Source organism: Numenius arquata, chromosome Z (assembly GCF_964106895.1).
Source record: "Numenius arquata chromosome Z, bNumArq3.hap1.1, whole genome shotgun sequence".
Classification (NCBI taxonomy): Eukaryota; Metazoa; Chordata; class Aves; order Charadriiformes; family Scolopacidae; genus Numenius; species Numenius arquata.
Genome location: NC_133616.1, coordinates 64656031 through 64759736, shown reverse-complemented (window position 1 = coordinate 64759736; position 103706 = coordinate 64656031). Strand labels below are relative to the sequence as shown.

The following is a 103706-nucleotide window of genomic DNA, read 5'->3' as shown; positions in this document are numbered from 1 at the left end:
GAAGTACTGAAAAGGAGGATGCTGAGACTCAGTGCATCACAGTGGTATTCCCAGGGAAGAACTGCCAGTACAGTTCATGAAAACTTAGAAGAGTTAAGAGTTATGGAGGAGCTTCAGAAAGAATCAGGGTGGCATTTCGCACTGATTAACACGTTAGTCGTCTGTTCGGTCTTTTGGATGATGGGCAGTTTTGATGTCTCTTGGCTTTGCTCTCATTATGTCAGAAGTGAACATGATGTACAATGTACTGCTGAAAATACGAACGGTACAAGTGTGCGGCCTCAGCAGTAGCAGTTTTCAAAAATGTGACTGCAGCTGTCTGGTAGCAAGTCAGCAATTTGGCAGCACCTCACAAACATGACTTAACAAGCTTGTCAGCTGAAAAAAAAAAGGTTGTGTAAATAAGGTGTGTCAAGTTATGAAGGAAGCTTTTGATGCAATAATTGTCCAGTGCTAAAGACAGATTTTTGGGGGGTTATCTCCCGATTACTATCAAGCTGGCCAATCGAGAGCGAAGTTTACCTCTCTAAGAGGTAATCTATTTCAAATTACTTAGACATTTTTCACTTAACAACAAAATGTTCTCATCTTGTTAACACTAGCTTGGTAATGGATTTCCTATGTTGTTCTTCCTTTGCACCGTGTTTTTCTTTTAAATCTCTATTGCATACACACTTGTCTGTCTATTAAATGACTTTCCATTGAGATCCTCGCTGCTTACAAAGTGTTAGAGCTGCCATTAACTTGGGAGTTGTTGTCCTGTTGTCCGGGTTGTCAGTGCTTGTATCTGTGCATCAACCAGGGTGGCAGAAGCTTGTTCCGTCAACTGTTGTCACCTGCGTTCAGCAAGACAGAGGTAGGTTGCAGGGGAGGGAAGGAGGGAGGCGAGCAGGTCAGCAGCCTTTGTAGCCTTGGCCTACAAGTGTTTCACCTGCATGCCCCCTACACGGCAATCGGATCCCACAGCAGTGGCATTGTGCTTTCCAAACACTGGGCTGTGGTCCCTGTCCCTGTGACTGGGGAGAAGGAGATCTTAAAGCTTAAAAAGGCTTCAAGAACCGTTTACGCCATTTAATTCTCCGTATAGTGTGAGCTGTGGACAGACTAGATTTCATTATATTCATTGTGTTGGCATGCAGTATGCAGGGCATACTTACGATCTGACCACTGTATAAAACGTGGTCATCACTAAACCGTGTTACAAAGCAAGCTTGTTGCTGTTTGGTTAAGTCAAATAATATGCATAGCCCTTTCCTTCTGGGATGTGTAAGTTTGCAGCCACCAAAAGGGTAAAAACATAAATCTCCTTATGAAGAACACTGTTCTAGCAGAGTTTAAATTGAATAGCAATCTAATGCTTTTAGGAGAAAATGCAAAGAAATATTTATTTGGTATTACCGTAGCTTCAAATACAATTAAATAAAAATGAAGCTAAAACTTAATGAACACTGTTTTGTTTTGTTTTTCTCCTTAGATTGCTGCAATATTTTTAGTCTCTCAGTTACTCAGTAAAGCAGTTTCTGGTGCATAAAGGGCTACCACTGGACACCACCTTGAGAAATGCTGCTCTGACATTATGTTAAAGAAGGAGTTGAACACAGCTGCAGTTTGTGAGTGGCAGAGTACCATTGTTGCACATTAAAATTGCTCTCAGTCACCCCACTTAATTCGGGACACTGAGAAAGAGTTTGTGTATTTGCTTAATGTTGTTATATTTGACAATTACATGTTATCTTTTTCCTTTGAATTCATACAGCTTTTTAATACCAACATATTAGATTAATGGCTTCTCTTTTTAGAATAGAACAATATTTAAACTCGCTGTGACAGAACAAAAGCTACATAGCCTGTATCAGTATTTGTGGTGATGACAAAAATTATTTTTCACATCTTTTTCAGATGGAAAAATAATTTTAAAATTGTTGGAAATGGAGTTTGTGGACTTATAGATTGGATTATATGGCATACATGACTGACCGCAACAGGGGAAACGTCTTCTTTTCTGCAGATGCTATTATTACACACCAATCTCCTTTATTGGTGCTAGGATTCACAATATCTTGAAACTAGCATGCCTAAAATGAAGCACCGGGTACAGTGTACATGTCAATTTAATCCCCATCATCACTGTGGAATGACTTCATTGAGTATGTGGCATCCAGTTACTGTATTTGTTCTAGTGCCATAAGAAATACATTTCAAACTTGAGTTCTGCATATTTCTAGCCTGAGGAATTCAGAGACAGAAGTAGGTCACAAAGCACACTAGCTCAGGCACGTTGTAGCTGCATGCGCTTCCTGAATATCTGCTGTCCCCGACCTCAGAGAATGAATGATGAAGCAATCGAAACCTGACAGCTTTTAAACACTTTAAAGCAGCATGAAGAGAAGGTATAATTCCTGGTGAGGCTAGGACTCATATACATCTGCAGCAAAATTTGAAGATTGCAAATACTGTTTGTGATTAATAGCAGGGATACTGGTCTCTGAAAGCTGTGTATAGCTTGGTGAGGATACTCCGCTTGCTGTAACTGCAGTGGAAGGGGAAGTGGCAGGGAATGAGCACCACGCTACAAGCATCTCAAGCAGAGAATTCCCTCACTGCGTACACTGTCAGCAGCAAGTCAGCTGTCCTTAGTCAGACTCTATTTTTACTGTTAAGGGTGTGTGGGGAAGAAAAATAGCAAAAAAAACCCCAAACAAAATAATCCAGCAACAAGAGCCCTGTACGTGTGAAACAGAAATTCAAAGCAGTTGTGTTACAGGCTGGTGCTTTTCACCTGAGATAAATGCAGATGCCCTGACTAGAAGTGGAAGCCTGAGAAAACATAGATGGTTTGAGGCGACACAGTTCCTCTCTGTTTTACTGGAAGTGTCATGTACAGATGCCAGTTTATTCAGACCTAGCTTATGTGTTCACTTTTCTCTAATCTGATATTACACTGTGTAGTCTAAACATGCTAGAAATACCTATATAATAATTGGACTAGTGAAGTCATTTGGGAGGAGGTGTATTTTCAGCTAGATTGGTGGAACAGCTTCATAGTGGACTGCAGATAAAACGCAGAACAAAGAAAAGGGGACATAGAGTGAAATCTTGGTTGGTTCGACAGACATTGGGGGGAAGGAGGTAATCCAAGAAGGATTTTCTCTGCAATCCTTATAAGCAAGGATTCAAAACATATCTTTTTAAAATAAAATATAGGGGTTGGGGAAAAAAAAGAAAAAAAGAAACTGTTCAAAATGGAAACATACTTCATGAAATATGACTCGTAAGGTGGAAGTAAGAGGCAGATGTAAACTAGGTTGGTCCAACAGAGCACTTTCAACAGTATAGAGAAGAGATAAAATAATGCTGTCCTATATTTAGGTTCATAAAACTGGTATTTACTTACTGTGAAACTTCAACACGCGGAATTAACCATACCATGTCGGGCACCACATTGCCAAGACTCTATCCAAATCCCTATTTAGCTGGCAAAGTAGAAATAGAAAAATAGGGGTTTCTACCCATCTCTCATTCCTTCATATTTGCAAGACTATGTCTCTTAAGTATAGACCTCAGTTTTACACCCAGTCATTCTCTGGCCTTCTGTAGAGCAACTGACAGCTACGTAAAGTCAGTTGTGTACAGTCAGTTTGTAAGATCAAAAGGAACCATTAATCACCTTGTGACACAGTAATACAGTATTTGCACTGAATTCATAGCTTTCACTTAAGCTAAGGGATTTCTATTTGTAAGAATTCCAAATGACTTAAAACACTCAAAAGTGTCAAATAATCTATCACGGTTGTTCAGCTGCTCAATTATAGTAAGAAAAAAAGATGCCAACTCCCTTTCATCACGCAATGAAATAATAATAATAAAAGATTTTAAAAAGGGAGTTTTCTTGGCATTCATACTATGGCTTAATTTTTCCATCTACCTTCCGGCTCTTCCACAGCTACTTCCACTCTAAATGTGTGCCATCACAGACCTTATCAATAATCTCGGTAAGATGCACAGGCAAATCTGAATTCCATGCTAAGGTGTATCCAAACTGCCCCAAACAATGTGCTGTTTGTACAGAGGATTGTTAGAAGAAGGAACAGAATTAGGCATAAACTACCTTGATTTGTTTTAAATGTAAGCACTCAAAATCTTGTTTTCATGATCCCTATTGACTTTAAACTTTTAAACTGCAAGTGATAGTAATAATGATTTTTCTTTATTCTGAATAAACATTTAAATTACTAGCAAGGGAATTTCATTTTTTGCATATAAATCAAGACTTAAGTGCATCTTTCTCTAGAGTACTTAAATAGTAAGGTACCAGCTAATCAGTCCTGAAATTAGAATGCATCTTCTCAACTATGAAACAGAGCACTACAAATACTAGAAAACAAAGTAAATCAGCAACAGTGCCTTTTTTGTTGTTGTTGTTTAAATGCTTCTACCTATGTCAAAGCCTAATGTGAAGGTAAGAGTGCAAAATAGGCACATATTTATAAATACATATTTGTGTGTGTGTTGGGAATTAATCAATCCAGGTCCCTTAACAGTCTCTAATCAGGGACTAAAGAATATGTTCATTATGGAACAGAAAGACTTTGGAATTAACCGAGCCTCTGCTATGCCTCTGAGTCATGATGAAATAAGCCTTCTTGCGAACCTCTTGTGAGTCACAGAGAGCTTATGGAATTACGCTGTGTTGGAACTAGATTTTGTTTTGTGCAGGTTGTTCTAAAATGAAACACGGAAGAGAACAGGGAGGTGTACTGGTGACCTGCGTGTCTCTGAGCTTCTTTTTTCCAGTTCTTATTTGTCTGAAATGTGACCACCACCAAAACAAAAACGCATGCTTTTTTAGAGCATTTGTTCTGATATCTGAATCATTGCTTAAGTGTCTTAACGGCAACTTCCCTTTTAAATGAAATCATACTGTTAATACAGCAAACAGACACCTAACTTTCAGTAGTAGCCAAGAAAACAATTCCACTCTGACAAGGTGCAATCAGGAGGAAATTTTATATAACACTGCAAGTAATAAATAAATTATGCATAGCAAGACTAAATTCAGAATAAGTATACTGTTAAACAAAATACATTAGAATAGTTGAAGAAAGAATTAATTACAGAGTTAGGATATAAACAGTAATGCATTTCAGGCAGAAGCAAACAACAAAACTGAAGCAAAGATAATTGTGGGCAGAGTTTGTTCAAGAGAAACAGCATTTACAGGTGGGAAAATGCATCTGATCTCAGTGGATGACAATTTAATTACTTGCAGAGAACCAGCACAAGCTTTATGCATGAATCCCACCAAAAAGTAGGGCATTAGAGATACTGTTTGTATGTATGGCTTGAGGTCTGGACAGAAGTGCATTTTACTGAGTGAACAAGCTCCCTCTACATCTTCTTGATATCCTAATTGCAATTCCACCGCCACTCAAGCAAAGGATGCTGTCACAAACAGCAAAATTACTCTGATTTCCTGAAATCTTGAAGTGGCAGAAATTCATAAGCACGTAAGGCTGTAACTATGTGGAAATTTCCAAAGAAAGGCAATTTGCAAAACTATGCTAGGGAGCCATTACCCAGTCTTAGAGTAAGTAAACAGCACATCTGGTAGGCTGAAAGTTGACAGCAGAAAACCTATGCATTAAGTCCATACCTTATATTCATTTTGGCATCACTAATTAATTGACACCTACATAATTACTGTTGTGAACTCTTAAGCTCTTCTGCACCACATCAAATCCCCTTGCACTTCCAATATGTAAACAAACACAACACGTAACCAGTTAGCTTACCATTCTGACTAAAAATTCAACCTCAACTACATAACATTCTCTATAAACACATTTACAGATACAATCTGTTATTCTGCATATAGGAGACTATGAAGCAGGAATCATATTTCTACAAGTGATTTGAAATGAAAAAAAAAAAAAAGTGTGAGCAATCTCTTCTGGCTAAACATAAAAGTGCAAAGATGGCGGCTGTGGAACCAGAGAATGAATATGTTTGAGTAATTTGGTATTAAGTAGGTCTTCAAAGTTTTAAGCATGTGAAGGAAGTCATGCTTCATATTAACTGAGACTTCACTTGTATTTGCAGCTTCATCCAAATCACACATCTCATCAAGAACAAAGCTGTCTGGTGGATGCAAGGCAATACAGTAGACACATGAAGTTATCTTTAGGTGGAAGTCTACATGCAATTGCAAGTGATGCTCTTATGGCTGTTCACACTATTCAATGAAAGCTAAATGAGAAAAAGACAGTTTAAGAGGCATCTAGTAACAAAGAGAATAGAAGAGCTTGTAAGAGTCCACCTAAACATTTTCCAGATCATCGCTGCAAGTAGCACTGCCTTCATTAGGAAGGGAGATGTTCTCTCCCTCTTCAAGCCTCTTCCAGAAAACAACTAGTTGCAAAAAATCTTTTTACTGGAAGCAGTTACTGCATCGCATTTAATATTGCAAATTTAAAAATTGTCACCTAGGAGTTTACATATGGTAGAACAATTTGTACTTTGGGTATTTTTGATGAAGAAATACTTCTTTTCCACAAGCACAAACTATAGACTGATGCAATACTTCTGAAGGTAGTTGTCAGGATTTCCAGGATAAAGGACATACCCAAACATAATACATTTAAATGCAAAATGCAGGGGCCATTAGGCAGAAGTTCAGAGTGAACAATAATTTAGAGTAGAAAAATCCCAATTTGCTTTTGATGTCTCAAAAAGGGTGAAAAACAGGTCTGAAACTTGGCATATCAACTTAAAATTGCCTACAATGGCTTGATCCAACTCACTCACCACCGATAAAGGAAACTATCCCAACCTCTTTCTACAAGCCCTAGCTGTTTTGATTTTTTGTGGTTTTTTTTTCTTTTTTTTTTTTTTTTTCTCAGGTGGCACTTGTCCAACTCTGCACTAAGCAAATTCAGTACTACATGCAGCACGAATCCTACTCCCCTATCAGTTCTGCTAGGAAAGAGGCGAGCTAGCGCACTGAGAGGTCAGATGAGAGCCAGGATTCACAGCCAGGAGCATGGAAGGGAGAAGAAAACTTCTTCTAACAGTGTGTGCCATTTCTTCGATTCTAGAAATAATATGGATCTTTATCCTTAAGAATGAAGAAGCTAATACGCTGTTACCTTCTTGGTAACCCCATCTTCTCATTTCTCCAAAATGGTCCCTTTTCTTTCCTTCCCCCTTTACCCATGACACAGCAACTAACTTCCCAAAGCCATCAAAGATACCAGTCTATGTTGAAGAATACTGTTGCTTACACTGAAGTTTATAGCATAAAGTATACTTGTCTCCTGCAGCCAAATCCTGCTTGAAACAATATTCCAATCTCACCAGGAAATTCTGGCAAGGCTTTCATTTTTTAAGATGTGAACTCTTAACAGTTTTGAAAATCTTTTAAGTTTTCAGGGGAAAATACTCAGATAGAGAACTGCATATAAAAACCAGAAATAGATTAGTTCCCCTTTAAAGTTTGCAATATTTAGTCAGATGAGCTTTCACAGAAATTAAACAATAACTGTAACTGTGGCACACTGCAAGAAATTAAAATGAAAGTACATTTTAAAAAGTGAACTGATTACTATTTGTGGGGACATCATGTTTGTGCTTTTCACATCAAGCTGTAAGTCAGTCTGAAGTGAGCTTTATGAGTGTATTTTCAGTATAAACTGATTTTTAAGTACAAATTTGATATGTTCTGGATATGGTAAGCTAATTCAAGGACAACTAGAGGTCTGAACACAAGTCATAAAAATCCTACCAAAATCTGTAGAAAGAAAGGCAGTGCATCCCAGAATAACAGTAAAATAAGTCTTGGTTTCCTTAGCTCCTTGTTTTTTCTTTGTTTTGCCTTGACATAAATAATGTCCTCTTACCTGCTGTGGCAACTTCATAAAATCAAGGAACAAGAGTAAATCTTTAGGAGCAGAAATGAAATCTGACTGTCATGAATCTAGACATCTTTAACAAAATCCAAGACCAAATATACTTATTACAGCCATTTTTCATTTTTTTTTTGATTTTATACTTCTGGGATCTGTTTTTATAGTTAAGCTTAGAATATAACTTTGTATCCTCATCACTAACATAGATCAAACATTATGGATGTCCTTAAATATTCTAAAAGGCTCTTAGTGGATATTAAGTATTTTCAATAAAGAATCAGATCTGGAAGGGATTCCAAAAGATCACCTGAGCCCCTCTCTGCATACAGGCAATATGAAATATACTATATAGTCCATCCCTATGAGATGTTTCGTAAACCTCTTCTTAAAACTTCTATAATGGAAATTTAACAACTCCCATGGGAAGCATATTTCAGTGTATCACTACCCTTATAGTTGGAAAGTTTCTCTCATCTGTCTTTGCTACAAATATAGGGTACTTAGAAGGATATTAAGAGAAACTTCCCAATTATAATGATCATGACGTACCTCCAAGACTATCTAGAGAAGCCACTAAAATTTTCAAAGACATTCTGGTGTTTGATATGCATACAATTATGTATTGTTTTGCCTCATCGTCTTCCGATTCCTTCAGTTATAAAAATGAAATCAGCATTTCTTTACTGAAATTGAGTTCAAATTGACAGGACACAGATGCAAAGTCAGTGTTAAACAACTACCCTGGATTACGTGGTCTTAATATGTCTTCATATTAGTAGTTAAAAGCTCAGCACAAAAAAAAAAGTATCACAATTTATAAGAAAAGTGGTTTTGCATTTTAAACTCAAGGAGAGTTCTGTATTCTATTCCACCAGGAAGTCCTGACTTTGAACACATCACATAATCTCTGTCTCTGGTTCATCTTTAAAAGGACACTAATATTCAATTTAAAAGTTTTGTGAAGATACTATATGCAAAATATTTGAAGTCCTAATAATGAGGAGTGCTGCTTGTTAACAGATTCACCAGACGATACAGAAACATGGCATGACATAAACCTGACAGGAAGCAAGGAACGAAAGAGCAAATTAGATGCCACTTCTGCCAAACAGGTATTTTTTGGTATTGGCTTTTAACTTTACCTAAATTGACTTCTGTCTGCTGATAGCATCTCAATTCTGTTCATAAGCAGTGCATGTCTTACAGTGAATTCAAGATAAGAATTGCTTCGTTTCGGTATCAGATGAAGTACAAAAGCCACAGATGTGATACACTCTGCAACTGTGTTAAAGCTACCATAAAGGTAAATTGCTCTATTTCAGGGCTTCCTGAAAGCAGGGCATTTTGAATCCTGAATATCAAATATTTAGAATGCTAATTTTAGAATAGTCCAGTTGAGATACAACAAAACTGACATATCTTCATGGTTGGTTCAATCATGCACAGAATGGTTAATGTTCTGTTCTCTCACGTTTCTATTTTAAACAAATTCTCACCTAAATTCAGACTATATTTATATTCTTAAAGCACAAATCTGTCTTTTCGGCATTGTTCTAGCACAAACCATATTCGCATCAAAAAGGCTTAAGGCAGCAAATGTCCTGGTTTGTGTATAAAAATTTTTTTCTACTATGATAACTAATTTCTTGCTGCCATGGGATTCTTGTGATATTTTTCCCTTCATAATTTTTAAAAAATAAATTAAAAAAATGCATGAAGATTTCAAATAGAATTAAAATTTTGCCTTAGAGTCACTATCTCACATTCTATATTATTTCCCCCAATTAAAAAAAAAAATGTTTTACAAACACTATTTTTATAGATACAATATTGTTTCAGGCTTGCAGTTATGAAAGCAATTATACTGCTTGGCTACTGGAAACACCCTGCCTTTAGCCTTGTTATGCACCTGAGATGTGTGAAACCGTCTCAATTACAAATATATTACAGAAGACCTAGGGCCTGATCCTTCAACTGTTATAAGCATCCTACAACAGCCATTTGTCTGTGATAAGGAAGAACAAATATTGGAGGTGCAAGATTCTGCTGGATCAGGCCTTAAGTGTAAGTGCATTATACAACACATTATATGGTGACATCTCAAAATAAAATACTGTATTTTTATGTAATGCAGAAGTAACACACACAATTTACATATAGTAATAATTTATTCTGAAATGTTCATTTTAGTCTCTGTTGAGACATCCCCCATGTCTCATTAATAAAGAGCAGCCATCTCACCTCAAATACCAGAATATACAACAAGTTACAGCATAGCAAAAAAGTTCTACCTACTTTAAGATAAAATCTAATTCAGGTAAAATAATTTTGTTCAAGGTTTTACAGTTACACAGTTTTCCTTTTTTTTTTTTCTGCAGAGCACAAAGAAAGTGTAAATTGCTACACCATAACTATCTATGCACGTTATGTGACCACAGAAATGTTAATCTTTACTTCAGAAAATGAACCATCAGTTCCATTCATGCAGAAAAGCAGGCTGGGAAAGCTTGTTCAGCGGAAACCATATTACTGTGAATTTCACAGCCACATGATTAATTACTGGGTTAGATGGGCTCACAAATACTAAAACTGAGTATACTTTTTTGCATAAATAATACCAATTCTTCCCTGATGTAGTTTAGTCAGTCTGTAATCTAGAAATGATTGATAAAGCAGTATGACCGTGTCATCTCTACCTGTAATGTTCCGTGATTTCAACGACAAGCAATATTTAAAGGATTATGGGATGGGATGCTAATTAAATACATGTTAAACATACTGTACAAATATATTTGCGTTAGCAATTTTATTCCAAACTGTCAATCAGGTATTCCTCCAAAATATTACCAGTGAAGACAAAGTATACTATCAAATATGGCTTCCAGAACAAGGACCCTCTAACAAGAATCAAACCTATTTACAACAAATAGAAACAACAAAAAAATCGATCCCCAATGTTTTAGTTTCATTTGAAACTGAAAATTTCTAAATAGCTGCTGTATATAATACATCAGTTTTATCTACTTTTTGTTGCACTTAAACAGAAGTTACCAGGTAAGAGCCAGAGTGACGTTTAGGACTCTGAGTTCCACTGGAGTCTGGATTTTCAGACTTGGAGTCACGTTTCTTCGTGGTGTTATTTACCGGTGTTGGTATTTGTGATGGCCGAGCAGAGCTATTGTCCACGCTACTCTTTCTGCGGCTTGGATTGTAGTTGAAAGGAGTCACTCTTGCTGCAACAGCACCGATGGGGGAGCTATGTTTGCTTGAGCTACTGGAACTGAACGGTGTACGCTCACTTACAGTACTTTCATTATTTTCTGGTGCAGGAACAGGATTATTCTGCAGAGGCTTTGTTTCGGTGCCTTTCTTGTCTGGACTGTCCATCTGAAAGAAAGAGTTCAGACGGTTTTCTAAACCAATGGTACGAACAGGAGCACCTCCATTCCCGGGGGTTTGTTTTTCTTGAATCTCTTTAGAATCTTTACCATTCACACCCCCTTTCTCTGAAACGCTGTCAATAACAGGGGGAGTATTTCCAGTGGGGGACCTTCCAGATCGAGGATTGTTAATTGGGCAGTCCTCTATCCTCACCCACACGTCCTCTGTCTTAGAGACAGCTGGTGCCATCTGATAGATGAGAGTTTTGGAATCAGAGCCATTTGTGGCACCTGAGGAAGAATGCTGAGGATCATTCATTATCTGAGGAATTTCATTTTCTTTTATTTTTCTCCAAGTACCTTTTGCTGGTGCTTGGCTTTCTTTACTTTGCTTGTGTCCAGAAAGAGAACTTCCATGTTGCTTTTCATCTTCACTTTTTGCCTTTTCGCTGGATTCTGAGGAAGCTGACAGAATTGAGGAGGAACTTCCAGTTCTTCGCCAAGTGCTTACACGAGGAAGTGACGATGAATGCTTACTATGCTCACGCTTCCACGTTCCTGATCTATTGATCAGCAATCTAGATGGACTCTCGGAATGAGAACGAGCTATGTCATGACGTTTTGCTGGTCTCCCATCATATTCTACAGAAGGGCTCAGATTAGGGGGTAATTTTCGCCAACCACTAGTCGGGGCAGTTGAATGAGTGGACAGAGACATATCAGGAAGAGAAGGACTTAAAACAGGGGTCTGTAGTTGGGACCTGGTGGGAGAATCCGGCCTGGAAGGAGACAGAGATTCAAATGAAGCTGACTCTTCTAATTTCCGTCTTAAAGTTGGACTCGGAGCTTCTTTAATAAAAGTTGACTGACGAACGAGAACTGGTCTCTCGGATCTGTCAGATTCACTTCCGCTAGATTTTGTGGATGACATTCTGGATAGTTCAGTCTTTTTGTTTGATCCACCACTGCCGAGAGCTTGGTTTAACCCTTTTGAAGCAGACTCACTTCGTGGAATGCTACTGGTACTCTTAGGTAAGGCAGTTTGCTTTGTAAGGTTTTGCTGGCTCATCTGCCTGCCTGGTGATGTGTATGACATTCTACCTGAACTTGAAGATTTAGTTGAAGCTGTGCTGGGAGATGATGTCCGTGGCAACTGAGAGAGTTTGTTGGGAGGACTTATACCATTTCTTCCTGGGGAAATTGAGTTTCGGCCGGGAGATTGCAGAGGCCTACTTAATGGCTGCTGTTGAGGTCTAGAAGGAGTGGAGTCTCTAGATCCTGATCTAGAAGGTCCTTTACTTGATCCACTCTGGTTCAACCCTGATGGTTGCCTAGTTATAGGAGCTGGCTCAGGTTTCACTGATGACTTGACTCCTCTTGGAGAACTAGTCAAACTTTGGCCTTCGCTGGGACTTTTGGAGTTCGTGTTTTTGAGTGGGGGACCTTTTTTGGAAACAGGACTAGTACTTGAAGAACTATTTCGAACTCCTGGAATATGGATCATTGTCCTACCACGTGAAATTGAAGGCACGCTTGTCTGTTGTGGTTGCTTCAACTGACTTGAAACTTCTGAATTGGAGCGAGCTTTCCCTGTAATTACACTTTTATACACTTTCTTGCCTCCTTTGATTCCCTTGCTTTCCGATTCTACTTTTTTAGACTCCAGTGTACTCTTCTCTCCTGGCTTAAGAATTCTTGGACCTTTATTACTAGTGAAAGGCTTTTCTTCTTGGTCTGGGGTAAGATGAAATGGTGACCCTAGAGAAATACCAGATTTTAATGAAAGGATAGAATCAGAGTCTGATGAAGCTTGTCTAGAGAGCGATGCAGCAGCCGCAGCTTGATGCAAGCTACTAACTATAGAATTTGCACCTTCTTGTATAGCTTTCCAATCAAAGTTCTCCGAATCAGGTGAGAAACCATGTTCTGAATCTGGCCTCTGTATCTCTCTCAAATCCAGTGTTAAATCTTCTGCCAATATACCACCTGTATTTCTGGAATTATTTTTTTCACTTTCACTCTTTATTCTCGAGGGTTTTTTCTTTTTAGGCATAGCAGAACTAATGCATTCCTGCAAAAGATCATCTTCTGAATCAATACTAAGAGAACTCAGAGAGCTGTTTCTAGAGAAACATACAGGAGTATCTTCAACATGAAATGATTTAGGTGCATAACCAGAAGTCTGTGGTCTGTTTGATTCCATCTGTGAATCAGGAGCCTCAGTGCATTTTTCAGGTTCCCCTTCTTTGTTGTTATTGTTTTCTTGATCAATATCACTGAGGGAACTAAGAGATGAATTGCGAGAAAAGCAAACAGGTGTGTTTTCAATAGCAAAATTCTGCATTTTCTCATCTGTAGCTGCTCCTCTGTCTGGAATATCTTTAGCTGACTGAGAGAAAGTTTTAGGCTGGCTTCTGCCTGTTGGGTGTTTTTGACAAACTTGTGTCCTGTTACTTGGTTGCTGATTTGAAGACTGTTCTGGATTAGCGCAGTCTTTAGCTTCTGTTTCTTTTGCTTCTTTTCCTTTTCTTAATTCTGCCTTCTCCCTTGAAAGGTCAACATCATCATCATCAAAATCTAAAGAACTTAAGGAATCATTCCGTGAAAAACAGTATGGAGTTCCCTCAATAGGTGTGTAATGATGAGGGGAATCAAATGCAAAGCTTCCTCTTACACGCTCTTCATTATTTGGCAATTTGTCATTAAAATCTCTTGAATTATTTTTAAGATTCTGTTTCTTTGCATCTCTGTTCTCTGGATAGCTTCTTTCATTGTTAATATTGCTTTTAGGCTCTGTGGGTTTTCTTATACGTGCTCTGTACTCATTATTTTGGGGAACAGGCTTTACTGGTGATGTTGGCTTCTTTTTCTCACCTTCTGCTTGGTTTTTATTACTTGAAGATGCTTGTTGAATTTGATCCATTATCTTCTTCACTCTGAAAGGTTTGTGACTTTTTCCTTTTGGCATAGCTGAGTTAATGCACTCAGCCAGAATATCACCCTCTTCTGTTTTGTCATCATCCAGGCTGAGGGGAGTTACAGTTGAGCTTTTTGTTCTCTGAGAGTCATCAGTGCTTCTACCTTCTGTAGGAATGGTGTCTCGCTTCTCAAATTCCCCTGACTCTGCTCCCGTACCCACAGTATCTACGTTGGCCAACTCACTCGGGGGTGACTCTATGGTGAGATCACTCAGAGATGTAGCTGTTGAAAAGTTTATTGGTGTACCCTCAACACAATACACCCGTGGCATGTCATCTCCCGGTGTAAAGCTCACATGCTTTTGCGATTGCAATCTGCTTTGTGAAGGCAAAAGCTTGTAAACTGGCAACTGGCTGGGCTTTCTGGCTACAGGAGGAGGTATTTTTGGAGCAGATGCTTGAGAAGGCTTTTTGGCTTTACGTGAAGACTTTGTTGGCATTGCAGAAATAATACATGCTTCCAGTATTTCAATATCATCATCATCATCAGAATCATCCAGAATGTCTTTTTCTGCTTCAGTAGGCTTGTCTGCTTTCTTCTCTTGGCTATCCTTTGTATCATCTGACTGTTCAGGTTCTGCTTCGTTTCCATGTTCATTTTCATGAACCGGAGGCATTATTCTTAACTCTACATCTTTCTGTATAAACGGCTCATCAAGACTCAGAGCACTCAGGCTAGAAGAGCAAGAAAACCCATCCGGTGTACTTTCTGTGGCAAAATGTAATAGTGTATCAGCATCGGGCAGGACCTGAACTCTTTGAACAGCTGCATTTACAGCTGCCTGTCTAGGACCAGGCTCTCTCTTCTCTGCACTGGGTACTTTACCTTTGGCTACATCTCTTTTTACTTGAACTCCTTGAGCAGGAGGTGGTGTTTTACTTCGGCTTGGAGGCATTGTTTGTCCAGGGCTGTCTGGAAGGTCACTGGGACTTATAATACCACTCACCATTCCACTGCAAGGCTCACTTTGAACTGAGCTAGCAATTGAACGGCTTTCAAAACTATCCAGGGAACTTACAGAAGTACATCTGCTGAACATGAGTGGTGTTTCCTGCACATAGTGTTCTGGTGGGCTTTTAGGAGTCTGGGCACCACTCTTTGAGGGAGATTTGGCACCTGAAGAAAATTCAACAGCTTTATGTCTAGAGGAATCAGAAGGAGACAAACTAGAAGTCTGAAGTCTGCTGGATTTTGTTCTGATGTGCTGTGATGCTGATGTGATTTCACTTACTGCACCTTCTGCAGATAGAGCCCCACCGTTATCCTTTAGTTCTGCTATCTGTAGTGTGTTATTAGCATCTGTCACACGTGTGGATTGATCACGTCCTATTTCATCTTCAGCTGATGATAAAGATGACAGAGAGCTACACCTTGAAAAACATATTGGGGTATCTTCCACACAGTAAGTTTGTATAGTTTCCTGATTGATAGAGGGAGTTTTACAGGATGCAGTCTTTTGCGCATGGCCACCTCTGCCCTGTGCAGAATTTGGGTGAAGCTGATTCTGTCTCTTTGAACCAGCTGAGGGGGCTGATGTGCTCCCACTGCTTGAGGAAATATGGTCAGTTTTAGTGCTTTGTACCGAAGAAGTCTTTGGAAAAGTAAAAGATGGCTTCTGAGAAGAAGGAGGAACTTCTGTTGAGTATTTTAAACTATAATCAATAGGCTGATCGACATGATGTTCCTCTTCATTGTACTTTATGCTATAATTAGTTGGTCTGTCTTCCTCCTCATGCTGTTCCTCCTCAGAATAACGTTCACTATAGTTGGTTGGCTTATCATCGTCATAATCATCAACCTGGCACAAGGACTGGTTTACTTTCTGATTCATTCCAAGAGTTGAGCCTACTCTGTTCTGATCTGAACTATTGGATCCTCTTGATCTAAAGGAAGAAACGCACTCTTGCTGTCCAAAAGGTGACTGATATTTCACGTGTTTATCATCTCCGCTTTCAGCGTACATGGGGTAGGTTGCATTTTGGCCCCTTGACTGCCTTTGTTCATTTTGTTTCATTTCATCGTCTATTATATGCTTAGGCCTTGCCCATCTTTCATTCTGAGAAGGACTTTGTCTTCCAGAATTCAACTGTTCATCTGAGTATTTAAGACTATAATTAATAGGAGTGTCCAGCTCTCCATCATTGTCGTCCATATGATTTGCACTATGAATCTTATGTGCCAAGTCAGCTGGGTATTGACCGTAACTACAAAATTTACTTTCATCATCTTCGGAGTAAGATTCAATGGAAGGTTTCATTTGGCCTCTTTTACCATAGCCATCGCTGCTGCTGACACTATTTAAACTATCATTTGAAGCTCTCTTGTATTCCATTTTTGTATAAGGCACAGGACACGTCCTGTTTGAATTCTCGGATTTAGGAAAGTATGCATTTGAGTGAGTATGGGCAGTGGCTGATCTCCTTGGGGCATTTCTGTCTTCTGTCAAACAGTGCATTTCAGAAGCAGAACCAGAATTTCTGTCTTCTTGTGGAATATGCATGCTTGTTACTTCTTCCATAACTTTGGCGATCTGAGCCGCAGCAGTAGAAATCTGCATTCCTATTCTCTTAGAGGAGTTCCCAGTATTCTCTGCAGTGGGATGATAGGTATTTAAACCTACTGCTCGATCCCTATCAAGACTTCTGTCTTTCTCAGATCGAGAATTTTCTATGTTTCCTCTATTGGAAGAGGAGGAGCCAGGCAATACTGTAGTATTTAAATATGGTGAAAGCACAGTCATATTACCAGCATTAAAACTCTCTGTTCTGCATATACTATCATCATGCCGACTGGAGTCCAAGACATACTCACTGTACAGATTTTGCTTATGTCTCTGCTTATTACGGTGAGATGCTTTCGGGCTTAAATTATCTATGTTGTCAAAAGTCTCTGATAAATGCTGAGCATCTAATTCTGCTTCCAGTGCCTTCTGTTTTCTGACATGAAGAGATGGTAAGCTTGATCCTGGAGACATAATGTTGGCATCCTTATATTTTGCTGGCCTGTTTGCCATGAGGTTTCTTAGAGCTGCAGCACTACCCATGGCTATCATTTTGTGTTTTGAGTGAATAAGATTTTTCAGCATGCTGACTGCTCCCATGTCCCACAGCGCCTCCTGATCCTTCGCATTTCGTGCAGAAAGATTCCACAGGGTCCCACATGCATTACTGACTATTGTCAAACTGTGTGACTTCAAGTGTTGCAGCAAGGTTTGTAAGCAGCTGTTCTCTCGCAAGATTTGCCTGGTGTTGAGTAATTGAAAACAAACATCAGTAAGTGGTGTTTCAAAAGGATAAAAGACAAAGCAAAACAAAAACCTATTATGTTAGAGGCAAGTTTTGCCCCTAGAAAGGATAATCATGTATTCTGCAGTGCAAATTTATCTCCTGTTTCCTCTAGCTTTCATCTGAATGCTAATCAAATCCTATTACAAATATAAATAGTTAGCTTTTAATACAGTTCATCATTAACAAGCAGCAGGTATTAATCTGTTCGCATATTCCTGTTACATAACTGAAACACTTGCCTTACAAAATGCATTACAAATTCACTGTTCTTAATTACTAAATACATGCAGCCATATTTAGACTCAGCCATAGAAACTGTCTACTAAATATACATGTGGAACTGCTAAAGGTTCTCAGAAAAAGTATACGCACCTATGGTCCTCATTAGTAGCAATTAAGCTAGAAACATTTCTTAATATTCCTCCTCCACTCTCTATGATGGCTAAAGTGTTTGTTTGGCTCCGGTACGTCAGTGTGCCGACTAGAAATGCGAGAGCACCATCAACAGCGCATATATCAGCTTTGTTCTCAGTACAGTGTGCTGACAAATTCCATAAGGCACTCAGAACACTTTTTAGGGTGGATTCCTAGGAAAATAACGAAATGACAGAATTAGAGAAGTTTTCAACTACTGATCACAAGCTGTCAGAAATACACATTAGCTCCAAGGAGTTATGTATTTTCCAATCTCTGCTTTCTGGGCTGGTAAGCCAGATGCAAGCAGCAGTTCCCACATAAATACTTCTGTTTGCCTCTCTCCTTCCTTCAGCTGTGGATTTGGTGTTGCTTGCCCCAAAGTTTTCAGAAATATGTGCCACAATACTTGTTAGCTGCCATAATGGCAAAAATGGCCTCGAAGACTATCTGGCAGGAGACTCTGGGATGGAATATAATCCTGTCTGGATACCAAAAATCTATCTAGAAAATTACAGAAGTGGTAGTTACCCATTCACTAACTCAGAAGAGGTTTTATTAAATTGCAAAACTATAAAAAAAGGCTATTTCAACAGCACAGCTCATGAAACTGAAGAGCAAAAGCTGTCAACCCTTATAAATAAAATCACAGAAATACTAATAGTTTTGAGACATCATCGCTACATTGTGGTCTGCTGCTACGTTAATTCAACTCAACTCTCCTCCTCAAAGCAAGATACCTAAACCAACCCAAGTATTTGACCAACTACTTTTATCAAAAAAGGACAACAGTATTTGTGCTTGCTGTAAAATAAATGCAACCTCTCCAAAATTTATCTCAATCATTTATACAGGATACCTTCTTAACTTCTAAAGCACATTCCATCAATGCTTTCACACTTCCAACTTCTCTTAGAGTCTTTTTACTGTTTACATCCGCTCGCCAGGACAAGTTCCTCAACACACTCGCAATGACCTGCAAAACATGAAAGAAAAATAATCTATCTCTATATACCTACTTCTTTAGCAGGTTACCAGACTTTCCTCCTGGATTTCTGGCATGCTATGCATTCATTAACAGTGGTCCTGTTCAGCTTCTGAACTAAAATTTGCTGAAATCTCCTTTTTGTTGTGTTGCCTGCTGGGCTGTTCTAACATTTCAATGTGAAGTTTGATCAAACGTACTGGCTTTTTGTCTGGCCACCTAAAATGAATATTTGAAATCAGGTTCCCTGCTTTCCACACTGGTTGAAAAACGGGTCCCAAATTTCAGATTTGTGCCCTACTCTGATATCTGCACTAGACTTGCGTAATCTCAGGAGAGATATACATCATCTTTTTCTCAGCTCTTCTGTTTGTAAAACAGAACAGTAAACGCTTGCCTGTCTCGCAGATAGTATGATTACTTGGATTAATGTTTATAAAGCCTTTTGAAGTCTTTTAAAAATACACTGTGCCTTTTACAATCAGAACAGCTACCTACAGAAGATGAGTAGCCATTCAGCCTACGTCCTTGTCCTTGGCAGCAGCGAGATAGAGACAGACTGTCACTCGAGTGCACAGTCATTACATACTAAACTCCATCCATTTATGGGCTGCAGTACGCATGTATATCCCTCATGAAACACATTTGATAGAAAACTATTACCTATGGATGTTCTCGTTGACACAGAAGTGCGTCAGGCTGTTAGATTATGTGATGAATGCTCGCCAGCTCACAGCCACAAGGGAGCTCAGGGAGGCGGTGTCAGATGGAAGAGCCCAGTAGTACCCTGCCCTGGCTGCTCCCAGGCCCACCGCAGGAGCCATCAGCCCATCACAGGCCCATCTCAACACCCCCAGAGGAGTGCAGGGGACCAAAACCAGGCAGGAATCCAAACTAAGGGCTCAGAGGAGGGGTCACGCTGGCCAGGCTCCTTCAAGGGCTCTCCCAGGCGAGCCGCAGCCCCATGGCCCAGGCCTGACACCCATTCAGGGAAGTCAGTGGGAGCAACTCTCTGCACCTTTTGGACCGAGGCAGGTCAGTCCAGATGTCCTGGTGTAGGGATGTGGGACGTTTTATGGGATCCAGGGGAAGAGCATTCTGCATCTTTAGAAGACTTATTATGGGTTGGAAGGACCCCAAGGTTCCAAAAGCAGGAAAAAGGATGGATCTAGGCAATTTGGGGGGTACAAGCATGGGAAAATACAGGGATGAAAGGGACAGAAAGGCACAATTGCATCTAAACGGTTGGCTGGCTGCTTTGCTTGTGTAGCCATGCCCTTTGGCTGATGAGCAGTCTGTCCCATGTTCTTATTGAATCTCATTTTTAACTTTTCCTAAGTCAGAGCCTTCCTGCTGTCTGTGCATGTATGTGTATGGGGGTTCTACGTGCCAGTGGCTGGAGACATGCCACAGGTCAGAGAGCCCGTGTATTTGTGACTTCCTTTTCAAGAATACTAAATATCCTTAATATCTGCCCTAATATGAAATCAGACAATTTACCTGATAATCTCAATTGCAGTTCTAGTTTGCTAACAGTATATATTCATTAAAATGGTTATAAATTAATATTTAATAATTTTAAAGAAGTTCCATAGCAGTGAAGAATAGCTCTGTGCTCTCAACTGTGAGGATCACCCTAAGCACTTCCTAAAGATTTCTTTGTCAGGCTGTTTTCTTTACACAGCAGGAGCCACTGGAAGAGTGGTGTGACACTCGGGTGTCACACCAAACACTTTGCTTATATTTAGAAAGCTTCTTTGGGAGGTGCTGGTATCAAGAGTAGTTATGTCTGACTTGTCAAATGCAGATTCTCTTTTGAAATACACCTTTGTCTACTACTATTCCTCTATTATTTACTTCCTGCAACTGTAGGAGGAGCCACAATAGTGTATTAACCATCCGGGTAACCCCAGTACATTAGCACCATCACTAGTAAACTAAATTAGAGAATCTAAGAGCACTCAAACTTATCTTTAAAACTGAACTCCCACTAACAGATTAGGGTTATAAAAGTGAGTTTTATACCCCATGTGTTATATGTGCGTTCGTGGAAAAAAAAACCCAAACAGAATATGACCCACAAATAAGCATTTTTACAAGAAGAAAGTTGTACTGCATAATTTGTGGAGTGAGTACAGCAACCAACTTTGCATCAAAGTTGAGGCAGACAAGACAACATAAGAACAACTCTCCCCTCCTCTCCGCTTCAAATCAGGCTGGGATGAATGAAACGTATTTCAAAGACAAAGACTAATTAAAAAAATAGAGGGCTGGCTGGGGACAGCACACTGGAAACTTCATGCAGATGACAGAATTCAAGTATAGAAGTAACTGGTGGTGAGGCCAAATGAGTAGAAGGAAGGTAAGTATTAGGAAAGTAGAGCAGAAATACAGTATTTTAATACAATGCAATGAAATTCATGGGATGCAAAGTTATGGAAATGTCCAAGCTAAAGAAACATTTCATCTCAAAAGGACGTTACCTGCTGTAAGTCTTCGCTCTCAGATTTCAGTTGGGCTACAAGAGCTCTCATGCAGCCCTTCATAGAACACAGTGTAGCCTGTAAGGAATCAGAAGAAAAAAGATTAAGTGAGAGGTTAGGTGGTTTGCTTCTGCACAGTGTTTTGCTATTTTAAGCTAGTCATATCTGAAGTTATAAAGTTGTCATAGTAAAATATGTTGGTAACAACAAATATTTGGTCTACAACTACTATATTGTTAAGCATACCTATCAGTTTCTATTCTGGGTAATACATAAGCAGTAAAATTGTGCTAAATTTTGTGGTTTTTACAATAGGTCTAGGACTGGATCTGGAACTTTACTATCTCAGAAGCCTTCTTTACTATGCATCAGATAAAAATCACCTGTACGCTATTAAGTCTCACAATTGTATTTTTTTGTTTCAAGTACACATAGTATGAAAAATAATCTGAATATTTAAAACTGACACAAATATAACAACATTTCTGACATTTGAAGAACAACTTTCCGTAAATACAATAGGAACCGAGAAACTGTAAGGCTTACGTTGGAAATCAGTTGTGATAAAGCACAATTAAAAATTATTCAAAAACAAAGTATGTGTTAGAACTGTTCTACAGGTCAGCTGGACAGAATGTATGTTTACATCTCTGAGTAGTTTAGTTTATGCTATAAACCCAGTAACTGCAGCCCTGTAGCAGTTACTATCTGGATGATGTAAGGAGCCAATATTTTGTAAAGCAATTAATTTGCAGCAAGGATTTAAGCTTTACTGTTGTCTAAAACTTTGAACAAAAAGTGACTTATATGAAGCCTGTTATTTCGATTCACTCCTGAAACGTCCCTCTAGAGTAGAAAAGTCTTCTCAGTATGAAGTTATTTTAAGGTCCTTATCTCGACAAACTCTGGGACAAGAAATTCTTTAAACTTTTATCCTTTGAAAGCAAGGTCTGTGTCAGAAATCAGAGAAGCTGTTTTCTTTTATAATAATTTGAAGTAGTGTCCAGTATGAACCAGATATTCTCCAAATATTTCAAAGCAAACTCCAGTCTGAAAAGGCCTGCCAAATTTAATGAGACAGTAAGAGTATCATTAAATAACTGGCAACTTCACAAAATTTGACTCAATTAGCAGTTTCAGTTTAACTTCCTCAGAAAAATCTCACTATCCATAATCATTGGTCTATAATCATTATGTCCTATGCTAATCTAATGTTCACGAAAAATTAAGCCAGTAGATAAAATCCTTACTTTCAGTGACAAATTAAAAGTGATTTAATTTACTATGAGAGTTGATATTATACTTGCATGATACAACATTCAGTTTGTGGTCCTCTCTGTCAGGAACAGGATGGAATGACAGAGGTATTTTGAACTCCTGTCTTGACCTCAAACTCAATATCCTGCCCTGGAGATTTATCACCTGTCTCAAGACCTACAATTCAAACAAAGCTATGAACTAAAATTACTGTATGTTTAAAATTCCACTCTTACCTTGTTTGCCACATCTCCAAAAGTCAAGTTTGTCAGAGCCATTCCTGCATACCTCCTTAATGTAACACTATAGTGATCATTTGTAAGTCCATACATTTCACAATCCACTTGCAACAGTTCAGCAATGGCCTGCAAACCACCTTTAAAAACAAATAAGAAAATACGTAATATCTGTACAGTAATATCACGAGTACAGTACATATATACCAAGGAGAAAATTACATTTATATGTACAGAACAAATCTCAAACATCTGAAAACCAGAAGGCTCAGAAAGGTAAATAAATTGTTAAATACTGACTCTGGCTCCTGAATCCTGTGCTTAGTAGCAGCTGAAAGGTATGACAGCATGACATTTAGATTTCAGGGGAAAATGGAGGAATTATGAGGAAGTAAGAAGCACACTCATCTTTTAATTCCACCCAGCGAAAATCATGTTTGACTGATGAACTCGCACCAGTTACATAAAAGACTATTTAGCAAATCTGAAAATTACTGATTTAATTATTATCACTGAATATTATTTTCTGAGAAAAATATGCAGAATATTTTCTTTGATAACGAAAAGTGGCTAATTAAGGAAAATTGTATGCACAGAATTTACCAAGCACGGACTAAAAAATTTAGGCTGTTAAACAGGAACCAACTCAGGGCAAAAAGAATAAAAAACAGAACACCAACAAAAAACCTCCCATCTTGGAAAGCAGTCTCCATTGTAAGTCCAATGCTTCTAAAATTGCAATTTTTTCCACAATAATAATAATCTTCCAAAATTCACACCAGAAAAAAGAGTAACTGACATAATAATTTATCCACTGGGAAATGGTCTAGTTAATTTAAACCGCATTCATCACTTAGAGGGCAACAACTGACACAAAAGAATGGATGATTTATTTAAACTAGTGTTAAAAAAAGCCACACATCCAGTGGACTACACAAGAAGCATCAGCATTTCCAGCAAGCTTCTCAAAGGAAGTCAGAGAAATACATGTAGTCTTACCAAGCTCATTCATTGCATGCCTGTGTTCTTCATCAAATGAAAGTTTCATCAAAACACACACTGCGGGACAGATCTGATGATCCACTGGAGCAGGCACTGATCCAGAAATAAGGAACAATTACTATTTCCTAGGTGATTTTTGTCTAGATCTAGTTTTCCGAAGCTAATCTAATCTTAAAATAAATTAACAGTAGTTTTGTTCAGGTTTACTATCTTCCCACTAATCCACAGGCAATTAGTTAAGAAGGTTACTAACAAATACGTGTACCAGCTGTGTCTATACTCTAAATGTGTATGCACACACTAAATGTGTGTATATTTGATACTGAAAAAGAAATTGGGGAGACTCCTGAATGTATGTATTAAGAAAGAATATGACTCCCAGTACAAAAACATTATTACTTTTAAAAATTAATAACCTTAATGAAACAAATCAATAGGCTTAGATATTCTGGCATTAAATAATAAACCACCTAATGTGTTTCTTTGGGTGTTATGTCCTGATGAATGGTTAATTAAATCCTTTATTAAATTAAATTAAATTAAACCGAGAAGTTTTTAAGTTTGTATTTTTGTGAGCCAGATTCTGGCTGCTGCACAAACGGTATTGGTACATCTTGTTCAGAGCCCTGCTCCCGCTGAGCGGTTCTTGTGGTGAACCCCAACACCCGTGACGCAGCCCAAGGGTTTCAGTAGTTCCTCTGTCATAGACACCCACAGCCTGTATTTACAAAATGCCCGCAATTCAGAAAAGCAGCTAAGCAATCCAGAAGGTTAAATCTTTTTTCTAACTGGGAAAACTGCTGTTCACTGACATTGTCACTTCTTTCATATTTTAATACTGAAGTATTTCTTAGATACAACATTATAAGTAACAGTTCATATTATATTGGATAGATTGAGAGTATTTAATTTGTGCTCTCTGTCCCTCTCCTAAACAAAATGTGCTATCTCCTGAATACATCTGCATGAAAAGTAATGTGGGATGATTTATGCAGGTATGTTCCATTATCCATTAAAATACAAAACAGAATAAGTAAATATTCAGTATTAATTTACAGGTTATAAATATAAAAAACTAGAATTACTATCTGGAAAGCACACCGAGGTCGATGATCTAAATAACAGGTTCATAAATAGGGTATCATATTTGTAATAGATACTATTTCCTAACACTACCTCAACTAAAAAAAATAAATATACACACACACACACTCACAGATATATGTAAGAAAACTTACATACATTCAATAAGAAGTGAGATTAAAGTTGTACTTTCTGTAAATTCACTGTTTTCAATAAATCCTTGAAATATTTTGATACAGCTTGCAGAACCTACTTGGGTTTTTGTCTTGATCCATGCCTTGTTCATGCGCTTCCTGCCATTCCCAACAGGTCTCACAGTAAGCACGGATCTGCTCCAAGAGATGGAGCACGCGGATTTCCCGTCTGCCTCGCTTATCATCAGGCTGGGAGTGAATGATGTTATGCAGCGCTGCGCTGGCTCTGGCACGGGCCTCCTTACTACCACGAGAGTTTCCTAACAAGACAGAGTCTTTATCGTTGCCATGTAAAAGCTGGATGAGGAGAGGGAGACACCCAGACTGACGCATGGCTATGCAGCTGTCTTGGGAGCTAGACATGGCTAGCAATGTTCTTGACATGTCATCTTTATCATGAGTACCAAGCATTGATAACAATGAATACACCATTTCCACCTGCAGGTCAAATGATTTTAAAAACACAGTTACATTTAAAGAATATACATTAAATTCAATTATAACGAACAAAATTATAACATGAACAAAACCCCCATACTTAATGGAGAAAAAAACCTGTGCTATTTAGAAATAATTAAGTATTATTACTACTTCAGCATTCATAATCTTAATAAATCTCACTTAGTGGTTCAATGGCTGGAAGTGGTGGATGGTAGCTGTATGTAACTGTGTTAATCTACAAGATCAATGGCAAAGACTTCTAAATTTCCATTGTACAAGAAGATTAAATAAACATACTAATGAAAGTGTTTCAGACTGAGAAATGAAAAATATAGTGAAAATTAATTGTCTCACAAAAAAAAAGTTCTGCATGAATCACACTTTCATGTAAAGATGCTCTTCAATGAAAAACTATTTGTTGTGTGATATTAAATACAATTATTCTAGAAAAAGGATACGAATGATTACATGAAATTTTAGTTTACATTGTGCTAAAAAAACTGACATCCATGTATTTTAAGGTTGTCCTTCAAAATTGTTTCAAATTAACTATTTTTTGTTATGACGACTGACTTGCATATGGACCAAATTATTTACATCAAATGCAAAACTCAAGAGTTAAATTAACGCTTTTTCAAGTTTACAGGGATAAAACCAGCAAAGGAAAGAAATGCTCATTTAACATATAAAATACTGAGCATTTGACAAATTATATGAAGCCATGAAAACCCAGCAATACACATTTAACTAGTAACTAAATTTCTCATTATAAAATAGCAATTTTCGAGGGATTCCCTTGGCTGATGGGTAATATAATGGTCATGCACTATTTGGTTTGTCTTTCCCATTCTGTTTTCTTCAATAATAGCTTTAGATCAAGAAATGCATTTGGTTCTCCTAGTGAACTTTTAATAGAATAAGAGGATGTAGAGGATGATTTTAGAGACTACATAGAAACTCCAAACTCCTAAAGCAAAGATAAACAGGAACATTCAAAATGAAAGCCCAACATAAAAAAAACTATTAAAGGGAATTGTAAAGTAGCAGCGTGTGTGTTTCTTTAGAACATACCAACTAAGGAAGAAATGAGACTTTGGACTGTTAGACAAACTACTAATAGCTAGATATTTGCAGCTGCTACCAGACCGATGAATGATTTTATTTGGTTTCTTCAGAGACAATTCAAATGTGCCTGAAGATGAGTAGAAATAGCCAGTTACAAAAAAAAATGGAGGTCTGTTAACATCTACTTCTCTCAATGCTATAGGATTGCTGAAGCAATAGAAATCTTAGAATCTGTGAAACTGTATGATCACATGCAAAATCCACTGAAATAGTCTTGGAGCCAATTTATGACAGCCTAGCATCCCAGTTTGGAGATCCTGTCTTCTTGGTCTGTGAAAAATCAAATACAGTATTAAAACAAACGACTTGGATTCTTAAAGGAGAGTGAATTTAATCTGCCTTATGCATGCCTCTTGACAGATATTTCAAGTGGCAGCTTTAATCCAGTCTGATTTGGATTTGGAAGGTAAAGCTTTTGTCAGAGAATAATGCTGAAGCAGCCACCAAAATCCGGCCTTCAGGTTGTGGCAAATACAGTATAGGAAAAAATAATAGTAAGAAATATTTGTCTGTCTGCGTCTGTATACACACATTGCCCACAGACACATCTCTTGCTGCATCTGTAAATGTATTCCTCTACTTATAATCTTTACTACTTTCCTTCTGACAGCACAACGGATAATGGCTTCAAACTGAAAAGGGTGGATTTAGATTACATATTAGGACAAAATTCTTTACTGTGAGGGTGGTGAGGCACTGGAACAGGTTGCCCAAGGAAGCTGTGGATGCCCCATCCCTGGAAGTGTTCAAGGCCAGGCTGGATGGGGCTCTGAGCAACCTGCTCTAGTGGGAGGTGTCCCTGCCCATGGCAGGGGGGTTGGAACTCGATGATCTTTAAGGTCCTTTCCAACTGTAATCATTCTATGATTATACAATTCTTCTTGGGCATTAAGCTTTTCCTACCCCACAGCACACTCAATTCAACCTTTTCCTTTGCCTGTTGTTCTTCCACACCCAGTCCCTTTCCCTGCCTTCAGGGCTCTCCCATTGTTTGCAGCTTTTGGGAATTCTACAATTTGAAATGAAAATTCAGGCAGACAGACAGGCTAGCTGATATCGCCTCCCTTTGGTACATGCATACAGTGAGGGACTGAAATTACCAGATTATAACCCTGTTTTAAGGACTAAAGTAATTAATACTGTGTCAAGCTAATAGGGCCTGCTTCCCAGAAGACGGTGCTCAGCACACCACCGATAGTATCTATACTGCTGCTGATTCCAGAGGCAGTATGAACTCCAGTGGTTCACAAACTCAATTTTGTGCTACAGATTTGCCCTTTCCTTCCCCTCTCTTTCCACGGTGCACATGTACTTTGAGCACAGTCTTCTGTGAACAGACATTTATCACCCTTAGGTGATAGGGCTTACATAATTTTTTCATCCATTTCGTTTCTAAGCAATTGCATCTGTTTTGTGGATTTTACTCTGGAAAAGTATTCAAAGAACTGCTCTTAAAAGGGTTAGTTTTCATCATGGATTACAAATCAACATCACAGGTTTTTTAGATATTCTAATAATTTCTAGCAATCATTGTTTCCTTACTGTAACAACTCTTAACTGATCATCAACAAGTAAAAATAGGATTTCTGTCCATATATTTTGAAAGTTGAAAAAATATTCCAGAACTTTTAACTCTGTAAAATTGCTATGTGTGGATAGATCGTTCAGCTAATATTAGTACTATTGGCAGAAACAATGAGGTTATTGTATTAGTAAAAATGTAGCATTAGCGACCTGTGGTTTGTAATCTTCGGTTACCTTGGTACCCAGATGACTTGTCAGTCTGCGAGGAACAGAATAGTTACTACTAGAGCTCATAACACTGGCTGTCTCGTGGTCCATTCGAGCAGCAGAACCCTAAAAATTTAAACAACAATTCAGTATAAAACAAAGTCTGAGTGAAAACACAACTATTGCCTCATTCAGTTTCAGCACTGGATCACGAAATCGTGTTGACAGTAACGAACTGTCAACTTATTTTTGTTAAGTTAGGTCCTCCCTACCCCTGGCACAACTTGAGAGGTCACTGTTAAGCTGGGTTTTATTAACCACTTTTCCTAAAATCAAGTCTCAGTAGGGTTGTACTTTCAATGGAATTATTTTATAATTACTACTTTCACCAAGAAGGATGAGAAGTGGACTTTGCAACAAACCAAACTGTAATTTTTACAGAGAGAAAAGACCAGCCTCAATTTTTATGTTAGATTATGTAGTGTGTTGGAGTAAGTACTTCTTCAGAACACAACCACAAATGCAAGAAAGGACAAGTAAAAGGAGATTCATCTGGACACAGAGTAACCCTACTTGAATTTGAGTCGATATATCCATGTCATCTTTTTCAACGAAAAGCTACAAAATAATGCTGACACTATTTGCTGTAATTTTCCTAGAGATTATTGTAAATAGCATGCTCCTACATGTATCAGCAAGACTCAGTTCTTTGTCCTCTTTTAATCCATTTTATGTATTTATATTTTGCTTTTTTTACCATCTTTTATCCACTCACTCTCTTTGCCTTTTTTTTCCTTTGTTATTGTTTTTCTTTCTTTATTCTCTGCTTCCTATGTGTGAAGTTTCCCTTACTATGTCCCTCCCTTCCTATTCACTTTGGGGAACTTAAAAATACATTTGACAAGTAAACACTTTTAGTATCACAACACCGTTTTACATCAGTCTTTTGCTGATCCTCTACAAAAGCTAAAATCTGTTCATGAAATTATTAGCTTGAAAATGTTGTTTTGCAAATTAAGCTATCAATAAGTTCATTTTTTTCAATAAAAATATATAACACACTGAAGAAAACTGTATGAAAGACACTTTGAGATAATGTCTATGTTTTTTCTAGGTGCACCACAAAGAAAGAAGAATATTCCTCTCTGAGTATTACACACAGTTTAACATTTTAAATTTAAAGTTGAAAGTGACTGTAAGTAAGAGGTAGGAATAACTTCATGCAGTTTGTCTGGAGAGAAAAAAAATCTAGTTATACTAGTATATTTAAACAACACATTTTTATACTCATTTCACTCTCCAATTTGAATGCAGAACATTTAATGCATGCTCCAGAGTAAGAATTATGCTGAAAGAGTATAACCAGAATGATTTAAGTCAACATTTATTCCAATATGTATTTCCTATGTAAACAAGCCCTTATTTTCTCTGTTGACTATAGGAAAAAATCAAAATCTTTAATCTTATAATGACAATTAGATTGGATTTTTTCAATTATTCACTTAAATAATCTGCAGTGCTAGAAATATGGGAATGAATTGCCAGATTTTTACACCGAGCAATCCCTTCATGTCGTCTTGACCTCAAACTACATCCAGAGGATTACAGGTTCAGCATAATACATGCCAGAATTCTCCATTATTAAGTTCAGCGTGATTGTTTTATCCAAAAGTTAAAAAAGACATAAGTTTGGAGCATTACCTATTAAAATTCACCACTGTGTAGATAGAAATAGCATAATTTTCCTATCATTCCCCCAAAACTGTACCAATTTTGATTCAGATAACTATGTCCTTCAGAGCCATTGTGTTGCCTTGCTTCTTTAAAGACACCAGGATGCCCAAATGAAGTGTAACTACATTTCTTACCAGCTCCTAAACACTGACATGAAAGAAGAAGTGTAAGGTGTGTAGCCATTCATCTCAGAAAATGGGAGATGACAAGGAGATGCTACGCAGTCCCTTCTTGTGTAGAACCTTCTCTTTCAAAATCCTCTCCTATCCGTCTACTTCATCTGTTTTCTCTTTTTATGCTTTACTGTCTTTCACTCATTGTTTTACTAGGCTTGCTATTTAACTCTGTCAATTCTGTATTTTTCCCTATTTTGTGGCACATTTTCTTAACAAAATAGACAATCTCACTGAATTATTTTATAAAACCTGCAAAACTACAGTATGAAAAAGATTGTAATTCAGCAGCAGGATAGTGAGCGTAATGGAAAAGAGAAGACAGCTGAAAGCTGGCGCAGGAAAGGACATAACTGAATCCTGTAAAACCCTGGATTCAATTGGCAGTGTTCCAATTAACACTGATTATATGACTACAAACCCAATTAGAAGCAAATTATTTGGTTAAAACTTTTTTTTGCACTCCATGGAATAGTGATTACCCAAAGTATATTGAGCTGGTTTATGAGAAATAAATGTTGTGCCCAATCCATTAAACCTTTTCTGTCTGGACTTGCACTGAAAGCAAATAATCCCCAGATGTCTCTTTCAGCACAGATTCAGTGCCCTGGCTCTATCCACCTCCATGAGGAAGGAATATGCATGTTTTATACATTTTTATGAGGCAAAGTTAAAAATTGCACAAATCCTCAACATAACACCTCAAATCAAGTATGAATGAATCTTCCGCTTGCCTAAGTCTGCCAAGACATGACAACCCCTTCTTCCTTCCTTCCTTCCCTGTATAACACATTGTCCAGAAAAACTCCTAATTCATACACTGAAGATGGATGATACAGCCACAATGCATCAATTATTTAAATACATTATGCTTTCAGCCCCAAAGCAACACTGAACTATTTTCTTCCCAAACAATAAAGCTGTCATAAGAATTAGAGTCAGAGCCTCAAGCAATTGCTCAGATATGGCTGATAGAGCTTAATTCCAAATGGTGATCAAATATATTTCAAGAGCAAAATTATGGGCTGTGCTTAACATTTAATCAAGTGAAATATTCTAGCCAAACCACAATTCTTCCTGATAAATCTTCTTGTACAAGACACTTTCAGAAGTATTTAAATAATTCTACTTCCCTGGAGTAGCAAAAATATTTTGCGTTATGAATTCAACTATTAAATTTGTAGTGTGAAGCTTTAAGAACCCAAATTACTAGTGGGAATGTCTCGGCCACAGTTGCAAATCATGAAGGGAATGATCATTAGCACATGGTAAATAAATCAAAGCATTTTTAGCCACAGAGAGAAGTCATACATTTTGATAAATATTTGTTTTAAAAGACAACTAAAGAATGTACTGTATCCTTGAAAATATTTCACTAATAAAAGGAACAGCAATGAAAGACTGTTTAGAAGCATTTAAATAACCCTTCAGCCTACTTCCAGATTTCCTCATTGATACCACTGTTTCAAAGCTTTATCTAAAACAGTATTAAAGAAACATTAATGATAAACTTTCCATTTAGTCCTCCTCTTTTTAAAAAATCACAAATATTTCAGTGATAATTTCTAAAGTGAAAATTTGACCATTTTTCCGTCATTAAATCATACTTCTCATATTACAGTTCACTTACAATAAAGCACATTTTCTGTAGTCATTCTTGTTATCTCTTTCGTAGCAGTAGGCTCATTAATCATTTAAACAAAAGAAAAATGCTCCTTGCATTATTGAATATTTATACTTCATCTTATTAAAACACTTCCTTCCAATAAATACAAGAAACCTCTCACGTATAGATGCAAAGAAGAAAAACATATATCTTTTTAAAATGAGCAGGCACACAAACACTGTAAGGTATATAGCAATATATAAGCATTGTACATTTTGAGTATTTAATTATGCTCCCAACAAACAAAATAATCAATTTACCTGACCAGTACTGCTAGTTGCCACGCTGATTTCTGCTGCTCCTTGACCTTCGTTCTGCCTCTCCGTATCATGGGAACCTGCATCATGCTTGCTTTGAGGTGCTCTCTGTTAATGTAAGAGTTTATGAAATTACATACCGAAATGAAGTACGCTTTACCATTCAAAGCTCTCTAGACTGTGAACACATCAATGCTGTACCCTCACAAAGCCCTTGAAGAGCACTTTCTATTTCAAAACCCTTAGCCTCAAAAATTAACAGCTGAGACTGAGTGTCTTCGAAAAACTGCAAGATGAAAGTGAAGCATGTCCTCTGAGGATTATAGCCCTGCAAGACAAAGGATTTGCTGTGAGACACAGAAACACCATTTTCCACCAGCTGTGCTCACATCACTATCGGAAATGTAACAGAACTGGAGCAAACAACTGTATTCCCTGCGCTGTCACGTGAGCCGTGCATTTACTGGAGACGACGGCCAGCACGGTTCAATCAAGCTTCGCATTCAAAGATGAATAATTTCTGCGTGAACAGAAGGATATCTGTATAATAAGAATCCCCCTAAATTTCAAGGACAAACAGTGCAGGAATAATCACTTCACTGCAAATAAAATTTATATAGCCTGACACTGACCTATCTAATATTTTATCAAAATAAATTTGACTGATCTGGCAAGCTAGTACAGACATGTTTCAGTTCCTTCAGGAGGCCCATCTACATGAAAATTAAACTGGTGTCCCTGAAACTGACAGGGATCGTGAGATCAACATGAAAATCAGATGTTTAAATACAGTTTTTTAATAAAACAAACAGAGTAACTGAGTAGTAATGAAGTGTGTGAAGTATGCAACATTATCAATTCATGTGTTTAAAATGCTTCAGATTTTCAGAAAGACATAAATAATCCTGTCCATGGAACTGTCTTGAAGTCTGGAGTTGAAAAGAAGCACAACTACCTCCAAAGCATGATTATCGACTACCTCCAAAGCATGATTATTCTCAAATATTAATTTTTTGCCAAACCTCATTTTTCAGTCTCAGAGTCTACTACCTTAACAGACAACACTCTTGTATCCCTCTCAATTAATTTGTTTAACTACACTTGGCATATTAAATTCAGTTTCTGTGCGGCTCTGCGATGTTCTTGAGCAGAACAGCCTATGATAGCATAGTCTGCCTCACCTTGCTTTATGGAAATTTCTCTTTAACTTATAGCAGAAACATACTTCTCTATATATAGAGTTTAACTACAGGAATAAGATATATAAAAAAACATAGTAGTATTAGACACAGTAATAACATGAGAAAATTGAAACCAATGATGGGTAGCATTTTTCTTAACATATGTTCAGTTACAGAAAATGAGTAACCCACTAAGCAAAACTCACAAAAATATTTTAGGAGACACAGTATTACTACTCTTTTAAATCTGATCTGTAATTTTAAAACTCACCATCTCTGTCATTGTGTATGAAATTATATTTTTATTGATGCTCATACAATGACTAACAAAATTTTGGTTCCCAATACAAGAGTGGGGACGTGGTCAAGACCAGGGCTTGCTGTACGATGTGCTGAATACAGTATAATATACCATATATATTAATATAAGTATATATAATATTAAACAAATTAAATATAATATATATAGTATTATAATATATAATATATATTATCTGCTGAATCCCCCTCTCACAGTACTTTCAATCTTGAATAAAGTGTAATGATGAGTTTGACAAAATCTAGATCTAAGCCTCTAGTGTAACTAAGGGCATAAATTTCCAGTAATTAGGTGACAGTAATTTTCAGTTAAATAATAAATGACATGTGCATGAGGAAAGTAATATTGAATGTACCAAGAGGCGAAAAGCTGAACTGTTCATTAGCCAGGCTCTGACCCACTGAGTCACCTGAGGGGGAATAATACTACTCTTCCAAGAACACTCCTGGGTTTGGGGCAATTTTTTTGGGGTGGTGTTGATGGTGCACCTATTAAATGGTTTCGATGCATCTAGAGCACAAACACAGAGATGTTTCATTCCCTGACAAGACAAGCTTCTGCTCTCCTTGGCACTCTCTCCTTTTCCTCCCATTCAAATATAGTTTGCTACATGCTATTTATGAATGAGGCAGCTTCCCATGCCCCCCAAGCACTTTCAAAAATACGCCACTACAGTAAGTATGTAACCCAAATTAACTTACAATGATACAGCAATTTTTAACAGTTACTATCAGGGTTTACCTAACTTTAAATGCAATATGCACTCACAACATGCACACACATTACTGACACAAGAGTCATCGGCTGGGCTCAAATGCCAAATCTGCAAGTTCATAGCACAGTTTTTGCCCCTTCAGCTACTGAAGTAATCTGAAGTGAGAAGCTGTTCTCTTCATGCAGACGGGCCCAAAGGAGGTAAGAGTAACATAGGGAGCAGACAGCTGGTATTTACTGAAAGCTGATTCTTTATATGAATAGATATTTCTTATAGATGTATCAATTTATTTAATGTAAGTTCCAACACATATTTATTATATACTCATATAAACAGAAAAATAATAAGCACCCACACACATATGGATGATTAATATATATGTTTGTATAGATATAGCATTACAGTAAATAAATCAATATTCATCCAATGGACTGTGGATTAGATTAGTGGTTGTAAAGACAGTATGACCACCACAAGTATTGCCCCCTCCTCACACTACCTTTTAACACTGATGAAAAGGACCTGTGGATGAAAATACATGAACTACCAACCCCACCAGCAAAGAAGCAGAGCACACACGGCGCAGCCCAGCCTGTATCCTCCACACGAGGCACAGCAGCTGCAGAACAGCACACAGGTACCCCGGGCTAAACAGCAGCACCGATTCTGGAGCATGGTTTTTGAAGAGGCGTAAGCTGGGTTCATAGCCCTCTGCCATTTCCGAATTCTGGCATCTCACTACAAAAGTCACTTCAACAGAGAACGCTCGCTTGCTCTTGCAGCGCAAGGCCACAGGTGCCTATTACAGGGCGGCAGAGCCGCTCCCCCCATCCTGTTTGCCACTATTTTCTAAGCGCTTCAGAAGTCAACAATAACCATCACTTGTCAATTATTAATTTCCCTGTATTTACTAAAAGAAAAACAGTAAATCTCTAGCTATTTTTATGACCTTTGCAAGCATAGTAGGCCTTAATCATTATTGCTAAGACAACGAATTACAAATAATTTTACCTAATACTTTGTCAACATGAGTTGCCAAAGCAGCCCCTTGTGTATTTATTAGCACAGAATACTTTTCCTCTAATATTCAGCTACTCTCTTATTTTCTGTGTACTGAAAACCACAGATACATTCTTATTTTCTAGACAGCAGAAAATGTTTATTTTGCCATTACTTGTATACATATATATAAGCTATATGTATACATATACATTATACATAATACCTGTATTACACATACAGGTAAGAAGGTAAGACAGAGAACAATGCAACACACAAAAATAAGAAACCATGAGACTGAAACAATTTTGCTACAGTTGAGTGAGAGTAAAAAGAAAGTCAAATCCTGGAGAGAACTCAATTGAAACAATTTGAAAACCTCATATTTAACACTTGCCAAGAATTAGCTTTTTTCTTTTAAATAATTTCAGATTGTACCTGACAGCCAAAAAAATCTCTTTGGAGGAGTCTAACTCTACAATGGATTTCAAACCTTATTATGAAAATCTTGCAAAATATCTAAGAGAAGCATCATGAAATTTGAAGGTGTCATCACTTGCAGGTAAATTACTTCGACTTTTTTCTAGCAGCATTTGCAAGACTTCAGTCATTTGAAAAACCTTAAAAACATGCTAAAATGTGAGCCAGAATTTTCTCTGCTCACTGATTTCCAAAAGCTACTTTTATGGTGTGGTGCTATATTTGGTTTTATTCTACAAGATATATTGCACTTGGATTCCACAGTGATTGGCATCACCACAGGGGCCAACTACATCAGTAGACAAGCTATGGTATTTATTATTGTTGTTACTAAATCTTTATAAACATAGGGAGCACATTACTGTATCAGGCATAATATAAAAATATAATAAATACCTCATGTTTATATTTTACAGTTATATGGACTCTGCAGTTTGACTGCTACTACCTTCCTCCTTTCACCAGGCAACTTCAGAACTAGATCCAGCTGTTTTCCATAGGAGATGTCCATCCTTTGGAAATTATTAAAATACACTATAAAGTATTAGTAAGTGTGTAGTGACCACCTCCTTTACCACCAGCACGCTGGTAACTCTGTCCTAAAACGTGTAACTATACAACCAGCCATCCAGACACTTTACGGATAAGACATATCACAACAAAATTTCGATATATTAGAATTTCCATGTATTTAGCAGCCGAATAATTTGGTGAAAGGAGTGAAGAACTAAGACAAAAACTTATTTAATTTTGTAGTTGCATCTCAATGTTTGAGACCTTGAGCTTACACGAGTCCAAAACAGAGTGGGTTTTTTTACCAGAGTAGGGGATAAACACTCTGGGGGCAGAATGTGTCTGACTAAACGGGGCAAAAGTATCTGTTGAGAGGCTGAGGAAACAGGTAGGGAGAGCTTTCAACTAGAAACGATGGGGGACAGAGCAATTCCTCAACAAAGTAAGGAAGTTGGGGATAGGGCAGGCAAGGCAAGGGGCCTGGCTGATGGGAACACTGGGGCAACCCACACAACTGAGGCGAAGTGGAATCTCCTTGAGTATAGGCATGTAAGGAAGGAGATGCAGCAGAATGTTGTCTTGTGGGGAAGGTTCTCAAGACTGTGCTGAGGAATCGCTACGCTTGGGTGCCTCTCTGGCCTGCCTCTACGCTAATGCATACTGCAAAGGGAACAAACAGGAGGAGGTAAAGTGTGTGCAGTCATGGGGCTACGACCTTGCTGGGATTGTGGAGATGAGGTGGGACAGCTCATATGAATGGAAGGCTGTAATTGGGGGATACAGGCATTTTAGGAAGGACAGGCTGGGAAAGCTCAGGAGAGACCCTACTGCCCTCTAGAACTACCTGAAAGGAGGTTGTAGGTTATCGGTCTCTTCTCCCAAGTAACAAGGGATAGGACAAGAAATGCCCTCAAGTTGTGCCAAGGGAGTTTTAGGCAGAAGTGGGGTCAGGTGTCCCAGGAGCAAAGCGTTGCTGCCCAATCATGCAGGGATGTGACGGTAACATGAAAGGACTCTCCCAAGTATCTAAACAGCAAAAGAAAGACTAGGGAAAATGTGTGCCTTCTGCTGAATGGAACCTGGTGACATTGGACACAGAAAAGGCCAAGGTACTCTATTACTTCTTTGCCTCAGCCTTTAGCAGTAAAACCACCCTTCACAAATCCAGGTCTCTGAGACCAGAAGAAAAGTCTGGAGCAAGGAAGACTTACCCTTGGTACAAAGGACCAGGTTAGGGAGAGCTTAAACAAACTGGACATACCTAAGTCCTAATGGCCTCACAGGTTACACCCATAAGTGCTGAGGGAGAGGGATGATGTCATTGTGAGGCCACTCTTGAATGATCATGGCAGAAGGGAGAGGTTCCTTAAGACCGGAGGAGACTAAATATCACTATCTTCAAGAACAGCAAGAAAGAAGATCAAGGGAACTACAGGCTAGTCAGCCTCACTTCAGTCCCTGGCGATTGAAGGTGATGGGAGGAAATCTTCCTGGAAAGCATTCCCAAACCCATGAAAGACAAGAAGGTGACTAGGAGCAATCAGCAGGGTTTTACAAAGGGGAAGTCAGGCTTGACCATTCTACAATGAGGTGACTAGCTTGGTGGGTGAAGGAAGAACAGCTGATGCTACTGACATCAACTTTAGTATGCTTTCAGACACTGCCTCCCATAACATCATCACAGACAAGCTGACAATGTATGGGGTAGATAAGTGGATAGCATGGAAAACTGGCGCACTAGACAGTTCTGACCAGTAGCACAAAATACAGATGGAGGCAAGTGACTAATGATGTACCCTAGGGTTCAATACTGGGACAGTACTGTTCAACATCTTCATTAAAGACCCAGATGATGGGACACAGCGCACCCTCACCAACTTTGCCGATGACAGTAAACTGGGAAGAGAGCTGATACACCAGATGGTTCAGTCGCCTTTCAGGGGGACCTAGACAGGGTGGAGAAATGGGCTGATGGGAACCTCACGCAGTTCCACAAGGGAAAGTGCAAAGTCCTGCACGTGGGAGAGAACAACCCCAGGCACCGGTACATGCTCACCGGTACATGCTGGGAGCCACCCATCTGGAAAGTAGGTTGGCAGAACGGGACCTGGAGGTCCTGGTGGAAAAGTCGAACAAGCTAGCAATGGACCCATGTGGCAAAAAGTCCAACAGTATCCTTGGCTGTATTAAGAAGTGTGCTGTTGGCAGGTTGACGGAGGTTATCCTTCCTCTCTACTCAGCTGGTGAGGCTCCATCTGGAGTACTGTGTCGCATTCCAGCCTCTCCAGTAAAATAAAGAGATGGGCTTACTGGAGCAGTATCTGTGTAGGGCCACAATGGTACTTAAGGGACTGGAGCACCTCTTATACGCAGAGAGGCTGTCTCAGCTGAGACTGTTCAGCCTGGCGAAGAAAAGGTTCTGGGGAATTTCATCAATGTCTATGAACACCTGGACTGGCTAAAATGTCAGAAGACCAGGCAACTTTAATTATACATACTGCTGTCTGCTTCACTTATAAAAACAGATTCTCCCTAAAATCCTAGAATTATGAAACCATTCTTTTTCAAAATGGAAAACACATAATCCATTAGTAATCCAAATGCTGCTCTGAGCTTTCACAGTAGTTATTTTGAGTGAAGACAAACCACAAAATATTCAGGTCCAACATACACTTTATATTTAATTTACCAGTACAAGAAATGGAGTTGACCTTGTAAGTGAATTTCCACTATGAGAGCAGTTTTTGCTAATGGCAATTATGACTATGGACTTCGTAATTTATAGGAAACATTATCTTGCATTTCTTAATATAGAACCCAATACTTAAAACACTAAAAATACGCCAGCCTTCGATAATGAAGTCTGACAGAAGCTGTATTCACTCTTTTTTTAAAATTATCTCTCAAAAGATAAGCAAATCATGAAGGTGCTTATCAGAGATTCATATTTAGAAAGGCATGTACAACTGTTATAATAATTATTTGCTAAAACCAAGACTCAGCCTCTATAATAGATTGCACTTTGGCATTTTTACTGAAATTTCAAGTTAAACTTTTAACTGATATATCATTAGTGATTAAAATTCAACAGTAGCATGAAGACTAAACCAAGTATTCCACCCTCAGTTCACTGGTAAGACAGCAAGTAACAGCCTACGTATACTGACTAGTTGATTAACTGTGACATCACTAGCTGATGGAAATAACCATGCCTGCCACTTTACTAAAAAAAAAAAATTGGATTTTTTTTTTAGAAAAAGCAAGTAATTGCTCACTAACCTCTGCTTCAGCTGCTTGTGACTGCAGGAGCTGTCGTATACGAAGAATGTCCTTCTCTATTTGTTGAATTCTCGCCACCCTTGCCTGAAATGAATGCATTTTCATGTTTTATTTTGTTCAAAACCTCCTTTTACTTGCTGTATAGAATAACAGTATGAAGAGTTCTTTCCAAATACATCTGACTACAAAACAAAACTATTTCACTCATGTGGTAACTTAGGTGTTCTTAATAATTAAACACAGGCATGGATGCAAACATTCAAAACAAGAAAAGGCAGCTGGGTTTTTAATAAAACTGATACTCATTTGGACATAGTAGGTCATCACACAGTACACATTCAGGTACAAAAAAAAATGCTCCAGTTAACTTGCACATTTTTCCTGTTTCTGAGACTGGCATTCTGTGTAGATCTTCAGCAAATTATTTTACTTTCATCTCAAATGTTAGACTCTACTTGCCTTACAGACATTTGAGAGACATTTATCTTTGCAGAGCATCTTGAAGGTATGAAATCCTGAATGACTGCTATTATATTCAGCGACCATAATGCTTTGGGAGTTTTGCTTATACACAGCCTCTGAAGAGTTTCTGCTCCTATAAATCTCAAAGGATTTAACAGGCTAAGTACGAAGAAAACTACGTACTGCTTCTTTGGTTTGTCTGGGATTTTACAGACATCTCTGAATCAGAGTCTTTTACAGCCATACTGCTACTCATTTCCCACTGCAACCATTCTGTGGTTAGGAATGGGAATGTTAAAAAACCCCCAAATGTTACTGGATACGCACACTCCATACAAGTTGTACTGTGAAGCACATGATTCTGTGAAACAGTAAGGGTATAAAGTTATATATCCCTGTATGAGCTTGATAATTTAATAAGTTAGTATCAATTGACTTTAAAAGTGGGCCGAAAATAATTAGCCCAATAGTACCAGAATATGAACAGAAGATCAAACTGATTAAATAACTTTTTTTTTTGGTTTGATGGACAACTTAATAAAATGGACACATTTATATGTGTGATAAGATGAACTTTTAAAAGGTGCTAATGCCAAAAGATACACATGGAATAGAAACCAGAAATTTTAGAAATACAGAAGAAAATATAATCACAAAATAGAAAGAACTCCTTACCATGCATCACAAATAGCTATGGGAAAAGCATCACAGAAGTCTGCATTAAGTAGAGATGCAAAGCTACAAACATTAAACTATAAATTTGATTTGAATTAATAAAGCAATGTATCAGAAAAAATTCCAATAAAAATTTGAAAGCTGCATACACAGAAGCTTCAGCAAAATATGAGGCAAATGAATAATTCACACACTCCCTTTGCTCCTGGATCAGGAAATTCTTAAGTATTAGAGAGATAATAAAAATATATTCCTGGAAATAACTGTGCGTTAGTGACATGATGCATGACTGACAGAGTATGTCTCTCATTGTTTTTAAGAATGACTTGAAGTTCCCCTAAATTGAGTTTCTTTCTGTATAACCAGCAACTTCTCCCATAAAGGGCATCAAGAGAATCTGAATATCTGCATATACATCCCTAAATATGGGGAAATATTTTTGTGCAGATGAAAAAAAATTAAATATTGCATGGTTTGCCCAGTATCACTGATGGAGCCCTCAAAAGGGACAGGAATTTAATCCGTCTTTCCCAGTTTTACTCTAGAGATTTACACATCAGACCATTCTTCATTCTGCTAATTCATTACTTCTATTATAGGGAAATCAAGGAGTTCTGTTAACCAGGAGCACATTTTGTTCTAAACACTGTACAAGCAGAAAAAAGGAATGCATGTCTTGCCATAAAGGGGTGCAGCCTAAGGGCAAACACACAAAAACAGAGGTACAGAATCGAACAAACACCAGGAATGGTTTTACCTTTTGAACCTATGTAAGAAACATCACTTTTTATTCATGTTTTTTCATAGTATATTGTCATTGTTGTATTTACTCATCACCTTTATTAACATAAAATTGTTGGATAAAGTAACAACATTTAAAGTTACAAATTATTTGGATTTCACTGCTTCAGTAGGACTTCTAACAAAAAATAAAATTCCTCCATATTCACAGTGATAGACAAATAGTAACTTTCTAGAAACTAAAAATACATAATTTTACTTTGTTTTTAAAAGGTTGATTTTTTAACTTTTTTTTCAAAGTAAAGATACATAAGAGACAATATGGAGATGCCAGCCTTCATACAGGTGAAGTGTTCTCTTACTTCGATCTACATTTTGCATTGTTATTGTGTGTCAGAATCAGTTAGGGTGGAAGGAAAATACAGAGCAGAAAGAAAACTGAAAAACTAGCGAGTTCACTATACTTGCCAAATATGAATGTTCCAGTTTGCACATATAAACATCACAGTGCAATAATCCAGAATTTGCTGTTATGTATTTGTACACCAATGAACTACACAGTTTTGGCACCTGTCCTTGGTAAAATGAAACCAAGGCGAATCACCAGTCAAATTCACAAGAAGCACATGCAGAAGTAGTTACTTCCGATTTGATCATCTTTATGTATTCACAACACTGTGACTTCTGTGAGTATGCAAGTGTTATACACATATATAGAGAGACTAAAACAATTGTGATAAACCCATGGACAAACATTAAATCAGAAAACTATAAAATATTTCCACATCTCTTTGGTAGCATCTTCCCCCCCAGAAAAATTTAAAAAGAGCAGGCAGGGAAGAAGCTACTTCAGGGACAACCTAATTACTTTCACAGTGATATAACTACAGTCAATTTTTTTCTGTGAAAAATTTCATTTATTCCCTGCCTGGGTGCATTTAGAATTTCACCTGCAGCCTACCCAACCTATTTAGCTTAATTCACCGTACTCTAGCTTAAGCTTGTTAGCAGCAAGAGAACCTTCCCAGAAGTTCTAGTGTCAATGCTGTAACACTTTCTTCTGCAAGAGGGCTAACCAGACACCCGCAGAGAATCCCAAGTCTGCTCTGCCTTCACTCGGGACTGGCTGACACATGGTGCACAGCTGAATTAATGCTGTTTATCACCACTGCTGATTAACCTTGATAACACAGCCATACGGCTTCCAGACCAGAGCCAGTTATGATCCAGGCGGATTAAACTTGGGTCTGTTTGAGTATGTCTATATAGACAAATCCCTGCACAGCCTTTATCAACATAACTGACAATTGCAGGATATCTGTTTTGCTAAGTACTTATAACCACATGAATTTTCTGAAAAGTCCAACTAAATCATTCACTTTAAAAATTAAAGCAGCTTTTCTAATTACAACAAAAATAAATTAGAAATGTTTCTTCTGTAGCAAAATTTTTTGTTGAGTAAACCTAGTGAGAAAAATAGTGTCAACTTTTATTGAAAGGACTTATTTTTGTAACACTCACCATTAAAAAAAAAACATATTATCTTACCAAGCTGATTATTTAACATCTCTGGAAATAAATGGTAATAAATAATTCAAATTGTTGCTCTGCTACTGTGAGGGAATAGTTTTTTATAACCAGCAAGCAACTGATTATTCAATTTACAGGTTCCACACAATTACATTCTAAGTTAATACTTCCAAATGTGTGCAACATGATTTGCATATAGAATTGTACATGTTCTCATCATGAATGCAAAACAACTCTTGGTGAGAGCAAACAAATTCCAGATACGTATGGAAGTAAAATTACATTTTACTTGAATACCTTGTTTTCAAAGATTATTCCTTGATACATGGTTTCTAGTTAAGGAAACGTAGCAATAGTAGCTGGATTTTATTCTAAATTAAAATTAAAAGCATGACAGATGCCAAATAAAGCAGTTGCAAATACATGTTTGTTTGAAACTAAAATGCTAACAAATTATAAGCAAATAATCACTAAAAATATTTTCTTTTGAAGAAATTGTCTACTTTTGCCTACTCACAGGTCTTCTTTTAAACAGGCAGAGGAGGATACTTTTTGCTGAGTAGTTATTTCCTATGCTCTGATTCCCATTTTCGTATTTGAAAGTCTAACTAAATCTAGTATCTCTAGTATCTATCTCCAAGGTACCTCTGTGTTCACACACAGTTTAAAGATACAACTACCAATAATGTAATAAAAATGCAGGAAAACTTCTTCCATTCCTTCTAATAATGAAAGACAAACTATACCTGTGCTCGCTTCTCCATGTCCTGACAAGTGCCCAGTTGTTCTTCCATTGCTGCTCTGATTTGCCTTGCCTCATACTCCAACTGCCTTCTGGTCATATCTGTTTGCAAGGAGAACTGAAAATGGAAGTACGGAGAAAGCATTTTAGTAAATAACATTTATGTCAGCTACGTATTTCTCTGAATGAAAGAAAAATTACTTTCCACCAAACTTCATAAACAAGCAAAACACAGTAACAGATCCTTAAAATGACACTGCATTATTAAAAACAAGAACACATAACGTTGTTCAATCAACAGACTACCTGCAAGTTTTGTCAAACAACTAAATATAGTAGACATTGATGCAGTATCATTCACTACATGCCTGAAACATCTGGCTACTAGTGTTATGTCAGCACACCAACAAAATTGTTATGTCTGCCATCTGAATCAGTATTTTCAAAAATATTCAGAGGTATCAAACTACTGCACGTAGTAATGGTACTCATACTACTGCTATCTACCCCATTTTTAACTATTCTGCAAAGAATGCACAAGTGTTCAACTCGGGAACAATAACACAGCTTAAGGCAAGACATTCCAACCAATAGATTTCTCAAGGCAGGAGCAAAGCACTGGTTTTGGACAATTACTCAGTTTGCAAATAAATGGGTCTCCAAGAGCAGTCCTCCCAGAAGACTTTAGCAAGGTCAAATCAGAGAGTCAAAAAGAGACAATCATCTACAAGCATGTAAAACGCTGCTAAAAAGGACAGGACCTGTCATACTGTTGTGGCTGGAGTAACTAGTAATAAATATAAATTATCACGAAAGAGATTTAGAGTAGATGTTGAGTAAGGCCTTCTCATCATAAGAAGAGCTAAGTCAATTCAATACCTATGAAACTGGCGAAACAATCTTAAAACCTACAATAGAGTGACACCAATACCGCTGACAGTGCCTTTGGGAATGGGCTGCACTTCTTCAAGATCATTTTCAGATCTTCCTCCCCTTCCTTCTGGTGCTCTGATAAGCTCAGCCATGACTCAGTGTTAGATTTGCTGAAGTCCTCTTGCCTCACCCCAGCCATGGAAGCGTTTCCACTGTCTGTTCCCACTTTTAGGAGGCTGATTGCTTTCTGACTAGCTATGACTCTATACAAATGGGCAACCAGGTCTTCCCAACACTGTACGTGTGAAGGAATGTACTGCAAATATATCCAAGCTGTTGAGGTCTGGCAACAGGAAAACTTGTATTACCTGGGATATCAGACATCTTCATTATCCCAGATAATGGTGACTTGACTGTAAATAGTTTGGCGATATCACGGTAAAAGCTTACAGCAGTAATACCTGCATAGGTTACAGCACCACTTTACTTGCTGTTATGAATTAAGAGCTCCTATGTAAGTTGTCTCTTAGGCTAATACTGTTCTCAAAATTAAAAGAATCCACTAAATAACAGAACAGACAGAGAAAAGACCTTTGGGGGTTAGAGTTAAAGAAGCAGCATACTGATATGTAATTCATTTGTCATAACTTTTCAGTGCTCCTCCTTATCATTGACATTTATACTCATAGGTATGAATTTTAATGTGTGAAATTATATATTAAAATGTATTACTTAGGCTAATTTAGCTTTACATAGTGAATAAAAGATGTTTTAAATTAAAATGATAGTAGAGAATGCCGCCAAATTCATAAAAATATATGCAGCATCTAAACAGAGATCACAGCACCAGATACATGACCAAACATACTGAAGGTACTTACATTTTCAGTAAGGGGGAGACTATCGATCCTTTTAGTCAGGTTCTGAAGCTGTGCGTAATACCAGTCCTTTTCTTTCTCTTCCTTCTCAAGCTCCGCAAGCAGAAGAGATCTATTAAAAGCAGAAGAATAGGCATTGATACCCCAAAAAAATGTTAAATGAGAAACAAGGTTTGAAGAGGGTGCTAAGAAGACATGTGAGAAGGTGGGTGCAGTTCCATGGCCCTGGCTAAACGTCCTATTCGCTCCTCTGTCCAAGAGAAAGTTGTTAGCTTCTTGTACATCAAGTACACATCTATAAAAGAGGAAAATACATACATTCCTCAACTAAACCATTTTGAAATCTAAAGCTAAGAGGTATTTTGTGAAAGTGAAAACCAGTGTGCTAACTTGTATCCCGCTTCTTTTAGACAATATGCTCTGTACCATCAAACTACATTTAAAAAAAGGCCTGGATGTTACAGGAGAATAAACGTCCCTGAATCACATTACTGAATCAAATTATCTCATTCAGTTTTGCAGTGTCTCCTTACTAACTTTGTCACCCATCCCAAAACCATGGTAAAGCACACAAAATCAAGCTACTTCTACAAGTATTAAAAATACTTTAAAAGAGTATTTTCCATCAAATGTTATAAACACTGCAGCTGTTTAAAACATTTTAGATGGGTATCATAAGCATGTTGCATACCTGAGTAGTATATGAGAAAGATAAAAAGATTAATATACGCAGATTACCAAGAAAAAAAAATCTAACAGAAATTTTACATACTATTTTATTAATCCTTCATGAACTACATTTATATAAGTGTAAATTTTATCAGTGTAGTTATATAGTGTTCATTGTTGTAACACTTCTCAAAATATGTATTAAAATGACAGATTTCCAGATTTGATTCAGTGACGTTGAAAACAGAACCGTTTTAAGAATGTCAAGACTACACATTACATCATTTACTTACATCAGACAGGTTTACAATCAAAATCAGTGAAAAGAAGCAACAACCAACAATTACCATACCATTGCTGGTAACTGTAGCAGGATTACAGGAAAGGGGTAATTCTTCAGCCACAAGGATGGGACTGGCAAAAATTCCTTAAGTCCTGCAGACAGACTGAGGGAAAAGCTAATAGATGGTGCTCAGGGAAATTCTGTGAGGAAAGTAATTTTTTTGGCCTCCCACCTGCCCATCCTCTTAACACATACTGCAGGTGCCTGATCTCTGCACAAGCAGGTGCTCTGCATGGATTCCTTTTACCACTTCAGGTGCTCATGTACCGGTTGTGTCCAGTTTGTGAAATCAAATTGGCAAAAGCATAATTAATGCAATCCTTAGAAAAAGTACTTCTGCCATATGAGGATTTGCAAATCTGAAAGGACTGACTAATTCTGCCTCTGGATGTCAAAGGCTTGGTAGCAGAAACCAGAGGGATTATTTTCAGTTAAGTGAATATGTGATTAAGTCCCCCTTGCAAAATATAGGGTATTCAGTTTGTGAGACACTGTGTCATTCAATCTGTTTTGACAAGCACAACAGATGCTAGAAGCAAGAAAAGAACTTCGGAACCATCAGTGTGCCATAAACAACATAACACATGACCTGAGGGCGATTCCTTTAATTTAATAGTGTCATTTTGCTTCTGAGTAATGCTTTATTTGGGATTACTAGTTTGGAATCACTGCACCATGAGAATTCAGGTTTCAACAATATCTCTTCGGTCAAGGTCTCTCAGCCTACAGCCTGAAGGGTTGGTACAACTACAGCAGGTTGCACTTCAATTTCCTTGAAAATAAGCAGCAAGTCTCTGCAGATGTGTCTAATAAGCTGCTCCCTGCACTTAACATTACTATCAGATACTACACCAACCACAAGTATAGCTCCTTCCCAGCCTTCTGGAACTTCCTGAGGTTAGGAGAGCATTTAGGGTAGGAGAGCTGTTACTGATCATGGGAAAAAAAAAAAAAAAAGATAGAAAAACCCAGCACAATTATTCCATCTTTTTTATACTCCAAAATTATTTACATCAGAGAGAATTCTATTCTCTGTCTTAACACTGTCAAGTTCAGTGAGAATGCAGCAAGGCAAATGAAGCAAGCTTTGGAATTTGACACTATATTTAAAAGTTAACAATAATTTTCCAATTTGAACTGCTTTTCTGAAGGGTGGGTATTTCGAAAGACTTCTCTTATGTGGTATTTTTGAAGCCCCCAACAATATATGAAGCTGAATGAATGCAGAAAACTAGTTTCTTCTTTTAGAAATTTTCTCTGCATAATTATGTCAATGTTACTCCCAGTTAAAAGGGAGAAGGGAAATAAACTATATTCTACTTCACTTGCATTATGCAACTTACAATTATAAATAATACTTTCACTTTAGTTGGTAGATGACAAAATAAAATCTTGAAAATAAAACACTGCTGATAGATGCTGCAAAGATTTAGGTCAGTCATACAGTCAGCCAGAGAGAGAGAAAAGTAGGAGGAGAAAGAAGTCATGAGACAGAAAATGCTCAAAATCAACACTAAGAGAATAAAAAAAGGAGTGGCATAAACCAGAAGTAATAAACAAGGCATACAAACATTTTCATAAAAAATTCATCATAAGATTGTCATCTTTAGTGGTAAATTACAGAATTTACACAGGTGAAATTACTGAATTAACTAAACTGCAAAAGGCAAACCAGCACAGAAAGTAACCTGCAGCATACTCTGAAAAGTTTTTGCTGTTGATACAGTGTCTTACCAAATACACCTCAAAATACCGAGAGAGAAAGGAGATATTTAATGAATAGTGTATTCTAAATTGGCAATTTAAAAACATACACCCCCCACTTTTTTCTCTTTTCTTTTTTTGACTTTGCTATTAGAGGAGAGCTAAGCAAATGAGAAACAGGCAGACAGTTTAATCTTCACTCATAGTAAGTGAATTGATTAATTTTCTCTCCCTCAGAAGATCACTTTTAGCCAAGCTAAATAATTTTTTAAATGCAAAACCAATTTTAGCAATTTTTTCTTGTTTCTTACTTGTTTACACTAATAAATATCTAATGAATTAGTTTATTAAACGTCATGAATTTGCCAATTTGATACAGTTACTACATGATTTTGTCCTCGCCCAAACTCTGTTGCACATGAGCAGCATATATTGTGTCAGTGTGTTAAGATACTGAGTAGAAATGTTTCCCCGCTGCAGGTTTCCAAAAAATGTTACTTTTTTCTAAATAATTTTAATATTTTGAGGCTTTTCAAGCTCCATGAGTTCTTTGAAAGTCCATTTAAGTGCCAAAAGAATCTACTGGCAAATAATACATGTTTAGAAACACAGAAACTTAGTGAGTATGCCAAACAAGTTCAGGCACAAAGCACAGGAAAATAAGTGGTTAATTTTCTTCCAGAAACTGTAGTGATTTCAGATGCATGGTCCTACACCCTCCCCCACCAAGTTCTGATACATTTGGCTACCCGAGGTCCCCATGAATGCCCTACATGTCCCCTGAAACAGCATAAAGAATAGGGCAGTTTGGATTATCTATCATTTCACTAATAACGAAGCCAGATGTCATCTTCCCATGGCTCTACAGATCATCTTCTCCACAGCACAAATCTTCACCCCATCAGCTGTGGCAGTAACACTGCCTAAGCTCATCTGAAATTAAAATATCCTTATCCCTTTTTTCAGCATTATTTGGAACAAAGACCAGTTCACTGCCTAAGCTGTCTTTATCGATGAGAAAAATGTCCAAAGAACTATCCCCTTAGAATCCACAAGAGTGGGAAAAGACCACAGATCGTAAATCAGATGTGCTAACCACCTTGAAGAACTCCCGCTGCTATAAATTAATACTCCTTGTTCCAAGTAACCTGGAGTTCACTTGAATCATAAGCAGAAGTCCTAACTACACTTCAGGATTTTAGTATCACATGTGGTAAAAAACAGCACTGGAAGAATACAAACAAGTACACTGTTTTGTTAAGATGGAATATGATAGACACTTTATATTCTTGAAGACCAGGACAAGCAAGTGGGAAGAGATTCCCAAATTCCTAAATATTCCTATACAGCTCCTCAGGAATGTTGATATTATGCAAAAGAACAAATATGATTCGTGATCCTGACTAGGAAAATGAAAAAATAGAGTGGCTGTTAGAAGAGGTTTAATACAGACCTATGGGAAGTTAATTTCATTCTACTGATAGAATGAAAAGAAAGGGACCTAGACATAATACCTCAGAAGAAAACTGACCTTTCAGGTCCTCACTTCACAAACTTTACTGAACACCAGGAAAGGCCCTTTAGAGGAGAGGTTTCTAAAGGGCTGCCCACAAACCACTTTATTACGCACCAAACTTTTGTATTACAACTCCAAAGTGAATTTTTTTTTTTTGCTTGTTAACAACTGTAAGTCATAAAATACTGTATTGCTGTTATTTGGTTTTGCAGCCCCCGGTTTGACATCCCATCCCTTAAGTAGCTGTCAATGACCAAATCTTTAGGAAACCCTGTCTTACAGACAGGCCTCTGAAAATATCCGAGATTTCAGTCAGGTTCATTTTAAGATATGAAGACGTCTTCAGTGGAAACAGCTGCACGTCTTACTTTGCATTTCCTTTGTAAATGATTGATAAAGTGCTACAAATCTGTATTATGTCCTGAAAATACGTTCTTCTTACTAAATGGATACCACTACCTTCCAAGAAAAGAAATTCCATGATTTTGTCAACGCAAAACCATCAGATGGGAACAACATCTTGAAGATAAGAGTAAATATTTTTGTTTAGCTGACATTTTTTGCTGAGAGAGCAGAATCATTAGGTAAACATCCGCTAATAGTAAATAAATGACCAACCAGCTATGGTTGTTACAACCATTTGCAAAAAAAGAGAAAGAAACTGCACCATCACATTGCTACAGTTTCAGCACTTATCAAAAGTGATGAGGAGCTACGGAGGTGTTTGCGATGCTCCACCCCCTCTCTCGAAATATATTTCAGATGCTGACAATCTGCTGATCAAAACAAAATAACCTTCAGCCAACAAAGAGTAACAATGAAATGCATATATGAGAAGCACTAGAAACCAGATGATGTGTTTTAAGACTTCTTTGGTGTGCACGTGCATCTAAATATAATGCAGATTCCTAGTTTCCTTACCTGTCAAGATAAATATACTAGTGGTCAAAACCATACTCATGACAGCCAAATACTAAGTGTGTCATTAAACTTCCATGTTAAAATCAGAAGTCATTCCGTACTGGATGAACAAACAAAGAAATTTACCTTTCTTTTTCCAGCTCTTCTAAATAACCAGTGCTTTCTCTGCTTCCATTCATAAATCCTCTTCTCGGAAATGATCCCATGGGAACAGGACTGCACTCTCCTGAACGGCTTGACACAGACCCTTCCCGGCTCCCATATGAACGCATGGACACCTTTGGCCTTAACTTCACGCCAGGGAAGTTGGTACTTTCCAAGTTCAGTTCTGGATAGCAAAGAACAAACATTTTCAGCGTACGACTTTGAAAGATCATTTCTATCTCAGTTTCCTATTTCCTGAGCAAATCCATGATTTTGTGATGGAAATATTTTGCATGGAAATCCACAAAAGAACATAATGTGAACAAAACCAATCTTAATGGTACACTTGGAGAATACTAGTCATCTAAAGCAGATGGCGAAACCACAATCCTGATAATCAGAGCAGTATTCCCACATGAGCCTGCCTGCCGCTCTCCCAGAGGACTTAAGAAACAGGCAGGGTTTTGCACAAATGTCATATGAATTGTTCCTGTGGCCCACTTCCTAATAGCTTCTTTCTCAGAGATCCTCCAGATGCTTCACTGTCATGTAAATGATGACAACTCTGTTCACTACAGGATCCTTAAATGTAGGCATCCCCTATGATATGCCCGGTTCAGTGGTAGGGATAATGAACGTTTACAGGGAGTCAGTCGTCCGGGCTTGCTTTGCAGATCCCATATAATGGGATGGTGCACATTCCAGCACATGCTCCAGGGAAGGGGGCATCAATCCACAGCATTACAGACACAATTCTAGTAGTATGACATAGAGAAGGCATGGCATGCAAACAAGTTTAGAAAATCAGTGGAACTAATCCATAATTGAGTTAAACCAATGTATTTTTTCCGAAGAACTCAAATAATCGTAAGTTATATCAAAAGCAATTAGTATGAAGCCCTAGAGTAACAGCAGCAAAAGCATAAAAGCAGCATAGAAAATTTTTTTTGAGAATGTGTCTTAAAATGCTTAGCAAAAATAACAGTCACTGAGATATGCCTAACCATCAAAGTCAGCACTGAAAGGAAGATTCAGCTGAGTTAGAAAATTTTATCCCAAAGAAAAAAACAACTGAGAAACAAATTAACCTACTTAAAACATAATTCTAGATTTACCTTTAAGTCGTTCCAGTAAGTCAATTTGTCCAGAAGACGCTATTGCCTCATCTTCAATACTTCCTTGTAGCTGTTTCAGCACCTCCTGTGAGAAATTAAGCTTAATTAAGAAATCCTTATAATAATAACCCACAAGGTAAATACATCTTATCCTGCCCTCAAGTGCACAGTTATGTAACAGCTACTGGGACACTGATGTAAACTATATTTCATGTGAGCACTCCTCAAGCGTCATAACTTTAATTGCCATCAAATATATTCTACAGTATTTCCACAAGCACTGTCACAATGTAAAGTATATCCTGAATAACTCATCCTCTCTGGTACTTCAAAGTATCATCTTATTTAAAAGTTATTCTTGAAGTGAATTCAAGTTAAATTTACAGATGGCGAAATGGAAGCACAGAGAAATTAATTAAATTTCTCCATCTGCATACCTAAAGTTAGTATTGCAAAAATAAAATTTGGATACATAATTAAAAATTACAAAAGTATACTGAATGCCACACTTTCTAAACCTCAAAGATATCAGAGCAGCATAATCCCCAGGATTTATTTTCTCTAAGACCTTAGCACCACTGTAAACCCGCAAGGAGAGTCATATTACTCTTACTACCGCTGCTGCTACTACCACCAATGTTCCCACCACCACACCTATCAGGAAAAGACTTAGAATTCTTTCATGGTGTCATATTATTTAGTTTATTACTACTGCTACTACTACCACCACTACCATGCTTACAAGAAAGATATTTAGGACTCCTTCATGCAGTCGAAGCTTCAAAGCCAAGAATACTGCTGTGCTATTGAAACTACATATGATAAAATTATACAGCTGAAGGAACATAATTCTAATGCACGAGAAGATTCATAGTACACAATAACTACTACACTAAAAGGGTGCTGTAAGCCCCCAGGTCCCTTATGCTCAGAGGCCTAAATTCAGGTAGAAAATTAGATGCAAGTTAGTGAATGCCTGTTCTGTATCTTAATGGCTGATACATCAATAGCAAAAATAAATTAAAATGACTGGTCACAAGGCAAAAAGCCCTTACTGGAATGTAAAATATTGTTTTTCATGCTGTGGCACAGAAAATATTTTTAGAAGCAGCAATAGTCAGGAAATGAAAACAATTCTGAATAATGGAAGGTACTCCATACTTTTCATACATAGGCTCTACACCCAGAGTTGTACTTCTGTTCCAACCTGAAAACTAATGAATTTTAGGCAATTTAGAAGATCTCCACATCACTGTTTTGCTCTTTTAAGAGCCTAGCATACCCTACTGTCAACATTAATGGTTCCTGCAATTTGTACAGAAAGTACCTTTTAAATTAATTTTGCTCTTTTCAAAGGAAACAAGATGGCATCTACGGGAAGTCAAGATATTCTTTAAACTGGCACACTACAGAGCTTTTCTATATTCAAAGTCTTGATCCTCATGCACAGAAAAAAAAAAAAAAAAAAAAGTAGAAGGATTTTGGGTAAAGAACTGCACAGGGTTCCTTGGAAATAATCTCCAAGCTCTAAACTCAGAGCAAACAGTAGCAGCACTGTCATTGCTGCCACCCACCATGTAATTAGATGGCGGTATTCTAGGATGAAGAATACCGGAGTACAGACACACTAACTATGTTTACACTGTTTTGTGGAAATAATTCAGCAGATGGAGTCGAGGCCAAATTTGCCTGACTGATGGGAGTCAAGGTGTGCGTCCGCATTCGTGTTTTAGTTTGGATGCGCCTGATGCCAGACTCCCATCTGCCCCACCACCTGTACTTCCGTTCACATCATAGAGTGACCTCAGTGCATGAACTGAATTAATTCCTTTCCAATCAAACCAACCTAGCAATTACACCCAAGACTGCCAATGGGCATTCACCCCACAGGACCAGACTGGACCTAGTCCAAAACCAAAATCCCCTGAAACATATATAGTATACACGCTGGGTCCTCAACATAATTCATCTACAGATCTGCTCTTACTGCACTACCTGTTAATGCTGGCAGAGGCTTTAACATCAAGTCTGGTGTGATAAAATCACTGCTCTTGGAAAGACACCTCCACTGTGCTTGTGCTTTTAAGTACATTCAAGGGCATCCTCATTAGCCATATGGCCCAGCCACCTCTATACATAACACCTGCCTTGTCAGCAAAGTCAGATGAACAAGTAATCTGGTGTTTTTCAAAGAAGGATTCCTACATTTTTCAAAGGAGGACTCCTACATTATCTGATGTAAGGGCAGATAACATTTACAGACAGCAGTCTTAGCTTAAAAGCCTGAAAGAGCAATGTGGATATGTGGAGTGGTCTTGGGAGTTTTACAGGCTTCTGAAAGACCTGTCAACTCAGATAAATTTAGAAATAACTAATGAATCACTTTCCTCTGAGAGCAGTACCCTAGTGCAGTGAAAAAACCCCAACCCAAACATCTAACCCCTCCTCCCATTCCCTTCCCAGAAGCTTCATTCTCACCTCGCTGCATGGCAGTTCTGCTATTCAGAAAATGTACGTTCAGGACACTTTCCTACATAATGAGTCTTCCTGCTTCAAGAGCCAATAATGAACAGCCAAGTGGAAATCCTACCACCTTTTCCTGTGCTTCCTACCAAACTACACGACTGAGGTGTCCAGGCAGCTAAGGGCTGCTCTTTCTGAATACTGGCAACAGTTAAACATTAGCACACTGGATCACCTTTCTCAATTTTCTCTGCTACAATTCATTAATTTAGGTTGTAACTTTGCATTTTTAAATTATTCCATTTTTTCAACAGCACATTTTTTTTCAAGTTAGTAGGTAAAGCGTTCTTTTCCATAATTTTCTACAGTACCATCACTAAGGTAACAATGCCATTATGAGGCTGAGACATCAATTTCAGATTCAATCACATCACACTTTGAAATCTAAGACGACGAAACAGACAAAGGTTAGAGAGACAGATTCAGCCCCTGGGCCAGGTACTGGTGGAAAATGAAGCGGTGTGCTAAAATGACAAATTGGGGAATTTATAATTTTACTTGAATAAAGGAACAGAGAAGTTTTCTGCAATAATCCATCTGAAGTAAACATGGCAAGTTATCTATTACTGTGATTATGAAAATTTTTATTTATCCACTTATTAAATGCCAGGACTCAACATTGATGCTGTTTACGCGCAGCTCCCCCATTTTCCCCCCCAAGATTAATACAGTGCTTTGAAATAGTAATTTTCCACAATATTTTACATTTGATTATAAATGTACAAATATTATAAATTTATAAATACTATAAATTACATTTGATATCATGGCCGCTAAGTAGTGTAAAATCTTCATAAATAAACCTGAATCAATTTAACTGAAGTTTAATTAATATTCTGTTTAGTTATGCAAGAATTTATTTATTTGAATAAATATATTAGAAGTGGTTTATAGCACTATTCTAAGCAAATTCTTTATTGACTTATTAGCGACTCACTGAAAAAATACACAAATGTAAGCGTGTTTAAGGAAGACTGCAGAAGTTTTGTTCTATTCTTTTAAAGCACATAAGTCAAATTATTTTAATGGTCACTTAAATATAACCTAGTTTATCTTGTCCTACTGCAAAAGTACAAAAGAATCGTTTTGGCATGGAGCAGGTCCTATGACTCATCATCATTTAAAAAGGTTTTTGTCTTCACAGTCTCTGGACTGTGAAGTACAGACACAATGTCAGGGTTTTTTTTTTTTACTCTATGAATATAGTCCTGACCTTACAACTACTTTATGGATAATTAAATAAAAAAGATCAGACCCATTAGCAAGCAACTGGAAAACTACTGAGAAGAAAAGCGCCTTAACAACAGTATATGCATCCAGCTAAGAGGCAAGCGTTGTACGTAAAATTGCTTAAGGGCTGGGAATTTACTCAAGCTGCTAATAAAGAAAGGAATCAACAAAGAACAATGCTAATAATGCCAGATTTCAAATCCCAATGAGTTAAGATTTAAGAGTATACTCAATTTTTGAGAACTGTAAGTATAAATGTTAATATTCATATTTAGAAATATTTTCAAATATGGTATCTGTAAGAAGACATTCTGGTTGAGACATATACCTCTCCTTTGGCAGGAAAACAAGCAGTGATGACAATTCAGACAAATCAGATACGTTTGGTCTTCTGTAAACACTACTTGCTTCCATCTCACCTCTGTCCCTGGCAAGGTAATGAAGCGACTTGTTCTGGATGTCATCTCCAAACATCTTAAAGAACAGGAACTTATTGGAAGTGGTCAACATGGATTTACCAAGGGTAAATTGCACTTGACCAATCTGATAGTCTTCTTTGATGTTATAACTAGATGGCTGGATGAGGGGAGAGCAGCAGATGGCATCTACCTTGACTTCAGCAAGGCTTTTGACACTGTCTCCCGGAACCTCCTCATTAGGAAATTAAGGAATTGTGGGCTAGAGGAGTGGGCAGTGAGGTGGACTGAGAGCTGGTTGTGTGACAGGACTCAGAGGGTTGTAATTAATGGAGCAGGGTCGAGTTGGAGGCCTGTAACCAGCGGTGTCCCCCCCAGGGGTCAATACTTGGTCCAGTTTTGTTCAACATATTCATCAATGACCTGGACGAGAGGAGAGTGTATCCTCAGCAAGTTCACTGATGATACCAAACTGGGAGGACTGGCTGACACTCCAGAGGACTGTGCTGCCATCCAGTGTGACCTGGACAGGCTGGAGAGCTGGGCAAGGAAGAACCTAATGAGGTTCAACAAGGGCAAATGTAGGGTCCTGCACCTGGGGAGGAAGAACCCAAGGCACCAATAGAGGTTAGGGGTGGACCTGCTGTAAAGGACTTTTGAGGAGAAGGATTTGGGGGTCCTGGTAGAGTAAACTATCCATAAGCCAGCAATGTGCCCTTGTCACCAAGAAGGCAAATGGAATCCTGGGCTGCATAGGGACGAGTGTGGCCAGTAGATCGAGGGAGGTCATTCTTCCCCTCTAACTCTGCACTGGTGAGGCCACAATTGGAATATTGTGTCCAGTTCTGGGCTCCCCAGTTCAAGAGAGACAGGGAACTGCTGGGAAGAGTCCAGCGAAGGGCAACAAAGATGATAAAGGGATTGGAGCATCTCCCTTATGAGGAAAGGCTCAAAGTGCTGGGGCTCTTTAGTCTGGAGAAGAGAAGGCTGAGGGGAGACCTTATTAATGCTTATAAGTATCTAAAGGGCAGTTTGAGGGAGGACGGAGCCAGATTCTTTTCAGTGGTTCCCAGTGACAGGACGAGGGGCAACGGGCACAGGCTGGAATATAGGAAGTTCCATTTAAATATGAGGAAGAACTTCTTTATGGTGAGGGTGACAGAGCACTGGACCAGGCTGCCCAGGGAGGTCGTGGAGTCCCCTTCTCTGTAGATCTTCAAGACCCACCTGGATGCAGTCCTGAGTAATGTGCTCTGGGCAATCCTGCTTTGGCAGGGGGGTTGGACTAGATGATCTCTAGAGGTCCCTTCCAACTCCAACAATTCCGTGATTCCCTCCCCCTTCTCCCTTTTGAATAGAATAAGCTTTATTACTTGTATTTATTTTTCTAAAAGTTTTCTGTGAATGTCAAAATGTATAAAAATCATTGTGAAAATTCAATATATGAAATTGCTGGCAGCAATACACCAGATAGACTCACAGGCCAGTATCTGCTGGAATAATAAGCCAACAAGATGTTTTGAAATTTGCTGGATCTTTTAAATGTCCACGAGTATACATTTAAATGTATTTCCAACAACAGCTATCCTATCAACCAATTTTAATTAAGTCACTCTTCAGACCTGTTCCTCCTTTTTAGCCAATAACTATACTTGGGCCTGTATGAAAAGACATAGCTGTCATCCACATATACGCTTCACTGTGTGTTTCTTTCAATGTTTGTAAACAAGACCTAAAGAGTTATCCTTCAGTTTAGGGTTTTCAGGTTATGCTTACCTTTGTTACCACTGTATTTACAACCCTTGACTATAAAAACAGGTTTAACTGCACAAATATAGAAAGTGTTTACAATTTCAGACAGTAATTGAATATTGACCTTAGCACCACATGGAATGGGAATATGTACACTGAATGACTAAGAACTATTATTTTTAACTAAATCAGCAGTATTTTTAAATGAGAGTATTTCTGACAGCATCCGTACTCATGTTTTTAACCTAACATGCTGAAGACTTAACATACAATTGTACTCCAAACTGAAAGTGATTTTTGAAGTTCAACCCAGTGTTGCACGCTGTTTCAATTATTATTTCTTCAAAAGGGCGGGGAAAAAGATAAAATGTACTAAAAGCATATCAATCACTCAAATTCAACAACAACATTACAGGTTGAAACAGCAGGGGAGGACAGACACCAGAATAATATTTTCTATGTGTTTACAGATAGCACAAACTTAATTTCAAGGTCTTACATAACCCTTCATAATTACATGAACTTGACAGTGACTTAATACGTAAACACACATATGCCAGCGCTGCTAACTGAGGTGAAACACTGCAGCAGCTAAACTTTTAACCTCGTAGAAAGAGGAAACCATTTGTTATGTGAAATGACGTTGTTCATTTTAATTTCAAACAATGTCATTTTCTAAAAGAAAAATATTCACTTGGTGCCACTATGCTCAAGAGCTGTCACTTGCTGTAACCACATACTGAAGTCAGTACTAAGTTTTCAGTGCAAGTCCACTGTCAGATCAACTAACGTTATCCTATTATATACTCAAAAAGAATGCTGTCTGAAGTTATGTCAGTAACTATATATATCACCAGCTCAATTTCACTTAAAATCCAAAAAATAAAAATAAAATTTAAAAAATCGTCAATATTCCAATCAATTTGGATTCTGGCAGAATCTTTAGAATTGCAAAGATCATTCTAAAAAGTATTACTTATTGTGAAATCATACCAACAAACTTAAAAAGACACAAATCAAACACAGTATAATGCCCCTGATGCTTCTTTACTGATTAAATAAATTCAATGGTATTTTAAATGTCTGTGTTTTGTAAGATGCCAAATGACTTTTACAACTACATTTTAGTTCACATGAACTTAAAAAGAGTTATTCGCAAATGTCTAACTGCATTAGTTGTGCAGTCACTGAAGAGAAGTATCTCCCAGAATTCACTATTTGATTCAATTTGCAAAAGTCAGTTCAGCTTATGGGAGTTTCTTCCACTCACACATTAGAATTTACCAAATGACCAATACATATGAATATCTCTAAAATTACTTTTATTTTTAGAGGATCTACCCATTGTACTATCCCTTGCATATCCACTGTACTACCAGTATTCTTCATCCCCATGTCACAATCCTGATGAGACAATCTCCTTTATGCGCCTTAAGACTGACATCACCTCTTCCCTCCTGGAAGGCATGGGTGCGTGGAGTACCAAAAGAATATTCTGAATGTGCAAAATCCAACTGAGAGTAAGGGAATTAATTTGGGAAGTAAGAAGGTCACACTACGAAAAAAAATAAAAATAAAAAAAAAAAGCATATAATGTTTCCTATGCTAACCATGGTTACCATTTTCCCTTGAAAGACTTCAAAAGTTCAAGCACTTACATTTTGGGAAAGGATGTGTTGAAATTAAATGGAAACCAAGCATATGCTGGAAAGAAAATACTGGAAGAATTCACACAGCACAAATTATAGAAGCTCAGAATCTAGCACCTATTCCGTAAATACTTATACCCGCAAGGAATGTTACAGCTGAATCAATGCCTTTTCTACCTACTTCTTCACCAAACAATGAATTTGTTGAAAAACATTGAAAAATAGTATTTTCATGAGTAGAAACTAAAATCTTTAGAAATTTAGCCTCAAAATAGGCTTTGTGAATGTCCATGGAAGGCTACTAGGCAGCAAAAAGATAGCTAGTACTCTGTCAACTTGCCTCTAAGTGTTAACTCTCCAGATGAACAGCCTTAGTGTGTAAGAACTATAAGCAGGTCATTTCACTCTCAAACTAGACTAGCTAGCTACTATCATCTACAGTAAGACTGTTCATGAAGGCAGTTAAATCAAGCAAATATGAAGACTTGAGGAAAACAGCAGAAAGCTAGTATGGCTACTCATAGAAGCAAACAAGGTGTCACCACTTTCGGTCCATTTTTATCACACCGGTTGTGTACCTGTTGCGCCGAAATGTGCTAAAATAGGCTTTCACCAAGAGTAGGGGTACATGGGTATCTGCTGTGCCAATGCCTATACAGCCAATCATTTGGAAGAGAATCTAGCTTTCAAAATGCTACTATTATATTTTCAAAGTTCTCTCTTATTAAATAGGTATAACGTGAAATTTCTACAGCTAGCTGATTTATGACTTTGCACAACAAAGACATTCACACAAAATTTAGTGAATTTTTTTAATCCGTATTATTTCAGAATACAAAACATAATCCAGTTACACTGAAAGCAAAATATACATTATCAAGGAATCAAAATATTACAGTAGGTTGTACTGAATGTAATTGGATTTTGAGCACTGTCTGTCCAGGATGCTATGTGCACTATGTCCACAGTGCTATGTGAGATCTGTAGCTCACAATTCTCATCGAATTCTCTCCTACTAGCCCAGCTGTCTGCAGACAGTGTTTCTGACAGTGACTGCAGTCGTGCAAATTCCACGACGTATGCAACCCACTCAGTGAGACCACAGCTTGTTCAAGGAGACATGGTATGGCTACGAAATGCAGCTGACAGAAAAGATTTTAGTTTAAATACTGCAAAAAAAATTTTAAAAAATTAATTACGTATATTTTCTGGAAAAAAAGTTGTTTTTTCCTGCAGACTGCATTTCTGTCAAAAAGCAACTTTCAAGAGAAATACCTGACTCTCTACAGATCATTATATACATGAAAAATCTGTGTTTAAAGACTTCATTTGGACAGGTGAATTAGAAAACAACCCTATTTTATATAAGGATATATTTTCATCCTAAATGTAAGCACTGACCATGAGGTTTTTTTGTAGAATAGGTAAAATTTTATAACGGGGTGTACAAACCTGCTGACAAAATCAAGGTGGCATCGTCTTCCTTAAAGATGGCTTTTCCTTAATGTTCGAATACACAAACCCAAATAAAATGCATTTAAAGTCTTTTTGTGGTGGTATTATTTTCATCTAGAGATGAAAAAAAGTAAAACTCTATTGTGTAAATTACTACTTTTTTTGTAGTTTATTTCAATCACATGGTTTGTTAGTGCTACAGGCAAAGAACAGACCAAAGGGTCAGATTCATTGCAACATCATTACCATTGAAAACTGGTACAAAGCAGAATTGCACAGAAATTTCTTAAAATTTATGCTTTTGATCCATTGATTCCCTTCCATAGCTTCCTTCTCAAAAGCAGGAAGTTTAATATACACATTCCCCGTTTGCTACTGCACCTTCAGCTGCTCTTCAAGACACTTCTAGTTCCTTCTACATTTCCCTTTGTTGTCTGCTGTAATTTATGTTTCTGCTTAAAGCTCCCCTAAAGCTGGGCCACAACAAAATTCAGTGAAGTATCAAAGAATTCAAGACAATTCAAGCCTCTACTGTGTGCCAGACAGAGCATATATCAAAACAAGCTTTAAAAAAATTGAAGGTTAGAGAAGAAAAACAAGCTTTATTAAGTCAGTAGAGCGCGCACTGCCATACAAATAACCCTGAAGAGCCAGGAGTACAAAGTGTAAAAAAACCATACCCTTAACTTTGGCCACATCAGCCAGAACGCTGAAAAAATCAGTCAGACAAAATGAAGTTGACTCATTAGAGTTGGCTGGAAGATGCATGGAAACAATGTCAGGACAAGGGCAGATTCAACAGAGGCACCACTTTCTGAGGTACGCTACTTGCATGGCAATGAGCAAACGAACAGCACACTAGAAGGTTCTCATCAGCTGGTTAATTAAGGAGGGAAAATTTACGTTCAACTGCTGCTAGTAGCAAGCAAAAAAAGAAGTGTCTTTCACTACCATCTGTATCTAGGTAAAAAGGATTCTCCTCTGAAGAGCTGTAAGCCAGGCATGCACAGGCAGAACCAGGATGGTGTGGAAAAATGCAAATGCCAGAACTGGAGGACACAGTAAAAAGTGGTAGAGTGCCTGCAGGCTCCCAGAAGCATAGTACTGACGTCACAAGATAATCATGATGCTTTGGCACTGCTTCGTAAATTTTAAGGAAACTTTGGGTTCATATTTGCAACTTAAATTATTCAAATTCTCTGGATCTTCATATAATAATCTAACAACTCTGGTTTCCTGAAAAAAACCCACACCAAAATCAAAACCCAACACCCAAAACTCTACCACTTTTTAATATGATGAAGTTATCTAGCGCCACCTCATACAGGGTTTTTGAAGTTAAATTACCACACATTTTAGTCCCAATTGACACGGAGTACAAACTTTCACCAAAAATGCTTTCCTGAAATTATTTGCTAAAGTGTTCTCCGGGTACATGAAAACTAATGCACAGGGGTCCATGCTACTTTTCAGGTAGCCAGAGCTTTGTGTTTGGATCTGCTTAGACCTTCTCATTAACGCTTTCTGTTCAGCTCCCAAAGAAGAATGGAAAGTTTTTAAACGTAGCAAAAAGCTAAACTATAAACCAGGATAATTAGGTAACCTTGTAATTAAAAATATTAACAATTTGAATGAAAAAAAAAAAAAAGTTGCTTGAAGAGACACGTCAATTGCTATTCTTGAGTCTCTGTACCTTTGCAGGGCAGATGTGAACTGCAGAGGTCTACCTGGTCCAAGAAAAGGCTATCCATCACTGGCCAGGCAGAGGTCTCCATTTCCTACTCTACCACAGGCTCTTTGGATCTCTTCTTCAGCCATAGGCTGCTGCTGTCACCTTCCCTCCTTCACCTCACTCCAGCCCCCCCAACCTCTAAAGGCCTCTCTCCTCTCCTTCACAATACACAGGAGCTCTAGAACGGGGAGAAATCGCTCCTTGCCCTCCTTCCCCCTTCTTTAGGGAGCATAACCCAGCTGGGAAAAACAGAACAAAGAGCAAACGCTGTCCTTCACACTGAGACAGACCAAATGCCCATCCACACCAACATTCCACCTCCAGCAGCAAGAACCTAGAGATGACACATGAACAAAACAAACTCAACTGTTTGTTTATCTTGTGTGTCTTCTGCCCAGCTTCCAGTGGCAAATACATCTCCAGTGGTACTGTGTGGTATTTTGGCATCCAAATGCTCCCATGGCAAAGAGTTATGATGAAAAACAAATGCCATTTTGTTTGTTTTCCACTTGCTATCTGAAAGTTATTTGGTGTCCCTTAGCTCTGGTATTGAGGGAAACTAATCATTCCATATTAATTTTCCTCATGCTATTTATGATCTTTTAGAGCTCAACAACCTCCTTCCCAATCTGTCCCTTTCTCTCCAGCTGAAAAGTCCTATCCTATTCAATTATGCCACTTAAAGAACCTTTTCATATCACTTTTTTTTTTTTTTTTTTTTGCACCTATACTAATTCTATCAGATCCTTCCTGAGGAGGTTCACCAGGACAGGACATAATACCCAACTTCTAGATGCAGCATGTGCCCATGCTGACATAATTATAGCTCCTGTATTTCCCTACCTATGCCCAGTAATTCCCAAATCAGACTGACTTTGTTAATCCAAACTAAGCATTTACCTGGCAACTTATTTAAAAAAACGGAAATTTTCAGATATGTGCAGTATCTCTAAGACCTCTTTCTATGTTGTTGCCATGCTAATGCAGAACCCCTCATTACGTATATAAACTTAAGGCTGTTTTCCATCATGACTGTTTACACTTCTGAGCACTGAATTTTATTTGCTGTGTATTCAACTCAGTCACTCAATACCACAAGATTCTTCTGCAGCTCTTCACATTGTGTTCTTTTTTACTACACTGAAAATCATCAAGTCAACCTTTTTAATCTCATTCTTTTTCTCCAGATAACTTAAGAACATGTTGAAAATATACAGGTCACAGCAGAAATCTCACTAGGATGCTAATGATAAAATGAAAAAGACCCAAACCCTGACTATTTATTCTGCTCCCCCTTTTCTACCTTTCAGTTGGATAGTAATCGGAAAATCTTCCTAACTCAACTTAGGTTCTTCAGGAGTATTCAGGATGAGGGACGTTACTAAACTCACTTCAGAAAATCAAGCAGACTCATCAGTGCCAATATAGCTTACCTCCTACTCAGTGATTCCTTCAAAGAACTCATATTTGTGAGCTACACTTCTCCCTAAGAAAGAAATGTTAACTCTTTGCCCAATAGTAGCCTGTTCTTTACTGTGGTTTCTGACACATCCATTACAAACTCAAGCTTGCAGTTTTGTAGATCAGTAGTTTCTCCTAAACTTTTCTTTTTTTCTTGAAAAGTAGCATCACACCTGCCACCTTCCATAACTTGCACGCTGAGGCCATTTTAAACACAGAATACAGATCTTGGATCTTTGTCTGACAATCACAAGTGGCTGTTATAACCAGAACGACTTAAAACATGTAAATGATCTTGCAGGAAAATTACATACATCCACACAAATTTGGTAAGCAATGCAGATGTCTGTCTGGTGGAAGAGCCAAAAAAAAAAAAAAAAATTACTGAATTTTCTTTAGTTTGAATTCTGTAGTTTGACAATGTATCATTATGTTTAAGAGACAACAAATAAAGGAAGATACGTAAGGAAATAAGTGGAAACATGCTGGCGAAGAATCTCAGGGGCTAGAGGCTGATACAGAAGAGAAGCTTTGACTAAGCCACCACACTTGCTGAATTGCTGCAAGGGGGGAACCTACGTAGCATAGAGGAACTACAGGATCCAGGAAGAAACAGGAAATTACCAGCTGACAAACTGATGAGACTTTTAACAGAAGGGCCATAACTTGCCTGACTACAATTTTAAGTATCCAGACCTCGTGATCACTCCAGTAAATTATTCTTCCTCTTTCTTAGGCCGTAGTTTGCTCTTTCTGTAAAGCCAAATGGGTCATACCTCAATCTCCCCAACTGCTGAAGAGGAGAAGGTGGAACAGGCTATACCTTTCGGTTGGCAGTTCAGCAATTTCATACTCAAGTTGCTTTCAAACACTTGGGTGAATATAATTTATTTCTGACATTTCACTATATCTGTTTTATCCCTTTGTTCTGAAAGTTTTATTGTTGACACTTAAATTCAAGGTAGGGCCACCGAGATGTCCACACAGTAGGGAAATATCCCTAAGCTCTGTATGAGCAATTACTGTGGAAATATCATATCACCACACTTGGTTTTGGTTCACAAAGCAGTTATAATACACTATGCTATATCAACTTGACCTCTTAGCAGAAGTAACAACATACCAGATAACTCAGATCACTTGGAAATCAGATTTCCAGTGACAGTTCTGAAAGTGATGCTAATGCTCTGATGTATAGCAGGATGCACAAAGAAAAGTCTATCATACTACATTCAGGAGTCAAATTCAAACTTATCAAGTTATACCGCCGTTTGCTTATTACGTGTAGCCTATTCACTAACAGCAATTCCAGATCAAATATATCTATTTTAACATTAGCATTTCTCTTCTGTGTACTAAATGCTTTGCTTTCATAGCTTAACATCATTTTTCAATTATTTTTCTATTTCTGTATGCCTGGGTGAAACATTTTACTGTGTGTGATGCCAACTAAAAATCTTTTCTCTGATGATGAAAGGAAAAAGGGGAATAGCAAAATGAAGCTAAAGCCACTCTCCCTTTGGAAAGAGATCGGAAAATCCTGACACAGAAAGTGCCCCTAGCAAAACGTATAATTTTCTGTACCTTAGAAGAAAACCTGCTGTTAGATTTCTGGAGATGGGATTACAAAAATGGGAATGCATTAAATGTATTTATCTAACATCTACTTGAGGAATCTCATATACAGATAGATACACACTAAATATGTACATAGTGCATGTCAAAACCGCGAAGCTGTATGTATCAGAGGTCTCTGTGAACATGTTAGGCTTCAAATTTTAATTTGCAAGGACATGGCTCAGCATGATACATTGAAATAAAAATTCCTGTGCTCGTTACAAAAACATGCCCTAGCACCTCCGGCGCTTTACAATGAGGATCATTAAACACTGATGATCAGAGACAGCTGATCAGAATAAAGTAGGTTTTCAAGGTTAAATACCAAGAAGTGGTAGCTGAGCAGATTGTATGACTGTAAAATGGGGTTTGGTGAATTAAAAGAAAATGTGATCACTGCTTACCCAATCAAGGAGACACCTGATGAAAGTAGTCACACATTCCAAAAGAGAGAATCCCTCAGTAAACATTTTAAAGCAAAGCTTAAAATTCAGGCAAGGGGGGATAAAGAATACCAATAGTATCTGAAATCTTATGTTGCTACAAGTGTAAACTTATAAAAAAGGGATGTAATTCAGCACTGGTATACCTGATGTAAAGAATCAGCACTGTATGATATTTTATTTCTAACTCTTACGGCTTATAGATCACAAAATGCTACTTCCACACAAGGTCAACAAAGAGTTCATGTCCAAAAAGTGTAACAGAGCATCAAAACTTTGCAAGCCTGTTAGTTCCTGGAACATTCTGAACATCAATCTTCTGTTTTTATAAACAAATGTATGCTAGCAAAGTCCAAGCTGGAAGCAGTACATTTTTCATATTCCCTCTTTTAATGAGACAAATGAGCTACTGTAACTGTTAAGTCGCTAGCTTGCTAGTAAGCCTGCTATTCCTGCTAAGGATTGTATATTCACCCCTTTAAATAGTCATAGAAAGATATTATAGGAAGTCATATTTACAGATAATATAAAATGCAACATAATCATATTTAATTATAAAATCACACTCAGTCCTAGTAAGATATAAGCTTCTCATATTTTCACAAATCCATCATGACAGAAACAAGATGAAAACCAGTCATCATTGCATCTTCTTTAGCACACTTTTTACCTTTAATTCTGCTAATTTGAGTACCAATTAATCAACCTCACAAAGTATGCACAACACTGCAGTAAATCTGGAATATTATATACTATAGGCTTAAAATTTCTTTTGCAACCATATTTAATTATCTTAACATTGTATCAACACACTCAAAATAAAAATCCTCAAAATATCTTAGCACTTCTTTATTTAGCCAAAATCCATTCTAATCTAACATAATAGCACCACAAAGTTTATTACCTAATTAGTGGAAGAAACCCACAAACAGCATCCATGTCAAAAATAAACCACTCTTTGGATCTGCACTGGACATTATAGTAACTAGCTCTCTAGGACTTCATCTTTTAAACCTCAATTCCTTAAAAAAAATGACAACCAAAAAAAGCCACAGAAAATTATTAAAATTAAAACCTTTATATGAGGACAATGATTTGCCAAAAAGCCACCCTCCACAAAACAAAAACCTGTAAAAAGCCTCAAGAATAAGCAGCTCGTGATTTTCTGAGAGCAAGAGTTTAACCATTGCCTTGTTTCTTTACAATGTATATTTAGCTGGTTACAGCATTTCTCAAAAAAATTAATGAATCTGCATCAGTTCTACTGGCAGTCTTCCTATTTTATTATTGATACATGTGAACACAACAGAAAGGACATTAAATAAGCTGGAAAATCATATCTAGAGTGTAATTTTAAGTGTACTACATAAAGATGAAAGAGCAAACGATACGCCTACAGAGCATCACATATAATAAAGATGGCTTTCTTCCACAAGATAAGGCACATTACTCATTTACTGTAAAATCCAAGCACTCAAAGAGCAAGTGTGAAAATCAAGCATGATGCTATTCTTTTGCTACCTCTTGAGGACTTGAAGTTAAGTTACATATACCTATTTCTCCCCCAGATTTTATATGGGGAGAAATGCTGACATGAATTAGCTATGACAAAGAAAAAAGAAAAAAGCCATGCTCAACAGAAAAATACTTGTCTTGTAAACAAGAACCAGGCAAGAGAGTGTGACAAAAAGATCAGACTACACAAAGTAGTACAGCTGATGTTGGACTGATTTTTGTCTCTTCAGGAATTTTACAGGCTCTGAATTCAAATAAGACTATGTTCATTTTTTTCTAAATCTGTCCATAGCCTGTGCTTGATGCGGTTACTTTTACTATCTACATCTAGACAATGAAATAGTTTTTCTTCATTTATGGGCCAACATAATTATTTCATTGACCATCAAACAGGATATTTGTTGTCTTAGAGAGAACATTTTATCATACCAAACTGCTGTATTTCATCTGACAGTAAGCCAACAGTAACAACTGAATTTCCCAAGTTAGTCATAATACTCTGAGGGATTTCTTTTGTTTGAACAGCTAATCCCTAGGACAACACAAATTAAAAAACAAAGTAGACACTGTTTTACTAATCATTTTGGCACCCCTGTTATCACATTTATCTTTGTTTACCCATTATGTTGTTTTCCAGTCAGCAAATGGACAGTTTTCACTTTTAAATATGAAATTTAGCTTTAACCATGAAGCATTCAGACATTGTTCTTATATAGGTCAGTAGTAGTTTATAATAAATACATGTGCAAGATGAGCTCATGTTAAGCTTTTAATTCCAGTATGATTACCTTACATTTCTGAAATGGAGTGATTGCAAATATGAGGCACACTTACACAACATTTTAACACTACTTCTTCCAAAATAAATTTATTTAAAAATACACTATTGTCTTTAAAATGCTCCTCCTATTGCCTTTCACAACTGATTAAAGAATGTAAGGCAAAAGAGGAGATACAAGCAAACATATTAACAGACCAAAGAGTCACTGCGAGATGTTTCTGCATTAGCCCACAGATCAAAATTCATGGTGCAAGAATAGGGATGTTCGCCACAGAACCACAGCTTATTTTTCCCACTGCCACTCCGCTTTTCCCACTAATATTTGGGATTTGATTTGGTGTGATGGGCTGCTAGGGCTCTGTGACACTTACACACTCCCAAAGGATCATTCTTCCAAAATACATGGAGTTTTAACTGCTTATTTGGTAGCCAAAGGGCTTTCAGTCTCCCTGCTCTGGTTCTTTTAATTACTTTTCCTGTAATTATCCCTAATTATGACACTGGAACAATACAAACCATGCAATTTCTTTCAGTGGAACAAAGCTACGACACACTTTCTCCAAAAGCTTGCAAAACTAAAATTATCTCCTGACTAAAGAGAATCCTGCAGTGGTCCCCCCATCAAACTTCACCCACAGACTCCAATCAGACTCCAAGATCATTCCCATACCATCCTTCAGGTTAAAGACAAGTCAAAGCTAAGTTTTGACCATTTCCAAACACATCTGAAACAAACAAGGGAAAGAAACAGCTTCTTGGTTCAGGTGCAGGAGTAAGCACTCCTGAGGAACACAGTTGGTTACCGTTTCTTCATAGAATATAGGATAAAAAAAATATCAAATTCATCCGGACAATCTCCTCTCCGCCCATCTCCCAAAATGAAAAGAAACATACTTAGTTTGATACTTGAGTTGGAGGGTTTTATAGGATAAATCCCTTAGATCTAGAATGGCATTTCAGGAGAGAAAAAAACGCAGCATCTACTCTGAATACGCTCATAAGCACTCCTCCGTGGAGTGCAATATAGCCACTTTCTGTTTGGTGGTCTGCCAGGTTTGAAGTAAGGATAGAAAGCTGTTCCACATCCCAAATTAATGCCCTAGAGACCAGCTTATACAGCTGGTCTGTCTCTAGGTCAGTGGAAATTTAATTATTTGCACAAATGCCAGAAAAAGAAGAAAAAAAGAAGAAAAAAAGAAGAAAAAAAGAAGAAAAAAAGAAGAAAAAAAGAAGAAAAAAAGAAGAAAAAAAGAAGAAAAAAAGAAGAAAAAAAGAAGAAAAAAAGAAGAAAAAAAGAAGAAAAAAAGAAGAAAAAAGAAGAAAAAAAGAAAAAAAAAGAAAAAAAAAAGAAAAAAAAAAGAAAAAAAGGAAAAAACTGTATAGGGACAAAAAAGGGAAAAAAGACATTTTCAGTCTTTCCTTTTCAAATTATGAGGAAGATCATCTCTCCTATTCTTCCCTCCCTTATTTTAGACTGTAATGACAGGAAGGAAAGGGGAGTTACTGACAAATTTGTTATATTACCTTAAGAAAAAACAATATAAATAACACAACTAGCTTTCAGATATATAACTGAGCAAACACACTTTTTTTTCCACAGCAGCTAATGCCAACACTGTTTCAAATAGCTGGTGTAAAGGACTGTAAGTTCATTTCAATGTAGGTTGCAGAGCCATTTTTATTTTCCATTGCAATACAAGGATTAAATGTATCTAAAAAATTTGTGCTTCTTTCAAGTCTTGTAACTAGTGACAGTGCTTCAGGACACAAGGTAATTTTTCTTCTTATAGTGAATATACAGGTCACATGCTGAAGGAAAAGAAAGTTCACTTCAAAGTGTTTTTTAATTGCTATTTCATGAGATTACAGTATTTGAAAAAAATAAACGTTAGTTAGAAAGGAACAGCATGTCTGTGATATGAAGATTAGAAAGCAAGGAGATGGACAAACAAATATTGTTTAGTTTTTTGAATATGCCTACCCTATATAGGAGTATATACAGAGATACCAACAATTTCTGAGCCACGTTATCTGAGGTACCAAAAGCAGTCCGATTTTGCTGTTAGCAAAAAGCAGCAGGATTTGTCAGCCTAGAAACAGCACTACATTAATACTGCTATAACGCTTGCAAAATTCTGTCTTGTTCAGTGTCATGAATCACGGGAATGCATCTGTATATGTACCTTCCTACTGATCAAAATCCATCTAAATTCCAGCTAAGCCTGGTGTTTCCTCTTGGATAGGTAGCTTTGAAGGCCTACACCTAGCCAATAAAACAGCAGATGGACAGATCTGGGTGAAATTATTAAGTGCGGATTATTAAGTGCAGGAAAGGTTGGAGAACTTGTGGTCTTATTTTAAAATTAACTTTTCCTTTTGGGATGTTAAATATTGTAACTGTAGTAAACCCAAAACTTTTAAACTTACCTCAAAACACTGAAAACCTCACGTCACTCCCATGTTTTCAAAAGCTGAATTTCAAACTATGTCATCAGATTGGTCTTCCTGCTGGTAAGTACAGCAGTGCTAAAATGGTAGTCCCTATCATGACACACCAGAAAAGAAGCTATGAAAACTGAATGCTGCCTCTAAAAAACTGTCTTGAAATATTTCAATTTTCAAATTTAAAAATAAAAAAAAAAGTCTTCACTAAATAGATTTGGTAGTTTTCCCTTACACAGACTGGAAAAGGACTTCTGTAGGAATCTAAAAACACATAAAACTTGTTAAGCAACTACCAGTCCATGACACAAAAGGCAGTAACAGAAACACTAATGCACACAGGAACAGAGCTTGCGATACCTTCATGTTAGATGCCTCGGTTTCCAGTTTTGTTAGGTGATTTGAGTTATCCTCTAGCTCTTGCCGAAGGTTGGAGTTCTCCATCTTTAATGCCTCAACTTGCTTTAACAACTGATCATATGAAGCTGCAGCCATCCTGGGCTACCCTCAGCCCTGAAAAAAGTAAGAGAAAATATTAAACATTTTAGAAAAAAACCCCAAAATTATCTAGCTGTAAGATTCTCTCTCTCTCTTTCCCATGTACCATTCAACTTTTTAAACATTAAATTTAAATCCATAAAACCAAACTATTAATGCCTAGAACTAATGCCAGTTCAAAGACTTTTTTCAGTGGGCTTCCATTTGATACACATGACTAAGTAAACAGAATAAGGCCATTAACAATTGCATTAGGTATTAGGGGGAGCCAAAATACATGAAAGAAAATCATACCATCAAAAAAAAGCATCCTTACTATTCACATTTCAATTCTAACACTGAGAAACTATGCAGATAAAAGACCATATTTCACCATTTTTGGAAAGACAACAAGCACCATCAACCATATTTAAAAGATGCTGACTGCCTACTTATTTTATGAAACAAAAGATAGTCACAGATGTTCAAAATTCCTAGGAACAGCACAAACTAAAGATGTATGAAAGGCAAATAGGAAATATTGAGGAATATTGAGGAAAAAAAAAGCATCAAATGCAGTAGTAATCAAGTCTTTTGTAAAAATACCCTCCAAGGCATAAAGATTAAAACAAACATACTTACAAAATTTCAACACAAGAAGGGTCATATTGCACAGTAAAATAAAGAGATAAAAAGCTATTCTTGGTATCAAGATATCCCATATTATTTTGGGTAATATTGTAACAGTGCTCGAACACCATCACAATTATTCAGCCATTACAAAGGAGAAAGAAACAAATACTCCAACTGAAGTTACAAATTTCAAATTGTTTTCCCACTTTCCAAACCAAAAATCATCAAAGTTATTCATCTAACAGTGTAAATTAACTAAAATATGGCTAACCATGTTTGAAGCTCTTTACAGTTGAACCTATCAACTTGTTATTCATCAGCCATTCAAGAGAATATAAGGAAGCCTAGCACTTCATACACACACAAGTTACCCTTCCAATGTCATTGCAGGAATTTCCTAAGTATGCAGCCTGTAACTCAAAGGAAAAAAATGCAACATTTCATTACATCTTTACTGCAGTACTTTGGAAAAGATGAAACAATTAAAAGCTCTTATTTAGCACTTTTTGAGTTTCCTCTCACCAGGCTTTTGACCTTACTGCTTGTGTAATTCCTTATGTAATCTACTTCACTCTTCCAGACAAATCTTAATTGAATTATCCAGCCCACTAAAAAAATAGGCAAAATTAGTCAAAAAGTTTTTAGTTCCCAAATACAAATTTTGAAAATGGTGTTTAGTCTTTCTAATTTAAACTCAAGGAAACATAAAGCATATATACCATTGAAGATAGGAACAATAACAAAAGCTGTAGTGCATTTGATATAACTAGGTTATATTTCATTTTCAAGCAGCTCATCTTCATGCCCTAAGCACCTGTCATCATCAAAGTCAGGAGAAGGAAGAAGCCTGCCACTTACGGAATTATGATTTCCATGATGCTACCAATAAGCTGAAGAAAACACCCTAACAAATTTCTTTTTCAAAATTTGGTCATGCTTTACTGGAGACCTCATTTTAAGAGAAATGAAGGCAATCTGAAACATTACACTATTCTGTGAATTCTGTGCTTTTATTATCAGGCTCTTTCACCTAAAAAGTTCCATTTCATGTATTGGGCTTTTTTTTTTTTTTAGAAAGTAACAGTTTCTATTCTTATTAATAAAACCAACTGCTTAGTTCCCATTTCTTTTCAGAACATACACTGCATAGACAATTCTGCACAAGCACAAGGAAAGGTAGATTTAAGTGGAGACATTTTCACATTAATTGTCATAAATCGGTATTGTGTTGTATTATTGGTAGAATCTATTTGTTTTGATTCAAATATATCACGTTTACTCATTTACATCTAATTTACAGAAACTGATGTGTAGCATGTATTTGACATGCATTTTGATTCTAGCTAGAATATCTTTTTACCCCATTATTTTAATTAGCAATTAGTATGAAAGGACAGGTAATGATAAAAAAAAAATATCAACTTTTTCCATTTTTTGTCCACACTAAGAAATTGTCAGTCACAGATTTGGAATGTAAATCAATTAGCCACATTAACAAGATGCATACAAACAATGAAAGAAATGGAGAAAACTAAATGAGGGGAGGAGCTACAGTAGAAAGACAGCAACTGCATAGCTCTGATATCTTAAATACAAAATAAGCTTAAGGGCTTATGTTAAATGAGTAAGGATCCAGTTTCTGAAGGGGAGGTATGGTATGTCTTCTCCCTCTCCTGATCTAAGTTCCTAAGCTTCCTTTTGTGTATTTTATTTTCGTAACATGGAAGTAGGACATCACCACTAAGAGACAGCATTCTGCCTCAGACTAGGAGTCACTTCCTGATTTATTCAAATGTCAAAACTTTGATCTGTGGGTTTTCAGATAAAAAAAACACAACATTTGAGTTAGCTGATTACCGCAAGCTGGGTAATCCCAAACACCTTCATTTTTTTGTTAAATAGGTGCCCAAATGGTCAATAAGCGACACCACCACAGGCAGAAACTCACTCCTGCCAGTTTGGCATCCGGAGGAGCCAGGCTGCCGCGGAGGCACTGGCCGGAATCGCAGCAATGACTGGCAGCTGTTCTCCACTAACAGGGCATTCACATCGGCACCTCAGGATACAGCCAGAATTTTAAAGAGAACCTTTTAGCAGGGTTGCGGAAAAAAAAAAAAAAGCCTACATCATATCTGTTGGGAGCATGGCGAGGTTTGGTCAAAGTGTGTCTGCAGTCAGTACATCCACACTGAAAACCAGATTGAAGGCAGCCAGTCTCATGTTGTCAATATGCTACGAGCAACCGGGCATCTGCTTCTAGCGATGCCTGCCACCCCGCTGGCTGAGGCATCTGGACTTCTTGGGGGAAACGCAGATGTATACCTACATCCCTGGCCCTCCAAGATAATTCTCCTTTCTCCTGCCTGTAAAGGAAGGACTAATACTTATTTGTGGAGAACAGTAAAGTACTTCTTAGAAATGATGGATATCACCTACCCCAACTGCACCAAAGTGTTTGATACAGTGCCACATAGAACAGCCACAGTCTTAACAGAGATCAGTAGAAAAACTGTACATGGGTAAAAGGAGTAGCTCAAAGACCAGATGACACTGGGAAGTGCTGAAAGCCAAACTGTTGTGCTGGAGGCTGGTTGTTAGCAAAGTTCCCCCTAAAGTAGTCTGTGACAGGTATTTTTAAATGTTTCATTATTGACCTTGGCACAAGAAGTGGCATCAAAACTTCCTCCCATGAATTCAAGAGGCTTCACAAGGTCAGAGGACTACATGTAATACAGAAGGACTCTGATGAACTTAGGAATGGAGCAGTAGAAACAGGGTGGAATTAAATAGCATAACAAGGTAAGGTCACTCATGTAGAAACCTCGTCACCTGGAAGCAGTGAGTGGGGAGAAGCAACTCAAGCCAGCCGGGCATCCGGGCACTTCCAACATGAGACTGGCACAAGGAAAGCAAACACCATCCCCTGAGTTATCATTTTACAAAGACATGAGCAAGAAAAGTGAATTTAAGTGGGCAGAGAGAAAGATGCTAAGTGATCAGGGGACTAGAGGGTCTCTCATATGAGAAGAGACTCAACAAGCAATCCTTTGCTGCCTCAGCACAATTAGTTATTAGGGAAGGAAAAACACTCAAGGAGAAAAATATTTATGTTAAAACACAATACTGACACAGAACAAATGGGTATAACTTGGTAATTTATCAACATAGGCTGACAGCGTCCATTAGAAGTTGTAAATTCAGCAACATCCTTGCCTAGCTCACCGCACAGGAAGGAACTGGACTTGGCGGTTCAGAAATCCAATCCTGTATTCCTAAACTTCAATACAGGAGAATGCTGTACTTATTTTCATATCTCCAATACATTTGTATCTTTTTCTCCCGAAATAACGAAATGCCAAAGCATTTCACAAAAGACACCATTATTTCATTTCAAAATGGGGGAAACGGACACAGGTAATGCATGACCACAAAGCAGCTTAGGCTTCCTGATGCTGAACACTGCAACACCTCTCAGGCACTTAGTTTGTAGAGTGAAATCACAAGGCTCCGCTACACACAAGCCGTTCCACGTATATTGAGCTAACACCCTAAAAATTAAAATCTGCCTCTCTTCTGGAAATAGTTTTTTACCAATAGCCTCAAACTAGATACATCAGATCAGAGTTCAGGTCCCAAAACTAATTCTTGGACTTATGATCCAAATTATTTGAGTACAAAAAAATTACCTGAAAATTTTCTTAAACACAGAATTGGTGGCATCAATAGAAATTGGCCGTACCAATGCATCCTCTTCTTGTAATTTCACAGTGGTCAAAACACTTTTCCTGAGGAAAGAATGAAACTCTGCACCCTGTTCACAGCCACATATCATCTCATTCACAGCAGAATTAACAAGTAACCAGTCCAAAGGAAAGCAAGGAAAAGTTTACAAGTGGCCCACTAGCCTGAACCTGTACCACGGCACATACACATGCAAACATATGCAAGATTACTGGGGCCAAAATCAGCTGAATCAAGAATAAGTGACCCTTCTTCCTTGTCCCCCCATATGAAACCACTACAGTGGGGGGGAGTGGAGAGGAAGAACTCTGCCTCCAATACTCGTTTCACATTTTACCTGTCCCAAGGGAAAATGCATGACGCATGCAACAGAACCCAGCTTTGCCAAGTTCACTACAGCGATTCAGTCAAGCTCCCTTTTGCACTCTGTGTTTCTTCTTTGCAGAGTGGTCATCATTCAAAGGGAGGAATGGAGACACCCCTTTCTCTAGACTTACTTCAAGAAATAAACCCTCCCAGAATACAGAAACTTTAAAATTTAATTCTCTCATCGTAAGAAGCACATAAAAGCTAAGTCTCCTTCTTCCCTGACCCATATTTCTCATCATTAAGAGGTTTCTTCTCTATCTCCTATCAAAGTAAGGTGAAATTATGACAAGAAATTTCATGCTTTACTGAATCAGCACTTTGCATGAATATACACATCAAAGAAGAATTTCAAGCTGGATATAACTCTTTCACACACTAAAATCAAAATTAATGAGAAGCCTAAATTTATGCAAACATACTGTTAAGATTTAGATATGCATTTTTCTAGATTAACAAAACTATATCAGTAACAACTGCCCAGAAATCGGGAATGTAGATGCACTCTTTTTAGTCTCAAATCCCAAGAGAAAGGAAAAAATGGCAATATTCTCTGAAAACTTATGATTTTTTATGGTTTGGCCTTTTTCTTTGAAATCAATAAGCATATATACTCTACATGCTCTAATGAGGTTCTACTTAAGAACACCAACAATTTGCAATACATTAATTAAACTCTCCTTATGAAAGTATCTCAGGCTTCCATTACTATTTTTTTAATCCATAAAAGCTATCATTATTACCAGAGCATCCTATTTTTAATAAGCAATTTTTGTAGAACAAATTAGTCTTAGTCTTTTCAGAACAGAGGCTACAAATAACCTAAGATATAAAAGCTTACCATGTGTTTTTTCAACAATAGAGACAGAGACCTGGCACTGTCTATATGTAAAGCTAGATAATGTTTTTCAATAACTACAACCTATTTGTTTCAATTTTAGAAATCTTCAATGGAATAATTATTCTGTCACCCACATTAACTGTCTGAGGGTGATCACCATTTTTGGGTTTTGTTGGCAATAAGTTGTACGGCTACTGCAGACATCAAAGTCAGTGAAATAAGGCAAAACGAGGTTCTGCAATAAGGCCCAATCCAAAAAACAACGTCAACTGAGGCCCCTGTTAATCTAATTTATTTTGGATGATAAGCTTTGTTGAAAGTAGTAAATCAGATGTTCAACTCTCTAATAACCAAGCAGAATTTAGCATTCTACTACCACCAGCAGTAAGCAGATGTGTTCCTGCACTCTTGTAACTGAAGATTTTTCACAATGTAGTTTACCCTCTTAATATAACAACTTGTAATAATTCAAGCTATTATTCATGAATACCTAGATTATAATTTAGTGAGGTTGGAAAGGACCATCAACTCTGGTTTCTTTCTACATCCAGAAATGTTACCAAACTCTTCAGTGCTGAGCCCAATATCTTGTCCTTATTATTCTTTACCATTCTGTCAATTTTTGTCATTCCTTCCCATGTGACTAATGGGGAATTGTTCAAGGGCATATTGCACTGAATTCACGGAAAAAACAGTCACACTGTCATAAGGTTTTTCCATTTAGTTTAGCTTACATATATTTAAAAACAGATCTTTTGAAGCACTAGGTCTCAGGGTTGTGACTTGGAAGCATTTAGCACTCGCGCAGGGAGGGGTGCCCCGGTGCCTGCCCCAGCTGTCCGCCCTACCCATCTCCGCAAGGTTCCCACCCAGGGCAGAGAGAAGGGCTCAGCTGCTCGAGTGGCAGCTGCCTAAACCACTGCAGATTACTGCCCGACTACCAAGGTAATCTGAAATAGGTGTCGGTTTAACTTACTGTGCCGGGCCATTAACCACAATGGTTTGGCAGCTGTTACATGGCTATTTCCAAAAGAGGGGCAAGGCTGACAGACAGGGGCAAAAAATCCAGCACAGCTGCTCCAAGGTAAGCCAGCCCCACTTACTAACTTCAGCCTTAAATGGACCATTTTCATAGCTACTTTTATCAATACACTCAAGAGGATAAAGCGAGGGTTCTTTTTGGCCATTCCTACTTTCGAACATACCAAACCATGCCAATTTGCATTAATTCAATTTCTCTGTTGACTGAATCCTGTATCATATTTTTCACTATTTTGTTTGAAGCTTGTCTTCAGGTTGAATGGCTTACAGGCAACTACCCTTCTGTTTGTCCTTTGGCAAATATCAGCAAAATATTCAGCACTCTAAGGGTTGTGTTTAAGAACTTAACCAAAAATGAGTATCAGTGGGCATGGGATTGTCTTATCCACTTCAGTTTGGGACAAGCTTTCCAGGCTTGCTGATTTAAAAATATTTATACTTCACAGGCATTGTTTAATATTCTCCTTTCCTACTCACAGAAAAATACTCCATCGGCCTGAGATCATAAAAGCCCATTATCCTGATTCTTTCCAGACAGAGCAGAAAAATTGTATTTCTGCCTTCTCCACCATCACACTGAACAACTATGTTATTTCCACGTGGTGATAAGCCTACGCTTTATTAAAATGGCTTTGGTTGCCAGCATACTTAATCCTCCTATGCCTACCTACATTTAAGAGCAAACCCCAAAACTTCTAGTCAGTAGCAGCTAGAAGGGAGTCTATTCTGTTTGGTTTTTCCTCATCTGGTCTATGTGGACACACCACCAGAATGAGGAGTTTGAAAATGCTGTAAAGCTTTGGTTGTGGTTAAAGACAATTAAGAAAATGCTCAGTATAGAATGAGGATTGCCTGTGAGTGGAACAGCAGATCTGGTACCTTCTGTTCGTGTTCTCATTTGGTCTGCATTAGCATGCTAAGGTCATCAGAGAGATGCAGGAAGGAGTAGAGAACAGCCATCACAAAACTGCTCTTCATCAGCTTGTTTTAGCAACAAGGGCTTTGACATCAGAAAGTGAACTGCAAGTTATATAACACTACTCCTTTTAATAAATTTGCAAAAGCAGACATTGAAAAAAATTGTCAATAAATTATATCAAATTATAATCTCTAGATTAGGTACCCTCTGAATTCCTGGGTTTTTCAGCTGTGTAGAAAAACAAGGGCCAGATGAAAAGCCATTACTGCTATCAGTTATCCTAATACAAAGTGTGAAATGGTTAGTTTAAAAGGAGACCACACAATTTTCTCTAAACCTCAGCTGCATCGAGAGGATTTTCTTCTTAGTTTTTCTATCCACTTCTGCATGAAGGTTATCTTTGTGGACAGTTGACTAAAACGTTGAAGTGTTACTATACCTGACCTTTGTAAATCCTTTTGACTGGGGGTGGGGTAGGGTAGAGAGGTTTTTTGGTTTTGTTCTTTCATAAATGAATTCATAACTTGGCAGGAGCTTTCAATCCATTGTTATATTTTGGGATACTTCCTTAAATTCATTATTTGGCCTGTACTCACCAAACATAAGCAGAAGCATCATCTGTTGTTCCTAACCAAAACATAATTTGGTTGATGAAGGTTCAAAATAACAAGCGACCCATGTTCTCCGCATTCCTTAAAAGACCAGAGGAGAGGAAAGCGAAGATGATGGTCTGAACTCCTGGCTCACCTTCCTCATTACAGGTCTCATATGATGGGGGTCAAGTGTGTGTGTGAGAAACAGAAATGACCCCATGTTTAGGATTTTAGTACAGAATGTTAACAATCCAAACTCATTCCTATTAATATAAAAAAATAGTGAAATCCACAAATCGTGTATTTCAGGCTATGAACAGTCAAGTTCAGCTTTTATTACACTGCCAAGAAAAAAGCCCCACTTCTTCCATTATAATTCTGGATTGGGAAGTTCCTCAGCTGGTTAGTCATGCTGCATTCAGAATACGACTGTGAAAATACGAAACATGATTTGCATTTAAATACTATATTGAACACAAAGCAGCCCAGACATCATTTGAATCATAACTTATATTGGACCAGGGATGATTCACCAGCCTGAACACTCATTCTTCATGATGATCATCTTTGCTATTCACGGCTAATTGTGTATGCCCTCACTGCATATGACTTGCTCCTGTTTACTTGCATATTCCTCATAATCTTTTAAGGATTCAGTTCTAGGAAGTTTAAGGTATCAAGAAGTCTGAGACAGGTCTTCATTTTCCTATTATAACTGAACAAATTAAACCCCAAACCCTTAACACGAAATAAATCAGCTTTAATGTAAAAAAAAGAGGACAAAATATTATTTTATAATAAAGAAATATTTCTCCATATTGGGTGACCTATCAGAGTCATCTTCAGGACTCGTTTCAGCACTTGTAGGGAACAGAAGACCATTTGTCTTGCAGCATCTGTTCACATAGGTCCTGCACAATTTTTGGAAAACCACCAACGGAGACTTGGTCTTCACTGAAAATAACTTAGGGTCACAGTGTATCATTAGTAGTATAGCCTATTTTAAACAGGATTTCATTACATTGATGAAAAGATAATTAATCATGTTTCAACATAAACATATAACCAACTGAATTAAGACACATACTGATATCCAACATAAGAATTTAGAGACCAAAGGAACCAATTTCAGCCATATGCATTTGCAAATTATGCTGTATTATGCCATGCTGATGATATACTAACAGTGCACTATGACAACATGTATCAGAACATTTATCATAACCAAATATTCTGTACAAACGTTTTGGCAAGTATCATGGTAGCATTTGAGGGACGATGTTTAGGAAATTCTGCACTCATAAATAATTTCTATTTTAAAGTGATCTTTTATTCAAGCTGCCATTTTTAAGAGTGTGACTACAGTTTCTTACAGGAACTACTTGGCTTGTTACACAAAACAATACTGTTTCTTATTAAGACTTAAAAAGGTACAGGAAGAAGCACCACTATAATAATCATCATAATTAATACTGTGCTTTTGTCACCCTCCCTTTCAGAAAAGTGGTGAAAGCACCTCTGCATCTATTGTATCTTCTAACATTTAAGTAACTGTAATGAACATTCAAAAAATTAGAGGAGAAACATCTAGTGTCACCAATTTACCTTTTGAAACCGATTATTCCAAATGGTAAGTCTTCAACTGATCTTTTAAAATGTAACATCATCTAAAGCCTCTCTTACTGACAGACAGGAAATCTCTGATTCTAAAAATAACAGTACATATAGAAAATGTTTTAAAGACTTATTTACTATAGAGCAGAAATTTAAACTCAGCGAGTTAGACCTGTCTTCATCAAACCTTTTTTGTGCACTATTGTTATTTAACAGGACTGAGAAAGGGAAAAAATATTTTACCAGTTACTTCAAGTCTCCTTAAATATACAGAAGAGTCTGGTTTCGGGAACCTACTTTCAGTACATATGTTTATGTGTATTTTCAAAGAACTGTAATTTTGGCAAAAATATTCACAAATCTATTAACTGCATTAGAAGTAACAGAAAAAATAACTAAATAGTAAAAAGAGAGTAGAAAGAACGCTAAGGAGCTCTTTCGACAGAACGAACAGCAGAGGGGGGAGGTATCTAAAAACTGAAATTGATCTGTACTGTATTATTCATATATGCACAGTAATTTACTGAAAAGAGTTTCCATGCAAACTAAGAAGCTGTGTTTCTTGCTACGCCTTTAAAAGGCATCTTTCAGCGTATGACTACCCAAATCAAGTCAAAACCGGGCTGCACTGATCCCTTGCAGAAAATCCTATCAAATGAAAAATGCTCCTTACAGGTCATAGCCAGGGTCCTCCATGTAAGTCAACGGGAAGAATTTCAAATCTTGACCCAAACAACGAATAGGATGAAATAATTTGGCAGCATACGTTGTCTTCCAAAAATCGCTACACGTTTTTGCAAAATCAAGGAGCGTTCTGCTGGCAATGACCTAATTACTAGAATAAAAGCTGCGTATCTGACAAAGGGGAAGAAAGGACCCACTGCTTCATACATAATTTATTAAGATTTCCCACAGCATTCAGGTTAAGTCGCGGACCCGAGCATCTCTTTGTGATGTTAAATAAATTTGTGAGAAGTCAGCGGATCCCCGGGCGCACCGAAGGCGCTCCCGGCCCGGCTCGCCGCCGCCCGGCCTCCCTTCCCTCCTCCCTCCCGTCTCCCCGCCGCTCGCCCTTGCCGGCGAGGGGACGCGCTGCGGCAGCGGCGGCACCGCCGCCCCCCCCCCCCCCCACCCCGTCACTAACAAAGCCGGGCCGGTGCCACCGGCGGGCACCTCCTCCCGCACGGCCGCCACCGGGCTCCGCGGAGGCTTTGTGCCCCTCGCCAGCGGGGCGGGCTGGGGTCCGGTCCCGCCCGCTGGGGCTCTCCGCCGCGCCCGTCTCCGCAAGCGCGGGGTTTTCCTCCCCTCCGCGCCGGCAGACCCGTTTTTTTCTTTTTTAGCCACAAAAGCCGCTTTCTTCTCCCGCACCGGCGGCGCTGCCGCCTCCCTGTCACAGCCGCAGTGAGCCGCCCCACCTCGCCCGCCGCTCGGGTACGGGGCAGCCCCGGGGAGCCGCCGCCGCCGCCGCACTCACCCCATGGCCGCGGCCGCCGCGCCTCCATCCCGCCGCCAGCGCCCGGCCCGGCCCGGCCCCGCCCGCGCCCACCGGCTGCGCCAGCGCCGCGGCCACTACTGCCCCGCCGGTCACGTGCCGCTCGGCGCAGCCAATGGGGCGGCGCGACCCGGAGGATGCGCCCGCCCTTTCCCCCTCCCATCCGCGGGGGAACAGCTGCCACCCCGCCCCGCCCGCGGCGGAGGGGACCGGCACCGCCACCGACACCCGGCAGCACCCCAGCTGCCCGCGCCCCACCGCCGTCCGCAGGGGCCGGGCGCCCTCCAGCAGCCGAGCGCGGCGGGCGGGGCCCGCGGCCGGCGAGACGGAGAGCGAGGCACGCCGTCTGCCGCCCGGCCGTTAACGGGAAGAAGGCACGGCGAGCTCCGGCCGTCCCCAGCCGCGCACACCGCGAAGGCCTGCGCCGGCCAAAACCCGTTACCACCTACTGCGCGGCCAGGACGTAACATAGAGAACGAGGGTTTCTGTCGATGCGGGCAGGGTGAGGTGCCCGCTGCCGGCTGGACCGTCTCCTCCCCGCGGCCGCAGCCCCGGCGCTGCGCATCGCCATGGGGGACGGAACGGACACAGCCCGCTCCGCAGAAACGGGCTCACCAGCAGCCGCAGCGCGCCAGTTGTGACGGCGACCATTGCTCCTCCTTGCCACACAGCTGCACTAGGACTAAATACCGTGTGAGGCTACAAGCCTTCTGCATTCATAGAAAGGAAACCGCTTTGCCTTTATACAGCAGTGACACCAGGCTCTGCACGTGCTAGAATTAAAGCTAATACAGGCCATCTAATTTTTAAATACATAGAGACTGCTTACTAAAAAGGCAACAGTAAGCGTATCCTTCAAAGGGTATCTCAGAATTATTTGTGGTTCAGTAAAATACTGTTTTCATCTGCTTTTCAGACATAAAGCTGTCGCTAATACTGGGTAGTTTCGTATCGGATGAAATATGTGTACATTCAAGCTATACCACATAGAACGGTAAGTACCAGTTTAGTGATGGGCTAGAAAAAAATATGCAAAAGACAGATGAATAAACAAATCAATTAATGAAACTATTTTAGAATCTCCTTCCAGAACTGATCTCTCTCCAGGGATAAGGATGTAACAAGGCATTCTTGAAGACGACTCAAAAACCCCACAGAAGCACGCTACTGCATACAAGGGACAGCAGAAATAAGATGTATTTCAGCTGTTGAGTTTGTAGCCTGTATTCTCACTTTATAAACAAGGTTATATAGGTAACAGGCACTACAGCAATGTTGTTTAAAAAAAATAATCCAGCTGTAACATAAAAGGCGGATTTGTATGAACAGTACAATATTAAGCCTCACAATCCTCTAGAAGAAGCATTCAAGAACAAATCTATGGGCAGCACAACATACACACCTCAACAGAACACTGCATGATAGGAGACATTTGGGAAAGTGCAACGGTTTCTCAGCTAGAGCAAATGAATGTCCTTCTCTATAGCCCTTCACATAAATTATGGAATTATATGCTTACACAAGTGGACATAAAGATAGTAGCTCATTAAAAACACGTATCCTTATATGCCTGAGGAAATGTCATTCTTCCTATAATCATTTCTTGGATTTGTATGAAACAAGCAGGCTCGTGATACCTCGTGGTTGGGACCAGACAAAATTAAAGGCACTACAGGCCTGTGTATGCATGAGAGTAATTGCACCACAGATACTTAAATATTACTACTTTAATTTCAGCTGTTTTCTCATGGCTCCTTTTTCCAGTCACAGACAGCAACATTCCACTCTCAGGAAAGACGTGCTTTATCAGATAACCTTTCATCAAATGTCCTCATGATTAAGGAGATATGTAACATTAAGTCACCTGCTACCTTCAGCATAATATCATGCAAAATCCTCTTTAACTTCATCAGTATGGCAAACTACAGAGGTCCTGTCACTTAAGCTGTTACGGTAAACCATTTTAAATAAAAGTTAAGTGGGCCACTTTTGAAGGGCAAGTGTTTCAGGCTACCTGATTTTTTGCTATAAAGCTTCTATTAATTACAGCAATAGTTGACATCCCTCTGGTTTTTGATCCAGTCAATTTCATTTCAGAGAGACTGATTTCATACTCCCTCAGCTGTAACACATTATCACATTACTCTTAGCAGATTTAAAGCCTAGAATCTAGCTAGCCATTAGATCTAAAGCCATCTTACTTTGTATCTTACTCATACACGCCACTGTTCCTCCCTCAGAAAAGCAAAGCAAAATGCTCCCAGTTGTTATTGTGCAGCTCTCTCCATCCTAAAATTATTTACATTAGCATTAAGTGCATACTCAAATAAGTATAGACATAGCTCAACACCTGTGTTATCAGTTGGCAAGTTGTTGCAATACAAGTTGTGGCTTAGATACCAATCAGGTTGGTCCAGTAATGGTTTTAAATCATGTTCAGAAGTTGCACATGCACAACAATCTGGAATGACTACTTTAAGTGTGCAAAGACAATACCAGAAAACTGATGTCAAAGAAAATACCAGAGGAACTAAAATCCTATATACTTTAAAGCTAAATCGCATACTTTTAAGTGAAAAACTAAGCTTGAGAAGTACAGTTAATTTTCCAGAATCCAAAATGGGAATATCAAAGATCAAAGGCTACATAACATATTCCTTTTGTTTACACACATCATAGTGCATTTCCTACAACTCTGAAAAACCAACTATACTTCTCACTCTGTGAAAAGGTTCTTATTAGTCCTGGTACTGGCTAGTCCTTTCTGAGCCTGGTAGTCACAAGCCACCTAAGTCTGAGTAAGTTCAGTGCTGAGGAGCAATGCTGGATTCACTGCTCTATAGCCTGAAGTCCTGCACATATTCACAGGACAAGCAGAGCGTAAGCAGCAGCACAAGTTCTCTAATACATTCTGCCATGATGACAGCTGAGCGGGAGGCAGAAAGCTTTCCCTTCCTTGCTCATAGTAATGCCCATTCTGTTATGATTTCATAAAAATGGTAGCTTATGTTTTGTGCCTGTGTCACATGCACTTGCCTCTGAAGCAAAATCCAGTATTAAGTGAAATTCAGTTTAATAAACAGCATGTTATTAATAGTATGATGACCTTTCTCACACTGTATCTTCCAGTGGTGTTAAAACACCGGTATACAAGCAAACAGGCGAATGGTATTGTGACACATAGAAAGCATTTTCTCTCAAAAATGCTTTCTATGTGCAGTACATTCTGCTAAGAGCACTAGTACCAATGGAAAAGCATCTGAATAAGAAAGGTGAGGCTCTCGGTAAAAAATAAAACACAGAAAGGAATTGTACAGAGAAGTCTTATTTAGACTAAGTTTATTTTTGGTTAGTTATTTTCTATTTGGCAGAAGGAACAAGATAGCTTTTTTATTCTTTGAAAGATACCATTACCAAGACAGATCTAGCAACACCTGCTCCATATTACACAAAAAGAACCCCTTTAAAAATCTATTAAAAGAACAAAATCTCTGCCTGTAAGCTGTCAAATCCCAGAAACACAAAATTTTATTATTGAAAAATATCAGCTCAGTTTCAGTATTCGAAATACAATTACTTCTATTTTTTTGGACAAGATCCCTGCAGTCTACCCAGCACAGCATTCTCAAACAAGCCAAAGGGGAATTTGGCTCCAGAAAAGGAACTGGCAATCTTTTCACAGAATATTTATGCAATCCATGCACTAAGTATTTCCCAACTTCTTTCTGCATTTTAAAAATCCAGTTTGTCACCAAATATAACTGTCATAACCCTGTTTCCCCCCACTACTAAGTACTGCTAAATAGTAGATCTGAGCAGATTAAGATCCACATTTTTAAAAACAAAAAGGACATTCCCCAAAATATTTGCTTCATAAAAGTCAAGACTATTACAGCAGAATATGCAAGAGGTTTTCTGTTTTTACATAAATGGCCTGTAAATGGAGCAGTTCTCTGTGCCTTCACAACCTCACCCTCTGCAGCAGTACCCTTCTCCCTAGAAGCTTTTCACTATTTAATATATTAAAGTGATCGATATTTCAATATTAGTCATTGTATGTGCAGACTACTACCTTTCTCAGAGACTCTGGGCAGTAAGTGGGTTGGATAATGGGTTAAATTTTCTGTTGCCAAGCATTATGGTTGGTATTACTCGTAAACGTGAAAGGTGGTGTTGCCAAGTTAAGAGAACATGCCTTCAGAACTTCACTTACTAACACAAGTTTTACACATTGACTTACATCAGGCTGCATCTTTTAGAAAGGTGGTATAAACAGATTTTATTAACAAAATAAACTGAAAACAGTTCACATCTGTTTTACATAGACGTAAATTTCATCTTAGCACAGAACTTGACAGAATATTTTAGCAGCTGCTATAACCAAAGATTATCTCTTGCCTTTCAACTTTATTTTAGAAATCAATGAAGCTGAACACACTCTCTGCTTCTTATTTCCTTGGAAATTGTGAAGTTGTTTTCACCTCTCTCAATACCACACACAGACTGCACATTGTTCCCTCTGAGCCTTGTCCTTACCGTGTGACTAGGATCAGTGATAAGTTTGTATATACACGCATTGGGAGTACTCATAACCTGCTCTCATCAGCATTAATATCTGTGTCTTGACCATGAAAAGCTCTATTCCTTACTTTGTTCATGAAGATTCTCTCAGAAATATTGCATATTATTTCCCCATATAGATGACCTCCAACTACAAGCATTAGAAAGATCAGAAAAAGAGGTTTCCCAAGGATCAAGAAACTAAAGGACCATCTTTCTCATGCAGATGCAGAAAGAATGGAGAAAAGAAGTCTGTCAGTGTTCCTCATGCATCATCCAGAACACATGCACTCAACTCTTCTGACACAAGTCCTACAAAAATAAACAGTAAATTTCTACTGAGAATAGAGAATCAGAAATCAACTTGTTCTTTTAAGATTTTTCTATTATATTAATGTACTACAATTCCAGGTTTTTTTTTTTCAGAAGACTCTGCTACAAGTTCCCTAACTTGAGAAGATTTTTCCACAAGCAATAAAAAGATCTGTCCTTTATAGGGGTCAATTAACTATTGAAAAGTCATGTAAGATACGCTAAATGAGAAAAGCAGAAAAATGCATGCTGTTTATTATTTCATAAGTAAGTCAGAGGTACAGAAATTATCACATGCTCTTTAAAGCCTTTACTATCTAATGCTCTCTGTTTTTTGCCAGTTCCTCAGTTTTGTCCAGAAGTACTGTGCTCTCTGGGGTATCTCCCACTCATGCTTTCTTCCCTCTCACTAAGATTTTCCATATGCATCCAGGTTTCTTGCTGCAACTTAAATGAAGATTCAAGGAGAAGGACCACTTCCTTCCTCCCTCCTATCTGTTAGACCTAGTATGGAGGCATGGCCCAATCTGTAATACTAGTCACATATGTTCTAAAAACAGTACAATAATAATGAAAAGAGCTTGCATAGCAAACCATTAATGCAGTAAACTTCACCATCCATTTACCCATTCTTCTATCTCAGCTACATAAGAAACCACACCTGATAACTTTTTGTCACATTACCTATGGTTTCCCCATCCTCTAATTAAGAACATCACAGTATCTTGGTATTTTATCACTTTGTTTCTTCTGCTGCAGCTTTCAGGCTTGTTAGGTAGTTTACTGCATCTGTATACTGTAATTACCACTTCTTACTTCAGCCATGCATTGTGTTTTTTTTTTCTCTTCTAACCAGCTGCATTTTATGATTTCAGCCTTCTTTTTATTTACCTTTCTTTTCCATCTCCTCTTAATACTATGGCAAAGTCTGTTGGACTTTAATTTAGACTACAAGTATTGATCAGAAAAATTTCTGTTCAAATATCAACAAACTGAGTTGTTACTTAATCTGGGCCTCACCTGTAGGACATCAGGGGGCAGCAAGTCAGAGCAATGTTGTGCAATACCTCAGATGAAAGGCAACAGAGAAGTTCAATACATACCTACATCAGCTCTTGCTTTCCCCAACTAACTGCAGATATTTTCATCTTACTCAACATTGTACATTAATTTTCACACAGATTTTTTCTTTTTAACTGGAAAAACAGTCCTATCCAAAAGCTCTGTTGCAACAATGCAAAAGGAAGACTGAAAAAACCTAAACAGGCAGAAAACAGAAATGCTTGGTGCCCATTCACTCCACTAGAGGTGTACTTTTACAGAAATTTGGAAAGCTGATTTAAAGATGCAAGCTAGAAAACTTATTATTTGTCTGTAATTTGCAGAAAGTGAGTTCACAATAACCAGATAAACAGAAGAGTTGACTTTTTCAAGTGTAGCTTAATTTACTCAACTGATTCATGCATGTGCCTACCTACTCATTCCAAATGTGCATTATTCAGCACTTTTGGAAACCTTCTAATTGTAATTGCACCTTCTAACCCATCTTTAATTCCATTTCAGTAACCTGTTAACGGTCTTCGAGGCTGAACATCTGTAGTGCTGAACATTGTCCATACAAAGCCCTTATCTTGAGTACCTCAGGGATTCTCTGGGGAATTTTTTTCAGAGGAAAAGCTCTTCCTAGAGCACTTTGTTCATTAATACAGATTTCTCTTTTCCCCATCTGGGCCACAGAGCAGAAAAAAATATGAATTCTTTAGAGAAAGATCAAGAATTTGATGTTTTCCAATGTTTCTTGGAGAGTGCCAGGCTCTGTATCTGCCAGGTCTCCACTAGAGCTATCTTTTGTAATCGAAGCATTTCAGCTTTGAATACTTAGTCCTTAGCTGTCGCACAGCTCTTGGCTCTGATGTATCTTTTTACCCAGGGCTGCACATCCATCAGCTGCTCAGAGACCAGCTAAGGGTCAGAGCCAGTAGAAGAAACTGAGTGCATACCTAGAATACTTACAGTGGCCTGAGTTACAAGACAAAGTCCGATTTTGCTTGTTCTTAATATTTAGCATTAGCTGTAAGAAGTTGCAGTATTCACACTTGTACATGACAAATGGATGACTGCACATGCAAACGGATGATCAGATTCAGTTTCTTATTACACTGTGGTTGACAGAGGTCACTGCAAAAAAAAAATGTATGCTACATGGTTACATACACTTTATAGTAAACCCAGGAGCATCCCAGAACTCCATACCACTCTGACAAATGGAAGCTCTATCATTTCAGTGGAATATTTACCTTTTTCTTCACAATCTTCTATTCAGTCTTCCCTTTGTTTGGTTTGAACCAGATGTTCTTAATGCAAGAGTTGATTTCTTGTAAGCATTCTGACATTTTAGTAGTAATAAATCAGTTAACAATCTATTTAGTTAAAGGTCATCAACATGTTTTTTGTCCAGGATATCGAAAAGGAGGGAAGGTAAATTTTTGTGGAATCTTGTAAGCAAAGACCTTTTATGAATCACCATTCTGAAAGTCTGCTATGAAAAAAAAAAGTTACAGCTATAGGCAAGTTTCTTAAAGCCCACTGCATTAAGAAAGGCTGTAGCAAGGTCTAGAAACAGAAAGATCTTGCAAAGTTGTGCCTGTGAGTTCTCTCACCATAATTATCTTTTAAACACCTAAATTAAGGCCTGAGCCTCAGAGGCTCTTAGCTAGAACATGACAACTGTATCAAATCAATCTAGAACTATCCTTTACAAGATGAAATGCTGACAAGGAATCTCAGGATACACATATCTTCCTTAAAAACCTCAAAAAAATTCCCAAATTTATTACATAACAGTAATTACTAAGGAGTTCAAAGAAGGACCGCTATAAAAGGCTCGGTTTGTTAAGGAAGATTTATGCTGTATAGTTTAAGGAGTACAACTTCGCTGGTTTAGCAAAAAGTAGGCTGTTTTTTATTACTGTATATAGAAAATATTTCCAAGTTTGTTGTAAGTTTTAAGAGATCCCTCAGCTGGAAATTACACAAACTGGAACTGAATTTCCTAACATGGGTGTGGTTAATCAAATCACAAATGCTCAGTAGGAACTCAGCACAAAAGGTAAGACATTTCTTTAAGAAATACTGACTCTTGGTGTCCTGCAGCTTCTAAGATAAGGGTCATACTGAACAGTGCTGGGATCCATTCTGGGCATACATGACACAATTCATTTAATTCTGCAAGAATTTAATTCCTTGCAATATGCGTACACTCATAGTGTGTTGCAACGATTATAATCAAGTCTCACAGTACTGAGATTTAGCTGATTGCTTGTCAAGGTTAGAAAAGAAAGTCCCCCAGCTCTTTTCTCAGGACCGATGCAGAACTTCACCATTACCTGATTTCTGTATATGCAGAGATGAGCCACCGTGGGAGGCAGCACTCCTGTAGATTAGATTTGTGCTCCCAGGTAGCACAGCCCCCACAGACACCTGGCCAACACACAGTTTTCCCGCTCACAGCTATGTTAATCATCAAGCGCAATGATTTGTGTCTGATTTTTGGGTTAGCTTTTGTTTTGGAAACGCTCTTGCTCTCTTCGGCTTACTAATTCACCATAAAAATGGTTCTTTGGATGATTTGGGTCTCACTCCCTTAAGGGAATTTGCTGTTACAGAAGCCTCGAGGCACTGGTGGCATACTAAAATATTTTTTTCCTTCCTCTTTTGGCACACAGTTTAGTGGGTTTACTAAAAGTTAAAAATCCACAGCCTCATTTCAAAATACGGGGTTTTTATGGTGTTGGTGGGGTGAGTGCTAGGGGTTAGGTTCTTCTCTTGTGGTTTTGAATGAACAGCGTCTTCAAATCTTAATTTCTGTAACATTAGTGAAGTTGAAAAAGAGACTTCTTGCTTCCATTGGGGTGGGCATTATTTTTATTAAACTCTGAGGATTCTGTAATACCTTTGGATATTTTCTCCTAATAACGAAGGTTCAGCTTACTGCTGAAAGCTTCCAGCATACAGTAAGGAACAAAAGTTCAAGTATAAGCTGCACTGTCCAGTATTGAAGCAGCATGAATACTTTTTGAAATTGATCTACCCACTAGGTAGAAAGGGAATGGAAAATCGAAATATTCATTGCACCTTTAAGCAAGCTGCTTCCAATACCAAGCTCTACATATATAGCAACAGTGCTGTGACCCACACTTTTAGGATTCACACAAAGCTGGCCTTTCTTTATCTAGGAAATCAACATGCAACTTCGAAGTAACAAAACCAGTCTCCGAGACAGATACTACCAAGAATTTATCATTACCCAAGTTACCTCAGGAAAGTAATGGGAAAAAGCAATTGAAGAAGAAAAGGGCTGATAGCCATGCCCAAAACAAATAAAGCATCAGTGCAGTAAAATAGCAGAAAAATGCACTTAAGTTTGTCAAAAACTGAGAAGCCAGGAGTGTTTCAAAAATCCTTGATCTAGATAGAGCGCATATTTGAATGCCAGCTTCCCTTCCCCAGCTTGAACCCAGAGCCACCAGCTACTCAATTTAAACAATCAAAATACCTAAATTGCATGCATTAAATCTTAGAACCTTATGACACAATTACAGTATTAAAGTGTGTAACATTGTAACTCTCTGGAAACACTCAGGTTAGAGGTACAATTAAAAAAAGTATCACTGAGAGGAAAAACATCTTACTGATTACAGATACATTTTACAGCTCAGATTCCAATACCTAAGGACATGGGAAAGGAAAATTTTAAATAACCACAACCATATTTAGCAAAGCTTTCTATTGCTAAGTGTGCTAGAAGAACACTTTTTTTTTTTTTTCTCCTAACACATAACCTCAATATTTCAATCTTAAACAAAAGGATGTATTCTCAAAAATGCCGAAGGGAAGTCAGCTAGAACACCAGCCCTACCTAGCTGAGATTTAGGGAAAACCACATTTGACACCGATATTCCTCCTCAGCATAGATTTGCACTTTATTGATCCATTACTCTTTTATGACCATTTTTATTTTTAATCAAGTACTGAATCCCTTACTAGAAATAATTTGTATTGTTTTGATGTTAGAACTCAAACCATTCAGTTTAAAGTTTGCCTGTCACTGAGCGATCCTGAGTAAACTCCAGCAAACATAAGATATGGATTCTACATAAACAAAAATTCCAAATAAAGTAGCTCTGCAGGCAAACTTAGTGCCTGCAAAGCAAGGTAAGCTGAGATCCCAAGAATTTTAAGCATTTCCCCCTACACTGAAAGGGTTTATTTTGCAACCTAATTATCCCAGGTGGCAAGAGGAAGACGGAAATCTTCACAGGACTTATTACATGTTCCGTCAAGGAAGAAACAATAGAAGAGATCCCATGTCACTGGCAGAATCCTTTCTGTCACACGAACAGAAAACCAGAAACACAGCTGGCAGTAACTGAAGTTTTCTTATTTAAGATTGTGGATTAATTGTTCCTCAGTCTCACTTCTTTCTTTTTCCACTTTCCCTGCATTTTTTGCCCTATCTTGTGACCAGACATGTCTTACCACTTGGCAATTTGATGCAAATTCACCTCACGGTACTCATTCATCATGTGATCGAACATGTATGTGACTAAAGTTGTCTGGATAAGTGACTTGGCCAGAACTGCTCTTGTTTGCCCAGATGTGCACCCACCACATCGAAAGGTACACCAATGCTTCAGTCGTGTGACAGAGCATGGCCTCTCCATCAAGTCCAAGCACTTCCACGAAAGGCTGTATAGCAAGACTTCACTGAAAGCAAGTAAGGTACAAGAGGAGAGGCTTTCTAGTCAACGCTTGGTTGATACTTTCCTGATGTTCTTTGATTTACTGTTTATTACGTTTCTTTTCCCAAAGAGTAAACGCTTGCAAGTGCTAGTAGTGAACCTCATGAAAACCTTATTCCCCAGTTCAAATGCCTGGTAACGTTCTACACCGCAGGCTGTGAGCAGCGTAATTGCTTCAGTACAGGAATCATGTCTTTTTATGGATTTGAGGTTTGCCCAACACAAAGTAATTCTGATGCTTACAGGGCTTGTAGAGACTCCTGCAATCGAAGCACATAACAACTTGGGAAATGCAGAGCAGAGGCACTGAATGATGCAGAGGCAAGAATGATGAAAAGCACTATCCATCCGTGCTTACAAATCATGCAATGAACTTAAAAGAACAGGAATTGGACAAAATAGACAATTCTCCTTCAAACAGCAAACTAGGTGGCAAACTGCCCACATGAACTAGTACTTGGCTTTTTAAAGAACTCCATCACTTATAAGTCACAAGTCAGAAAATTTTCAAGCAATAAACACTGATTGAACAAGTAACAAATTTGTACATTCCTATGCTACCTATATTCATAGCAATGAAATTTAAAGGCCAGAATTAATATATTGGCAGAGAGCAATTGTAAAACTTAGCCACAGTAACCCCAGTATGTTGAAGGTAGACATTTTCCCATTACTCTCTGAAAAAGTTAAAACATTCTAAAACACCTGAGACTTCTAAAATATAAAACAGTGAATTACAACCAGGCTTTGTCATTACAACTAGTTTCAGGTTTTCTTTGTTGCACGCATACTAGACTGTCACATGGACTCTTCAGTACCTTTACATCATTCAAGGCGCTATTTCATTTGTAAAAAAAGACCTGGACATCTTGCTCACAAGTAAAATTGAGAGAGAGATTTGGAACAGTATAAAGACAGTCGTGTACAGGCAACTACTTTTTCATGCAAATAAAGCAATACACAAATTCACTGGTTTTAGAGGAAGACAAGCTCTCTTTCTCCTTTCATTTAATTCTTTTCAGCTTCCAGCACTTGAAACATTTTTTGGAAAAAGCTGTATGAATCAAGTCTAGTTCTCAAGGTCTTAACAATGACATTTAGACGTTTAATTAGCAAGCCATCACTTGGACTGGCATCTAAACCTTTTGTCAGAAACCTAATTCCATGCCAATTCAAACATCCCATTAGTCTTGTATTAACTAACAAGAAGTCTTGTAATATTCTGGCTACTTGATTGCACTGGCATGCACAACAGTGGAGTGAGTCTAACTGCAAGGACATAGATTTACAGTGTACACGTTAAACTGGCAAGGATATTCTAAGACAAAAATATAATAACCACATTCGTGTATGAACTGGTACTCAGGCATAATCTGTACTTCCTGGCAGCCTGGATGCAATTTTAATGACATCCAAGTGGAAAGACAAAAAAAATTAAAATCTGATTGAATTAAAGCTGTTTCATTGGTTCCAAGCTCAGTCTTGATCTTAAACCTTTCCAGAGCTCATTCTGAACCATATTTAGTGACTTACAAATGTGAATTAAGTACCACTATTCTGTGTTGGCATTTCTACCTTGAGTCATATTCAGTATACAGAATTTTTAAAAAGTCATGAACATATATAACAATACATATAAACAAATAAGCTATATTTGGAACCAAAGAAAAAAAATTGCATTAGTTAATGCCCTTTTTCAGCTTGTATTTCTAATTTAGAGCTGTAGTTTCCACTGAAATAATAACAAAATACAAAATTAAGAAAAATACTAGAGCAAATGGCAGGAACTTTGTGGGGTTTTTTTCCTGCTCTTGTGGAAATAGGAATTTGACAGAAGTTTGAGTCAGTGCTCCACTAGACTGGGCTAAAATTAGAATCCTATACAATGAAAGGCTTGTAGTTGAACAATTTGAATACTAGGGAACAAAATCCCAATAGAGTCATTCTGCTGAAATAGAGGGGAGGAGGAAGACTGATATCAAGAAAGAAAGATTAAAGAAATAGGTATATAAGGGAACTGGGAAGTACTCAGAATTGTGCTTAATCCTGGTATTGATAATGTCTGTAAACAAAATTTTTGGTACATTGTGTTATAAAAAAAATCAATTTAGCTTTATGTTAAAAAGCAGCAATGTGGAAGGAATATATTAGATTCTGCTAACCTCGGAATCTCATGTATCTCTGTGTTGCCTGCTGATGCTGTCTTCTCCGCAGTGGTAAATGCCAACTATAGTGTCAAGGTTACTGGCACTGAAGCTTTTACTCCAAAGCTGCTGACAAGGAGGCTTTTGATGCCAAAGCAAGTAAATTCTTAAATTCTAAGATAATTAGCATTTTTTTTTGGTTGGTCTAGATCCTGGTGTACAGCACCTGCTGACAGCCAACCATTTTACCCAAACTTCATTCCATATCCAAATCTTTAATGACTACTACAGAGAAATCAAGGAGACCTTACAGGAGTCCTTGGATTGCAAATTCCGTGGGAAACAGCTTAGAAAGAGTAGACATCTCGAAGGTAAATGTTCTGAGCAGAAAATACAGAAGTTGCAAATAATCTCAGTGAGACAAGGCAGGCATTTCACTCCAGAAACCCCATTATTCAAGGCATGTACAGTGTTTCCTTTGTGGAATGTGTAGTTCGAATACCTAAATCTTCCCCCTTGCCCACCTCCCCCACTCCCAAAGAAAAAATCCACCCACAGCAGAATTCTAAAAAATAAAACCAACAAAACAAAACCCACAAAAAACGCACTAACAAACAAACAAGTTCTGGGTTCAAAACAACTTTGGTCTTGTATCCCTTCTGCTATAGTAAAAGAACCACAGCTACTTAGCCCTTTACGACTTATGCTTTGCACATCATAAACGGGAATTTTCTATTCTAAGAACTCCTAAACATGAAGAAGAGGGACACTCCTTCCTTGAGGCAAGCTTTATGGGCACTGGAAGGGCACTAGAGCAGGACTGATAATATGCAAACTTCTCTTTCAGAATGGAAGCTGATTTCTCTTGGTCATGAAAATTAAGTGCCTACCTATCTATTTGAAGCTTTTACCGAATAGCAAAATGATAAAACGGCCATCATTTTCACCTAAAAAAATGTTGCAGGTTGCAACATCATACTGAAATTTCAAATCAGGTACTAGATAGCTACAGGAAAGGTGGTTGGTTTTTTTTTTTTCTTACTGAATAGGCAAGAGCAGTATGAAGGTCACCCACGTCCTTAGGCCCTTACAAGGCATTAAGCGGACCTCTGATAATGATTCAAACCTTTGGGAACTAGAAGTCAGCATTTATTTGCACAAAAAAGTTCACAAATGAAGGCATGCCAAATTGCTGGTCTTAAGAACAAGTTTCTAGAATTCCAGAGTTTAACTAAGATGCATTTAATTTTTACTGAATAGAATGTTTCTATGTTTCCATTATCATCCAAATAAAAATAAAAGCTGCTGTTGTATCACACCTCTAGAAGAAGCCTTGACCATTAAAACACCTATTAGGATGACAAGTAGCATGACTGCTTCTTGTAGAACATGCATATCTCATACCACAGCCTCATGAAAAGCTTAATTCCTAGAGTTACTACATTCCAGGACAGTACTGTTTCCATGCCTGAAAACGCTTCTAAAAAAATCAGGAACTGAAAAAGTCTAATTTCCCAACTACTAAATTCCAATGCCACTAAGTAGGTATCAACATGGTAAATTTATTTCCTGTGAAGAAACGTGCATTAATGTTAACTACACAGTAGGACTTCCTAGAACACACGTTTAACATGTAAGTAGTTTGTACACAAAAAATAGTACATACAGTTTATGAAAAAAGAATATCCTTTTCCTTAACAAAGGATTACCCTTTTCCTTAACATGTGAAAAGCACAATTTCAGTATGTGGTCCTCTTATAATAGTATATACTACTGCTTCTTAATAGGCTGCGTAAGTTTGATCTTCAGGCCTGTGTGGCAAGAAATAACTAAACCTTTGCCTACTCCTTCCCCTAAACAAAAGTACTGAAATACAGGTACAGCTATACACTCACCTCAATTTTAACCTGCTCTGCAGCACACTCCTTTGTTTCTCTTAATTACAACATATAACTACTCTTCTACCATCAACACTTTTTCCTATGTTCTCCTCCAAATCCACACACAACTGGCATGAAAAGCAACATTACTCACATCAAACTCCACAAGCTTGGCAAACCAATCATTTCTGAGAACAGTGATCAGCTGCAAGATAAGACACTGTAAACAAGAGCTTCACACCCACAGTACACTAACAGCTACCTATAACAAACAGGACAACCATCATTATAATTTAATTGTATAGAAGGAAGAGCTCTATCAACTTTATCCCAGCAGAGAAGGCCACAAATTTATTAACAAGACTACTTATGAAAAACTATTAGTTACAAAAACCCCAAACAAGAAACACTCTTCGCAACAACAAAAATCTCTGCAAAATGCATGCCATATATCTTTGTTTTTATTAACACCCCTCAATTTCTAGGAAATAATTACAACACAAAGCCACATTACATAAAACTACTAGGTTGGAGACAAATTTCTTATAATAATTCTGATGTAGTAACACTTTGCTCCTATCACTCTGAAGATTACTCAATTTCTCCAAGAAGACAACACAAGAAGTGACATGGATTCAGACTGGTTCTGCTGTATATACCGAAATACAAAGCCTGTGACGAAAGATCTCACAGGACTTTTGTCCAAAAAAAAAAATCTTGCAAAGACAATCTGATGAGTAATTTCCACTAAAGGTACAGGGATACATTTAATATTACAGTACTTTTGATTTTCGCCACGTCTGAAGCTCATTTCTTGTTTATATAACCAGAGCCTCAGTCTACATCATGTTTTTATTCACACTAATACTTACCTTTCCATATTCCCAAAACCCAGTTAAGAAAAATACTCCTGTATAACAACAACAAAAAAACCAACCGCAACCAAAACAACAAAAATAAAAACAAACCCCAAACCCAAGCAACCAAACAAATCACCCATTGGGAGACAAACCAAAATAAGGAGCAGGAATCCACTTCAGCATTTACAGTGACAGCTGTAAGTTCTATCCTGATATGCCTACTCAGGCATTCCAGTGATTTTACTAGACAGAACTCACCCCACTACCTAAACAGGGAGTTTGTGATCAAAACATGAACTCCAGTTAGACCCTGTAACAAACCAAGCTAGAGGGGGCTTGAGGGAAATGCTTCTCATTGACCAACTGAATTTCAGTTTAAAAAATGTAAAAAAAAGTGGAAATCTTCCTCCAAGAAATAGCAGCAAAGCACAACCAAGTCATAAAAGTAAATGTATTATTCAATTAGCTGAAAGTGAAAAAACAATGAGACAAAGTAGGCATGTTTGAGTAATGTAACTAAATTTATGTGTAAAATTTGTGTGTTAAATGGGGAGTTTTAACACTGTTATGTAAGAAAAATTATTGCTTAGTTCTAAAGAGATTCTTAGCTGAAGCTCTTTAAATGGAAGAACAGCAGCAATGTGGGATCTCCATAGCAGGGTTTCAGAGTGGAGAAAAAGCTCATGTGATCCTGAGAACCTTTTTCAATCAATAAAGGGAGAGCCAACTCACACAATTTATGCTTTCATGATTTCTTTGCACTCTTGTCACACAACAATGAGAAGTCCTAGTTTCCTTCCAGTTCCCTCCACATGCCAGTTACTACAAAAAGGCCAATCTATTAACAGCCAAATTCAGTTTTGTGAAACTCGGCACTTTTCAGAATCTACTGAAAGCAACCAACACCCATACTATTAACTGCACAAATAAGAAAACTTTCTATTGATATCTGATTTCCAGAAAAAATACACAATCTTCACTCAAAGAATTTCATCTATGTGTGAAAAGCTAAGCCTTAAGTGATGCCATAGTATGTCATGAGATTTCTATTACAGGATAAGAATAAAGAGTTCATATCTTCAAAAAAATCACAGCACTGTGAGGCATCATTATACTATTTCACACAAGCCTAAATTCTATTTTTTTAAACTATAAAGTCTGCATGAGTAAGGTCTCTTCTTCCATTAGAGGTTAACATTCTATCAATTTGTGGTTAAAATACACCCTGAAGAATAACACTACACTTATGAAAGACAACTCAAACTTCAATGTTTTAGTTTATCATTTCCATAGAGAAATCAAACCACCTGTGCTCTAATACAACTGTATTTACTGATGCAAAATATATTCTTGTCTACTACATTTTACTTCTCACCTTCTGAAAATCCACTTAGAAGTAATGGCAAAAATAAATTCTCTTTGATCTCAAAAAGCATTCATGTTTTCAAAATTTCCCATTTCCACTATTGATGACTAACATTAAAACAATCATCCTCTAATAAAGACACAAACGAACACACTCATGGAACCCAAATAATCTTTGGCAGTTAATTCAAATTACCATATACTAGCCTTGTGACCATGACCAGCAAGCAGTATGAGAGGTACTGTTACAGTAGCACGTGGAGATAACAAAACCAAGTACTGCTCTTTTTAACCTTTTTGCCAACTACCTCTCTCCTGCAACCTTCACTGCAACATACCATCCCTGCTGAATACAGACCTCCAATATTTTGAGCAAATGCTTACCGCCTAGTAGCTTTATTGTGCAGCTACAACTGATGCAGCAAACCTTCAACTAAAACTTAATGGCAATCACCCAACAACCCACGTTCTACAAAAGCACAACATGACTTGCTGTTGAAATCTCTATCACAGGTTATTTTAACACTATTTTAACAGTCATGCTTGCACTCATAATTCAAGTTAATTAGGGCAAAAATCCCAATAGTGTGGGGTATTAATTATTAAAACATTAAAAGTTGGGTATATGAATCTGTAGAAGTCAAAGCTAACACAGTAGAAGTGGTTTTGCTTTGCTAAAATTGATCATAAATAGATGATGAAAATATTAAGAACTTCATTGCTTAAAGATCAGTTACAACTACTGGATTCCACTTTCCAGATGAGCAGAATTCATTTAGTACAGTCATAACTGCATTTTTAAACTTACAATGGAGACTTCATTGAAAGCTAAGTTCATAAAATAATCTTCATACATTTTTTTTTCCCTTCAACATTCGTATTATTGATACTCTTATTAAAACAGGAAAATTTAGCAGTGTATGTTTTATGCACCAAGCTGGTTACCTACCTAACTTCAGTCCACTAAGCCATTGCTTTTACCATCGCTATTCTACAAGTTACTAAAAATCATACTGTGAGAACACGGTAACTTGACACAAAGAAAAGAGAGATGCACTGCTTTCTACTGTCCAAATTAAATTGAGACAATTCAAAGGAGAATATATGAGGCATAAAAAAAACCAAATTCTTATACTGAGTTTCAGATAGCATGAGAGAAGATCACAGAATTAATGATTTTCTACTGTGTAACACTCTGAAACAACATCTCCAGCATACTTTGAAAGTGGAAGGAAGATGCACACTATCCTAAATTAGTCTTACGCTTTCACATGCCACTCATGATATTTCAGAGCAACTTGCTACCATAAAATGTTTCCAAAAGCATATATATAATACCTGTGTGAATAATTCTGTTTATTGTTACTGAGCTCCTGGTAAAAAAAAAAAAACAAACAACAACAAAACCAAGAAAAGTTAACTAATATAAAATAATATAAACTATTTTGCTTTTACTCAAAGCAAGAATTTTCAGAGTCTAGCCAAAATAAAGTTAGCCACATAGAAAATTTTCTTTCTTGATCATTACAGGATTAAGGAAGTTTTAGTGCTAACTATACTATTCAGTTTAAAATACAATTGCACAAAGCTTAACTCCCTTATTCTAGAGATTACCTAGATACAAGAAGATTCTAGAAATAATCTAGAAATCTTTATTGAAAGTAAATATATATATGCACACAAATACATATATATTTTTGAAAGCATATACAAGGTACTATTAATACAAAAACAGCTATTTGTTGGGGCCACCAGCTACTAGTTTAGCACTAATACAGACAAAAACAGAGTATCAGAAGCTTTCTCCATGGAGTGGCACAGCACATTGTTGGTGGTATTTGTTGTACATTCTGAAGAAACTGTAGTTGAGATGTTACTCAATGAACATTTTACGCAACAGATGACTAGGTATCAAAACTTGACATACCTGAGCATGGACTCATGGAAATAAGACACATGGTAAGACATGTTCTTATGCTCAACAGTGTTTCCTGTTGTGTTATTTAGAAATAAAAAAAGTATTTCATCAACTGTATCACCATTTGGATTTCCACAGTTTGGGGTCTTCTTTTGCTTTATACCACTAAGTCTGAATAGCTTTTACCAAATAATTTTTTTTTTGGAACATAAAACATCCAAGGAGAGCAAGTACTTGCAAGGTCTTTTTCACTGGGCAAAACTATTCTATATTTAGTCTTCACTGTAACTAAAGGAAAAAAAACACATCAAGGAAGTTGAAGCTGAAGCATAACAATGATCTCATGACATTCACTTTACAACTAATATTCCTTGAGTGCTTTGGATTGGATGAACCCATCTGGCATATGGTTTTTTTCAAACCCAGTTTAAAAATATAAGATTACAGCACCTGAATAGGAAAAAGATTCAGTTTCTCTGCATTTCAATTAGTGACCTAATCCTACTTAACTCTTGCCGTAGCTTTAACTTACCAAAATGTTAGCAGTACTGCTGAAGCAAAATTTTCAAACCTGTGCTTCTTCACTGGTACATAGAAAAATCGCCTCTTGTTCAACCAGTAGTTTGTAGAAGCAAGTACATGGAAACCATTTCTGCAGAATCTGATTTTGTTTTTCAGAAAATTAAAAGTTTTTATGACAGCTTTACCAAAAGACTCACCTTCCAAGATGTACATGTGACTAACATCATATTGTTTACAGTTATGAGGGGGGAGGCAACAAACAAACAAGTCATATAGTTTAGTACACTTGCATTTTCACTTCTCCATTACTCTGCAATTACACGATGAAACTGATACACGCTTACAGAAATCTGAACTCTTACTTCGTGTTCAATCATTTCTGAAGCTATGAATGGTCACTGAGGCTAGAATGACCTCAGAAACTGAGGCTGTAGTCACAGGCATCTGTACAGATCCACTCCTCATTATAAGAGGTCAGGAGGGCACATAACAGAAGAAATACGCCCTGCTAACAGTGAGTTATGAAGTTAAAGACTCGTCTAACGGCTAGAGGAAGGTTTTCACATATCAAGGACTGTAAATATCTCTCCATAGGAGACAACAAATAAAGACCTAGTCGCTAGGCCTTGACCCTATTGCCTTCATATTCCAGTGGTATTTTAGCTATCGAGTATCTGAATGCTTCCAGGCAGATTTTGAAGAACAAAACCATTAAATGAAGTCAAATCGTATTTTACTACCACACACAAAAAAACAAAACAAAACAAAAAAACCAAGCCACTACTGGCTGTAAGTAGCACCCACTAACTAGATCAGGCTCCGTCCGCCTGGGTGGCAGCCCTGTCCCTCCGCGGCCACCCCTCGCCGGGGACAAGGGCCAGCCGCCTTCAGGAGAGGCGCCCAGCAGCCTCGGCCAGACGGACGCCCGGTCCAAACCCGCCCGGGGCTGCCCATAGCGGCTGCCGCCCGAGAAGGTGGGGGCGAAGGTTAGGGCCCGCTGCAGCGGGCAGGGTCCGCCGGGGCCGGCGCTCACTCACCTGTCCGCTTTCCTCTCCCCGCCCGGCAGCGCCGCCGCGACTCCTCCTCCTCCGCCGCCGCCTCCCGCCGCGAAGCCGAGAGCTGGGCCTCCTCCCCGGGGCGGCGTGAATGAGCACCCGGCGGCCGCGCATACGGCAGCAGCCGCTCCCCCTCCTCACCGGCGAGGGCCGGTCCCTGCCCCGTCTCCCCAGCTCTTCATCCCCGCGGCGGGCTCCGGGACAGCCCCGGCCTCCTCCCCAGCTCCTGGGCGGGCCCAGCCCCTACCCGGCAGCCGCCTCCCTCGGGCGCACCTCAGCGGTGACGCTGGGGCCCTCTCCCCTCCAGCCCGGCTCCCCAGCCGCCCCCCTCACTCGTTCCCTCGGCCTGATCTCCCCGCCGCCATCTTGCCCGAGGGGAGAGGAGAGCGCGCAGGCGCAGCCGGGAAACTCCCGGCCGCAGCCGCG

At 38.1% G+C, this 103706-nt stretch overlaps 1 protein-coding gene across 1 annotated transcript; it reads right to left on the bottom strand.

Annotated features, from left to right (window-relative positions):
- Window positions 1–10282: 10282 nt before the first annotated feature.
- On the bottom strand, window positions 10283–103464 carry APC (APC regulator of WNT signaling pathway). Its single transcript, XM_074166773.1, has 16 exons — window positions 103263–103464; window positions 71507–71659; window positions 52131–52215; window positions 50998–51199; window positions 45722–45830; window positions 43972–44085; window positions 39818–39901; window positions 32335–32439; window positions 28529–28627; window positions 25264–25642; window positions 23925–24020; window positions 22926–23065; window positions 21433–21510; window positions 18824–18940; window positions 17923–18137; window positions 10283–17505 (listed from the first exon to the last, which is right to left on the bottom strand). The coding sequence occupies exons 2-16, from the start codon at window positions 71639–71641 to the stop codon at window positions 10941–10943; spliced, it is 8523 nt and encodes a 2840-aa protein (XP_074022874.1). The 5' UTR covers window positions 71642–71659; window positions 103263–103464; the 3' UTR covers window positions 10283–10940.
- Window positions 103465–103706: the final 242 nt, after the last annotated feature.

Excerpts from the sequence above, each read along its gene's own strand:
- APC (XM_074166773.1), bottom strand. The coding sequence starts at position 71,641 with ATGGCTGCAGCTTCATATGATCAGTTGTTAAAGCAAGTTGAGGCATTA. Across the intron at positions 52,216-71,506 it reads CCGAGGCATCTAACATGAAG|GAGGTGCTGAAACAGCTACA; the intron begins GTATCGCAAGCT and ends AATTTCTCACAG. Across the intron at positions 32,440-39,817 it reads CACAAGCAGCTGAAGCAGAG|AGAGCACCTCAAAGCAAGCA; the intron begins GTTAGTGAGCAA and ends TTACATTAACAG.